This window comes from Homo sapiens, chromosome 2 (assembly GCF_000001405.40).
Source record: "Homo sapiens chromosome 2, GRCh38.p14 Primary Assembly".
NCBI lineage: Eukaryota > Metazoa > Chordata > Mammalia > Primates > Hominidae > Homo > Homo sapiens.
This window is the reverse complement of record NC_000002.12, coordinates 193,047,561-193,191,739: the sequence shown is the minus strand read 5'-3', so window position 1 is coordinate 193,191,739 and position 144,179 is coordinate 193,047,561. Positions and strand designations below refer to the sequence as shown.

The following is a 144,179-nucleotide window of genomic DNA, read 5'->3' as shown; positions in this document are numbered from 1 at the left end:
TCTGCATTATGAAATCAATATATACTATTATATATTGTCATATGTTATATATTGCTAAATGCACTGTATATTTAACTATTAATTTTAGCTTACACATTATGTTATATATTATTTAAATTATTAAAAGCGTAATTTTAAAGCCATAGTTGTCTAACAACGTAAAATAGATTGTAATTCATTTTGATAGTATAATCACAAGTCAAAATTTCTATTACGTTTTTAGACATATGTTACTTGAGATATCTAATTACCAACTTTTTTTGCCCACAAAGCAATTAGTAGCCCTGAATTAGTAGCCCTGAATTAAATATTAATGAAATCAAGGATTAAGTCTAATTTTTTTTCTGTTTTCACTTTAAATGGTGAAATATGCTCTCAACAAAGATCTTTAAATGAACGAATAATTTAACGTGCATTTTATATATTTATCCTACTTGCTATAGATAAGTGCTCAATTTAAATATTACATAGTTTTCTGAAAAATCAGTCCAGAATTAAATTACCATTTTTGAGGATATCCATAATAAATGTTGTGAATGTGTACTGGGAAGCGAGTGTTCCTCACTTTATAAATTAGACGTACTTAGGCTCTGTAGGACATGATACATTTATAAGTTGTGTCTACATATAATTTTATATAAATGTTGAGAATGTTACAACTATTTAATGAAATAATGTACTTGAGTCTGCAGCTTATTTATTTTTTCTATTTTTCATTTAAATATGTTCTCCGTAAAAACTTTTTATAGTAGCTGCTTTCATTAAGCTTATTTTGTCACAGGTATTTCTTGTGCCTTCAATAAATTCTGCCTGCATTTTCATAGACATGAAGGTCAATTTATATTATTAAAATATGCTTCTTTCTCCATGTTACACACTCTCTGCTTTCTCTCATGGGAGTTGACAATTTGTTTTGATATTTTCTTTGATTAAATACACTGCTGAAAATACAGAAGGTCATATTAAGGAATAAAATCACATAATATCTTGTCACTTTTATTGACATTTACAAGTTTTATGTATTTTTCGGACCAGCAATTTTTACTGATGCACCATAAATTAACTTATAGTTAGTGATCCAAATCCTTGAACAACATCAGTGATCATTCTCTTCCTCTGAATTGCTACTAGAGAAGTTGGTCGTAGAAGCAATGTTGTGAAATCCTTCCACACATTTAGACAATTATTACTGCTATTATCTTCTATGCATATGGTTTGCATTATTTTTTCACATCAGATAGCTTTATATATAAGTGTAATAAAAGCTGTAGAAATGAGAAAATTTTGGTACGTTTATTTGGAAAGATGATGAAGCAGTATTTTTTTCATAATTAAAATTAATGTCAGTAAGAATTAGAGGCTGGGTGTGGTGGTTCATGGCTGTAATCCCAGCACTTTGGGAGGCTGAGACAGGTGGATCACCCGAGCTCAGGAGTTCAAGACCAGCCTGGGCAACAATGTGAAATGCCATCTCTACAAAATATACAAAAATTAGCTGGGCATAGTGGCACTTGCCTGTAGTCCCAGCTACTTGGGAGGCTGAGTCAAGAGAATTGCTTGAACCCAGGAGACAGAGGTTGCAGTGAGCAGAGATCATACCACTGCACTATAACATGGATGACAGAGCCAGACTCTGTGTCAAAAAAAAAAAAAATTAGAAATCTTTCTAATTATTATTGCATTTTCCACAATAAATTAGAAAATACTTAAAATCAATTAAAACTACTATAAATACATTGTTTCACTATATAATATGCCTTGTTTTTATTTGATTTAACACAATAATTTTTATATTGCCTACTGAATTTTATATGGGTTCCTTTAGCTAATAAATGTTGTCATTATTAAAATAATATCTTCCAAATTAGGCATTTACTAATAATCCTTAACTAAGATAGAGTAAATGATGATTCATGCTTATAGAAAGTAATTTAAAATAGCATAGATTTAGACCAGATCATCTGCAGTCAAATGAAATAAACTTTCAATTACATTACATTTCATCAGCAGACCAAATATTTTGAGAAATTTCTATAGCATAAATGATATCTCTCTTTGATGGAAAATCAATGGAGTAAAGAACTGTCTTCTAATGCACTAGCATAATAGTATTTTTCTGTTGATAGATATAATCTAGACTGTCCAGAGATCAGAATAAAGATTCAAAATTTGGTGGGTGGCTTTTTGAATATTTGGGCTCTTTGTAAATATCTACCTTGTCATTCTAACTTCTCCTTATAGCAGCCAAAATGGTGATTAATCCTGGCCGTCATAAAGTATATGCGAGTATGATGGTCAGTGAAGTAGTGTGGGGAAGGCAGATACCTGGAATACCCAGGAAGTACATTAATTCTCAAATTCCACAAACAAGTTACTGAATCACGATAGCCTCAGTATATTCAGAACCTTTGGCAAAATCACCAGATGTTTGAGAATTTTGCTACTGAAATCAGTGCAAAACCAAGAATCATCACTGTTAGAGCAGATCAGAAAGTATACAAATGGAAACTTACAGTTTTACAAAAAAAAAAAAGATTACTTTGTAAATAACCATAAAATATGTCTGCCCTGTTTAATGTAATAACATTTGGAATTGCAACAAGATGAGGTAATAGGATCATGTCCTAAGAAGCAGTAAGGTGAACTAAAATGCTTAGCCAGGAAATTATTTCAAAACAATTTTGTAACCCAGAAAGTTAAAATTCACGTGTCTGGGATGCAATAAAAAATTTCCAGGTATCCAAAAAAGAAGAGAACACAACCTATAATGAGAAGAATAATCTATGAATTGCAACTGACACAAATGATGCTGATGTTTAAAATGAGCAGAAAAGGACAGTGAAATAGTATTTGGCATTTTGTATGTACAAAATGTGAAGTAGAGACTTGATATATAAAGAAGACATAAAAATAAAAATTATAATATCTGAGATAAAATACACTAAATGAGCTTCATGATGAACATTGCAGAAGAAAAACAAATTGTTAACTTGAAGACATAAGAATAGAAACTATCCAAATGAAACACAGAGGTAAAAATAAAAGAAAGGAAGTCTAAAAGAAAGGAACGTTTATCAGTAAGCTGAGTGAAAATTTTAAGTAGTAGAATATACGCATAATTCTGCTTAATGAAGAGGAGAGAGAAAAAGAACAAAAATATTAAAGAAATAATGGCCAACATTTTTAGAAATTTTATGAAAAGAAGTCCACAGTTTTAAGAAGCTCAAGAAACTCCAAACACAAGAAACACGAAGAATATGATACCACAAATTGCAAAAGCAGTGAAAAGAAAAAAGAATTAACAAACCCAAATTTTATAAAATGTCACAAAGGAAGAAAAATAAAATGACAGTGAAATTCTCATCAGAAATATCTTCCAAAAGTGAAAGTAAAATAGTGTTCAGGCAAACACATCTAAAAGAATTTATCATAAGCAGAATCACTTCGAGAAATGTTAAAGAATATTGTTCAGCCAGAAACAAAATAATAGCAGATGAAAATATGAATCTTAACAACAACAAGAAAAATAAAATGCACCAGAAACAGTACCTATATAGGTAAGTATGTGATAGTTTCCTTGTTTAAATTGCATTAAAACAGGATTGACTATTAAACAAGTAATAATATTTGTATTGTGGTTATTAAACATGTGAAAATAAAATGTATGATCACAATACCAGAAAGACCAAAGAATGAAAATGAAAGTAAGGTTTCATATGCTATGTGAAGTAGTAAATATCACCTGAGGAGAGACAGTGATATGCACACGTGCTATGTGCTATAATGTGGCAAATATAATATGATAACAGATTTATAGCTGAGGAGTTAAGAGTGGAGATAAAATAATATAAAGTACTTAATCAAAAGAAGTCCAGTAAAAAGAAAAAAAAGTGAACAACAGCTGAGATCCGTTTAAAAAAAAAAAAGGAAGATGCTGGATGGCACTTTTAAACTCAACCACATCTACATATATATATATATGTATATCTTTAAAAACCTATTAAAAAAACAACAAATGGCAGCATTTAAGTTCTGAGAAAAAAAGTCTTACCTATTAGTCCAATCTGATAATTTTTGCCTTTTAATTGAGTTGTTTAGAGTATCATCTACTATATATATATACACATATAGAGTATCATCTACTATATATATAGTAGATGATATATATAGTAGATGATATATATATATACATAGTAGATGATACTCTAAACAACTCAATTAAAAGGCAAAAATTATCAGATTGGACTAATAGGTAAGACTTTTTATTCTCAGGGCTTAAATACTGCCATTTGTTGTTTTTTTTAAACAGGTTTTTAAAGATCCTTTAGAATTTCTGCAAAGTACAAATCACTCCAAACTTACAAATAGAAAATTTTAATATAGTAGAATTTATTATCAAAGTGTAAGCCCAATTTTGATATATTTATTCAATGAATAAATCAGTTAATATACTCAAAACTTTTCAAGACCATCATAAATCATATTTTTAGCTATTAATAAACTAGCAGAAAAAATTTGATTCTAATGATCAAAAAACAGTGCTGAATTCTATATCCCTCTTCTCAGGAGAATTAGATTTTTGCTTTTTCATTTATTAGGGTTTCCTTTGGATATTAACTTATGCAATCCTCAAACTAATCCTCTGAAATGGGAATCATATCACCATTTTTTGATGAACAGTCTTAGGCACAGACATCTGTGAAGCTTTCTCAAGGTTACATAATGAGTATACAATTCAATATTTAAAGCCATACTCTCAAATTTCCACAGTAAATCAGATGACATCATTTGTTATGGCTTTTATATGTTCCTATCACCAAATTCTAGGTATGGTCTCAGTAAGGAGCTAAACTAGTTGACAAATACTTGTCAAGAAAAATTATTTAAATAGTGATTATGTTAAAATTAAATTGTAATTTTATCACAAGTGCATTGTATTGGATCAAGAATGTGAAAACAATTATATTGAATGGAATGATCTTTTTATCTTTTAGAGATACATATATAAGGTCAATATCTTAGACGACCCTTAACATAATGTCCTGATCAAATTAAGCACTCCTAAAGAATTGCAATATACACCCTCCTTATACAAAAATACACCTTTGATGACAGAAACTCTTGTTTACAGAATACAATAGTCTGTTGTCAAATTTTCGTATATGTGTCAGAGTAATAATTTGAGGATTATTAGACTTTTTCGTATAATTATTTTACCTCTCTAGATTTATGTTTAGGAATTACCTTCAAAATAATGAACACATTCACAAATTTAATTATAGTCATTTTTTGTTGTTTCAGAGGATGTTTATTGCAAAAGAAAGAACAAAGAGGATAAAGATGAGACATCTAGCTCTGTCTTGTTCTTAAGGAATTTACATTTTAAAATTCTTAACATGTTTTTATGCCACTGGAAAAGGCCAAGAGCTTTAATGAAGATGGTGTTTTAGTATTAGAAATATGGGTTTTATAGTTTTTAGTCTCCAAGATCTTAAGTCCTGAATAATTAAGTTGGCCCCATAAAAATAGAAAAAAAAATAGTAAAATGCTTATTTCCACATAAGTTAAATCCTTCAGACTAAAGGAAGTTAAGGAGATTCATAGCATAGAGCAGTAACGTTGGGTTCTTCTGTGGGTCTCTGAGAAGGGTGTCTGCATCCTTTTTGCTGCATCCAGAGTTATGGGGGCAGTCAATGAAATCTTCAGCTAAGTTTTGAGATGTGATTTGGAGCAGGCACCTAGTGTCACTTTCCTTCCATAGCCTTAGCCTTTGGCAGGCTCAGAGTACTCTCTTTTGCATCAGACCATATGAATAGTAAACTAGATATTTTTTTATAGTGGTCTTGAGGCAGGAGGGCCTATCACAGTCCTTTCTAACTTCTGCCATCACTGAACTATACAGAAAAACATTAATTTACATAATGTTTTAAAACATATTTAAAAACATAAATTTGGGGGCGTTTAATCAAGATAGCATGAACAATACACCTGAAGAAGTTCCTTAGTTGGCTGGATAGATTCCACTGTGAGTGGGAGTGGATTCCACTTGGGATATGATTCACATTAAGAAGAATTGTTGACATCTCAGTAAACAAAATTAAGGATATGGTCAAGATTGAGAGTTGAACAAAAGACTCAGCTGGTGCAGTTTCGTCAGACAATGACCAAGAACCAGGTATTCATGCCTATTGATGTCCTCAGAACTTAGATCCATCACAAAAGGCAGGAGGGAGTTAAGGAAATTCTGACTTTGGCTAAAAACTGAAAACTGAGTATATCTAGGATTGATCAGGTTAAATGTTTGCAAACAATTGGAATAATATCACTATCAAGAGGTAACATTTAAAGTATAGGCAAATAAAATAACATTCAATTTTGAGAAGACCTGATTGTGAAATGAGATTTTGCACAGTTTAGACATAACATTGAGAACAAAGGTTTGTGTGAAATTTTTACTAAAAGTAGCTTCATGTGTAATTTCATAATGAAAAATAATTTTATGAATTATAAGTGCATTTAGGTATTTCTTGTAGGCAATGTAATAGGCATACAGGTAACTTTAGAGACACATTGGGAGGTCTGATTTGGGGCCAAAATGAGTCTAATACACATAGAGATTAGACCAAACATTCCAAAGCACTGCCTTAAGATTATCTTAAAGAGAAAACACATGAGGTTGAATACAGACCTTTTTAGAAACATATTTCTGAGTCATTTAAGGCTATAATATACACCATGTTTGTAATTAAGTCTAACCTTTAATGATATATCCAGGAAAAATAATTTAGAAGGATATATTCTTACACTCCTCTTTTTAAGAGCAATGTTCCATGGCTCAGTGTTTTTTACCTATTAAGATATCCTGCTAGATGTCTTCTTTGGCATGCTTTCCTTATATTAAAACATAGATTAGGGAAAAGTACTTTATCATATGTGTAATCTACTCCACAAGGAGTCGCTCATTTTACTTTTTAAGCCTGTTTTGTGATGAAGGTGTTACTTAGTTGCTAATTTCTTTTTACCTATCCACCACTCAAGCGGCTGATTTTTTTTAACCAATCAACACGGTAATTGATCTTGGGATGCTAGATTTGGTGAAGTTCACAAAGAAATTGAAATCATCTACTGAGTGCCCTGATTATTGAAATGATAGATGCAACTGGAAATTTGCAGCTAAATTTGTGGTGCCCGAAGTTGGGCTTATTTCTCTCACTGTTTTACATTGTGAAAATACAATATAGATTTTCATGGTGACAGGAAGGTGATTCCCAAATGAATTGTGAGAAAACAGATCATCGCAATCGAGAAAAAAAGGAGACAGCCTGAAGCTTTTGAGACGGCTTATATCTTTGACAAAACTTGAAGTTCTGAAGTTAGTGCCTACAAGAATATCAATGAAATACATGAGTTTACTTTTGGCTATGAGAGCCTCTGCATCCCTGTTTTATATAGATCTTTAATAGTAAATTTAGTAGTGGGGTCTTGCTATGTGTAATAAAATGCATTTTATTCATAATACATCTTATAATTCAAATGTTTAGACTGTATACTAGTATGTTTGTTAGTTTTGGTTTGTCCAGGATTTTAAGTACCTAGTTCTCCATATTAAATTCCTTACAAATTGAAATATCTGAATTGTTTTCTGTTTCCTACACCAAACCCTAATATAAAGATACCACAAATTCAGGATCAATATTATCAGGCACTGGTCTGCAGAAATGTTTTACTAAAACCAATTACTTACACGAAAGAAATGTTAAGTGTTTTGTTTTGTTTTTGGAAACCAAAGATACTGTCTTCAATATGCTCATAATCTACTAGAAAATAGCCATAGTACAGTGAAAGACACGGACAGTATATAAAAAAGATGACGTTTACATAAGGGAAAGTTAGTGAAAATTATGTGTGAGAAAAATCCTAATGTGTTTAAATTAATTTTCCTTGTTGAGAGCTACTTATTTCTAAGTGGAGCTCTTCTTTTAAATAAATAAATATACCTATCACCATGAGGTAAAACAGCATGACTTATTTTCCAGTATGACCCTGAGAAATTCAAATAGGATTCGGTCAAAACAGGATGCAGTAAGCAAACCAGCAGAAACTAGTAGACACCAACAAAAACACCCTCTAGTTGCACTCATTGCTCACTATTAAAGACACTCCACCAGCACCATGCCATGACAATGCACCATGGCAATGCAGGGAAGTTACCTTATATGGTCCTGGGAAATCTCTGTCCCTTTTCTGGTAAGTTTGTGAATAATTCATCCCTTAATTAGCATATAATTAAGAGTGGGTATAAATATCATTAGCCGGCATTCCACGATTGCTACTCTGGGCCACTCTTCCTTTGGGATAGCCCTGTTCTGTCTATGGAGCAGCCATTTTGCTGCACACTGTTGCTCTACTAAACTTGCTTTCTTTCACAGTTGGCTTGTTCTGGAATTCTTTCCTGAGCAAAGCCAAGAACCCTCCCAGGCAGAGCCCCAATTTTGAGGTTAGCCTGCATCAATCACACAGTACTTTAGTTCAAAATGAATGTGCATGTGTATGTATACATACATAAACACACATATATGATACATATATAAACACATATATGTATATAAATATGTACACACATGCACATATATGTATTTGAATGTATTTGTAAAAAGTGACACAAAAACATTACTTGATATATTTTAGTTACATGTAGTTCAAAAATTGGAACACCCCAACAACTGACAGTTCAATAGAAAAACCAAACAATTTTGCTTCTAGGAATGAGAGGGGATGGGGGACAGAGTGAGGGTGATCAATGGTTACAAAATACAGTTAAATAGGAGATATAGTTCTGGTGCTCAATTGCACAGTAGGGTAACCAGTTGGCAGTAATTTATTGTATATTTCAAAATAGATGGAAGGGAGAATTTTTAATGTTTTCATCACCAAAAAATGACAAATGTTTAGGGTGATAGATTTGCTACTGATCCTGATTTGATCATTATACAATGCAGACACATAGCGAAATATCTACAATTATATATGAATTAAAAACAAAATATATGAAAAAAAGAATGAGACAGGAAAGCAAAAGTCATTGTTCTAAATAAAAGTTTTACATTATCTTCAAATTATATCCAATTGCTTCTACACATTCATATACATATATATAAGAATTTATATATGAATATATACAACTTATCAGGCTCTTTTATGGGCCTAATAAGGCATAAGATTAAGACTACATTTTCTAGTCATTCACAGATAGCTACATTCAAATGACTAGTTCTAGTCCGTGAAAAATTTAAGTGATGTAATATGCTTCCTTAATAGTCCCATAAAAACCTCTCATTTGCATTTTTTATCTCTTTTTCATTTTGCAGATAATTTATTGGTCTCCAGTAAAGATATTAGAGCTATAATGGAAGGAAACCAGTATCTCTGAATCATTTCTGGTAGAAATCTTGCCTACAGGAAATGTCTACATTGGACTTTGTATGAACAAGAACTAAGTTGTTTCTGAATTAATACACAGAGATTTTGCTGCAGGGCAGGTGAGCCCCAAAATTAGAGCTTAACTTGGGAGGGTTCTTGGCTTCACCTAGGAAATAGTCCAAGGGTAAGATGGTAGTGTTAGCAACATTTATTGGAGGGGCAATGTACAGGGGCAAAGAGTGCACACTGCTCTTTGCTGAGCAGGGCTACCCCATAGTGTGCCCAGAACAGCAGCTCAGAGGCAGTTCTGCAGTTACATTTACAACCACCTTTAATCACACGCAAATTAAGGGGTGAATTATTTAGAATGTTATAGAAAACAGTGGTACTTTTTGATCATTGCCATGGAAAGGGGTGGTAGGTTTTTGGTATTGCCATGGCAATGGTAACTGACATGGTACTGGTGATTATGTCTTAGGGAGAGGGGCTTTTGCCTCTTCCCTGTTTCTGGTAATCTTCAGTCTGGTCCAACATTAAGTCTCTGCCTCTGGAGTCAAGTCCCACCTCCTACTTAATTTGGTGTAGTTCATTACAACAGAATGAATTTTTACTCTAATTATGACAGCATTCATCCTAATAATTTTCTAAGTATATTAAAGCAAATGAAAACTCTGCTACTCCTCAGAATCTGCAAAGGGATTGTTGCTCTGGAAATATTTTGGTTTTGAATTGATACATTAGCCTTTTTCAACAATAATAAAATAAGGAAAAAAATCTATATGCCCTGGGAGTGTATAATGTGTTTTCATTTTTTATGTGAAGGAGAATAAGGGAAAGGTTAAAAAGTTATGGCAGCTTTAAAAAACTTGAAATATAATTACTTAACCAGGAGAGAAAATAAAGGATGGATCTACAAAGCACAGTATACTTTTAAACTGAGGGATTTTTATTTATTTATTTGCTTTTAATTGGGATATTGACTGCCTTGAGGAAAATTGTGGAAAGAAATGATGAGTTATTGTATCTACCAAATTGAAGAATTGCAAAGAGGCGTGAGCCAATTAAAAAAATTAAAAGAAAAGGTTACATAGATTTTAATACTCGATTTTTATGCATTTAATAATAATTGAAGTACTTAGAAAGTCCAAATCTATATTCTGACAGTGCTCCAAATAAGTTTCTAGATGATAAATAATGTGAAATTAAGGTGTTATTTCTGACTCTTGAAACTACTTACAACTCAACTATCCTTCAGCTTTAGTTTGCTAGTTTCTGTTTTTTTCCTTCTTGTAATGGATTTTAATGTCAATTTTAAGTTGATTTCACTTATAGTGAAAAATGTTTTTAAAAAGTTAAGCAAAAATAAATAGAGTGATCTGATAGCTTTCTACAGTGTGTTGTTGGTTTGAACAAATTTTTAGACAATAATTAGTAACTCAATTATAAGGAAAACAAAATTACTTACAAGTAGATAAATTCACTGTTTAAGTAAAAGTTATAACATCAAACAATTTTAATATTAATATAAACTCAAAGATTCACTGACCACCTATTGGTTTTTACAGAATACAATATAGATAATATTATGATGTACAATGCCAATTAGCTGTTTCCAAAAAATTAAACTAGGATATGCACACCCCAAATTTGAAAACACAGGCCTGCATTTTGAATGATTATTTTTAAGCTTGAAGTCAAATATTCATTATTTGTTAACTATAGAATACACTTCTTATTTGTGATACTTATTTTAGAAAATGAAAGGGTGCCCATTAAACAAAATTATTAGGGGCTATTTTATCTATTGTATTCTCAATTTACTTGGGATGTCAGCACATATTTAATATGCCACTACTCTAGAAGTAATCAATTTCTTGTTCTCAAAGTAAAAGTTTTTAGAAAGAGGTGAATACCATCACATTTCAGGAGGGAAGTTTGTCATTAAATGCCTCTATGAACTGTGTTTGGGACAATGCATCAAGATATCCAAATCGCAGTGTAACTGATAAAGCTGTCCTGTTCTGGTTCTTATTTGTGGAGCCACAGATTCTTGACTTACTCTTGACTCATTTGATATTATTAATGATTTTTAAAACATAATAAAGTGAAAGTCACTTTGCTTTCATTTCTGTCACCTTTTACTCCTGAACTCTTCTTCCCCAATACCTGTAGTAAATAACAGATCATTAAATTTTGGAAATTGAATACTGGAGGGTAAAACCAGAAAGGAGTTATTACTCTTGCACCTTCACTTACAATATAATAATGTACCTTACATTTTGTCAGAGCATAATATCACAAAGTCATCGTAGGAACCAAACTAATCCTCTTCAAAAGGGTTAATCATGTATTATGACACTATAAAATATTTTTAAGTTATTTAAATTTAGCAAAATTTTGTGTGTTCTGTATGAATGTAAATAATACATATTTTTCATGTGAACTCTGAATTTTACCTTCAGAAGAGTTTTAAAACCCACTTAAAATTAACTTCCTTGAGTTGTGCTGGTTCCTCTTAGGAATTCAGGGTCAGGGGAGTAAGGGCATCAGAATATGGTGATACTCCACCCCAACCCCATAATAAGCCACTTAGTAAGTCCAAGTTTCCATCTCTTTCACAGACACTTCTAAAGCAGCACTATCCTATTATAAGACTAATTGAAAAGAATACCTACCAAGGTTTTGTGTGAAATGTTTGAGTAGTATATCTGATTTCATTGTTAAATCATAGAAGCTCATGAATAGCACCCATGTATTTTACATTATTTTCTAACATGTGTCCTTAACTAATTCTTTCCAGAGTTTCTGTATATATGAAATATTTTCAGTATTTAACTGATAAATGACATGGTATTTCTCTAACACCCAGAAACCATATACAGATTTGGGTTAAAATACTTTTCCTCACAATCTGAAGGTAACTTCCCTATCCTATTCAGCACTGTCAAGGAGAATCTAAGATCAATCTAATTTTCATCCCTTCATAATTAACATTTTTTTCTTTTTTGAGAATTACATAGGTTTTCTTTTTTTAATATTTTTATTTTTTCTGTTCATGAATATATCCTACTTTTTGGTTATTTACTATGCACTGTGCTAATCAATCATAGGACCCTTTTTTTTAGGCTGAAAACTCTTATTTTACTTTTGTGGTAAAAAATTGTTTCTGCTATTCCTTAAATTATTTTTTCCTCCACTGTTTTTGATATCTGGAATTCTTCATGGAGTTGATCCTTTTAGACCATGTCCCATGTCTTTTAATTTCTTTTTGTTTCATTTCCCCCACAAAAATAATGCTGCATTCTAGGAATATTTCTCAATATTCCTGTCAAGGGAATTTTAAACTATGTCATTTCTGCTACGTAGGCTATGTATTGAATTAATTTTAATTTTAGAAAATTGTACATGGATGCATTATTTTCTTATAACTTTGTGAGGATTTAAACTGTTGAACTTTTATATTTTGCTTTTTTATAAATTTGAGTATCTATTCTTATATATTATGTTTGAATGCTGATTTCAGTACTTCTCTTTAAGGATATTATTTTTTAATTCAAAAATATTGTTATTTTTAAAAATTTGGGCACTGAAATATGCATTTGAGACTATCATCTAAAGATCTTTTTGTAGAGACTGCATTCCAATGGAGGATCAGGTTTTAGCTTGAAGTATAACTTTTTTATCTTTGACCTGTTGATTTCATGAGGCATTTATATCAAAAATAATTCTAAGAATAATTCCAAGGGTTTTTAAATTGAATTAGATATATTCAGTCACCCACACAGATAAATTAACATTTGCTAATAAATAATCTCAGAAAAAAATCTGAAAAAAAATTGATGAGAATATTAAAAGCAAGGCTGTTGTAATCAAAGTGTTTAAGCATGGATTAGGGAATTGTGATGATGCTTAGGACAGCTCATTTATATTCTGGGGTATGGGGAAAATAATAATTATATTTCAAGGGTAAATGGTAATTAGAAATAAACAGTAAGCAATAATGCCAAATTTATAATAAAATGAAGAAGGAAAAATAAGGCCATGGAGAATAAATAGAAAAACAATACACTTTTTAGAATAAAATTAGGAGGCAGATGGGAAAAGAAAATGAAAATGGAAAAAGTCCATTATTGCCATAGTGCAGTCAGTAGAAAAGGAAATAGGAACAAGAACACAGAGTTTGAAAAAACTGTTAGTAATGATGGAATATTGCACCATCTCTACTGAGTAAAATTGAAAACTAAAAAACGTAAGGATGATTACATTTTTTCCTATTAGAGTTCCAAAACAAAAACTGTTTGTAAGTATAAAATCTTCTACCTTTCCAATAAAAGTTGGGATCTGCTGAAATAAAAACATTATGCAAATATTTATAAAATTTGCCTAGAGGATTATCTGAAATTAATTAACTTAAAATTAAGTGAGGTACAGTTGGTAACAACCAAATTTTATTTGAAATATATTGACATGGAGAACTACTAATCATATAAATTGCCTAGAAAGGAAAAAAGAGACACATGTTGGGATAGGATTGTTTGAATAGTATTTTTAAGCCATATATGTTCAGAGAGGTGAAAGAAATACACTGAATAATTTAAAATACTTAAAAGTAATTTAGCTTTTCTACTGGAATCTATAGGAATAATATAAGGCACAAAGTTGCTTGAACATTCTTAATAAATCATTTTTGTTTTTTATATCACAATGATTTAACTTTCCGTAATTTTTGGTTACAACATAGCCATATTTTCCATGATATAAAAGAGTCAATTACAAATTATCGAATTTTCCTTGTACTATCAAGCAAGTAATTTGATTTAAAAAATATGCCATGTCTTTTTCAAAATAAATGCATGGTTTTTAAACTTAAAAGGTCTTTTAAACCCTTCAATAATATTATTAAACATGTTTATTTAAACATAAACAATTGGATGACAAAAACAAGTAAATTCACTCATCCATAATTCAATAGTAAGAACCAAATCAAATTTGTTTTATTTTATAAACATTTTATGTGTTACATTCAGAATAATATGTGCTTAAATGCTACATGTGATATAGTATATTTCAATATATTAAATCAAATATATGGAACAGATTTTATTTAGCATAGAATGAAAGACAGTAATAGAATAACATTAGCAAACAGGGAGCATTCTACTTCAAAGTAGTGCAATTTACTGAAATAGTAAAAATGTTTCACTAAGGTATTTCTACATCCTATTTTTCAGCCAAATGTAAATAGAAAAATACGTGTAGAGTGCCTCATTTTGTGTTGTATAATTTATTTTCTTTATAAATATATGTAGGACATATATATTTATATACCACCTTTAAATAAAACAAGGTTGCTGAGATAAAATCAGAAAATAGAGCAAGCTAAAGTGTAGTGTAAAAAAGTAATACATACAAAGAGGGAACAAGCAAGAGCAAGACACTAAAAATGAGATAGATTTGAAGCTAATTAAAATGCATTTTTATAAACCATATACTTGTAAAGGGTAAATAACAAATTTAAATCTGACAGATCTAGTAAAAAGAAAAGAAAAACACAATTCCTTAAATGTTGAAGATTATTAATTACTCTGATGAAGAATGATTTCCTTATAATAATGCCAGAAACATATTTCAGTCACATAATTCCATAGCGAAGTAATGAACATATTCTTAACAATGCCCCCATATTTACAGGAGGAAGAAAGGAAAAAAGGGAACTTCACTCCTTATTATTGCACTTCAAGATATATATTCCAGAGACATTTTAGATAACCACAAGGGATCACTCACAGAACTATTTTTTATTATTTTTATGTTTTCTTGTTTTTGTTATCGCTTTTGTTTTGTGTAGGCAGTTAGTTGATACAAGATGTACACGGGAAGATGGAGAAATAGCAGGGGAACTTCTATAAAAATGCATTGCCAGACATTATTTAGAAATAATGAACACAAAAACATTGTCTTAAAAGTATCATGTGGAAATGTAAAAGCAGAAAGTAATTTACAATTTTAGTACAATAGAATTTAATAAAATAATACGTTTATCAGAGTGTATAAATAGTCACATGTCAAACATACTTATGAATCCTAGGAAAGGGGCAAACAAAAAGAATAAAAATTTAGAAATGAGGGTAAAAAGTAACTGAGCATATGTTGTATATATAAAAACATATATAATAATGTTTTATTTGTTTGTATGATAAACACCTATTTTTACAATAATGAAACCTTAGTATAGCAACCACAGAATACATAAGTTTTGGAAATGCTCCTTCTCAGTATGCATGTACAATAAATTATTTATTAAAATTGGGTGGATTAACTGAAATAAGGAAGATTGGAACAACAAGCCTAGTTAATTTGCATAATATTTAAAAACTAGAAATTGTCTCCACCTCCTCTTTCTGACAATAAGAATAAGTTAGTGAGGACGTTTGCCTGTAAAGCATACTTCTTTATCATGAAAATAAAATGAGTAATTTGAGAATGCTTGAACTTCAGTTTTGTACTGGAGAATGACAAATTATGTGGTCTACATAAAATGCAAGATATGCATATGTATGTATACACACACAAATACATACATACATATAAATGCAAGTAAAAAATATGTCTAAAACGTAGTAAAAAAGAGATGGAAGATGTGGTTATGTGTTAAATATTATTATTTATTGTGAAAATAGTAAATATTTTGTGGAGAATAAATAAGCACTTTCTAAATTTAACAAATGAAGAGTAAAATTATATTACAATTATTGTGAATTATAGAAATAATCATGAAGTTTATAAACAGAAATATTTGAAAAAGATTGAATTTGAAAACCTCAAATGAGTGTAGTCTGGTAAGATGAAGGAATATAGCGCATTAGGGAGTTTTCTATTCATGATTTGTTTAGCTTGAGATTTTAACTTTACCAAATGAATAAAATTACGTGAAGTTTGGACCTAGGATTCATGGGATTAAGTCTAGTGAACATAATCTGCAGAGCTGAAGATTAAGCTTTTCAAATCGACCTAATAAGCAGAAATGGTCCCTGCCACATAAACTTGTAGTAGCTAAAGTTTCCCCAACTGTGTTCCACGAAAAAAATTAAGAAATATATGAACAAATGAAAAGCTATAAGGCCTGCAGTGCTGTTTTTGGTTATTTAATACATAGCGTCATGTAACTTCCTAAATTCATTTTTGTCAACTAGTGCAATGCATCTCTTGGAAGTAACTGTAATAATTTGTGTGTCATTCTGTGCCTTCTTTTGTAAGTCTTTGCTCATCCTGACAAGTGAGACTTAAAGATACTGTCAATAAATGAACAACAAATATCATGGAACAAAAACATGCAACAAATATTGTAAAACTTATAATTATGAAATAATTATAATTGCTGATAGGCAGAATGGCAAAAATAGCAAAATGGTCTATAGTGGCAACATTATGCGGAAACATTTTAGTAAAACCCTGAGATTCTTTGCCATGAATTCAGTTGTCCTCAAGCCAAGGAGAGGTACTGTACTCACATGCAGTTGGTAGAACATCATAATTGGGAGGACTGGGGAGAGTTATTTATGAAACGTGGTGAAAGGAATCAAGGATACCAAACATTCCGTAGCATTTGTATCAGTCCTTTTCAAAGAATTGTTGCACTCAAATTGTCAATAGTGCCCTGGTGAGAAACTCTGTGTTTAAGCTCCTACTTCTCCATTCGTTATCCTATGAACTTTGAATAACTGTTAATTATAATTTCCATATTTATAGATTAGAAAGTATTGTGTCTGTCTATTTTACAGTGATAATGCAGTATTATCTTTATATACGTAGAATCCTATGAAACAATAGCTTTTGTAAGTTATATCCTTGAATAATATAGAATCAAAAGTAATTTAGTTCTCTTAAACATCTCTCAACTGATATCTTTAATGGCAAAACTACAATTTAAAAATAACTTTAAGAAAACCCATGGAGTTTAATGCATAGTAATTTTTAAAGATATATAATCTCATATAATAAACTGAACATCTACCAGCTTTCTTCCCACATATTACAAAAAGCTCTGTTAAAATTATGGCAAAAAAATCACTTCTTTAAAATAAATATTTGTTGTTGGTTTACAAAACTGTGGCGGAGGTTGCAGTGAGCCGAGATCGCACCATTGCACTCTAGCCTGGGAGACAGAGTGAGATAATTCCGTCCCTCCCCCGCCTCAAAAAACTACTAACCCCAAAAACATAGACATTGTTTTTATGAAAGCAAGAATAAGACACTTCCCTGATAGCTATAAAGTATTGTGAAACCCAGTAAACAATTAAATGCTGTATTTAAAGTGTTTAAGAGCCAAATAAAATTTATAAATTTAGTGTAAATATGCTTCAAAACCGGAAAAAAAATACTGAGGATCTATTTAGACAAGCAAAACTGAGATTGTTCATCACCTACGAACCAGCTTTACTATAACCAGTACTTGAAAGAGTAATAATGAAAAACAAGCAAAGAAACAAAATACAAAACCAAAAGCAGAGGGAAAAACAAAATTGCACTGAGGAGTGAGAGACAATTTTAAAAAGGTGTTTGGTATATATAAAACAATACTAACTGAAAATTGACCCTACAAATAAACAATACAGGCCTTGTGGATTTTAAAATATATACAGTCATCTCTTGATATCCATGGGGGATTTGTTCCAGAACTTCCCACAAATACCAAAATCAGCAGGTCCTCAATTTCATTAAATAAAACGGCATAGCATCACATGACTTCTGTACTTCCTTCCTTGCACTTTAAATTGCCTCTATATTACTTATAATACCTAATACAATGTAAATGCTATATAAATAATTGTTATACTGTATTTTTTAAAATTTGAATGATTTTTATTGTTGTTTTGCTTTTTGTTTTTGTTTTTTCTGATCATTCTTGATCCACGGTTGTGCAAAAGCAACTGTAGACTATAGGTAAAACAATAAAAATATATGTAAAACAGTCTCAGAAATATGTACAAAGAATGTAACAAAGATGATTTTCTATTTTCTAATATTAATGAAATGAATGATTTCCATTTATCCACCTCATAAAAGAATGAAAAATTTAAAAATAAAATGAGAAAATAATAAACTAACTCTTAAAAAGGAAAGCAAAGCACCATTTGACATATACTATTATATTCATAAAACTGAAACTTATAGCTATAAAACTGTAAATCTTTGATATTTATTTATTCTTTCAATAACTATTATAATTTTATTTTTCCAAGCCTTATTAAAGTATAATTGACAAAATTATATATATTTAAGATTTACAATGTAATATTATAATATACACACATATTTTGAAACAATTACCACAATCAAGCTAATTAACATCCATCACTTCACATAGTTACTATTAGTTTGTGTGTGGTAAAAATATTTCAGATCTACACTCTTGGAGACTTTCAAGTAAAGGCATACCATGGAGATATGGCAAGTTTGATTCCAGATCACCATAATAAAGCAAGTATCACAATAAGGACTCATTTTATTTTTTTCTTTGGTTTTTCCCTGAATATAAAAATTTATGTTTACACTATACTGTAGTTGATTAAGTGTGAAATAACATTATGGTTAAGAAAACAATAAACATACTTTGATTTAAAATAAAAACAACAAATATGTGATGTTGTTTTTTTGATAACATTTTATCCACAGTAGAACTTCTTTCAAAATTGGTCTGTCCTCTTGAAACTTGCTGCTGTTTTTACCAAATAAGTTTATGTAATACTCTAAATTTTTTGTTGTCATATTGATAATGTTTACAGCATCCTTTACAGGAGTAAATTCCATCTCAAGAAACCACTTTCTTTGCTCAACCTAAAGATGCAAGTTCTCATCTGTTCAAGTTTTATTACGAGATTGTGAAAACTTAGTCACATCTTCAGGCTCCACTTCTAGTTCTAGTTCTCTTGCTATTTCTACCACATCTGTAGTTACATCCACCACTGAAGTCTTGACGGTTTCAAGGTCATCCTCCATGAGGGTTGGAATCAATTTCTTCTAAACTCCTGCTAATGTTGATATTTTGACATCCTCCATGAATAAAAAATGTTGTTGATATCTAGAATGGTGAATCTTTTCCAAAAGGTTTCTAATTTACTTTGCCTAGATCAAAGGAATCCCTGCCTATTCTAGTCTTACATAGTGTATTTCTCAAATAATAAAACCTAAAGTCAGAATTAGTCTTTGATCCATGGGTTGCAGAATGAATATTGTGTTAGCAGGCAGAAAAACATTAATCTCGTATATCTCCAGCAGAAGTCTTTGCTGACAATATGCATTATCAATGAGCAGTAATATGTTGAAAGAAGCTACTGATTTTCTGAGGAGTAGTTCTCAACAGCGGGCTTAAAATATTCAGGAAATCATGCTGTAAACACATGTACTAACTTCAAGTCTTTTGTGTTCCATTTATAGAGCACAGGCAGAGTGGATTTAATATAAATCTTAAGGGCTGTAGGATTTGCGGAACGGTAAATAAATACAAGCTTCACCTTAAAGTCACCAGCTGCATTTGTTCCTAACAAGAGATTCAGCCTTGTTAGTCTGAAGCCTTCTTCTCTCAGCTCGTCAAAGTCGTTCTCCATTCAGCTTTGTTCCATTGCTGGTGAGGAACTGTGTTCCTTTGGAGGAGGAGAGGCGCTCTGCTTTTTAGAGCTTCCAGTTTTTCTGTTCTGTTTTTTCCCCATCTTTGTGGTTTTATCTACTTTTGGTCTTTGATGATGGTGATGTACAGATGGGTTTTTGGTGTGGATGTCCTTTCTGTTTGTTAGTTTTCCTTCTAACAGACAGGACCCTCAGCTGCAGGTCTGTTGGAATACCCTGCCTTGTGAGGTGTCAGTGTGCCCCTGCTGGGGGTGCCTCCCAGTTAGGCTGCTCGGGGGTCAGGGGTCAGGGACCCACTTGAGGAGGCAGTCTGCCCGTTCTCAGATCTCCAGCTGCGTACTGGGAGAACCACTGCTCTCTTCAAAGCTGTCAGACAGGGACATTTAAGTCTGCAGAGGTTACTGCTGTCTTTTTGTTTGTCTGTGCCCTGCCCCCAGAGGTGGAGCCTACGGAGGCAGGCAGGCCTCCTTGAGCTGTGGTGGGCTCCACCCAGTTCGAGATTCCCAAATGCTTTGTTTACCTAAGCAAGCCTGGGCAATGGCGGACGCCCCTCCCCCAGCCTCACTGCCGCCTTGCAGTTTGATCTCAGACTGCTGTGCTAGCAATCAGCGAGACTCCGTGGGCGTAGGACCCTCCGAGCCAGGTGCGGGATATAATCTCGTGATGCGCCGTTTTTTAAGCCTGTCGGAAAAGCGCAGTATTCAGGTGGGAGTGACCCGATTTTCCAGGTGCCGTCTGTCACCCCTTTCTTTGACTAGGAAAGGGAACTCCCTGACCCCTTGCGCTTCCCAAGTGAGGCAATGCCTCGCTCTGCTTCGGCTCGCGCACGGTGCGCGCACCCACTGACCTGCCCCCACTGTCTGGCACTCCCTAGTGAGATGAACCCGGTACCTCAGATGGAAATGCAGAAATCACCCGTCTTCTGCGTCGCTCACGCTGGGAGCTGTAGACCGGAGCTGTTCCTATTCAGCCATCTTGGCTCCTCCCCCCAATTATTTGTATATTTTAAGTTATCCTGCATATTTCCTATCTCTTGTGTCTTTGTACTGTATTTTGGATAATTTATTTAGCATTTTCTTTTAGTTGACTAATTCTCCAGATTTGTCTAGTTCTCTTTAAAGTTCATTCATTGAGTTGTTAATTTCTGAAAGTCATGTTTTAATATGTTTTTGACATCACTATTTTATGTTTTTGCTAAAACTTCAAATATCTAAAATCTTTGATGACCCAAATTTGCTTTGACAATTTCTCTCACTGTAGTTTTTTTTTTTTTTATGGTGGCTAATTTTCTCATGCCATTGTCATTGTTTGAGTTCATGTGCAGGGTGAAATTTTTTGCCTGCCTGTTATGTTTCTGAAGGTGTAAGACAACATTTCCCAAGGTTTTGATTTCTGCCATCCATGTTACCAAACAATATTAGGGAAACAAAAAACACTGGTCAAGGCAGATGCTGCCTTTACAAATCATATACAAATTTGGAGTCACGTTTCCACTATGTTTTTGTTTTATAAATGTTTTATTTAATATTATACACCTTCAGCTATATAAGTATATGTGTATATGTATATATACATAATATATAAAGTGATTTTATTTTTGAGATCCAAAATTATTATCCATAAGTTGGTATAACAAAAGTGAATCCTTTCACTTCAAAAGCAAACTATTTTTTTTCTACCATTGTCTAGGACCTCCAGTACAATGTTGAATACCACTGATTTTTGCAGAGATTCTTTTAATTTTCTTGGAGTTTATAAAAATAATCTTTATATTTCACCTATAATTAGGATGTTTGCTTGATATTCCTGTTTAAAAAAATACACAAAAATGCTTTGAACATGGTAGTGTCTATTTTTGTTTACTCATATAAACTAGACCTTAAGAGATTGGCCTCTAAGCTATAAAAAGCATTTTTGATTATGTATGCTTCTGAATACATATGTTGTGGGAAGGTGGAGAACCCCTTTCTTTAAAGGCATTTATTATTATATACCTCATCTACTGGAAAAAGTTAGGGACTCTAACTTTCAATTCAAATAAAAGATCAAAGGAAAAAAGATAACGTGTAAGTCAATAAATATGTTCCTTTACAAAACTATTAAGAACCTGCTAATATTCATGAAATTTTTTCATTGTTTTTGCTCACTTAACCATCATGGTCACTATATTATGCTTATTATACAGAAAAGAAAACTGAAGACAAAAATGTAATGCAATTTCCCAGAGTCACACAAATTTTAATATGTTTTAAAGGAACGTAATATTCATACAAATAGCCAAAAGTTCAGAATTCTAGAGATTAAAATTGTCATCTAGTTCATTTAATTGCCATGAATATTGTGGCCTAAATGTTTTATGTGATCTTCAACTTGATACACACAAACACACACACACACATCCTAAATTATGCTTTAATCATGATTTGTGTATATGCAGATTTCTTTAACAAATGACATTTTGCATAAAGAATAATTATTGAAGCCTCCATTTCCCAAGCCCAAAGTGATATGATTAACTGTCAACCTTCTATCTAATAAGAAATTAGTCCTGTCATTTGACAATTATTACAATGAATCCAAGCACTCTCCCTAAAATTAAATTTTAAAACTCCAGAAATTGTCCCTCAGAAATTCTATCTCTATATTTTTAAAGTCAAATATTTTTCATATTACTTAAATTTCTTATGCGTTTAAGCTTCAATGTTATTCATTGGACAAAATGATTATAATTATGTAGTATATGCTTTATATGCTTGGAGTAAATGGATTTTCAAGGAAGAATAATAATTCCAGTCACTTTTTAAAAAGATGAATGAGACGATATAACTAACTATGGAACTTTATGTATAGAAGTAATGCAGAAATGTCATTCAGTTCTTCTCCTGTTTATATGTACTAATATGAGGCATAAACATATTAAATCTGCCCATAATTACCACAGATAGTTATATTTGAAAATTAAGATGCTTAATGTAGAAGAAAATTAAGACTACTCAAAAAAACCAACTTTCTTGTGATTGAAACCAGAGAATATTCCCTCTTCATACCATTGTCAATGAACGCATATTTTACATTGAAAACAGATAGTATTTTAAAATATTCAAGGCTCATAAAATTAGAAAAATCTAGAGCCAAGTTCAAACACTTTTACCTACAAATTGTGTAATTTTGATACATTGTATTACTTTTACATGCCTTGTATGCCTTTGCTTTAAAATATATATAATGATAATGAATGTTGTGATAATTTATTGAGTCAAGCTTTGTAAAGAGCCCAAGAATGTGGGCCTTCAGCAATTTTGTTTCACCTTCTATGTATTTTACTATGGTATTTTTCTCACATGGTATTCTATATTCTACCCTCATGTTTTCCATATTCAACAGGTTTTGTGTCATGATACTATCAATTCTCCTTTTTCTGTTTTAATTCTAATTTTTCCTGTGTTATTTATTTTATTTAACATATATTACAGGAAGAAAATTTAAAGAAAACTGAAGCCACTTTAAATAATATTTTGATCTTGTTTTATTCAGACTTTCATTCACTACATTGTGCTTAGAAACTCTTTGCCGAGTTAAATGGACTGGAAAGTATTAAAGTCAGACCAAATGCTAATAACCCTGTTTAGAGAAAACAAATACTGTTACCCTTTGTTCAGATCAAATATAAAATCAATTTACACAGAGTCTTGAAGCAGATCCCACTGGTAAAGTCATGCTAAAATGTCTACTTTCTATGTTACTAGTATATATTGCTTATAAAAATAATACATTATCTATATGCAATTGTTTAATTATATGTTATCTGGAAGTCATTCATATTTGGAAGCCATTTTCCAGATTTCCAATAGGAAAAAGTGCAAAAACTTATAGATTAAAAAGAAAATTGTTATTAGGAATTTGTCTCCATAATATTTAATCTATCAGTATGATTATAATCAGGAGCTTAATCTAAATGGAATATAGAAAATCAAAGAGAAAGCCTTGGGTTACACACTTCTGTTACTTGGAAATTCTGTTACAAAAAATACTTGTTCTTTTTTCTCAAATAGTTGTTGCGTATTAAGTTTACTAAACTGAAATTTTAGTCACCCTTTGGTTATTGTTCCTATGTCTGCTGAAGAGTAACATACTCCTCAGATTAAAATAGCTTGGCTATTATTAAACAAAATCTGATTTTAGGAAAGGTGTGAAATACCTTTAATATATATGAAAATTTAGCACCAAATATCAGCAAGTAACAAGGTAAACTATTAGTTATATATGATGTCCTATTTTCTTTTCTTCTTCTTCTTTTTTTTTTTTTTTCTTGTCAGAGTCTCCCACTGTCACCTGGGCTGGAGTGCAATGGCACCATCTCTGCTCACTGCAACCTCTGCCTCCTGGGTTCAAGCGATTCTCCTGCCTCAGCCTCCTGAATAGCTGGGATTACAGGTACCTGCCACCAGCCTGGCTAATTTTTTTGAATTTTTAGTAGAGACAGGGTTTCATTATTTTGGCCAGGCTGGTCTTGAACTCCTGACCTCATCATCCATGCCCCTCGGCCTTCCAAAGTGCTGGGATTACAGATGAGAGCCACTGTGCCCAGCCTATTATGTCCTATTTTTGAATGCCAGATAAACATATCCCAATTTCAACTTCCGTCAGTAAGTGTATCAAATTTTTCGAAAATAATATTTTAATCGTGTGTTAGTACATAATCTATATCTGGAAAACTCATAAGCTCTTCTTTTATTTTAAAGAATACTTGCATAAAATAGAAGGTGTTTATAATGACTAGTTTCTAAAGATGGTCCTCAGTTTGTCCTATGCTGATACATGTTTATCAACTGACTTTCCAAAATCTTAGAAAATAAATTTAAAATCCCTAATACATTGTGTTTGCTGATTTGTCTGGTGTAAATGTTCCATATGATATCCTGAACAAGGAATTGTGAAGATATATGCATAATAATTTCTCAAGATCCTATATGTATATTTGTTTTCTAACTCATTTAATGAACAGTGTAATTAATGCTGGTGGATTCATTTCATGTTGCATGGAATTTTACTGGCTTAAAGTAAGAATGCTACAGCTCCAATACTTATTGGCTGCTTAAATTGATATACACATTTGCGTAAATAAGAGAATTACCAAGGACTTTTTACAATTATATTTACATGGTTAACGAGATTTTAAATGAGTTTCATTGCCAATTATCTCTAGAGGAACAATATTTTAATGTGTCACTTTGAATAAAGCTTTTTCAGAAACAGTTATACACTGCATTCTCCAGTAATTATGGTTTAAAATTAACATTAATACTTAATCATAGTTTTGTAAATTACAGCAGCAGCAAACACATGCTACAAGACATTAGAGATTAGTGATTAGATGATTGATTACATTGATTTCATTAGAGACTTGCCATTTTTCACCTATTTTAGCATCATCTCAATCTCTCTCTATTCTAGGGTTCTAATCATAGAATAATTATTGTGTTTTCTTTTAATCTTTAAAGAGATTAATATAACTTCAAGTATTCAAATTAGATCAGGGAAACAATTCTAGATTCCCATCTTTCATATAGTATCATTTTTTTCTTGAAACCATTTTTGATATCCAGACTGTATTACTCAATCTGCTCTAAATATTAAAAATAACAAAGGTTTTACATATGTAATTAGGAATTTATAAGACTTGGCAGACCTGAAGGAGAAAAATGAGAGAATCCAACACTGACGTCCTCAGTTTAAAACACTGAAATAGATAATTTTCAAAAGCCAGAAAGTCACTGGCATTTTTTTATCATTTTATTTTGGAATAAGTTTAGACTTACAGAAAAGTTATAAAAATAATACCAATAGTACAGAATTCCTTCTCACAGCTTCTACTAATGTTAACATTTTGCATAACCATTGTATAATTATTAAAACAAGGAAATTAACACTGACACAGTACTACTAATCTATAGATTTTATTCAAATTTTACCAGTTTCTCACTAATGCTTTTTATTTTCTAATCCAGAGTCTATTCCAAGTTTCCACATCACATTAGTGTTGCCATGTCTCCTCAATCTCCTCCACTCATTACATATCTTCAGATTCTTTTTCCTTTGTCTTTGAGTCATTGGCAGTTTTAAAAAGCATTGGCAGAATGTCTGTTAATTTATGATTGCCTGATTTTTACTCATGATTATACTCAGGTAATGCATGGTTGGCCAGAATGCCACAGAAGCAGTGTTGTACTCTTGTCAGTACATCATACCAGTGTTATCACTGGCAAAGCTGTTTGCTACAATTTTGAAGAGTCTTTGAAAAGCAACCACCAACTGCTTCAATTTGCACCAGTGAAATGACTAATTCTCAGGATATCATTAGGAAGCAACTGTTCATTTCACATCTGCCTACACCTAGGCTGTATATGTCTCTAGGAAAAAAACCAGAATTTCTTTCTTTACCTTCCAAAATTGTACACATTTTCTCTCACTGGACTTCTAAGCCAGGGTCATGCAAGTAAGGCAATTTTGGAAAGTGTAGCTTCTACATTTTCTAAGTAATAGAGAGAGAATCTATAATAGGAACCGGTAGTATCCATTTGACAACAGACAAACCAGGGACCCCCAACAAGAAATTTAAAATAGAATATTTTCAGTGTAACTGATAAGACAGTATCAGCAATATAATCAATGTACATTTTTACATTAATAATCTCGATTTTTGAATCAGTTTACAATTTACATAGCATATTTCCAATGTATATTCTTAACTGAATCATTACAATAGCCATGAAATTTAGGTAATAAAGGAAAAAGCTTCCACAATTTTACCAATTAGGAAGATATTATTTACATAATGTACCCAGTAAGTGAAAAAACCTGAAGTTCTTATATTAATTTAGTACCAAATCTAATGAGTTTTCCACTATTTTACACTGTCCTCTAACTCTTGAGACAATAACAATTACTTCATAAAGTCATGTTACAATAATATCTCATTTCTCTTGCCTACTAAATATATATATATATATATATATAAAATTCTCTATATTAGGGATTAAGTCATTTTTAAGAGGTGCAAACCTACAAAAGGGAAACATATTTAAAATAAAAATCACAAGCCCATAGAATAAATGATTTCATTATTTTGTGTTAATAAAAGATAACATATTCTTTTATATTTGAATAAAATGTGTCAAATATATACACGGATGTGTGTATGTAAAGAATAGTTTAATTCTATATAATATTCATGTAATGAGGGTGTATTAGTTCATCTTCACATTGCTATTAAGTTACTACATGCAGCTGGGTAATTTACAAACAAAAGAGATTTAATTGACTCACACTTCCACGTGGCTGTGGAGACCTCGGGAAACTTACAATCATGGTGGAAGGCAAAGGGGGAGCAGGCACCTTCTTCACAAGGCGACAGGAAAAAGAGAGCTAGACAGGGTGAGTGCCACACTTTTAAAACTATCACTTCTCATGCTCCTCATGAGAACTCCCTCACTATCACGAGAACAGCATGGGGTAAACGGCCCCCAGGAACCAATCACTTCCCACCAGCTTCCTCCCTTGACATGTGGGGATTACAATTTGAGATGAGATGTGGGTGGGGACACAGAGTCAAACCATATCAGAGGGAGAGAGAAATAAAATTTTTGGCAACTTTTCTGTCATGTTTATTATTTAGATACAGAAAAGTAATTTATTGGGGGATATTAACTACCATTCTAAAGGGCAAGAGAATCAGGCCCTGAAGCTGTTTCTGCAGAAACAGTAACCAACCATGCCTCAGGGACTGCTCTAACCAAATGCTACTGTTTGGCAGAAGATACCAGAACCTCTTCCAGTGCTGCCCTGAAGAAACACACATCTCTGTTCTGGTGCTGCAATGGCCAGAAGACTGATGCCCCTGCATGTGGCTTGCTCCTCACTTTGTTTTTTTCCTGAGTCTGAGTCTTGGATACTCTGCCTGATTGGCTAAACCTGCCTTCTTAGATGGAGGGTAGCCTGGTAAAGGGATTTTTTTTTTTTTTGGCTTCTACCTTTGAATAGTAAAACCCCAAATGCAGAGAGACTATTTTGAAAGAGGCTGAGAGTTTTCAAGTGACCCACATCCCCTGCAATGAGTAAGGACATCCCTGACATAGGTGTAAATTGCTGGGGTGCAGGAGATTGAAGAGTGAGGGGGTTTCAGATACTGGCAGCCAGTGTTTCATGGAGGAGTTAGCCAGTTTGGGGCTATTTCAGACAGAACCCTAAAGATACAGACAGTTTGCTTCTCACCTAGCAAGGTTCCAAGATAAATGCTGGCATTTAGCAGGAAAAAGTAAATGAATAAAAATGATGAACCATCAGGCATAGTGGTCTGACATTTCAAAGTATGCAGAGGGCTTCAGGTAGTTGTCAGCTTCTCAGAGGTATGATAGAATACAAACACTGGAGTTATTAAATGTTTCAATGTGTTGACTTTAAAGCCTCAGGAGTTAAAGAAGTTGCTAATATTATATTATTTAGGAATTTCAATAATTTGTTTTAGTATTAAACTGGTATTAAATGACTTTTTCTTTCATATTAATCATAGTAACAAAAAATTAATGTAAATATGATATTTATTAATATTCTCTCATAAGTCAAATCTATCATTTATAATTACCATGCTTAGAATATTGTGTCACTTGTGGAAGAATATTTTCTACATATCCTCTTTTTCTATGACCTCAGCTGTTTTTAAGTCTCTGTTCATCTTCTGAAATCTATTCCTAAAAAACTTTTCTATCTTCAAAAGTGGAAATCCATTCCGGTTCTCACTTCAAGGTGGAAAACCTTTCTGACCTCCATTACCAGCCTCCAATTTCTGATTACACAGCTCAGCCCTCTCTAGATGAATAGCTCACTCCATCAAACAAGAAGATAGTTCCTTTGTGTTTACTAATCATGAAATTATCCTGGTTCATGTCTTTTCAGCTTGTTTACATGGTAGGTCACTCAGATATCTGTCTTAGATTGTAATCTTTTATAGAAAAAATACTATTCTGACCTGGTACAAAATTAATACAAATCAGACACCTAATTTTTCAGGCAATTAGAGTTACTGGCATATTGTTCTCAATAAGACTCTCACAGCCTTTTGTATACTAAGAATTTTGGAGTTTGAATGGCTTCATAAAGATACTTCACTTTTTGAATAGGTAAAGCATTGTCTTTGATGTGTAACTAATGTGTCTGAAAGGCACCTCTAAAAAGGATCTCTAATCAATTCAGGGCACCTGATTTCTCTTAGCAGAGCACCAATAGCGTGTTCAAGAGTTTCTAAGGGCTGTTAAATGTGATTCCAAGGCAGAATAGTTGTAAGGTCCCTGAACTTATTTAAATGCTGAAAACAAAAAGAGGGCTATTTTGAATCACATGCAAAGAATAAAATAAATGACCTCGACCCTTCAAAAATAGTATATCTTTTTGGATGATGTCTTAATGAGGTAGTGAAGAGGACATTGTACCTAAAACACACAAGAGGTCTATAAGTGCTCACTTCTTAGCATTCCAACAAAAGACGTTTTCTACAAGAGCTGCTCATAATTTTTCCTTTTCCTTTTGTTTTCTCCTTACTCTCTCCTTTTCTTCCACATTTATTTTCTTTTAATTCTGTAACATTCCTCAGGCCTTTCTCCTGTGCATTGATCTGCAAGCATAAAGTTTTGTGGTTTTTTTCCCATAGTTCTCTTCATGTCTTAACCGAGAGCAAAATGAAACCATAATTGGAAGAAAAGAAGATTGTAAATACACACATACACACCCTGGAGGGAATTGTATACAGCCCCTTTATACATAGATTAAAGATTAAACACTTGATGTTCATCCTTCTAGTTTTGCATGAAATCAGATATATCTATATCTATCTATATATATCTATATATCTATATCTATCTATATATATCTATATATCTATATCTATCTATATATATCTATATATCTATATCTATCTATATATATCTATATATCTATAGATATATAAATAGACATATAGATATATATATAGATTACTCATATACTTACTTTTTATTTTATATCACTTATTCCCCATCATGGTACGTCACTGTTTTTCAGCTAATATCAGGAACTATGTTGCAAATATCGATTTAATATGTATAAGAATAGCTTAGAAAGATTCACATTGCTCGTTATTAATTTTTACTTTTAATTTTGTATACTTCCATTGATTTTAAATAGAAGTTTTCAAAATCAGAAAATTGTTTGAATTTAATAATTTTAAGAGCCATTTGTTTTAACTGTTGAAATTGATTCAGAATAACTGCTCCAAATACTTATTTTTTTAAGAAGGCAGTAAATTATTTTAATTTTGCAATATTTTTTACTATATTACATTATTTTCTTTATCTATAAAACGATGATCAAGGTATGCCCACCTAAAGAAATAATGGGAAAAATAGTTAATGAAATTACCTTTTCTTAATATACATTTAAGATAATTTAATCAAACATAGAATTGCAAATGGGCAAAGGCAGAAGTTCTAGAAATTTGCCTGATTATTACAACTAATTGTATTTTTTTTTATTTCTTAGTGTCAATTACTTCTTTGCAGTCTCCACAATGGTTTTTGGATCTAGGATTTACTCTAGATATTTTTTAATTCCCCAGAAAATTTTCATTACCAGTGAGACTTGGTAATTCCTGCCAACAGTGTTGTTCTAGCCTTCTCCCCTCAATCTTCTGACTTGACAGATTTACGAAAGCCTCTCACTGCCTGTGTCCAGTTGCTGCTGAAAATCTTTCTAGGCACTTGCTCCTATTTCTACTGCTCAATCCTATTTTTTCTCTTTCGCTTTGCTGATTCTTCTCTTTGATCCTGTTCTTGCTCTTTGATTGCCCTCTTGGGTCAACACTTCTGACCATCTATTGCTTTCTAATCTATATATATACCTGGAAATTGGGCTTTTATTTTGCAATCAAGGGTCAATCCATTCGCTCCCACACACACCCATAACTCATAGTATAGAAAATGAACCAACCTCTATTTTTAGTTTAGAAGAGTTACTTCACACATCTAGATGAAATTACTGAAAAAAATTGTCCTAATTTTCTGATGTTTTCCCATTTTTAATAAATGTATAGGTTGCTATGACTGAGTGTAGAGATAGAATCTGTGAGGATATGACAAAAGTTAAGTGAGGTCATAAGTGTGGAGCTTTAATTGATAGGGCTGCTGCCCTTTTAACAAGAGGTGACTTATAAACTTGCCTCTCCCCATGCTCCAGGGCACCTAAGCATGCGGCAAGAAGACAATCATCTGAAAGACAGGAAAAGGGCCCTTACCAAGTATTGAAATGGCCGGCACCTAGATCTTGGACTTCTCAACGTTCCAGAACTGTGAGAAACAAATTTTTATTCTTTAAGCCACCCAACTTGTGGTATTTTGTTATGGCAGCCTGAAGGCACTAATACATAGATATTACATGCAATCCTATAATCTGGGAATACTCTGTAATCAGAATTGGTATGAGCCCAGTAAGATCATTTTTTATTTTGAGATTAACTTTTAAAGCCTATGCCATTGTTTGGGTAAACTATCATGCCTTTATTTGGAAGATCAGGCAGATTACATAGCATTTTGTCTGCCTGAAATTCACATGTAAATACCTCATAGGCTGAGATTATACAATTGAATTTTGTATTCTATTTTATAGATAAAAAACGAAGTCAAGATGTGCTTTTATGCAATCTCCAAAAATTGTATTAAGGTCTTATCAATGAATACAATCATTGACCAGTCTCCCTCTGCAGTAGCGTAATAACTGAGGTCAAAATGATAATGCTTAGGAAAGTTATTTCTAAAAATTTAAATATATCCAGTTTTTGTTGATACAACACAGTTAAAATTTGTTGAAAAAGATTATTTCTATTATTTTTTAATATTCATTCATTCATTCTTTAAACATATTTATGGAGTATCTAATACTTGCTTAATATGAAAGTATGCATTGGACACCATCAAGACAAATACAACAATGATCTGTGACCTCAAGGGGTACAGATACTATTGAACAATATTCAAACATGTTTGGAGGGGTGTAGACAGGGCAATAATGAGAGTGCATGAGTCAAGTCCTGAATCCAGAATGTACTTAGCAAAAAGGAAACTAAAAGCAATTAACCATCAATAAGAGAGCAATTTAGACAAAGAAAGTAATTTGTGCAAAGCAATAGAAGGGAGAGAGAACAGTACAGCTATCTACCAGAATGTGACAGGGCAAGGTCAGATATTGGAAGGTAGAATGAAAATTATAAACTTATCAGAAACCAAATTATGGAGGACGGTCCATAACATGCTGAGAAGTCAATGGGGGCAGAGCACGGTAGCTCATATCTGTAAGCTCTGCAGTTTTGAAGGCCAAGGCAGGAGGATCACTTAAGTCCAGGAGTTCCAGACCAGCCTGGACAACATCGCAAGAAGTCCTGAAAAATAATTAAGTTAATGGGGAGATTCTGAAAAGTTTTAAGCAGCAATAGTGTTAGATTTAGATATTATACTATTTACTATGATTGCAGTGTAAAGAACTGATAGCAATGGGATAGTATTGAAAGGAACTGAATCACTCTTGGAGCCATTATAATAGGACAGCTGAAAGTTGATTAGGGCCTTATGTAGGTGAATAACAAAGAGAATGATATAAGTAGTCAGAGTAATGCTCATGATGGAAAAGAAAAGATGCAAAAATCAGTTCGAAGTGTGGCCAGGCGCGGTGTCTCACGCCTGTAATTCCAGCACTTTGGGAGGCTGAGGTGGGTGAATCACTTGAGGTTAGGAGTTCGAGACCAGCCTGGCCAACATGGTGAAACCGCATCTCTACTAAAAATACAAAAATTAGCTGGTGTGGTGGTGTGTGCCTGTAGTCCTAGCTACTCAGGACACTGAGGCAGGAGAATCACTTGAACCCGAAAGGCAGAAATTGCAGTAAGCCAAGGTCATGCCACTGTACTCCAGCCTCGGTGACAGAGCAAGACTCAGTCTCAAAAAAAAAAAAGAATAAAATATGGAAAAGGGGATACTTAATGACTAGGCAACTGTATATGTTGTGGTTTCTCTCTTTAAGATGGGGGAGAAAACATCATGTGCTCAATAATTAATTTTTAATTAACAGATAATTCATACATAATGTATTATAACATTGTAGTCTAATATGTGATATAACAAAATCTAGTATGGTGGTTATAGCATAGTATTTCTTTTTATGACATCTTCCCTGTGAAATCACACTTGTCGTATCTTTTGGTAGGCAAAATAATGCCTCCTTCCCCCCAAAGATGTCTATACCCTAATTCCCAGAATCTGAGAACACTTTACATGGCAAAAGACACTTTGCAGATGTGATTAATGTTAAGGACCTTTGAGGTGGGGACAGTATCCTGAATTGTCCAGGTGAGCCCAAGATAATCACATGAGTCCTTAAAATATGAAGTACCTTTCCCAGCTTGGTCAAAGAGTGATGTGAGTTTAGAAGAGACAGACAAATGTTGCTGGCTTTGAAGATGGAAGAACGAGCCACAAGCAAGATAATGTGGGTTGCCTCCAGGAGCTAGAAAAGACAAGGGAAACGATTTTCCTCTAAAACCTTTGTGTTAGACTGTTCCTGCATTGCTATAAAGAAACACCTGAGGCTGGGTAATTTATAAATAAAAGAGGTATTTTTTGGGGTCACAGTTTTTGGTCACAGCCCACAGTTTGGCAGGCTTTACAGGGAGCAGGGTTCTGGCATCTGCTCGGCTTCTGGGCAGGCCTCAGGAAGCTTACAATGATTGAGAAGGGTGGAAGGGGAGCAGGTGTCTCACATGGCAAGAAGAGGAGCAAGAGAGACAGGAAGAAGATACCACATACTTTTAAACAGCCAGATCTCTCAAGAACTCGTTCACTATCATGAGGAAATCACCAGGAGGATAACACTAAACCATTCATGAGAAATCCACCCCCATGATCCAATTACCTCTTACCAGGACCCACTTCCCACAATGGGGATAACAATTCAGCATGAGATTTAGAAGAAACAAGATCCAAACTATATCAGCTTCCAAAAAGAAACACAGTCCTGAGGACATCTTGACTTTAGCTTGGTGAGATCTGTCAGTACTTATTACCTATAGAACAGTAGAATACTCAGTTTGTGTTTTGTATGCCACCAAGGGTGTGGTAATTTGTTACAACTGTAATAGAAAATGATTACATATTTTTATACTAAGAGTGAGGTGCTGCTGTAACAATTGCCAAAAAAATGTGTGAATGGTTTTGCAGTCAGACATTACAAAAATTTAGAATAATTTGTAGAGTATAATGAAAAAGAAAAACTAGATTGCCTTGAACAGTTAGCAGAATTATGGTTTGTAAAGTCTCTGTTCTTAAAGTGTTAGAGGTGAGAAGCTTAACAGAGAAAGGCTAAATTACCTTAGAGTATGGATAAATCATCATGAACAGGCCATTGAAAAAGCCTGAAATCTTAAGAACATTGCTGATGAGGGTCAGAAGGAAATGAGAATCATGTTATTGGAAATTGGAAGAAGAGAGACTTGCTTGACAGTGGTAGAAAGCTTAGCAGAATTGTATCTTGTATTATGTGGATAGCAGAAACTATCAAAGATAAACTTCCATACTTAGCTAAGAAAATTTCTGAAGAAACTATTGAAGGTGTGGTCTGGTTTCTTCTTTCTGTTTAGAGTAAAATGTAAAGAAAAAATAGTTAAATAGTTTAAAAAAAAAGTAAAGTATTGTTAAACAGAAAGGAAATAAAGCTAGATGTCTGGGAAATTATCAGCCCATCCAAATTATAAAACATGTTAAAATTAAGAGATTTACTGACAGGAATGCATGCTCCAGAGAAAAAGCCAAGATTGCATTATATTAAATTTTACTAATATCTCAGAAAAATCAAAATATCAAGGTGTTCAGTCACACAAAAGGCTCTTTGAAGGGATTAAGGGTGTGACTCACAGATCCCCTCAATCAAACCACAGAGCACCTAGGAAACTTTACAGCCTTACCTTTTCTGTCTCCCTTGTGGGGGCCCCGACTTTTCTTCATACTGTCAGGGATTCCCAAGGGCTCTCTTTGATCCTCTGTTCTCTGTACTTCAATGGCCCTAGATGATTTCATCCAAATTTTACAGCTTCAACTTCCATTTGTATGCTAGAAGTAAAGGCTCTTATATACCTATATTCTGGGCTCTAGTTCTTTTATAACCAAATATCTACTGTCTGCCTGCAATTGAATTTCTGAAATAAATTACAAATCAAGGCCGATAGTGTGCTTTCCATTCCTTCAAACTCCAAAATTAATATTCAATAAAATAAAACAGTTTTAAAACATCAACATCCTAAATAGATCTCATATGCTCCCATTTTTCTTTACCTCACCTAACATTCTGGTAAAACTTACCTCTTATGCTGTCGCATGGAAAACAAAGGTATTCATATATACAGTATTCATATTCACACAAAAATCCCACTTAAAGGTGAAAGTGTGATTGACAATTTCCCATAATGAAAATCCTTCAGGAATGCCCCATGATTCTTAGTACACTGCACAAACACCAAGTAGGCTTGAAGAACACATTGTAGATATAATTATCAAGCTTAATTTCCTGCCATTTCTCCATACTTGTTCCGCAGTCAGGTTTTGCCACATTACAGTTCCTTGAATAATATATTGGATCTCTTTACCTATGCTCATGCTAAACTCTTTGATCTTTTTCCTTTTTAAATAGAGATATCATACCTTGCCTTACCCTCCTCTATACTTACTTCTTTGTGGCAGCCAACTCTACATTTCTTTGCTGTTTCTTTTGCCAAAGATTTCTGAATTTAGCATCTTACATCACACACTCAGGAGAGCTGGGATTTTATCATCTGATTTCCTCTCCTTTAAAGACCATGACATATGGATACATTTTTTAGTTTCCAAGGAGAACTAAGAAAGAGATCAACTCCAGGTCTGTCTGATTCAAACTAGACTTGGAACCACTTCTAGCCTTATATTAGATTCTCCTGGAAGTCCTCAATGATTGAGAAAAGGAGCAGTAATAAAACTGAAGTTGAAAGTGCTAAATTAACCAAATTAAAAAACATTCAAATATTATTTGAATATTTTTATATTCTGTATTTTCAACATTGTAACTATGTAAATGTTCACTGTTAACCGCTTAGTGAACTAAAAATTATGTTTTCTTTCTGATATACCACTTTTTCTTGAAATTAAGTTATATCACTTTAAAGTTTGCTTAGTTTAATACTAAATTCTTCCTTAACACTTAGAAGTAAGACACATTTTAACATAATATTCCACATAATTAACCGTAAGAGGAAATGTTTTGGATTTCAACCATTGTGACCATATTTCCCTTGCCTGTCTCACTCCAAAACCTCTTTGTGGGCATGCTCTGTCTTTTAGATCAGGACTGGACTGATTCCTTTCTGATGTAGTTCTTTTTGCAAGGTATTCCTTTTTCATGCTTTCTATACATGTGCACATAAAAAACATGCTGGTTTTAAATTTCATGGTATGGCAGACTTAAATTTTCTTTTTCCTTTTCAACATAAGAAATATTTTACATATTCAAGTATGTAAATGAACATAACACCACAAATTCTGAATGACAAAGAAACATTTATACTTAGTAAGAATAATGAACAGGAGTTACTTATTTTAAATAGGCAAAATCAAATGCATTCTCAGCAAGGCACATCTTCTCCAAATACAGGTTTAGATTCTTATCTGGAGAAAACATTGGCTTTCAAGTAAAACATGGAAAAAAATCAACTGTAGTTCTCAGGTCAGAACTAGAATTTAAGTTACCTGTAACTTCTTATCAGACTTTCCTCAGAGTCTTCAATGGTTGATGAGAGCCAATAATAACTGAAGGGAGGGGAAACACAAGTGGGTAGCACTTCTTCCAAAAAACTTTTTCTTTCTGTGTAAAGCTACAATTTCCTGGAGAACAAAGGAGAGCATGGCCCTTTGGGAATCTGAATATAATAGGATAAGGAAAAAGAGTGAAATCTGAGGAGTGAAAAAGGACATTTAAGAGATTGGATAAGAAAAATCACTATGTTAAATACTTTACTTAAAATTCGACGTGTTTTATTGATTGAATTTTTATGTCCCCCCAAAAAGATATATGAAGTCTTACCCCCTAGTACTTCATAAGTGATCTTATTTGCAAAGAAGGTCTTTACAGATTACAATGAAATCATTGGGATGGACCCGAATCCAATATGCCTGGTATTCTTATAGAGAGGGGGAATTTGGACACAGAGGCAGACATAGGCAGAAGAAGACTAATCGAAAAGACACGGAGAGAATGCCATGTGATGGCAGAGCACTGAGTGATGCATCCAAGCCAAGGAATGCCAAAGATTGCTGGAAAACCAGCAGCACTGAACTGATTCTCCCTCGCAAGCCTCAGAAGGAACAAATCCTACCAGCATCTTAATTTTAGACTTTTAGCCTCCAGCACTATGAGACAATAAATTTATGTTATTTTAAGCCACTCAATGTGGGCTTTGTTATGGCAGTCTTAGAAAATTAGCGGGGCCTGTAAGTCATCTTCCATTTTGTTGTATGTTGAATTAAGAATCTATCCTATTTTTAAATTCTACCTGATTACTCCATACTTGCAGGTCCACTTCAAAGAGAACTTTGTATAGCATTTGTTTCTAGATTTTTTTGGTGAATACTTTCATAAGTCTAAATACTATGCACAATTTTCTTTAGCTATATTAACTTTAGACAATGTTTACTAGTCCCCTGCTGTGGAAGACAGGTAATTAACACATAATGCCTCCTTTATTCCTTTCCCTCACTCCGAGTCTGTTTTACATATTATGACATTAGTTTTAGTATCAATTCCTTGTAAGCATTCTTGTTCAGACAAGTTCAGGCAGCCTCACGGTGTGTCAGCATTCTTACCTTTTTTTCTACCACTCTTCCACATTTTATGTTGTTTCCACTTTCTGTTAGTTATACATTCCTTTTACATTGTAAAGATTAACATCACTTATAAAGTGATAAAATCTTCTTGGTTTTCCATTTATTGAAAAAAAGTTTAGAATCTATATATCATGCCATTATTATTACTATTGTAATTTTGGAAGTGAAAAATGTAGTAAGAATATCACATTTGGCCAGGTGCGGTGGCTCATGCCTGTAATCCCAGCACTTTGGGAGACCGAGGTGGGCAGATCACAAGGTCAGGAGTTCAAGACCAGCTTGGCCAACATGGTGAAGCCCCATCTCTGCTAAAAATAAAAAAATTAGCCAGGCGTGGTGGCAGGTGCCTGTAATCCCAGCTACTCAGGAGGCTGAGGCAGGAGAATCACTTGAAACTGGAAGGCAGAGGTTGCAGTGAGCCGAGATCGCACCACTACACTCCAGCCTGGGTGACAGAGTGAGACTCCATCTAAAAAAAAAAAAAAAAAAAAAATAATATCACATTTATTTTCCTCTGATTCTCTGATTCCAATGATTTGACAGTTTTACTACCTAGTAGCAGCAGCAGAGTGACTTCAAGGAAACATAAAAAATTATGTTATGTATTTAAGAAAATAAATTTACATTGTATTTAAGAAAATAAATTTACATTGTATTTTACATGTACATTTTAAATTACATATATTTAAGAAAATATATACCGTAATTGTGAGATATACATATACATGTGTGTTGGTAAATGACCTTGGTATTTCTTACACATTTATTTTTCCTAATTTGTAATTGGCTTTGAGTTTTTCTAATTAAAAAATGTTTCTTCAGCATACTCGGCTTCTCAGTCATGGCAAGTACTTTTGGCTTGCTCCCTAAGGCATCCTCCAAAAGCCTTCTAACTTCTTATTCCTATGTGAACTAGTTTTTCTCATGGCCTGCTACACCAATGTCATCTGCATTATTTTTTTTATTACATTACAGTAAGGGTTCATTGTTCTTTACTATATTACATTCATTCTTTTATCTGCCAGTTTGCTTTTCATGACTTTCTTGATTTAATATCAAGCCCTTCCTGGGGTACATCCACAAACAATTTTATCAGAAACTGAGAGGACATGGTCAAAATATCTGAGCCCTTGCATCTCTTAAGTGGTGACATATTGATATGTGATATGTGATATGAAAATATCATACGTGATATGAAATTAACTTGATGGGTTTGGAATTCTGAGTTCAATATTTTCATTCCAATAGAATTTGAAAACACAGATTCATTGTATTCTACCATTCGTTTTTAAATCTGATACAAAATTGACGCTCCTTCCTTTGAAGATAGGATTTGGTAAAAAAGTGTTATTCGCGAACTCTATTTGGAATATGACTACCATGTGTTTAGTTGTGGAATTATTTGTTCATTCTAATTAAATATGAGCGTTCTTTTTCAGACTAAAGACTATTGCTATTCTTCAACTCTGAAATTTACTTTCCCTATAGTTTTCTCTCCTCTCTGTCCTATTTCTGGGATTACATTTACTTCACAGATTTAGATATTTCTCTCTTCCTTTTAGTTCTATATTCTGGGGAAATTATTTTAATTGACAATCTATTGTTCCCTCAGGGTCATTTTATGCTTTACTTTTTTTTCTTGGCATTCTCCTTTTATCCTGATGATAATATTCACATGTTCTAGTCATCCATATTTAACAAAGGAGTAAGATGCTTAAATGAGTTTCTTTACCTGCTCTGTACCTGTCTGCTTACCAAGTATTCCTCTGTGAGTGAAATTTCTCACCTGACTGGGATACCTGGTTACTGGAGAGCACATTTTAACTTAAAGTGAGTTGACTGAAGCTGCTATCAGGCCACAACACTTTCAAGTTAGAGAATGAGTAGGGCTTTACCATGAAACATAAATGTTGAAAACATAAAACATAAAAAACACCTGAGAAGCTGTTATTTCCCCCAGATGGTTATTTCGTAGTTGCTCTCTTTCTTTAATTTTTAAAATTGGTTTACGTACTAGTCAACTGTTCTTTTGTGAAGACTGAAGGAAAAATAATAGAAGCTGACAGGCATAGCTGCAACCCTACTTCTTATTCCTGTTCTCTGTTGAAGACTACTTGAGCCGAGTGTGGTGGCTCATGCCTGTCATCCCAAAACTTTGGGATTCTGAAGTAAGAGGATTGCTTGAGCCCAGGAATTCAAGTTACAGTAAGCTATGGTTACACCACTGTATGCTAGCCTGGGTGACAGAGCGAGACCCTGTCTCCTCACTGCACATAAAAAATTGCTTGACCCAGAAACTTTGTAATTCCAGTAAGTTGATTGTCTTTCTACACTCATTTTTTAGAAAAATTCATTGTAAAATACACATAACAAATTTAACCATCTTAACCATTTTTAAGTGTTCAATTCATAAACTACATTCATATTGCTATGCAACCATCACCATCATCTGTCATCTTGCAAAACTTTTTCTTCTTGCAAAACTGAAACTGTATCCATTAAATAGTAACTCCACATTTTCCCAATTCAGTCCGTGGCAACCTCCAATCTGCCTTCTGTCTGTATGAGTTTACCTATTCTAATATTTTCTATAACTGGGATTATAGAATATCTGTCATTTGTGTATGGCTTATTTCATTTAGGCATGATATTTTTAAGGTTCATCCATGCTATAGCATGTGTCAGAACTTTATTTTTTCTATGAATGGATAATATTCCAATATATTTATATACCATAGTTTGTTTATCCATATATCTGTTTAAGGACACTTGGGTTGTTTCTACATTTTGGCTATTGTGAATAATGCGGCTATGAACATGAGTATATAAATAGCTATTGAGACTCTGCTTTCAATTGTTTTGGGTACATAACCAGAACTGGAATAGTTGGAATGTATGGTAATTGTATTCATTTCTATATGACTAAAACTGTTTCCAGTAACCCAGCATTTTACTTGCAATTGCTTGACCATTGCTAATTCTAATTATTTTCCTTCATCCTTATTATTTTTATGCATCTGGTCTATATTCAGGTATAATCTTTGAATAAACAGAATATGGATGTGTTTGCACAATCTACCACTTTAATATCAAACTTTAAAATGTTGTGTCTCAGAAAAGACATATATAATAAATTAGAGAACAAAATTAATAAAGTAAGACATTGGCTTTTTATATATGAGAAGCAAACACATAGGCTTTTAAAAAAAAACAAAAAATACATATATAAGATCTTATTAGTTATTATAATAGTTTTAAATGCACTTTATTATTCAAAGTATTTTTGACTCTCATAAAATTTGCTAATATAAGACAAAGCAGCATGACATTGCATTTACATTGGAGATTTTACTTAGAACTACCCAGCTGTATTAATTATGAGATCTTTGGCAATTGGTATACTCATCCAATTTTCAGTTTTCTCCTTTATAAAATGACAATAAAATGACAGTTCATCAGGTTGTTTAAGAATTGAAACATAGTGTTCATCTAGTTCACATATAAAGTACTTAAACTTTATTTATTTATTTATTTATTTATCTAAAGGTATTGGTGAGTGATCCATGCCAGCATCTAAGACCCCTCAGCTCCCAGCCCAGCATCACCCACCACTGCCAACAAAGTACTTGACATTTAAAACGCACTTAGGCAATGATGTAGGAAAAGCAGCTTAAAGTGATGCAAAATAAATTTCAAAAGTGGAACATATTAAGAATTGGTGAATTATTGCCTTATAATGTCTTGTTTAACAGTATATATGTATATTTCTATATTATTTCTTAAAAGTACACATCTTGATAGAAATCTGAGGAAAAGATATAAACAAGAGAATACACAGTTTCTTAAAAAGCTCATCAAATTATGAAAAAACTTACATTGCTTATAATCTTTTCAATTATTTAAACATGAAGCAATAAAAACTGAAATATCAATTTTCCATACAGAAGCTTTGTGAAATAATTTTTAAAATTGCCTTGAAATAGAAACATGAACAATAAATGTTAATCATCACAACTTCAATCCTCTGAAAAAATGATATGATCTGTTTTCTTAGCATTACCCATCTAGTAGCTTTTTATAAGGATATAATCAGAGACGTACATAAAACATGTAAACATCTTAATTTGAAAAACAAGCTACGTGGTTAAAATATTGAATGAATTTAAGCAAATTTGTATAATAACATATTATTAAAGAAGATTTTAAATAAATGTGTAATAATTCAAGCATAGTTTACTGAGTAATGTCCCCACCCAGGGATGACAAGATCCTAATGCCAAGAACCTGTCCATATGTTAATTTACATGGCAAAGAGACTTTGAAGATATAATTAAATGAAGGATCTTGAAATTGGGAGATTTTCTTGCATTATCTGGGTGGGCCCAATGGTAATCACAAAAGTCCTTGTAAGATAGCGATCACAGGGGCCAGGCGCAGTGGCTCACGCCTGCAATCCCAGCACTTTGGGAGGCTAAGGCCGGCGGACCATGAGGTCAAGAGATTGAGTTCATCCTGACTAACACGGTGAAACACCGTCTCTACTAAAAATACAAAAAAATTAGCCGATGTGGTGGTGGCGGGTGCCTATAGTCCCAGCTATTCGGGAGGCTGAGGCAGGAGAATGGAGTGAACCCAGAAGGTGGAGCTTGCAGTGAGCAGAGATCGCACCGCTGCACTCCAGCCTGGGTGACAGAGCGAGACTCAGTCTCAAAAAAAAAAAAAAAAAAAAAAAAAGATAGCAATCATAGCAATCACAGGGGTTCTTATAGGATAGAGGGAGGAATATCAAAGTCAGAGAAGGGGACATGACAACAGAAACAGAGATGAAAGAGTGAGAAAGCTTTCAAAAGGCTCTGCTGCTGGCTTTGAAGATAGAGGAAGAAACAAGGCAAGGAATGCAGATGTCCTTTAGAATCTAAAAAAATAAATAAATTCTTCCCTAGATCACCCAGAAGAAATTCAGCACTGCTTACTCATTTTATACTTCTTACCTCCAGAACTAAAGATAATAAATTTGTATTGTTTTACCACTAACTTTGTAGTAATTTGTTATAGAAGCAATAGGAAACTAATACACAGGCATATTTGTGTAATATAATTTTGTGAGGAAAGGAGGGAAGAAGCAATGCTTAACCAGGTTGTGTTCTGAAGAAATACAGATATTGGTTCAATTCATAAGACTTTATCATAGTGAGGTGAATGAATACAGGTCTGTTAGTTTTATACCAATGACTCTCCCAGTTATAATTCCAGGCTCAATAAGCAACTTCTGTTTAAGCTTTTGTTTCCCACGCATGTGGGACTACAGGTAAAGAATGACTGAATACTTGGCTGGGTGCGGTGGCTCATGCCTGTAATCCCAGATCTTTGGGAGGCTGAGGTGGGAGGATCATGAGGTCAAGAGATCAAGACCATCCTGGTCAACATGGTGAAACCCCATCCCTACTAAAAATACAAAAATTAGCTGGGCTTGGTGGCACGCGCTTGTAACCCCAGCTACTTGGGAGGCTGGGGCAGGAGAATCGCTTGAACTTGGGAGATGGAGGCTGCAGTGAGCTGAGATCGCATCACTGCACTGCAGCCTGGCGACAGAGCGAGACTCCATCTAAAAAAATAAAAAGAATGACTGAATACTCTAGTAACTACTGGGATTCTTGTGGGAATTATGTATATTTTAGATTATGGTATGTCAATATGTGATGTCTTGTTATAAAGGATAGAATGTATTGATCATGTCAATTACATTACTCAATTACATGTGATAGTTGTATATTTTAAATAATAGATTTGCCCTTTGGAGTCTAAGTCATTTTCTGTATATATTTTCATTACATGAGTCAGTTGCTCATAGCTTTATTTTCTCTATGCAATCAAAACAGTAACCAGCAAGATATTCTGAAAGGAGGCCTGGACCTGAATCTTAGAATCTAATAGATATCTCATTTCTGTATTGAAGATGTTTGCTTAACTTGAAAAATTACTGATTTTTTAATCTCTTATTTCCAACTAACTTCTACATTAATAGTCTGTGCCTTAAAAGTTGATATGTTATTTTTCCGACTTTATTGAGGTATAATTGAATAAAATTTATATATATTTAAGACAGACAACTTGATGTTTTAACATACATATATAGTGAAATGATTACTACTCTCAACCTAATTAACATATCCATTACCTCAATAGTTATCTTTTTTTGTGGTAAGAACATTTAAGATCTACTCTTCTAGCAAATTTCAAGTACACAGAACAGTATTATGAACTATCATCACCATGCTGTACAGTGGATTTCCAGAGTTTATTCATCCAGCATAAATGAAACTTTGCACCCTTTGACCTACATCTTCCTATTTCCTTCATCCCCCAGACCCCGCCAACTATCATTCTACTCTCTGTTTCTAAGAGTTTGACTTTTTAAAATTCCACATATAAGTGAGATTTTGCAATGTATGTCTTTCTGTGCCTGGCTTATTTCACTTAGCCTAATGTCTTTCAGGTTTATCTGTACTATCACAAATGATGGCGTTTCCTTCTTTAAGGCTGAATAATATTCCAGTGTGTATGTGTATGTATTGTGTGTACGTGTATGGTATTTTCTTCATGCATTTGTCCATTGATGGAACATAGATTTATACCATATCTTAACTATTGTGAACAATGCTGTGATAAACATGGGAGTGGGTATATCTCTTTCAGATATGTACTGATTTCATTTCCTTTGGATATATCTCCAGTACTGGGATTGCTGAATCACTTGGTAGTTTTAGTTTTAATTTTTTAAAGAACCATGGGTGTACCAATTTATATTCCTGCCAACAGTATGCAAGGGTTTTCTTTACTCCACATTTCCCCTGACATTTACGTCATGTCTTTTTGATAATAGCCATTCTAACAAGTGTGAGGTAATATCTCACTGTGGTTGTGACTTGCTATTTTCTTGATGATTAGACATGTTAAGCATTTTTTCATATATTTGTTGCTGACAATTTTTGTGTCTTTGCCTCTCTGCCCGTTTTTAATCAGGTTTTTGTTTTGGTTTCATTTTGCTATTAACCCTAACTTTTGTTACCAATGATAATCTGCATTAAAGTAATATCTTTCTCACTAGTACAGTGAAAAAACATGAAAAGTCTAAAAAACCAGGTAAAAATTGCAGAGTTATCTAGTCAGTAGTGATTTAAGAGAGCACTGCAAAACTCTAAATGAGCAAAATTTGGTGAACTGCATTGAAAATGTGATGTGATAGTCATATGAGAAAAAATATGGTTACTTCTTTTTTTTCAGTTTGGAAGTTAATAAAAGAGTTTAACTGACAGAAAATATAAAGACATATAATATAATAGAATTGTATTGAAACTCTACATGAGACAGATGGACCTATTCTGGAGAAATCTAGTTAGAAACAAAGTTTGAGAAATTCAAAGATGATAGATACATACTTTTGAAAATGTCAGCTTCACCAAATACAATTATTAAATCGTCTCACTAGAAAAATACAATCTTTACATAAAAACTTATGTGACATTTCCTGGAAAACAGTTGTTAACCTATAAAATGTAAGTTTAGAATGAAGATTGAAGTGAGACTATGAGATTGAAAAAATAAATGTGACCTGGGAAATAACTTTCAATCATAAAGTCACTATAAAACCAATGTAGACCTCCTAAAATGCACATAAGATATTTGGGAAAAAATAATAAAATTAGAGGAAAGAACAAACTGCATAGTTTTATCATTTAAGATGTTAATAACTCATTCTTTACAGCATCATTTATGTTTAAAATATGTTGCATTAATTTTCACATAATGCTTCCTATTATTTATTTAAATGTATAAGAATAATTTCAGATTTATAGAAAAGTATTAGATTGTAAAGTGTTTCCTGATACCTCTCACTCAGTTTACCCATTCTTAACATCCTGTATTACTATGGAACATTCATCAACATTAAGTAACTGACATTGATATATTATGATTAACTAAATTCAACACTTTATTTGCAGTTCATAGTTTTTTCCTAATAATATCCTAGTTCTGTTCTAGGATTCAACCTATGGTATCATATAGTTGTCATATCTCCCCAGTCTCCTCTGGTCTGTCCTAGTTTCTCAGTCTTTCCTTGTTTTTCACAATCTTGACAGTCTTAGGGAGTAATAGCCAAGTATCCTCTCCCTCTGTCTATGTTTGTTGGTTGTTTTTCTCATGTTTAAGTTGCGGTTATGTGTTTTTGGAAAAAATATTCAGAGGTGAAGTGCCCTTATTGTCTCACTATATCAAGGAAAAATGATTACTTCATGACATTATCAGTAATGTTAACCTTCATCAGTTGGTTAATAGCACAGAAATTAACCAAAGCCACTTGAAAAATGATGTTATGACTCAATATTATAAGGCTAAAGGCAAAGAAACTGTACAAAATCACTTTAGTTTAATTTATTTATAATGGTCATGCAGTCAATAATTCTGAAAATGATTTACATGTAAAATGCATTTGAACAAATAAATAAATGGATAATGGGAGCCAGGTTCCACATTGTCAGACAGAAAGTTATAAAAATAAACCAGAAAGAAAAGTTAGAATAAAGCTGGTGGTAATGAACTAGCATCAGAGACATCACTGTAGTATGAAACTTGTATGACATCCTACAAATTCTGCTATATGTATGCAATAGTATCTATTTTCATTAAGTTAAAAATACTAATTTCTCTCTTGATTTATTAGGTGTCACAGGGGTGTTTAGAAGTGTTTATTTTAGTTTCAAATATTTGCATAATTTTGCAGAGTTTTATTATTGATTTCTAATTTAATTCCACTGGAGTTAGAAAACATACTCAAACTATTAGGGTTCATTGTATGGCCTAAACTATGTTGTACTTTGGACAATGTTCCATGTGCACTTGAAAAGAATGTGTATTCTACTGCTTTTACTGGCATCTTCCAAAATGTCAGTTAGGACAATTTGCTTGATGGTGTTGTTCCACTCTTTCATTTATTAAAATATGGATAATTATTTTTATAGATTTGCCTATCTTTATTATATCAATGTTTGCTTCATTTATTTTGAGGCACTATTACTAGGTTCACAAATTTCAAACATTGTTATGTCTCATTGATGAATTGGGCCCATGATGATTATAATATTATGAAATGTTTTTTTAAACCTTGATAATGTTCTTTGGTCTGAAACAAACACTGATATAAATACAGCTATTTCAGCTCTTCATTTAATAGTGTTACCATAGGTATGACATTTTTACCTTTTATTTTTAAACTGTATATCTATTTATGTTTAAAATGCATATGCTATATGCAGCATGTAGTTGAGTCTTGCTTTTTATTCAATATGAAAATCTGTTTTTTAATTGGGGATATTTAGAACATTTACATGTAATAAGATAATTAATATAGTTGTGTTTGCATCTGAAATCTCAGTATTCTTAGCATTTGTTTCATATTTGCCCCTGTTATTCTTACCTTTAAATTTTTCTGCTTTGTTTTTGGTCAATTGAGTAGGTGTATTTTTTATTATTCTATTTAATACAATTTTTAGGTTATTAGCTGTAACTATTTATATTTTAGTGGTACATTTTCATTTTACATTATTTAAAGTGTACCTTCAAATGATGTTGTACTGCTTTACAAATGGGATAAGAAACTTTAAAAAAGTACATTTCTATTACTTTCCTCCAAGCCTGTATGCTATTGTTTAAGTTAAGCATCAGGTTTTGCTTTAAGACAATTATGAAGGAATTTAAGTAATAAAAATGATCTGATATTTTACCCAATCTATTTATGATTTCCAATGCCTTTTATCCCTTTTGTATAGATGCATATTTTCATCTGGTATCCCTTTCCTAATGCTCTAAAGGCTTCTTTATTATGTATGTATGTATGTATGTATGTATGTATGTATGTATGTATGTATGTATTTATTTTGAGATGGAGTCTTCATCTTGTCACCCAGGCTGGAGTGCAATGGTACGATCTCAGCTCACTGCAACCTCTGCCTCCCAGGTTCAAGCAATTCTCCTGCCTCAGCCTCCCAAGTAGCTGGGATTACAGGCACCTGCCACCATGCCCGGCTAATTTTTTGTATTTTTAGTAGAGACGGAGTTTCACCATGTTGGCCAGGCTGGTCTCAAACTCCTGACCTCAGGTGATCCTCCTGCCACAGCCTCCCAAAGTGCTGGGATTAAAGGCATGAGCCACCGTGCCCTGCCAAAAGGCTTTTTAAAAACATTTCCTGTATTACTGGTCCCTTGGTGATGAATTCTTTCATTGGGTTATTACTCAATATATCTTTATTATGCCTTCTTTACTAAAAGATTGAAGGGGTGGCCTGCCCCTCCACACCTGTGGGTGTTTCTCGCTGGGGGGGACGAGAGTCTGAGAAAAGAAAGAGACACAGAGACAAAGTATAGAGAAAGAAAACTGGGCCCAGGGGACCGGCGCTTAGCATACAGAGGACCCACGCGGGCACCAGTCTCTGAGTTCCCTCAGTATTTACTGATCATTATCTCTACCATCTCAGAGAGGGGGATGTGGCAGGACAATAGGGTATAGTGGGGAGAGTGTCATCAGGAAAACATGTGAACAAATGTCTCTGTGTCATAAACAAGGTTAGAAAATGTGCTGTGCTTTGATGTGCACATACATAAACATATCTGGTGCATTAAAGAGAAGTATTGCTGCCAGCATGTCTCACCTCCAACCTTAAGGCAGTTTTCTCCTATCTCAGTAGATGGAACATACAATTGGGTTTTACACCGAGACACCCCATTGCCCAGGGATGGGCAGGAGACAGATGCCTTCCTCTCATCTCAACTGCAAAGAGGCCTTCCTCTTTTACTAATCCTCCTCAGCACAGACCCTTTACGGGTGTCGGGCTGGGGGACGGTCAGGTCTTTCTCTTCCCAGGAGGCCATATTTCAGACTATCACATGGGGAGAAACCTTGGACAATACCTGGCTTTCCTAGGCAGAGGTCCCTGCGGCCTGGCCTTCCGCAGTGTTTTGTGTCCCTGGGTACTTGAGATTAGGGAGAGGTGGTGACTTTTAACAAGCATGCTGCCTTCAAGCATTTCTTTAACAAAGCACATCCTGCATAGCCCTAAACCCATTAAACCTTGAGTCAACACAGCACATGTTTCTGTGAGCACAGGGTTGGGGGTAGGGTTACAGATTAACAGCATCTCAAGGCAGAAGAATTTTTCTTAATACAAAACAAAATGTAGTCTCTTATGTCTACTTCTTTCTACATAGACACAGTAATAGTCTGATCTCTTTTTCTTTTCCCCACAAAGATATTTTTACTGGGTATAAAAGTATAGTCTTTATTTTAGAACTTATAATATATTAGGCTTTCCTTTAGAACTTTAAAGAAATGGCATCTTATTTTCTAGCTTCCTTTGTTCTAATGAGAAACCTCTTGTCATTCTTTTCTCTGTTTCTCTGTACATAATGTTTTACTACAGTTGCTTTTAAGAATAACTTCTGAGCACTGTTGTTTAAATATGCCAAGTAAGCACATTGATTTAATATGCTTTGGTGCTTCTTTTAGGTTTCTTGTATTGGAGTTTGATCTGTTAGTTTATCATTTTCATCATTTTGGAAAATGTTGGTCATTATTCCTTTAAATATTTTTCTGCCTAACCTCCCTTTTAGGGATGCCAGGTACACCTATGTTAATCTGCTTCCAGTCCCTTGGAGTATTAGTCCATTTTCACATTACTATAAAGAAATTCCTGAGACTGAGTAATTTATAAAGGAAAGAGGTTTAATTGACTCACAGTTCTGTATGGCTGGTGAGGCCTCAGGAAACTTATTAAGTAATTGCAGCTTTTGACATTACTTTTAATGGCAAAAATTGTAATTATTTTTGCACCAACCTAATACAATCCAGTGGAAAGGGAAAAGTCACATCTTACATGGCAGCAGGTGAGAAAGAGCATGTGAGAGGGCAGGAAATACTACCATTTATAAAACCATCAGATCTCATGAGAATTCACTCATTATCATGAGAACAACATAGGAGAAACTGCACCCATAATCCAATCACTTCCTTCCCTCAACACACAGGGATTATAATTTGAGATGAGATTTGGGTGGGGACACAGAGCCAAACCATATCACTTAGCTAAATTATGCTCTTTCAATTGTTTTGACGCATAATATTTGTACACATTTATGGGGTACATGTGATATTCTGATACACGGCACATGCTCTCTCCTGCCTGCTGCCATGTAAAAAGTGCCTTTGCCCCTCCTTAGCCTTCCACCATGATTGTGAGGCCTCTCCAGCCATGTGGAACCATGAGTCCATTAAACCTTGTTTTCTTTATAAATCATCCAGTCCCGGGTATGTCTCTATTAGCTGCATGAGAACAGACTAATACAGTAAATTGGTACCACAGAAAGTGGGGTGCTGCTGTAATGATATGCAAAAATGTGGAAGCTACTTTGGAACTGGGTAACAGGCAGAGGTAGGAACAGTTTGGAGGGCTCAGAAGTAGACAGGAAAATGTGCGAAAGTTTGAAACTTCCTAGAGACTTGTTGAATGGCTTTGACCAAAATGTTGATAGTGTAATGGACAATAAAGTCCAGGCTGAGTTGGTCTCAGATGGAGATGTGGAACTTGTTGGGCACTGGAGTAAAGGTCACTCTTGCTATGCAAAGAGACTGATGGCATTTTGCCACATCCCTAGAGATCTGTGGAACTTTGAACTTGAGAGAGATGAGTTAGGGTATCTGGAAGAAGAAATTTCTAAGTGGCAAAGTGCTCAAGAAGAAGCAGAGCATAGAAGTTGGAAAAATATGCAGCCTGACAATGCAGTAGAAAAGAAAAAGCCATTTTCTGGGAAGAAATTCAAGCCAGCAGCAGAAATTTGCATAAGTAGCAGAAGCCAAACGCAAATCATCACCAAGACAATGGCGAAAATGTCTCCAGGGCTTGTAAGAGACCTTCATGGCAGACCCTCCCATCACAGGCCTAGAGGCCTAAGAAGGAAAAGTGGTTCCTGGTGCTGGGTCCAGGGTCCCCCTGCTATCCGCAGCCTTTGGACTTGGTGCCTTGCATGCTAGCAGCTCCAGCCATGGCTAAAAGGGGTCAAAGTACAGCCCAGGTCATGGCTTCAGAGGGTGCATGCCCCAAGCATTGGCAGCTTCCATGTGGTGTTGAGCCTGAGGATGCACAGAAGTCAAGAATTGAGGTTTGGGAACCTCTACATAGATTTCAGAGGATGTATGGATACGCCTGAATGTCCAGGCAGAGGTGTACTGCAGGGGCAGAGCCCTCATGGAGAACCTCTGCTAGGGCAGTGCAGAAGGGATATGTGGGGTGGGAGTCCTGACACAGAGTCCCCACTAGGGCACTGCCTAGTGGAGCTGTGAGAAGTGGGCCACCATCCTCCAGAACCCAGAATGGTAGATCCACCGGCAGCTTGCACAGCACACCTGGAAAAGCTGTAGACATTCAATGACAGCTTGTGAAAGCAGCCAGGAAGGGGACTGTACTCTGCAAAGCCACAGGAGCAGAGCTCCCCAAGACCATGGGAAGTTACTTCTTGCACCCACGTGCCCTGGATGTGAGACATGGAATCAAAGAAGATCATTTTGGAACTTTAAGGGTTAATGACTGCCTTAACGAATTTCAAACTTGCATAGATCCTGTAGCCCCTTCATTTTGGCCAGTTTTTTTTTTCCCCATTTTGAATTGGGATATTGGGTATATTTACCCAATGCCTGTACCCCCAGTGTATCTAGGAAGTAAGTAATTGGTTTTGATTTTACAGGCTCACAGGCAGAAGGGGCTTGGCTTTTCTTAGATGAGTTTTTGGACTGTGGACTTTTGAGTTAATGATGAAATGAGTTAAGACTTTAGGAAACTGTTGAGAGGGGATGACTTGTATTGATATGTGAGGACACAAGACTTAGGAGGGGCCAGGGTTGAAAAAATATCGTTTGGCTGTGCCTCCACCCAAATTTCATCTTGAATTGTAGCTCTCATAATGCCCATGTGTTGTGGGAGGGACCTAGTAGGAGGTAATTGAATTATGGAGGTGGGTGTTCCCATGCTGTTTTAATGATAGTGAATAAGTCTCACAAGATCTGATGGTTTTATAAAGGGGAGTTCACCTGCGCATGCTCTCTCTTGTCAGCAAGAGTTCAGCAAGAAGTGACTTTGCCCCCACTTAGCATTCTGCCATGACTCTGAGGCCTCCCCAGCCATGTGAAACTGACTCCACTGAAACTCTTTTACTTTATAAATTACCCAGTGTCAGTTATGTCTTTATTAGCAGTGTGAGAACAGACTAATATAACATATTTGTACTCATTAACCAACATCTTTTCATCTCACCCCACTTCACTCTGCCTAGCCTCTGGTAAACATTATTCTAGTATCTATCTCCATGACATCAACTTTTTTAGGTCCAATATATGAGTGAGTACATACGCTATTTGTCTTTTTGTGCCTGGCTTACTTCATGTAACATAATTATCTCCACTACCTTTCGTGTTGCTAAAAATGACAAGATTGCATTCTTTTTTATAGTTTAGTAGTATTTTGTTAGGTATAAATATAATAACACATTTTTCTTAATCCATTCATCCATTAGTGGAAACTGAGATTTATTTAATATTTTAGCTACTGTGGGTAATACTGCAATAAACATGAAGGTACAGATATCCTTTCAATATACTCATTTTCTTTCATTTGGATAAATAGCAAGTAGAGATTTGGTGGATTGTGTGGTAGTAGTTCCAATTTAAGTATTTTGAGGAAAATCCATAGTGTTTTTCATAATGTTTATGCTAATTTACATTTCTGTCAATAGTATACGAGTCCCCTTTCTCTGCATTCTTACCAACATTTGTTATTTTTGGTCTTTTTCATATATCATCTTAATTAGGGTGATGTGATATCCTATTATGGTTGTATTTGTATTTCCCTGATGATTAGCAATATTGAGCATTTTAAAATGTATTTGTTGGCTATTTACACGTCTTCTTTTTATAAATGTTTATTCATGTCCCTTTCCAACTTTTTAATACAAATATTTGTATTCTGGCTGTTGAGTTGAGCTTTTGTGTATTCTGGATATTAGTCCCTTGTTAGATGAATAGTTTGCAAATATATTCTCCCACTCTACAAGTTATCCCTTGACTTTGTTTACTGTTTCCTTTGCTGTGCAGAAACTGTTTTGTTTAATATAGTCACATTTTTCTATTTTCATTTTTGTTGCCTTGGTTTTGATGTCATAGCCATAAAATCATTGTCTAGACCAATGTGCTGAAGAATGTTTTCTATTAATAGTTTCATAGTTTGGAGTTTTAGGTTTAAGTCTTTAATCAATTTTGAGTCCTTTTTGTATATGGTGAGAAATAATATTTTAGTTTAACTCTTCTGAAGATGGACATCCAGCTTTCCCAGCAACATTTATTGAAGACAGTATCATTTCTCCATTGCATGTTTTTGGTGCCTTGGTAAAAAATCAGTTGGCTGTAAATATGTAGACTTATTTCTAGGTTATCTATTCTGTTCTATTGGTATTTGTGTCTATTTTTATACAATTACTATGCTGTTTTGGATACTGTCACTTTGTAGCATATTTTGAATCCAGGTAGTGTGATGTCTCCAGCTTTGTTCTGTTTGGTCATTATTGTTTTGGCTACTCGGGGTCTTTTGTACTTCCATACAAATTTTAAGATTATTATTTCTATTTCTGTGAAAAATGCCTTTGGTATTTTGATAGAGATTATAATGAATCTGTAGATTGCTTTAGAAAGTATAGTTATTTCAACAATAATTCTTCTGATCCATGAGCATAGGATGTTTTTCCATTTGTTTGTGCCCTCTTCAGTTTCTTTCATTTGTGTTTTATAGTTTTTGTTGTAGCAGTCTTTCACCTCCTTGTTTAAATTTATTCCTAGACATTTATTTTGTAGCTATCTTAAATGGGATTACTTTCTTAACTCATTTTATCAGCTAATTTGTTATTAGTGTATAGAAATGCTACTGATTTTTGTATTAGTCCATTTTCATGCTGCTGATAAAGATGTACCCAAGACTTGGCAATTTATAAAAGAAAGGGGACTTACAGTTCCACGTGGCTGGGGAAGCCTCCAAAACATGATGGAAAGTGAAAGGCACATCTCCCATGGTGTCAGACAAGAGAAGAGAGCTTGTGCAGAGAAACTCCTGTTTTTATATAACCATCCTATCTCATGAGACCTACTATCATGAGAACAGCATGGGAAAGACCCACCCCTGTGAGTCAATCACATCCCACCAGGTTCCTCCCACTACAAATGGAAATTCAAGATGAGATATGGGTGGGGAAATAGCCAAACCATATCAATTTTGTATCCTGGAACTTTACTGAATTCATTCTTCAGTTCTAGCAGTTTTTTTGGTGGAGAACTTAGGGTTTTTTTTTAATATATATTATATATTTATAATATCATGTTATCTAGAAAGAGAGAATGCTAAGTTGTAGGCTTTTTATTTCTTTCTCAGATGAAGAAGATACTTGATATGATTCAAGTTTTAAAAATTTGTTGAGACTTCTTTTGCAACCCAATGTATGGTCTATCCTGGAGAAAGCTCCATGAGCTGATGGGAAGAAGGTGTATTGTATCCTTCAGCTATTGTATAAAATGTTCTGTAAATGTCTGTGACGTTCTTGTGGTCCATAATACAGATTAAGCCTGATGTTTGTTCATTTTCTATCTAGATTATCTGTCCAATGCTAAAAGTGGGGTGAAGTCTCCAACTATTATTGCATTGGGGTTTATCTCTCACCTTGGCTGTAACAATATTTGCTTTGTATAATATCTGAGTGCTTTGGGGTTGTGAGCACATACACATTTGTTATATCCTCTTGCTTAATTGTTCCCTTTGTCATTATATAATAATGTTTTTTGTCACTTTTTATGTTTTTAACCTAAAGTCTGTTTTGTCTGACACATGTATAGCTCATATCACATTTTTGTTTTCTGTAGGATATTTCTTCTATCCTTTTACCTTTATTCTATGTGTGTCTTTATAGGTAACATGAGTTTCTCATAAGCAGTATATAGTTGGATCCCCTTTTTTACCCCCATTCAGCCAGTTTATATCTTTTAATTGGGGAATTTAAATTATTTATTTTTAGGGTTATTATTAATAGCTAAGAACTTACTTCTGTCGTTTTGTTAACTGTTTTCTGACTGTATTGTGTATTCTTTGTTTTTATCTTCATCTTTTATTGTTTACCTTTACAGTTTGGTGCATGTTTGTAGTGTTCCTTTTCATGTTGGCAGACATTGTATTTTTCACTTTCCTCTGAAAGTAGCTATACCTTATATAGGCTATGAGTTCAAAGCTAAATTTGATTTGTGGAAATGTAAAACTTAGTAATGTAGTTTGAACTTACTGTGAAAAAGTTCATGCATTATTATTATCAATTAAAATAACCAACTATTATCAAAATAATATTACTTTGAAACTTGCAAAGAAACAAAAATATCCTTTGTCATGACCACTTTCTTTAACTTAAGCACAATAAATTCCACCATTTATCTTTAAATTCTTTATTTCTCTTAATTTTTATTACACCTTCCTTTATTTTATCAAGTAAGAAACAGTTTTTCTTTTTTTTTTGTAATTTTAATTGGCTTGTTTTTCAATGTTTGTATTATTTTGGGCCATTATTCTTTATTAGGGCCATAATACAAAAGTGTTAAAAGATCTTGTAACATTTCTACTGTTTTCTTAAGGATTTTGTATTATTTTTATATCTTAAAATACTTTCAATATGAAAATTACGAAATCATCTTTTATCTTTGCAAACCTATATGTATCTTATGCCAGGTTTCTCAAACTCAGAAATGTTATGAATTTTTATATACTGATACATTATTTATTTGTTTATTTTTGTTAACTGTGTAAGTTACTGTGCATCTCTCATAATCTGATCCAGTAATAGCACTTTAAAACTTGCTTGAAAAACTGGAAGAGAATAAAATGCTTTTCTTATATTGATCAATTTGAAAAGTTTTTATGAGAGATTGACTATGACGAGATCTCCATGACATTGAAGGTAACTTTGAAGAGATGATAATGATTTTACTCATAAAACATACATGCAACATACGCTGAGAAGGACAGTGAGATGTGAGACTTCCAAACTTAGGCTGCAGAACACTTTATATTGATGTATTACTATGTAGAGATTCTAGACAGATGTTACATGTTTTATAAGTAGTAACTCAGAGTTAGAGGATTATCTCAATGATTACATGAAAATCATAGTTTGTATATGTCAAAATAAACCAACTCCATATTATAAATGTAATTAAAACTCTTTTATTAAGCTAAAGATGAAATGTCTGTGAGAAACAGTTCCACTGGCAATGTGATTAATTTTACTTAATTTTTAAACACTGAAAAAACATAATTACAACACTGAGTTAATTTGGAAGTGATTATACCATTTATTATTTGGCAACAAGCAGTTCGAATGTGTTTTTGAATAAATGTAAATCTGTATTAATAAGAAATTCTACAGTTAGAATATTTCTTTGTCATAAGAATACATAAGCTTTACTTAATCAGGGATATGAACTAATTTTGATTGAGCCCTCAAGACAAAGGCTGACAAGGTGTTTGACTCAAATAATCAAAACTCTTGTGCATGCTATATTATTATGCATATTTAAGGGCAATTCTATTGCCTCCTAAAGTTAACAAGTTTTTAATCTAAGTGACATAAGCAACAGGACTGTGGTTCACAAGTATATTCAGAAATGAAGATGACTATGCCAAGCTAACATTCATCACTGCCTCTCAGTATTGATTGCACATTTTTGTTAATCCCATGGAGGGAATTCAAAATGCCTGTTTCATTCCTGATATTATGATTGATTTTTGTCTGAAATAGGATTTGTCTGGTATAAACATATTTTTAAATCTCCTAGATTATCCTAATTTGAAGCCATATTTTACATCTAATTATATATGATGTAGTCACAAAATTACATACTAATTTTAAATGAAAAACACTGATTTTTTTTTAAATTTAAAGTAGCGTGCATTTCTAATTTTACATATAGTATTTTGGCAGAATTTGATTAGTATTTTCTGTTTCTCATCTAAAATTAATAATTATCTCTGACATCTGAAACTTGATTCTAGGTGACTCAAAAATCTCTCTAAGTTGACTATGTTATTTGGGATTATTGTTTCACCTTTTAATAAAATCTACAGTTCACTAATACATATCTCCTTATATTTCTACTGAAGAAATAGATGCATAAGTATAGTACATAAAAGTAAATGCAGAACATAACACTTTAAGTAAATTCTACTTTTTTCTCAGTAGATGATATTTAATAGCTTTGTTAGGTTATAACTGATATAAGTAACTTGCACCTAGTCCAGTATAAAATTTGATAATTTTTAATGTATACATATATGTTGTAAACACACACACACACACACACACACACACACACACACACACCAATATTCATTACATGAGTGAAAAAGGCATACAAATTACAAAAGTCTTCTCATTAGAAGTCATGCAAGGAAGAAGACAATGAAGTGACATTTCTATTGTGCTGGAAAAAAAATGAAGACAACACCAAATTCTATACCAAACAATAATATACTTGTTGAAGGATGGACAAATAAAGCCTGAAGGAATCCATTGCCAGCAGTCCTAAACTGCAGGAAAGATTGAAGAAGAATTTTCAGGCAGAACGAATATGATATAGTAAGGAATATAAATCTATATGAAAAAAATGAGGTGCATTGGAAATTGAATTAAAGAAGGTAAAGTGTGTTTTTTTTTCTAATTTTAAGTCCTCTAGCCCCTCCAAAATTTCTCATTTCCATGTCCTATAATACATAATAAATTGAGAATAACCATGTTATTTTAATATTCAACAATGTATTATGTATTTACACAACATTCAAATGAGAAATTTTGACAACAGCACAGAAATGAGATTAATTGGAGATAATCCATTATAAGGTTCTTATACCATACATGAAATGATAAAATATTATTTGGAATTAGACTCACAGTATTTAGACTGTATATTATAATTCCATATGATTAATGGAGAACATGAATAGAATTAAGAAAAATGCATAAAGCGGCCAAACATTAAAAAGAAATAACATGAATAGAATAGTGAGATAATAGATTTTAATTCAATAATCATTTGAATGTGAATCATTTACATACACAAGTTAAAAGCCAGAGGTGATCAAATAAAATAATAAAAATTAAAAAGTAAGACACAACTATCAGTTGTATACAAGAAACGTTAAATAAAAATACATAAATGGGTAAAAATGAATTATATGGAGAAAAATATACACTAATCATAAGCTGGTTTAGTTATACTAATTTCAGATAAAGCAGATATTAGAACAAAGAATATTCCAAGAATGTAGAACATTACATGATAATAAAAGCGTCAGTTCTCCGAAAAGAGAGATTACTATCATTGCTATATGTATGTACCAACAGAGATTTAAAATATAGGCTATAAAAACTAATAGATCTAGGATGACCAAGAATAAAATGTCACAAATGTTTTAAATCAAGGTAAGAAGAGGGTTTAACCTAAAAGAAAGAGTAAATTTTAAAAAGAGTGAAAGAGGGCATATCACTAATGATACCATTGATATTAAAAGAATAATAAGATAATAAGATAAACAGTTCTATGTTCTTAATTTTGACAATGTAGATGTAATTTGCTTATTTCTGGAAAGACAGAAACCACCAAAAATTACTCAGTATATTACTCAATAACTTAATAATATGAATGGTCATATATCTATTAATAGTGACTGATAAATTTTGACTCTGTGTCCCCACCCAAATCTCATGTTGAATTGTAATTCCCAATGTTGAGGGAGGGACCTGGTATGAGGTAATTGGATCATAGGGTTGGATTTCCTTATTGCTCTTCTTGTGATAATAAATGAGTTCTCATAAAATCTGGTTGTTTAAAAATGTGTAACATGTCCCCATTCTCTCTCTTTCTCTTCTACTCCAACATGTGAAGATTATGTCTGCTTCCCCTTTGCCTTTCACCTTGATTGTAAGTTTCCTGAGGTCTCCCTAGCCATGCCTCCGGCACACCATGCAAAACTGTGAGTCAATTAAACCTCTTCTGTTTATAAATTATCCAGTCTCAGGTGTGTCTTTATAGCAGTATGGAAATGAACAAATACAGAAAATTGGCACAAAGAGTGGGGCACTACTATAATGAGAATCTGAAAATGTGGAACCAACTCTGAAACTGGGTAATTGGCAGAGGTTGGAACAGTTTGGAGGGCTCAGAAGAAGACAGAAGATGAGGGAAAATTTGGAACTTCCTAGAGCCTTGTTGAATGGTTTTGACAAAAATGCGGGTAGCAATATGGACAATAAAGTCCAGGTTTGAGTGGTCTCAGATGGAGATGAGGAACTTATTCGGAACTTGATTAAGGGTCACCCTTGCTATGCTTTAGCAAACAGACTGGCAGCATTATGCCCCTATCCTAGGAATCTGTGGAACTTTGAACTTGAGAGAGATGATTTAAGCTATCTGGCAGCTAAATGTCTAAGGAGCAAAGCATTCAAGATGTGGCCTGGCTGCTTCTAAAAGCCTATCCTCATTTGCATAAACAAATGACATGAAACTAGGACTTGTACTTAAAAGGGAAGCAGAGCATAAAAGTTTGGAAAATTTGCAGCCCAACCATGTGATATTAAAGAAAAACCTGTTTCTTGAAATTTGCATAAGTAAAGAAGAGCCAAATGTTAATAGGCAAGAAAATGGGGAAAATGCCTCTGGGACATTTGAGATACCTTCAAGGAAGCCCCTCTCATCACAGACCTGGAGGCCTAGGAGGAAAAAATGGTTTCCTGAGCCAGGCCCAGAGTCCTGCTGCTCTGTGCAGAATTGGGACATGGTACTCTGGATCCCAGCTGCTCCAGCTCCAGCCATGGCTAAAAGCGGCCAAGGTAAAGTTCAGGCCATTGCTTCAGAGGGTACGAGCCCCAAACCTTGGTGACTTCCATGTGGTGTTGGGCCTGCAGGTGCAGAGAAAGCCAGAGTTGAGGTTTGGAAGCCTCCATCTAGATTTCAAAGGAGGTATAGAAACACCTGAATGTCCAGACAGAAGTCTGTGGCAGGAGTGAAGTCCTCATGGAGAATCTCTACTAGGGCAATTCAGAAGGAAAATGTGGGGTTGGATCCCCCATACGGAGTCTCCACTGGGGCACTGCCTAATGGAGCTGTGAGAGGAGGTCCACCATCCTCTAGGCCCCAGAATTGTAGATCCACTGAAAGCTTGCACCATGCACCTGGAATAGCTGCAGGCACTCTACACCAGCCTGTGAAAGCAGCTGCAGGGGATGTACTCTGCAGAACCACAGGGACAGAGCTGCACAAGGCCTTGGGAGGCCACCCCTTGCATCAGTGTGTCCTAGATATGAGACATGCAGTTAAAGTACGTTATTTTGGAGTTTTAAGATTTAATGATGGCCTTTCTGGATTTCAGACATGTATGGGGTTTGTAGCACCTTTGTTTTGGCCAATTTCTTCTTTTTGAAACAGGGGCATTTACCCAATGCCTGTACCCCCATTGTATATTGAAAGTAACTAACTTGTTTTTGATGTTACCAAAGGGAAAGGGCAGAAGGAACTTGCCTTCTCTCAGATAAAACTTCGAACTTGAACTTTTGAGTTAATACTGGAATGAGTTAAGACTTTGGGGGACTGTTGGGAAGGCATAATTGTGTTTTGAGATGTGAGAAGGATGTGAGATTTGGGAGGGGCCAGGGGCTGAATAACATTGTTTGGCTCTGTATCCCTGCCCAAATCTCATGTTGAATTATAACTCCCAATTTTGGGGGAGGGACCTAGTGGGAGGTGATTGGATCATAGAGGCAGATTTTCCCCCTTGCTGTTCTCATGATAATGAGTGAGTTCTCATAAGATCTGGTTGTTTGAAAGCATGTAGTATTTTCCCCTTTGCTCTCTCTCCTCCTCCACCATGTGAAGTTTGAGCCTGCTACCCCTTTGCATTCTGCCATGACTGTAAGTTTACTGAGGCCTCCCTAGCCATGCTTTATGTACTTCCTGTAGAACTGAGTCAATTAAATCTCTTTTATCCATAAATTACCCAGTCTCAGGTGTGTCTTTATAGGAGACTTTGAACAGACTAATATAGTGATTGAGTTTGTAATTTTATACTTTCCTAACAGAAAACTAAAGGCCCAAATGATTTCAACAGTGAATTCCAACAAACATTTGAAAAACAAATGACAACAGTTCTTCACTTTCTCTCTCAGAAAATAAAAGTAGCACATTTATCAGTTAATTCAGTGAGGCCACTATAACACTGATACCAAACCAGATGAGGGTATTACAAAAGAAAAAGTATGACTTGTCATCTCATTAATGTAGGCTGAAAAATATAAACAAAAATATTAGAAAATTGAATCTGGCAATGTACAAAAAGAAAAATACATAAAAGCTAAGTGTTTTTCTTCCCAGAAGTACATGGCTTTTTCATATTTCAAGACAAAATTCACCACATATCAGATAAAATAACAGTAGAAAAGCACATGATCATCTCCACTGATGCAGAAAAAGCAAATGACAAAATTTAGCATTGTTATGATTAATATTTTAGAAAACTACTAAATAGTTTAGCAACTTCTTTGAACTTATTAAAAATGTCTCTAAAAACTACAGCTACTATTATACTTAAAAGACAGAATGTGTTATTCCTATACTGTCAAGAACAAGGCAAGGATGTCTTTTATCACCACTCATATTCAACATTATATTGGAAGTAATAGCTAGGGTAATAAAATGAAATGAAATAAAAGGCATTTATATTGGAAATAAATAAAATTATTTCACTTCAGGGAAAATACGATTGCCTATGTAGAAAACATTTCAAATAATACACACACACACACACATGCACATACATCCATTAGAATTAATATGCAAGTTTAGCCATGACGTAGTATACACAGTTAAAAGACCTAATACATGGAAAGTCACAACATGTTCATTGACTGAAAGATTCAACGTAGTTAAGGTGTCATTGGTTGCCCAGTTGAACCACAGAGTTAATATAATTTCAGCCAAAATTATAGCAGACTTTTATGAACATAGATAGGCTTATTCAAAATTGTATGTGGAAATCAATGAAATAAGAAGAGACCAAACAATCTTGCAAAATAAGTTGTTAAAATAGCAGTACTGTACACAGTTTTAAAACTTGCCATTAAGTCACAGTTAGAGAATAACCTTGAGTAAAATGTAAGACGGTATATGCTTTCTAATATTTTCTCAAATTTTAATGATGTAAAGCTTAATAAAAAATATGTTCAAAATGCATGTTAAATAATCCAAGATATTATGAGTCAGTGTCTACCATAGGCCCAGGGGTATTCATTTTAACAAGTAATCATGATGACTCTAGCAGGTTATCCACTGGTATGGCCATATTTTAGACCTGCTGCCTTATAGTGTTCATTTAGAGAATGGAATATCTTGCAAACAACTAGAGCTTTATTTCTTACTGTTTTAATTCCACAGATAACAGTTCATCATAAATTTTTCCAATAGTGGTAAATATACATATATAGCACTGTTGGAAATATATGCATATAGTATATATAAAGTATTTTGGGAAAATATATATGAAGTTTTCTTCAACTTTAGGTATAATTTAAATATTAGGTATAAAATACCTAATATCATATCTACATATTGTTATAATCACTTAGCAACATATCTACAATATATAACAACCCCCAAAAGATCTATTTGTTAGTATATTAATCAACTATAATAAAAACAAATGGGCTTTTGATTTCAATTAGACTAGGAGTATATTTGGCTTATTTTTTAAAGTAAAAATATTGCATTTCTTTATATAGAAACAGCACTACTGAGAAAATAAAAAAAAGCTTTTAAATCTGAAAAGATTCATATTAATTTGGGGTTTCAAATATAAAGTTTATTTATATCCAGTTTATTTTAAAGGCTAAAGCCAAATGTCATAGTACAGTTTATTACTAACTTGTCTCATATATAATATGAACATTACATTCTTTTCCTTTTATCAGCAAAAGCAATATAAATATATTACAATACATACTTATTTAATAAAATAAAAGCTGATTGAAATAATTTAGTTTTTTTCTCAATTTTTAACCTTGAGTCATGTCATTCATATACTTTTTAGATGAATAGAAAATTGAATTCAGTAAACATACCTATGTAACTTAAGGTGCTGTAGACCATCATGCAACATTCTTTAAACAATATATGCATTAAATAGTAATGTGTTTGTTTTGAATTTTAAAAAAATTTTGAAAATATTTATGATAAAATATTCAACGTTGACTCTTAAAATTTTTATTCTTGTAGAAGGTACACTTGAATTAAATTTTAAAACGTGCCATATTTTAAAATATTTTAATGACATCAATTCAACTCTCTAATAATCACATCTGTAGCCAGATTCTGTGGAAGTTTCATGTAACTACCACATTTTTCTTAATCTTAGAAAAAAATCTTTGTTATCTTAGAATCAGCTAATTAGCTGTCCTTGCTCTAATGCACATAGAAATGTGTTTTCTTACAATTGCATTTGCTAGAACTACACAAAAGTTTTATTTACTTTGCATTTTAAGGAATAATGAAATGATGTCAATTTTAAGAAACTTCATTTAATAAAAAATTTGATAAAATGAAACTTCCAAATGATATATTTCAATTTGAAATGTAAATGAAAATTTTGAATGCTCTCCATAAATAAAGCAAAAAATGGTGTGTTTACTTCTATTGATTGACTTGGGCACAGAATATGGCTTTGTTTTAGTTTTTGTAGGAAAGGACTAAGTAAAATATTTTTTAAAATATTGGAATGTGAAGATATGCTCTAAATTTTCTATATTTTATGTGTTGCTTTCCAAAACAAAATAAAAAGCATTTAACTTCTATTATGTTCAATATAAACACAATGGTTGAAATATTTTGTTTAAGGTAGTCAGTATTTAGTCAAAAATATATATATTTTTTCAGGCCCTCTCCTAGGTCTGGGAAAGCTAAAAATGCATATTACAATATTTGCAATATTTGAAATGCAAATACAATATTTGCTTTCAAAGTTTTCTTGGTTTAATGGTAATATTATATGTTATAATGCTTTTATACTGTCTATGGAGAAAGACTAGTTTTCAACACTAATGGTAGAAAAAGAAAATTAAAAAACTAAGACATAAAATAAGACTCATTATGCATTTATAGTTATATATACACTATAACTATATTCATTTATAGCCATATATATATAAGCTGACAAGATAGAAGAAAAAATATGTATATTAAAAATGTATATACATATGAATATAAACATATATCCCTATCAGATGTTTTGAAACATCCCTGACACATTCAAATTAATCATTCTCCTAATGATTAATAGCCATTATAAAAGAGATCTAGTCAGTCAATAATACCTACTAAGTTAGCATTAAATTGTTCTAAAATAAATCCTAGTTTACATAAGTAAAATACAAAAGGATTTTTTTTATTGCACTCCTGATATTTAAGTTTATTTTAAAGCCAAATGTATATCGTAACCGTAGATGTTTTGGATAAATAAAAATGTGCCTGAATTTTAAAAATACATATATTATATAGAATTATTATGTATGATCCACAGTTATGTATTTATATAAGCATTTGTAATAAATTTGTTGTCAATATTAGTCCTTTATGAAACTAATTATATAGGAAACTAATCTCTGATGTTTATATAATCAATTTTGCAATACACAAATATTTAAAATTAATCCTTTGGTAAGTATTATGTTAGAATTTACATAAGATATCACTCTTTTTTATCTATTTTTAAATTCCCATTAACGAGTTCAATATAATTTTAAAATTTTGTGCTTTCGTAGGGTTGTTATAACATATACAATGATACTTTCCTATGAAGATAAATATGAATAAAACTTTGTTTTCATTTTATGACTTTTTGAAAATAACAGAAATAAAATACTCATTTCACTGTATGGTCCTCTTTCCCCTCAGATGAAGAAATTTATATCCATTAAGTTTTCTCTTTTATATCAAACACCAAACACACAATTAGGAGAAGCTAACTACAATTACCTCTGAATCATTAAGAAAATCTCAATAGGTGAAGTAGCAGGCAACAAGAAAAAGGTATTTCTATAACTTGTTGAGAACATTGTAAAATATTTAATTGTTAATTCAGTAAAAGCTAAATCAATGCAAATTTTAGTAAAGCAAAGAACTCTGGAGACAAATTTATTTATTTATTTATTTATTTATTTATTTATTTATCTATCTATCTATCTATTCACTCATTTTTTTCTCCACCTCAAGACTACCTATAAGCATGGAGAAATATCTAAATATTTTGAAGAAATATTTAACTGGAAATTTTTCAGAGAAACTTACAAAAAAAGAAATAGATAACTTAGTTCCACCAGTCTATTTCATATTTCCTTTGTGCTGAAAATAAAGGAGTCAGATTTTTCTGTATTGTTGGCTTGCTTGCCTAGTGTGCCCAAGTAATTTATTTTTTTCTTTTTCTTCACCAGATACCTTATGAACAATGGCAATTATAACCTATAGCAATTTTAATGACTGGCAGCTAGATTAATAGGTTTCACTGTTAATGTCCAATTAGAGAAAATCACTTCCCATAGCTTCTTTCCCTATAACCTCTTATAAGACTAACTTCGTCTTTTATTGCTCAAGTTGATGTAGTCTCCTCCATCTCTTATTGATTTAATCATTAAATGTCATTCATTAAGCTTCAGGCCCTATTTTTTCAGCTATGAATATAAAAGTGACAAAATAGAATTTCTGGGTTCAGAGATCTTACACTGTATTGGGGAAATCAAACAATTTTGAAAGATGTATAATCTAATCCCAGGAAGTACAATAAAGAGAGAGGGAGACAAAAAGTACTAGAAGGCAACTAGCATAAGGAGTTCTCTTTCAGGTAGAGCTTTCATGGATAAACCCTCTAAGAAAGTGATATTTGATCAGAGACTTCATAGGACCAAGTGAATCATTGAAAGGAGAGCAACTCTTATCCCTTGTAGAGTGCTAAAATGGCTTACTTAACAAACTGAAAATTCAATATCATAACACCTGGCCCATTTCAATAATCAGTCAAATTTCAAAGGTAAATTTTAGCAAAAAGTGTTACTCTATATTTGACGTTTTATGACAACTTTCAGTCATCACCCTTCCCTCTTCCACTCTTGCCCCACATTCTGCACAAACCAATACAAAAGCTCCATGTTTCTTCACTCTGCAGTAACAGAAATTTCAGAACATTCAAGTCATGGTCAGTGTAAAATCCCTTACCAAGCCTCACAATTTGAGCACAAGAAAGCCCAGGCCAGTATTCCTTCCCTGCTCCTTCAGACTATTTTTCAGACATGCTTGGGATCCTGATCTGCTCTCCCAGAAAATCTCATTATATCAGTAACAAATCACTTCATTTCTTCTTGGTGCATGTGTGGACCAAGTCTTGTGTGAAAAGTCCATTCTGTATATACACAGTGACTGGCTTAGTCTATTTGATCTGCCATAATAAAAATACCACAGACTGGTTGGCATAAACAGAAATTTATTCCTGACAGATATGAAGGCTTCAAAGTCCAAGATCAAGGAGCCAGGAAATTCAGTTCCTTGTGAGGTTTCTCTTCCTGGTTTACAGATGCATGCCTTCTTGCTGTATTCTGGTATGGTGGATAGAGAGAGAGAGGAAACAAGTTCTTTCCTGGCTCTTCTTAAATTACACTAATCCTATCATGAGTGCTCCACACTCATGACCAAATTTTTTCCCAAAAGTTACAACTCTGAATATCATCACATTGGAAAAAGAGTTTTAGCACATGAATATTAGGAAGACACATTCAGTCCATAGACATCATCTTAAAATGAACATATATATTAGACAGTGTTTATTATAATTATCTATACTCTGTTTTCCATAAATGATTCTACATCTCTTTGGTATGTCATTTAATTTTGTCTTATGACAAAATATGTGATTTCTTTTCATTGACGTTGATTTTCATTTGATAAATTACATCTTCAAATATTTCAAAAGGCCTTCTACAACAGAAAAAAACAGTATTTACACTTTTAATTGCTTACATAATGAAGCAATTAAAACAAATAAAAATATTTAAATTCTTCAGTAATTTAATACTCCTAAAATTATTTGTTTGTTATACTTTGTATGCCTTGAACAGTGGTTAGAATATATTCTGTAAGAATTCTAATACTATAAACTATAATTTTCTATGAAATTACTATATACTTTGAAATGTTTTCTTATTGGAAGTTTATTTAAGATTTAGAGTGAATAAAACTTTTATAAAAGCCCTCAGGAATTATGGTTATTTTATAATTATTTTTGTATTTACAAAGTGTTAACAGTTTTAGAATTGAATCACCTATGTAATTTAAGTGTATAGATAAAAGTCAAGTAAAATGACCACAAATAAATTTTGCTACACAATAAATTTTCCTTAGACATTATTATACAGTTAAGACTATTTGTACAGTTTAACATTCTTAATCAAACCTAACATAAATTTAATGTATTTTGAAGTGAATTGATATTGAAAAACTATATCAATTTATTTTAATTAGCCCCAAAACTTACGTAAATATCTGAGAAGTTGTATGACCAGTTAAAGTATAGGTTGGTTCTACTTTGTTATGTTCACCTGACTTTGTATAATTCTTCAACTCTTCAAAATTCTGGGCAAATACTCCCTTCCATTCAGGTAAGGGTTCCCATTCTCCAGTAGAGACTGTGCATACATTTTACAGTACTTACAAATATGGCCATGGTTATACACTGCCAGCAAGATATATTACCATAGAGCAGTATTTACTTTGGCCATAATTTATCATCTTTTCTGGAAAAAGAAAAAAAATTGGATATTGTTACATTGCAAAATTAGTGTGCCTAGTATCATCAAATGGGGAGAGTTGAGTCAGTAACTGATATAGATACTGTATTCCCACAGATGCCTGAAAAATCAGATATAAGCTGACTTGTTATAATTATGTTCAAAATGAATTTATTAAAAATAATTACAATTATACAATTATAAAATGTATTGTTATTACAATTTCATTTTTCTACCATCTTCTATTCCTAGTTATTTCTAATGTAGAAGAGAGATTTGAAGGAACATCTCAAACTAAAGATTTACACTGTGGTGAATCTAGTCATAACGACAATGACCAGAGAGAAAAAAGAAAGTAGAAAAATGTTGTAAATGTACTATTTAAAAAAAAATGTAATCAACAGGGTAACCATGAGATAATAATATGATAAAATATTGATTAAAAATAAATCCTATTGCTTCCTTTGTAGACTATACAATATATTATTAGTGGTTACTTTTTCTTTTACAACTTGGCAACATTTCTGTGCTCTAAGTCCATCAGAAAATTTAATATATTCAATATACATTACTGAGTATGATTATGCAAAGTATTTTTAAAAAGTGATATTACGAAAATAAACATTTTTGAGTGTATGCTGATAGATCATGTGTCTATCATCTCAGATTGAAAACATGTATTTAAAGGTTAAAGACATGATTATTTCTCCCAGATCTTCCTTAAAAATTTTATGACATTTTAAAATTCTATGGTTTTGCTTTTGCTCTTTTCTCAAAACAAACAAAAAAAAACAAGAAATAAAAATTTAGACAACATAAAACAATAGTTCAGATACCAAAATATAAAACATTCTATTGGAAGTGTCTCATATTTTAGGGATTCGAGAAGACAAAACCCACTGGGGTTGTCACAGTTGCAATGCTGAGGCTTTTATAGACTCTCTCAATGTAACTTGTACTCTTCTAGGAGCCTACAGGCTCCAGGAGGTCCTGGGTATATATATTTCTTTCAGTTTTCACAGAATAAATTGCATTAGGTATTGTCATTTGCATTTTTGTGTGTGTGAAAACTAATGTTTAGAGACATTAACAACTCTTGCATTTTAAGAGTATTCCCAAGGTAACAGAATTGCAACTGGGCACGAGAAGCATGAGAACTGGAATTCAGAACTCTTGAGATTGTTGAGATCATACCTGTATCCTAGGTATCCCTGATTGTTCTGTGAGGACCCAGGTTCTCTCTGGTTTACTTATCAAGCAATTAGATTTGCCTGGCTTCACTAGCTCTTGTCAATTTCCTATTCATTCCCCAATTTATCGCACATTTTAACCTGATAAATGACTTACATGTCCTGACCCAGACATTCCATCTCTGGAATTTACTCAATAAGTGAACAGATTAGCTATATGTCTATATATGTCTAGTTTTGCCCATGCTCGCCATGTTTAACCTTACCCTACGACCAGCACATCCCACAAGGCTAGAGCTAGGGCCAACACACAGCAGAAGCATGTGATAATGGCATTGTTCTGTTTCACTTTGAAAAGACCTGCATTTTCAATTTTAAAAATGCACTTAGAAACATCGCAAATATAGTATAATGGTCTCCCATGCATTCTTCACCTAGATTCACAAGTTGTTAACACTTTGCCACATTTACTTTTTACATCTGATCTTTTTCCCTCTATACTCTATACAACGTTGAGAGCAAAACTACATTTGAGTTATGGGAATGAAATCGTGTTCCTCCTCCAAAATATTTTTCTGGTTGACAAAAAAATATAAAGACTCTTTCAAACAGAATTTTAGCATTGCATACTAATGCCCACAACTATTTATCTGTTAGATGTCATAAAACAAGTAGCGTAAATTTGTTTGAAAAGTTGTCCTGAAATTAAACGTAGAAGTGAGGTCTCATTATTTAGCTAAGGCTATGTTCAATTTAAACAAATGTTCCATTGTCTTCACTTCTTTCATATATCCCATGGCAATTATTTTTTAAAAGACAATTTAATAAGTGACAAACTTTTATAAACCTATTTAAAATGAGGGGAAAGTCAAATTACTACACTAAGATTGACTAATGGAAATGTCGATGCCCTTGTGTTCATTGGTTAACACAAGGAACCCTAGTGTGATCTGTTTTCTTTGTAAAGAAAATACATTTAATCATCCCCATGTTAAAAATTAAGCAGAAAATAAAAAAGAAAATGAATTTGAAAGCTTCACTTGACTCTCTAAACCACTTATATATCAGCAATCCTAATTTATTTCCAACTGGGCTCAGGTGTATTTAAAAATAAATAAGGCAAAAATTCATCATGCATTGAGTCTTTGCATCCTCCAAGGAACCACAAGTATATGAGGGTTTTTAAGCATTACTTGGAAAAAAAATCACGATTAAGCAACCAATAACAGCTGATTAATGGCTTTTATGTTCAGGATTAAATTATTTAAAATTAAATATAATTTTTCTAAACTTTCACCATTGTTACATGGGAAACAAAAAGTGCTCAGTAACAGAACAATTAAACCACACATTTTTATAGAGCAAGATAGTTTCAGGGTAGTTAGAAACAATTGTATTGTCTTTATTCTCTTAAAATAATCAGCTGAAAAAATTAGCAAGATGTTTGGGAACATTTATCTTAGGGCCAAAAATCAATTACAAAAATGACCACAGGTTGAATTAAATATCAAATTAATAGAAAGTTACTGCCAATGGATGGTGATAAGTATCATAGAAAAATATATTGCTTTGCTAAACATTTTTATTAGAGTCTTCACAATTCGTATAAAATTACCTAGTATAAAAATTATCCAATAAAAGTGTGAATTGGAAACTAATTTGGTAATTTTAAGTTCCTCACTCCAATGTTTTGAGGTAAATGATGTTTAAGGTAATTTAGGATAGTCCCCAAGTATGTATTGTGATTCACAAGAAATTTAATTAGAAATTTACCTTATCATGGAGTCACATATGTAAATGTATATGTATGGATATATGTATATGTTGGTACTCATACACATAGATAGTTAGGTAGTTTAATTTCATCGTATTTAATAATGAAACATTCAAATGAATGTAACATAGTATAAATACTGCAAGCAATGCATCCATTCATCTTCTGCCTAAGTAGAAACAACAACAAAAAAACTATTCTTGCCCATAGACAATAAAATGCAATATGTTTCTTTTTTGTTGTATGTATTTTTAGTATCATGCACTAAGCAAGACTGGATTTAATAGAATCAGGAAAGTGGGATTTAGGATGCCAAATTAATCAAGAAAAGTGTACATGCCAAAACTAAGTGTAGGACGGATGGTTAAAAGAGCAGAAGTTATTCACTAGCATGCTGGAGCTGCTTTATACCTGTTTGTGAAAACCAATTGTGCACATCTCTTTCTTTCTCAGTGTCCAGTGACTTTACCAGCACAGCAAATGTCACCAAACCAGGGATCTTTCCCAGCCTTCCCTGTCCTTACCCAAGACAATTGGTTGCTAAACATTCACCTGCACACCACTGGTTTAATCCTGCCTCGGTCTCCTTTTAGTATGAAATTTGCACCAATTATTTTACTGCTTTCCATGTCAAATTTCTCAATCATCAAATGGAAATTCCAATACTATATTAAAGCATGTTAGAGCAACTGAAGTCAATGCTATTTCCTTTAAAATTAGCTGGCATTCGTTGATGCTCACAATGAGTTACTGATATTTGAATTTAAACTGTCTTTGACCTCAGAGAAGGAAGTCACTGATTGATTTGAAAACAATTTAGCATAACATATTTTTTAAAGTAGAGCAGGATTTAATTCATGAGTTGATATTAAAAGTACAGCCGCATAAGTATATACACATGTATATTTACTTCCACATTTATGAGTATTTCTTTAAAAATAAGTGCAGTATATAGTACTCAACAACAGAATGAAAATATATTTTTTAACTTAGCAGAAAGTCAAAACTCAATGAGGTTAAATAACAGGCTTTATGAATTTGTATTAGAGGACCAAAAAAAAGAAAAATTATATAATAGCATCTGTTTTTCTCTCATACATTTGGTCTTGATGGAAGTACACTCAATGTCCACTATATGTTAGGCATTACTTTGAAGTTTGATAAGGCAAAACATAAAACATTGAAATTTTGTAGCCCCATACTGAGTTGTAGTAACAGGCATGTGAAAAAAGAATAACAACTGACATTTTTGGATGTTTATTCTTTGCAAGACATGATCCATTAAAATGCTTGCCTGTATCAATAGTTTACATTTCTGAGTAGTATCCTATGGTATGAATGTACCACAGGTAATTTAAGCATTTCCTATTGAAGGACATTTGGTTGTATTCCAGTTTATAGCTATTACAAATAAAGGTTCTGTGAAAACTTGTGTATAGGACTTTGTGTGAATATGAATTTTCATTTTTGTGAAATAAGTGCCCAAGAGTGCACATAGTTGGTTTTATGGTAATGCATGTTTAGTTTTGTAAGAAACTGCCATACTGTCTTCCAAAGTGGCTGTAATATTTTGTATTCCCACCAGCAGTATAGGAGTGATCCAGTTTCTTCACAACCTCACCAGCATTTGGTAGTGTTGATATATTTTCAGCTGTTATAATAGGTTTGTAGTGATATATCATTGGTATTTCAGTATACATTTCCCCAATGGCTAATAATGTTAAACACATTTTATGTATTTATTTGCCATCTTTACATGTTCTTATGCATAATGTCTCTTCATGTCTTTTGATAAGTTTCTTTTTCAAATGATTTTTACTGTGGAATCTTGAGAGTACTTTGTATATTCCACATTATTCTTACTTTTGTGCTTGTCTTTTGTTTTATTAACCAGGTCTATTGACAGCAAAATTTTTAATATTGATGAGGTCAGATTTATAAATTTGATTTCTTGTGAATCACATTTTTAGTGTCATGTACAAGAACTCTTTATCTAGGCCTAGTTCCCAAGATTTTCTCCTATTTTTTCCTCTTAAAAATATTATAGCTTTATGTCTTATATTTAAATCAATAATCTTTGAATCCATGATTCATAAAATTTTTACATGAGTGATATATATGTATACACTCCTATTGATTTATGTATTTGCCTATGGATAATGAATTGCTGTAGTGCATTTTGTTGAAAATGCCACCTGATCTATACTGAATGTGTTTGTAAAACAAATCAGTTGGACATATTTGTGTCTACTTATGAGTATGTTAATCAATATGTCTGTCCCTCCAAGAACACCACACTCTTGACCATAGCTGTATAATAAGTGCTAGTATTAGTTAGGATGATTTTTCCAACTTTAGTCTTTCATTTCAAAATTCTGTTTTTTCACATATGTTTTAAGATAAGTCTCTCTACGTCTGTAATGAGAAAAACTCAGAACCATATTTAAAAAAAAAGAGAAAAAACTTTCCCCCAAACTAGAAGGGAACCAAGAGACCAAACAATGATTTGGATAAGTCCAGGTTGGTGGGTAGATGAGTTTATTGGCACTCACATACAAGGCACTCCTGGAGAGCTTTAGAGATACACTATCTATCTGTAAGCCGCTTTTAAGCTAATTTTCTGGCTCTTTGCCTATGATGTGTGCGACGGGACTGTTTTGCTTGGTGGATTCTCAGATATTCTCTGGTAAGTTTGGATTCTCAGAGACACCTGCTCTTAGCTGAGCACCACAGCCTTGGCTCACTGCTCAGCATTTAGGGTCCAGGCAGCAGACATGTACCCTTTAGTAACCCGGTGGGGCACCCATCAAACTACAGTGTCTACAAAAGCACTGGTGATTGGTAGGAATTGCAGCAGAATCAACATCTTCTGTTAAATTTTCCAATCCATGAATATGGTTTGCATCTACATGTATATTTCAGTCTTAAAAATTCTTTTTTCATCAGTATTTTGAAATTTTAATATATTCATCATGTACATGTTTTGTTAGATTAATTGTTAGATACCTCATCTGAGGCATGGTGAGAGGAAGCAATTGTAACTGGCATTGTGTTTTCACTTCCGTTACTAAGGAGTTTGACTCTTGGTCAAAAAATGGATGTGTAATATGTTTCAGGCCCAACTATATGTAATTAAAAAGCCTTTGCCTGGCACGCCTCATGAGGGAAAGTTATTCTTCTCACATCAGGCTTGGTGCACAGCCAATGTGTTGCAGTCTCTGAAGAGAGTTGCAGTCAAGATTTAGACCTCTCTAGCATAATTGCACTCTGAGTCCAGAAACTTTTCTTTTTATTTCTCTTTATGTAGGGCACTTACCAAATGCCTTTCTCACGTTTCTCTGTTGAGGCCTTTACATTGGAGGAGGAGTAGAAAATCTTGCAGACAATTTTATCCACTCTAACTCAGTATTCAGTACTTTTCCATTCCTAGCTTTCTCCCCCTTTCTTTCTCCTGTCCACAAGGTTCATAAAAGTACAGGAGCCTTTTGATCAATACTCCTTCAAAAGTTAGATGAACACCCACATCTGTGCTGATCTACCTTAACCTTGACTATCACTCCATCACAAAATGGAACACATGACAGCCCAGCTCTTTCCAGCTCAGCTCAGCTCCAGATAAATTTCCGTTTGTTTATTGTTACTACATAGAAATGCAATTGATTTTTGTGTGGTCATCTATCCTGCAGCCTTGCTGAATACATTTGTTAGTTCTAGCATTTTTTGGTAGATATTTATATAAATTTTCTATGTAGACTGTAATGTCATCTACAAGTAGGTACAGTTTGATCCCTTTCTTTCTAATCTGTTTTACTCCTTTCTTTCTACTCTGTATGACTTTTTGTTTCATGTCTTTTGCATCGACTAGAACTTCCATTGCAATGTTGAATAAAAGAGTAATAAAGGGGACATCCTTGCTTTGTTGCAGATCTTAGAAGGAAATCATTCAGTCTTTCATCATAAAATATGAACTATAGTTGTTTTGTTAATAATCTCTATAAAGTAGAAAAGAATCCTGTGAACATAATTTGCAGAGTTTTAATTGTGAATATATGCTGAATTTTTGTCAAATAATTTTTATATGTCAGTAGAAATAATCACATAATTTATCTTTCTCTTCTTCATCCTATAGATCTAGTGAATTAAATTTATTTATTATCAAATATTGAACCAGCTTTGCATACCTAAAATAAATTTCACTTGATCATAGTATATAATTTTTGTAGACATTGCTGGATTAGATGTCAAGATTTTTTTTGTTTAGACAGAGTCTCACTTTGTCGCCCAGGCTAGAGTGCAGTGGTGCCATCTTGGCTCACTACAAACTCTACCTCCTGGGTTCAAGCAATTCTCCTGCCTCAGCTTCCTGAGTAGCTGGGATTACAGGTGCCTGCCACCGTGCCCAGCTCATTTTTGTATTTTTAGTAGAGACGGGGTTTCACTATGTTGGCCAGGCTGGTCATGAATTCCTGATCTTGTGATCCAACCGCCTTGGCTTCCCAAAGTGCTCGGCTTACAGGCGTGAGCCACCGCGCCAGGCCATGTCAAGATTTTTTAAGGAGTTTTGTCTGAGTTTATTAGAAATATTAGACTGTATTTTCTTTTTTGTGCATTTTCATTATCTAATTTGGTATCCGTGTTATACTGACCTCATAAAACAAATTGGAAAATGTTCTTATTTCTTCTATATTCTGGGAGACATTGTATAAAGTTGGCATTAATTCTAATTTAAGTGTTTGTTAGAACCATCTGTTAGTATTTGGAGAGTTTTTAATGATGAATAAAATAACCCTAATAAATATGGAAGAATATACATTGTCTATTTCATCTTAGTTTGAAATTAGGTAGCTTGTGAATTTTCACAAATTGATCCACTTCTTCAAAGTCATGAATTTATGAGTGAATATTATGGTCAATATTCCTTACATTATTTTAACTGCTGCAGAATATGTAGTGATATCTCCTGTCTCATTCCTAATATTGGTTATTTATGTCTTCTCTTCTTTTGCATTTGTCAGTCTTGGTAGAGATTTAGCAATTTTATGGATTTTTAGAAAATTTTTGATGATTTAAAATTTTGTTTTGCTATTATTTTTCTGTTCCAATTTCACTGATTTCTGTTTTGATCTAAATTAGTTGCATCCTTCTGTTTACTTTAAGTTTATTTTGCTTTTTCCTAGAACTAAGACTATATGGCATTAGATTATTTAATTACTACCTTTCTCCATTTATAATAACAATATTACATAATTTGTTTTTCTGATGTTATCAGCATTGTTTTAGTTTAATTCTGCACATTTTAATGTTATATTTTACTTTCATATAGTTCCATATATTTTCTAAAACATTATTTTGATACTTCTTTCTTTACCTCTTTTTTTCTCCCTAAGGGTTTAAAGGGTTTGTTGTTTTTTTGTATTATCTTTCTGTTTTTGTTTCTAGTTTAATTCCATATGATAACAAGATACATTCTGTATTATGTCAATACTTTAATATTTTTTATGTCCCAAGATATGTTCTAAATTGCTAAATGTTAAATGGATGCGTGGGGAAAAAAAGTATATATTTCTGTTTTCAAGTGGAGCATTCTATATATTTCAATTAGGTATTGTTGGTTGATTGAGTTGTTCAGTTCTTCCATAACCTTTTTTATATTTATTCTAGTAGATTTCTGTTTCCTGTTTTTCTTTTCTTGGCTTTTGTTTTTTGTTTCCTCTGCTTCTCTTTTCTTGGCTTCCTGCCAATTACTTAAACAGCTTTTAAAATTCTATATTAATCAATTAATTTTATGTTTAAATGTAATGTCTCATATGTTTATCCTACCAGTTGATCTGTCTAATATACATATGTGGCTTACACTCTATATCTACTGGCATCAACATTTTACCAATTCATGTAAATTGTGGAGAAAGTACTTCCATTTATATCCCTATGCCTTCCTCACTTTTAATATATCATATAATTTTATTTCAGATGATATTGTAATTTTTATTTCAATCACTACTTAAATATAGGGAACTAATAAAAAGATAACGTGTGTATTTTCCCACGTTACTAGTATTTCTGATTTCCTTTTCCCAAATGCTTTCAAATTTTTTATTTTATTATTTTTGTTATTTTTGAAGACATTCTTTTAGTCATTTGTTGAGGGTAAGCTTTCTAGTGATAATTTCTCTTAGTTTTCCTTTTTGTGAATATGCCTTTATTTACTCTTCATTTCTAAAGAACATTGGGTCCATTCTTTCTGGCCTCCGCCATTTCAGGTGAAAAAGCTAAAGCCATTTATACTGTTGTTTTTTTTTCTTGTAAATAATGTCTAATTTCCCTGAGATTATCTTCAAGGTTTTTTTTTTTTTTCCTGTCTTTAGGAAGTTTCAGAAATTGAATAAAGATGTGTTTTCACATATTATCTCCATGTTGTTCAGACAGGATAAATTACATTCATCTCTCAAGTTTGCTGATTCTACCCTCTGTAATTTTTACTCAATTATTAAACCCATGTAGTGAGGTTTCTTTTTCATTTTATTTATTGTATTTTTTAGTTCTCTATTTTCCACGAGTCTTTTTTATAACATATTATTTTGTTGAGACTTTCTTTTATTTTTAAAATTTGTTCCAAGAGAATTTATTACTACTTGGTAAAGCATTTTATGGTGGTAGATGAAAAATCCTTGTTAGCTTATTTCAGCCTGATTCCACATAGCTGTTGTCAATTTATTATTTTTTTCTTATTGCTGTTGTGACTTCTCTATTTCTCTTATAATAAGTAATTTATGATTGTGTCCTGGGCTATTTGAATATTAGATAAGACTCTGGATTCTATTTAATCTTCTTTTTAGCTGGCAGTTCTCCTTTGGAGGTGTGGTGGGATGTCTAAATTTGTATACAGGTTCAGCTTCCCCTAGAGCCCACTGATACTTTCCCAGCAAAAGTAAAGTTCTGAATGATACGGCCTTTTGCAATAGGTAGGGTGAACATTTACTTCTCTCTCTCCTTCTGATAACTTCAAAACAATAAAAACAGTGCACACACAGCCTTGTTTGTTCCATGTGAAGGGTATAAGGTCATCTCCCTTCTATGTTCTGCATGCTCTAGGGAGGGTTAAGCAGAGAAAAAACTCACATTGCTTTATTGCTATGAGGTCTGCATAGCAGCTCAGCTCTCCACTGGGTCCTACTGAGCTCCTCTCACATGAGAGGAAGGAAAAAAATTAATTGCAGTTCCAAAAATCCCCACCTCCTACTACTTTATTTCTCACCGATCCCAAATGAAGGTGGAAGTTCAGCTTTTCAGTTGGCCCCCTGGCACCAGGAGGGAAGTGGTGAAGTACAGTGGCACCTACTTCTACATCATCCTGGGTTATTAAATCTTGTTTCTAATAGGAGGGGGCAGAGGCTCAACTTTTCACTGGATCCCACTGACACTATCCTGATGAGGGTAGAAAGAAACTGCCTGCTTCTGACAGGCAAGAATTGGAAGATCTGCTGTGTTTCCAGCTCTACCAATGCTTAACAGAGGGATTAGAGTGCTTTCTGTCCCTGCCAGACAGGCAGAAAATGGCAGAGTAGCTCTCTGTGTGGCCCTACCGGTACCACATAATGAGGGAATAGGAGCAAGTACCTATGCTTTCCTTTGCCATTGGTTTGTGCAAAAAGATCTCTCCTTTATTTAGTCTCATTTAAACAACAGAGTGGGAGGAAGTTATTTGGCTGAAGTAGAATGCATACAGCCAAAAAGTCTTGGTGTTAGGATACCCTTTTCTCAGCCCTTTGGCTAATAGAAACAGGTTTTTTCTTGCATCTCTTTATGTATATACCTTTGGATGACCTAGGTTATAAACTTTTACAGGACTCTTGTTAAGTATATATGGAAATCAATAGTAAATCAAGGGCACTCAATCTGGTGTCATTCTTCAAATTACAAGGCCCCTAGATTGCCTAATATTTTTTTCTACTCATTAGGGTCATTCTATGCTTCCTTGTTGTGTTATGCCCAATGCATTTATCCTTTTTTTAGTTATAATGTTGAGGAACAGAGAGAAATCAGGCCACTCTATCTTGGCTGCAATCAGAAGTCCATACAGTTTTGTTAATTAATAAGAAGCAAATAAAAACAATATCTATTTTAATTCTTAAAACCAACTTCAGGTTGTGTTTTAAAATTAATTCACTTCCAAGTCAGTATTAGACATTTAAATTGTAACATGTTTTCTTTCTATATTAAACCATAAATCATTTTTTTCTGCATGTGGAAGGCATTTTCTACAAATTTAAAGTAAAAAAATCTATGACAATGACAGACATCTGCACTGTAGGTATTAAAGAAGAATAGCATTATCTACATCCATCTACAAAAAGATTTTTGAAACTTGCTTAAAAATGTAGTCAAGATAATTTATTGTTTATAATTTGAAATATATTTCAAAAATTTAACAATGATCAGTTAAGCAATTAAGTGTCTTTTTGATTTTCAATAGTCCCAGACATTACTGATTGTCCGGTTTCCCTAGTATCTTATTAGGCTTAAAATATTAATGAATGCAGTTTAGTAAATAAGTTTTGAATAGTCTAGGACTTTTAATATAATTTGAAAGTATTTAGCCTAGAGATTGACTGTTATTGAAAATATAATATTACTAGGTTAAACATCAGTTTTTACTATTAATCTACTAATATTCTGTGGTATTTGAAGAACTGGTAAATATAAACTTTATACTTTTACAAATATCTTTAAAATTATAATTGTTATTCATTACATTCCAAGAAAGACCTGGTAATAGACTATGCATTGAAAAATTAATATATTTTTAATCTTTAAATATCTGGATAATCATTGTTTTATTATATATCAGTAGAAAGAAGTTTTTAGAATCTTTATAAAAAAGTATTCTGTAGTAGTAACACATAAATTTTGGCAAAAATGAATATAATTAAATAAATAGAGTTGACGAAACTACTGGACAACAAAGTCATTGTTACACATATTTCCTGATGCATATTTCCTTAAAGGAACTGTATACCATCTAGTGATTTAGTGGCTAAATTACAACTTTCAATTCTGCATTTTTCTGCAAGAATCATCATCAGACTATTATGAACAAGAACAACAACAATAATAACAAATTACTTCTTAAGTTTGAATTCAACATTTATCTTCGGTAAAACAACTTTCTGGAAAAAGTTCAAGTATTTAATTATTTCTGTTAATTTGTACCTTAGAAAAAAAGGGGAGAGGAGCTTTTTGAATTATCGTAACTCTGCTATTTATGAGAAATATCTGTCTAAATGCTACAACACATATTCATTTTTTTCCCTTGTAAGTATACATTATTTCATGATTTTCATGTAATTGTAAAAATATGTAATGGAAACCATTACATAATAAATGTTATGAATTGTAATACATATTTAATATGCATATATAATCATGGATTTTTGTTCCATGTAAATATATATTGAATAAACTCTATTATATATTGAAAAGAATATATATATTTTTAAGGAGAAATGCATTCTAGAGATCTACTGTACAATATGGTGACAATAGTTAACAATATATTATATTCCTAAATCTGCAATGATAGTAGATGTAAAATCTCTCACTACAAAAATGATAACTATGTAATGCATATGCTAATTAGCTAGATTAGTCATTCTGCAATGTATATATATACTTCAAACATCATGTTTTGGTAAATGCATAAAATATTATCTGCCAATTAAAAATGATTAATTAATTTTTTAAAAGAAAATGTATCTAAAGAAAGGGGGTTGATACTTCAAAATATAATTAGAGGGAATACTGCAGAAAATAAGGCAATGTAATGTCTTCTTACTTTTTTTTTTCCTTTATGCAGTTGAAGAAGATATTCTACATTGACTGGCAGAGATACATGTAGTTAAACTGTTCAGATTTCCTTATGGTTTATTCAACAATTATTCACAACATGGGATTTCTTTTTTTACTTCTTGCTCCAAATGACTTTGAAAGTATTTCTGAATCCACAGTTTCCATACATTGTACATTCCTTAAATTCACAATGTAAGCCCAGGATTCTCACATTCAGTAAATAATCTTTAAAAATCAAATTTGTTTTACAAGGATAATTACTCAATCTCAGGCTCTCCACCTCAAAAATACCCCTGCATCTTCATTCATTTTGTGCCTCTAACACCAAAAAGAAGTATGCTTCCTTTTATTTCTTTCCAAAATTACCATCTTTCTTTATTCTATTTCCTCCTTAATTCTCTAAATCTTAGGTCTTTCAAGTGTCCCCATTCTCCATTGTAGCACTAATCTTTGTCTTTTTAACTCCTTCGTTTGGGTTCAATCTTTGTAAAGGCAATAAGAACACAAAACGGTGCCATCTCCTTGATCATGGTACCCAGTGGTTTCTCCACTTTCTCCCAATCTATCCTACACATTATTTGTAATTAAATTATTTCTGATAAGCAATATTAACCATATTATACAACCATTTGATTTTGAATTTTTACTTTAATTTTATGAGTTTTTGTTTTTAACTTAAACCATACAGACTATTCAGGGGATTTTAGCTTTTATCTGTATTTCCTTCTATTTATTCCTCCAATCCAAGCTTTGTAATTTTTAAAATGTATTAATTATGTTTCATTTAAAAAGTTAATAGTGTCTATATGTGAATATATTGTGCATAGTATCCTATGCACAATATTCTCCACCTTGATGTTTTTACTTTAAAAGTTTTAACCTATTGTTGAAAATGTAGGTAGAGGAGAAAAAATTATTCCTCTATCTTCATAAGTTTTTTGGTTGGTCTAAGAATTTAACATAAGACAGATTAACAGGAGAAAAACATGCAGATTTTATTTAATAAAATGTTATATGTACATGGGAGTCTTCACAGGAATATGTAAACCCAAGAAGTGGCTAAGACTAACTGCTTATATACCAAATTGAATAAAATGGCAATTGTAGAAACATAATTAGGAAGATAAGGGTTAGTTTGACAAGGTTTGTACAGATTTCTTTCCACCTTGACTCATCTCTGGTGATAAGAACATTTCTTTTTTTCTTTTATAGGGAGGACATTTTTTACATTGGAATTTCATGATTTGCATTTAGGATGAAAACAGGAGATCAGAGTGCCCTTCTGGTACCTAATGTTAAAATATCATCAGGTATTTAATTGCAGTGCTATTAGTAATAACAGAAGAAGGAAAGCAAATGTTCACCAACAAAAGACAATGGTACATTCCAATGAACAAGAACTATGGTGCTGTAAAAATAAATGAAAAATATTTCTACATATTACTGTGACAGTGATGATATGGTTAGACAAAATAAATATGCCCAAGCAGCATAGTTTAAGGTGGATCTCCTGAAATCCTTCATTACCCTAGTAAAGGGTTTCTCAAATTTGACATTCTGAACTGGATAACTCTTTGTTTTGTTAGGGGGCTGTTCTGTATATTATAGGAAGATTAACAATATTCCTGCCTTCTGTAATCCAGATGTCAGTAGGACTCGCTAGTTGTGACAATTAAAAGTCCCCCTGACAGGTCTCTGGGGGTGATCAAAATCAGAATTAAATATCACTTCTATTAGTCTATTTTTATACTGCAATAAAGAATTCCCTGAGACTGGGTAATTCATAAAAGAGAGAGGTTTAATTGACTCACAGTTCCACATGGCTGTAAAGTCCTCAGGAAACTTACAATCATGGTGGAAGGCGAAGGGGAAGGAAGGCACCTCCTTCACAAGGTGGCAGGAAGGAGAAGTGCCCAGCAAAGGGGTAAGAGCCCCTTATAACACCGTCAGATCTCTTGAGAGCCCATTCACTATCACGAGAACAGCATGGGGGAAACTGTCCCCATGATTCACTTATTTCCACCTGGACTCTCCCTTGATGTGTGGGGATTACGGGGATTACAACTCAAGATGAGATTTGAGTAGAGACAAAAAGTCTAACCATATCATCACTGCCACGGTAATATATAGAAATATTTTTCATTTATTTTTACAGCACTATAGTACTTGTTCATGGGAATGTGCCATTGTCTTTTTGCGGTGAACATTTCCTTTCCTTCTTCTGTTATTACTAATAGCACTGCAATTAAGTAGCCGATGATATTTTAACAAGATATTCTTGGAATTGATTTTTAGAAGTGAGTTTACTAAAGTAAAAAAGTCACTGCAATTTTCTAGATATTGCCAAAATACTCTTCATTCTACATTCCTTCCAATCAAATTCCCACCAAATTTTGAATGTTATAACTTTCTTTAAAAAGTAAGTGATTCATCACTTAATTAAAAAGATTATTTATCCAGATTAATTTATTTTATTTCTCATCATACTTTGTTGAATATAACATTTATTTTCATATTTCAATATTCTCATTGATTTGATATTTCAAATTTCAGATAATTACTAAAAATATACTGTTAAAATCAATGTTAAAATAGAAAATCAGGTTAGTTCTAAAAAGGAAAAAGTAGTTGGGAAAACTAAATGAAATAAAGAGTACTCACACCAATGTTTTACTATAATAGAATACCTATAATTCCATTTATTTTGTAGTTACTTATCTACTACCCCACTTATCTATTCCTTTGTGCTTTTTGTAACAAAGAGAAAATGATATTCCAGATGCTGAAAGTATATACATAAAAACTACCAGGATCCAGACAGGATTTGTACCATAGAAAACCTACATAATTATAATTTGAATCTTTCAATGTATAATGTTTTCATGCTTTATGTTAAGTTTTTCATTATACTTTTAAAATTATAAAATTGTGTCTCTGAGGGGGATGTTTGGGATTTTTACCATATGATCACATTTGATGACAATTTTACTAACTCATTTACAAAAGATGGTTTTAATGCAGGTAGTATGCTGCGGGGTCAAGCCCGGTACTTTTTAAAAAATATATAATCAAATACATTTCAAAAGAAATTAAAAATTGTTCTTACACTTTTAAAACAAAGTAAAGCAAGATATTGATTCTCTAACACAAGCATTGCTTAAGATTTGTTTTCTATAGATAGATTTTGGCATCAGTTTTCTTGTGAAAATGAGTGGAAATATCTTTATGCATACTATGAGACAATTAGACTTCTGAAAGTCTTAAAAGTATATAACTATTAACAATTATTAACTTCTTATGATAATTTTGGGCAAAGTTAATAATCACTTTTACTCTCTAGGTTTTTGTAGAGATCGATTTTTTAACTAATATAAATCTAAATGGAAAAAATGTAAACTACCCTAGGTATTTTAAAATAAGAGTATCAGTAAAATAAATTGGTAGTGCGGGATGAAAGAGGTGGCAAGACACATAGAAAATGGTTAGGATGCCCCTATATTAGCAACAAGGAGACAGCTGCCAATTACAGGGCTGCAGAGTCAATGGGAGTAGAGATGGAACCTAACCAAAGAAAACTGGACCTTTTAGGCCTAGGACTATATCCAAATAAGAGGTTGGAACTGTGTAGGAAAATGTTTTCAGTTGGAATCCAGAAACATAGAAGATAGAGTCGCTGCTGTAGATGCCAGAGAGATGAAAGACAGAATTAATACTCTTGATTTTCCTTTCATCCACCTCTCCACCTGCCAATGTCCAACCAATGCATTCTTTTTGCTGATCTCAGATGTAATCTGCAGAGAACAGCTTCCTTCTTATTTAGAGTGATATCTAGAAAGTGTGAGAAAAACAAGCAAATGATCCAACAAATTTCCTTATTATTCTTGTCATTAATGTTTCTGCCATTTATTAGCAGAAAACCTTTAACTAATTGAGGTCCAGCTTAATTTTTGCTTTTCTTGTGTGGCTCACAGTGTAATTGAGTTTTATTTATTTATTCTTTCTTACTATGATTTATCATATTATCACTGTGCAATATAATTCCATGGTAGCAAAGATTATCTTTTTGTTTAGTCCATGGTTGTAACCCCAGTACTTGAAAAAAGCCAGGGTCATATTAATCTGTCAATACAGTGCAATAAATGAATGAATGGATGAATAAATTTCAGTGTATTAGAGAACAAAACCATGGGCAAAATATAACAATCTGGAATGTAAGCTAAGGTCACTATTATTCTAGCTGGTTTTGTTCCTTATTTAAAATTTAGAACTCATATTCCAAAGGGATGAACTTGCGAAGATCAGAAGATTAATATTACATGTATATGTCTCAACATTTTGAATACCAAATAATATTTGATTTTTATAATTGTCATCTCAAATATATTATCTATAAAAATTTATCAAAATCATTTTTAAAGTAATAGATTTGTACAGTTGTCTCTTCATTCTGCTGATTATTTCCTTTGCTGTGCACAGCATTTTAGTTTGAATAATCCAATTTATCTATTTTTGCTTTTGTTGCTTGTGCTTTTGAGGTCATATTAAACATTTTATTTTTGCCCAGACCGATGTCATAGAGCTATCCCTCTATGTTTTCTTTTAGTGTATTGCAGTTTCAGATTGTATGAATCAAATTTATAATGCATATTTTTATTCTTTCCTGTATTACAAGAAAACTTTAGTTCAATTTAAAATCTTAATATTATATACAATATTCAAGTAGCTGAGTAACCAACAGATGATCTGTAAGTTCATTTGATTATGCTCATTCTAAATTTTGGTAGAAAGATAATTAAGTGTATTGTATTGTGAAATATATGCTGAGGATAAGAGAAAGCTTCTCTAAATAGATTTATAGGTTACGCCAGAAAATTTAAAGAGAGACACATAGAGAAAATGTAATATTTTCTAAATGCTTCATGTAAAATATATAGAATAAATAACAAATTAATCTTTATGTTACTGAATTTGTAGCAGATAATGTGGTACTATTTTGACATCGGAAGAATAATAAAAGATTTACTGTAATATGTCTTCAGAAGTGATATGTGTACTTAATATAATTGTGTCAACTATGTTTAGTCAAGTCAGAGAGTCATGTTTGATTTCTCTGATTAAGTAAAGCTATAGCCTAGGATGCCAAGTTTGGTTTTACTGTCCATTACAACAAGATATGAGTAAATTTTAGAGTTTAGTCAGTGCTAATGTGATGAGAAATTAAAATTGATATGTTTATATCCAATTTGAATGCATCCCCAAAGATATTCCTATCACTAACTCAACTTAATTTGTTCAGGTTAAAATTTTAAGTTCATTAGGTCGAAGGATAATCTATGAATTTCACACTATCTAAAAATAATTACTGATAATAATTCAATTGTCCTTTAGGCAACAGCTTAGTACTCATATTCACAAAATTGACATTTTATTTTCTATCCTTGTTTGTAAGAAGGCAGATGACTTCCTGGCTCATGTTCTTATATAAAAAAATGAACAAGTTATAAGGTAAATCAACCAATATTCTTTAAAAATGAGTCATTCTAATCTGATTGAAAATTTATGTTGGCTTTATAGACAAATATATATATATATAAAATAATCAATTTGATCATCTAAAGATGTCAGGGGTATTTGATGAATTTAAAAATATTTATAATCCGATACAGTAATTCAAACTCTAGGAAGTCACCATTAAAAAAACTGTAATTGACTTCAAGAATAAGTTTGTAATTTTATTCATTATTATTTTATTTAGAGTGAATATGCACTTTTATTTTCAAAACTTTCTCAATATGTACTATAATATCCATTGCTACCCAAATTATAATAAGATTTTTAACAATGCAAATCAGTTTAATGCCCAAATGGAGAAACTTAGTTTTAAAAATTTTAATAATTTTTTAGAGAATACAAAGTAGCCACTACAATAGATTAAAATATGAATATAGGCTAAACTATTTTTTAATACATGTGTACATATACAATGAAAAGCCTAGAGAGTCTTTTTAAAAGTGCAAAAGTACAAATTGTAATTAATTAGTAATGGTAAAATAATAGAAATTAGGCCTTTTTCTTTTACCAATATGTATTTTCTATTTTTTTACAATCCATGTTTAGTATTTTCTTAAAAGAAAACAACTAATAATTTTTAGAAAAAGAGAAATAGAAGACTTTGAAAATATTAATATTATAATTAATAGGCTTAGTAATAGTTTATGAAAAATAAACTTTGATAAAAGTTAATAGAAAATTATTTATTATCTATTTTGAGTTGGTGACATCAGTATTGAATTACTGGTGCTAATTAATGTTAATGTTAACTCATCCAATGCTGATTTATTTAATACATTTTAGGCGCACTTTACCAAACCAGAAAAAAATAGCAGTTCAAAGAACAATGAGCAAAAGACCTTTTGTCTTCAAGTTATTCATGATAGAATGGAGAAGCAGATATCTTATAAATACTTTATGTATGTGGTACAAATAAGTAACCATTGTATGGTAAGAGAGCTTGATTCTGATATAAGATTTTGAAAGACATCATGACTGAGTTAATATTTAATCCATAACTACAAGCTATGGAATCCCAATAAGGACAACTTCATATGGAGAAAACAGCTTGGGCATGGTTATAGAAAAGTTCAAGGTAAATTCAAGAAATTATGAGTATTTGAAATACAGACTATGTGTACAGGATATAGGAAGAAAAACATTTGGCAAAGTGAGTTTTTATGAGATTGCAGGTAATGCTAAATTTATACCAATGATTGTATAAAGGAAGATCTGGAAACCGGAGCTTGGTTAGTAGATAATAATATTAACAGAACTGATCAAACGAAGATTGGTCACCTTCGCTGCATACAATGATGGAAACTAAAAGCAAGCATGCTACATGGCATGCCATTTTAGACGTTTAAGCAAGAGTTAAAAGGACTGTAGGAGAGTGGAAATAAAAGGAAAGCTTTTGGTTTTAGAGACAATGCATAGATGGACTGAGATTTTGTTAACAGTGGAGTTTGGAGACTCAGAGACAAATAAAAACTAAAGCAGACTTCTAGCTTTCAAGTTTAAAAAGGGTCACGTGAAAATGTAGGTATAATTTATGACTCAAATCACAAGGATGAGACTGGATTGTAAAGGAAAGACACTTAGAAACTTGCCATAAGAGTGAGATAAATGAAAACATAAAACTACGATAAACATATTATAGACTGAGAAATGCAGAAGCAAGATAGCCGTTATGAAAATAATAGTGATCGAATTTTAGAATAAATTGTATACATGACTTACTGCCCCCTAAATAATTCTGAAATCTTTGCTTTCTATTTCTTTGCTTTCAAACTTTAGAAACTCCTTGAGTAAAATTAAATAAAATTGATCAGATTAACTCCAATTAATTAAAGATTTATTTAACAATACTTAATGCCATATTTTCATGTGATAATTGTCTCTAACACCAATTATTATAATAATTAGTGTCAAGTTATATTTATCTTCACTTGGAATGCTACATTGTATACTTTAAACAAATTTTAATTAGTTTTTGAGTTTCAATGTACACAACTAATAGAGAAGAGGATAGCATCCACTCCTACAGCAATAGAATGACTCACTACTTCTGGTTACTAAATTTTTCATGAGTCAGAATGCTAATAGAGGAGTGAGCAAATGAAACATTATTTGAACTTTAGACCTCTTAATTTCCCTATAGTTTGCACTATCTTCTGTTTGAGCCTAAGAAATGTGTCTATGAGATATCTCTAGGTTATTTCTCCTAGCAATTAAAAAATTCTCGTGTAAGTAAAGTTGTGTTTACTTTTGATTTCACTAAAATTGTCCTGCTGACCTTTACATTAAGAGTTTCTAGATTTTTGTTTGCTTGTGCTTGTTCATTTTATAAACTCTTGGTAGTCATAATCACATCTTCTACTTGATTGCTAGGGTCATAAAAATTGGAATTATTAAATGTAAACATTTCAATATGTCTGTAATTTTACATGCTTATTATATTTTATATATGTTTCTTGGACATTTTCTAGCATCTATTTAAAGTTCCACTTTTTAGTGGTAAAAACACAAGGATGAGGATTGCTTATTATATATTTAAAAGTTCTTTCATAAATATAATATATTTTAACAATGGATATATTTTCACAGAATACAGTCTAAATTGCATTTCAATAATAATTATTTTGCCAGCACTGGACTAGCCGCCAAGACCTCAGGTTTCAGGCCAAATTCAGCACTTTGCCAGCAGTCCCAGTCATATGGATAATACCCATAGACTCAGCCTCCAGGAAGGCCCCTTATCCCCAGGTTTGAAGCCAGTCCCAGATTCCAGACCACCCCAGAATCAGGTTAGCCACACAACCTCAGGCTTCAGGCTTGCCCCAACTTTAGGCTGACACTCTTACCCTAACACAATAAGGCTTTACCTGTGAACACAAGCCCTAGGCCTGCTCAGTGCATGGTAACTATCTGCAGCCCCACTCTCCAGGCTGGCCCCTGCAGCCTTATACTGCAGCAGATCCATGGTCCAGGCCCATTCTAGCAGACCCCAGTTCTAGGGTAGTCCCCATGGAAATAAGTTATGGAACAGCCCCTATGGCCATAGGACCCAAGCCACTCCTCCCAGACCTAGCCTCTAGGCCAGCACCTGCCTGCCCAGCCTCCAAAAAGGCCCTGATAGATCCATGGTTCAGGCCTATTCTCATGGCCCCAGGCATCAAGTCATCCCCTATGGCTGTAGACACCATGCCATTACCCACAATCCTAGGCTCTAAACTGGACCCCACAGGCCTAAGCTTTACACCTGCCCCAATCTCAAGCTGGCCCCTGGCTCCAGGCTGGTCCCCATGGCCCCAGGTTCCCATAGACCCAGGGTTCAGGTCTACTCTAGTAGACCCTGAGTACATGCCCATTCTAAGACCCTGGTGTCAAGCTGATCTTCATGTACTCAGGTTCCAGGACCACTCCTCCATACCCAGACTCTATGCCATTCCTTATACACTCAGCATCCAGGCCTAGCCCAATGGCTTCCAGCACCAGGTGACAAGCACCAGGTCAGCCCCATGGGCATTCCAGACCCATCCCAGTGGAACCAGGTGCCAGGTCAATCACAGTGTCTGGTTGGCCCTTACACACTCTTATTGTTAATAATAATACCTACAATAATGTATTAAGATACACATAATACAGGCCGGGCACGGTGGCTCACACCTGTAATACTAGCACTTTGGGAGGCCGAGATGGGTGGATCACGAAGTCAGGAGAGTGAAACCATCCTGGCCAACATGATGAAACCCCGTCTCTACTAAAAATACAAAAATTAGCAGGGCATAGTGGCCTGTAATTTCAGCTACTCAGGAGGTTGAGTTAGGAGAATAGCTTGAACTAAGGAGTCAGAAGTTGCAGTGAGCCGAGATCGTGCCACTGAACTCCAGCCTGATGACATAGCAAGACTCCATCTCAAAAAAAAAAAAAAGGATATATATAATATCAAAAGATGTAAGTTGCTACATCAAAAATAAAAAGGGTGGAGGAAATAGGAAAAATGTGTAGAGTTTTTTTAATGCAAAGTTAAATTGAAGTCAACTTTATGAAGCCTCTTGTAACTCTCATGTTTATGTCAGTCTCATGGTAACCATTAAGCAAAGAGCTATAGTAGTACACAAAAGAAAAATAGTGAGCAATTATAGCACACCACTAAAGAAAATCATCTGATCACAATGGCAGACAGCAAGAGAGGATGAAAGAAAAAAGGAAATACAAAACAGTTATAATATTTGAAAAAATTCGGCAAAAGCACAAGTCAGTAAATCTCAGAAGATTGAGATTAGAGCAATTTTCTTTTGTGATGAAAATGGTATGTATCTGGTAATGAATAACTAAAGGAATGTCTGAAAATTCATAAATATCTCGAAATTAAAAACATGCTTCTGTACAACCAATGATCAGAAGAAATTAAAAGGGAAGTTTAAAACTATGTGGAGACAAATTAAAAGAAAATGCAAGATACCGAAACTTATAGAATATAGATAAAGCAGTTTTAAAAGAAATGTTTACAACAATAAATTCCTTTATCAAAAACAGAGAAAAAATTCAAATAAATAACCTATGGTTACACTTCAAGGAACTAAAAAGAAGTGAATAAACTGAGCCTAAAGACAGTAGATGTAAAAAGAAACAAAGATCAAAGCAGAAATAAATAAAACAAAGACCAGAAAAACAATAGAAAAGACTAGTGAAACTAATAGTTGGTTTTTGAAAAGAAAAAAATAACAAATATTTTGCTAGACTAAGGAAAAAAGAAAGAAGACTCAAATACTGTAAAATCAGAAATGACAGAGGAGACATTATAGCTGGAACCAGAAAGATAGAAAGGATTAAAGAGATTACTATGAGCAATATATGCCAGTAAATTGGATAAGATAGAATAAACAGATGAATTCCTAGACAGACAAAACCTACCAAGACTGAGCTATAAAGAAATAGAAAATCTGGACAACACTGTAAACAATTGAATCAATAATAACATGAATCCCATTTTATTATGTGAGCCAATATGCCTGATGGTATTAAAGGTGCAAAAATCCTCAACAAACTGTTAGCAGCATTATATTAAAAGAATTATTCACCAAGATCAAGTAAGATTTATCTTTGGGATGCAAAGATAGTTCAATATTCGAAAATCAATAAATGTGATATACCACATTAACAAAATGAAGGATAAAAATACATAATCACCTCAAAATATCACAGAAAAAAGTATTTGCCAAAGTTCAACATGCTTTTTTGATAAACCTCTTAAAATTTAAATATAGAAGGAATGTACTTTGATAAAATAAAAGCCTATATAAAATTTTACTGCTAATATTATACTCAAAATAGCTGAAATTTTTTCCTCTAGAATCAGGAGCAAGACAATCATGTCTACTCTTTTCACTTCTCTTCAATGAAGTGCTGGTAGTCCTAGGCAGAACAATTAAGCAAGAAGAAATAAAAGGCATTCAAAAAGTTAAATTATCTTTGTTTGCAGATGACATGATCTTATATATAAAAATCCCTAAAGACTCCATTAGAAAACTTTTACAAATAATAAAGAAATACAGTAAAGTTGCACATTGCAAAACCAGCTTACAAAAATCAGTAGCACTTCTAGAAACCAACCAACTCTGCGAAAAAAATTTCAAGGAAAAAAGTTCCACTTACAATCATTTAAAAAAATAAAGTACTAATAATTAATTTAACCATGGAGGTGAAAAACATATATACTACAAACTCTAAAACATTGATGAAAGAAATTGAAGACGACACAAACAAATGGAAAGATAGCCTATGTTCATGGGTCCGAAGAATTCATGTTAAAGTGAACATACTACCGAAAGTGATCTACAGATTCAATCTAATCTGTATCAAAATTCGAACGACACTTTCACAGAAACAGGAAAATATTATCCCAAAATTTGTATAGAACCACATAAGATGCAGAATACTGAAAGCAATTTTGATTACAAAGAATAAAACTGGAAACATCACACTACCTGACTTCAAAATCTATTACAAAGCTATAGTAATAAAAATAGCATGGTACTGGCGTAAAAACAGAAACCTAGATCAATGGAGCAGAATAAACAGTCCAGAAAAAAATTTATGTATTTATGCTTAATTATTTTTTGTCAGAGGTGCCAAGAATAAACAATGGGTGAGGAATAATTTTTGCAATAAATGGTACTGAGAAAACTGCACATCCACATGCAGAAATCTGCAATTAAACTCATCTAATATCATATACAAAAAGTAACTCAAAATGAATTAAAGACTTAAATGTGAGACCTTATACTATGAAACTACTCAGTAAAATGCTCCATGACATTGGCCTAAGCAATTATTTTTTGGATATGACCCTAAAATCACAAGTAACAAAAACAAAAATAGACAAATGAGATTACATCAAACTAAAAATCTTCTACAGAACAAAGGAAACAAACAAACAAAAAACAGAGTAAAGAGACAACCTAAGAAATGTAAGAAAATATTTGAAAACAATACATCATACAAAAAAAAATCCAAAAATGTGAGGAACTTAATAGCAAGAAAACAATATAAATAATGGTCAAAGGACATGAGTAGACATTTCCCAAAAGAAGACATACAAAGAGCCAACAGATATGTGAAATAATGCTCAACATCAGTAAAAATCAGGGAAATTCAAGTCAAAACCAGAATGAGATATAACCTCATATGTCTTAGAATGGCTATTATCATAAAGTCATTATCATAAAGCCATTATCATAAAGAGGAAAGATAATAAGTATTGGTGAGGTTATGGAGAAAAGGCAACCCTTGTAACTGTTGGTAAGAATGTAAATTTGTATAGCCATTATGGAAAACAATATGGAGGTACCTCAAAAAAATACTACCATGTAATTCAGCACTACTACTGAGTATATATCTGAAGAATATGAAGTCAGCACGTCAAAGAGATATCTGCCCTCCTATGTCTATTGCAATATTATTCACAATAGCCAAGATATGGAATCAACCTAAGTGTTCATCAATGAATGGATACATAAAGTGTGTTAATGTGATAAATGCACACACACGCACAGACACACAAATACTATCCAACCAGAAAAAATAAGAAAAAGAAAATCCTGCCATTTGTGACAGCATAGATAGACCTGGAGGACATTCTGGTAAGTGAAATAAGCCAGGCACAGAAAGACAAATATCACATGATCTCATTTATAGGTCGAATCTAAAATCATTGAACATATAGGAGCAGAGAGTAGATGGTGATTACTAGGGCTGGGAGGGTGGAGGAGGTTGGAGATAAGCTACTCAAAGGACAAATGACTTCAGTTAGGAAGACTAAGTTTAAGAGATCTATTGTACAACATGGTGAGTATAATTCATGGCAAGATGTTGCATTCTTGAAAATATCCAAGAGAGTAGGTTTTAAGTTTTCTTACCACAAAATGTTAAGTATGTGAGGTAATGCATATATTAATTAGTTTGAGTTAGCTACTCCACAATGTATTTATTTCTCAAAACTATATTATACATGATAAATATATACAACTCTTCCTGTCAATTAAAAAATACATTTTAAGATTTGTAAATAACAGTTTTTTTATCCTCATATTTTTTCCTTGTGTCAGACAAATCAGTAATAGGCATTTTGAACAGAAAAATCGAAGTAAAACTATAGTTTCTAAAATTTCTAAAGATATTTTGTTATTAAATATGGGTAAAAAGTTCTGAATGTTTCTTACCTTAAAATATGAATTATTTCCTAATCCTCTCAAAGTTAGTCATAATTATACATAATGATATATAAAAACTTATAAAATTATCTCTATTAGGAATAGTAAAGACTATGTTATACCTAAGAAAATTCTGATCATAATGTTTTTATATAATTTTGCATTATAATGAGAAAAACACCAATGTATGTTTTGACAGAGTTATATGAAACATAGGTTACATTTATGTTAGTCAAAAAATAATCAACTGAATATTGCATATTTGCATAAAAATCATAAATACATTCAAAATATATAGAAAATAATGATAGTAGTTGTGAACTGAGAAAATTATTACAGGAAATGAAGGAAATAGTACTTTTTCAAAATTAAAAAAATCACTTAATATTTTGTAGTTTGTGAATAAATATATTATTTAGGGTCGCTAAATTAACAGGTAATTATTTTTACTTTAATAAAATTCAATTCTTATGTATCTGACACTGAAGTTTTACTCAGTGTAATTTAAAAGTACCAATGTAATTACTCATTGTAATTTACTTAAATTACTCAATTACAATGTAATTACTCAATTTACATTGAGTTTTAAATTACTCAATGTAATTTAAAAGAACTTTAAAAATATCAATTAATATATTCTTAAGGAGACACATACATTGTATTAACATTACACGGAACCTAACCAAAATATTGCAATGTGATTTTAAAATGACACTAACTTAATATGGATAAATTTATACACTATGTTATATAATCACTAAGTATTTGGCTTTTCAATTGTGTTGAATTACTATATTTATCTTTACTGAAACCATATCAATGACAGGCTCATTATTTTTAGGGTTTGTGGTAAGTTATTACATCTTCCTTAATTGCTAATAACAAAATTTCTTTAAATTATATATTGCTTTTTATCAAAATTAAATTGAACAAAATAATAATGTTTTATGGTATTGTGAATTTTATCAACATTGTCTCTAATAATTTTTAATTCCATTCAAATTAATCATTAAACCTAATCTTGTAACTACCCTTCTTCTTGTTTAAGATGGGGTCTCGCTCTGTCACCAGGCTGGAGTGTAGTAGCATAATCTTGGCTCACTGGAGCATTGCCTCCTGGGTTCAAGAGATTCTCATGCCTCAGCCTCCCAAGTATCTGGAATTCTAGGTGTCCACCATCACGCCCGCCTCATTTTTTGTATTTTTAGTAGAGACAGGGTTTCATCATGTTGTCCAGGCTTGTCTCGAACTCCTGATCTCAAGTGATCCACTCCCCCAGCCTCCCAAAGTGTTGGGATTACAAGGCGTGAGCCAACATACCCCACTGTAACTACCCTTTCTTATTTCTCATGTTCCTTTTGACCCCAAAGATTTGACGTACTATACCTTTATGATACATATTTTATTCAAATATGTTTGAATTAATGTATTTGCATCCATGCTATTACTTAGAATGTAGTATACCATAAATGCCCTACTTAGATATTTGTCATTTTAAATTTTACATATTACTGTTTTCTATCATTTTGTTTCTTTAGAATGTTAGTGATTTTTTTACTCTGTACAACTTATTTTTATAGAAGTGTAATAGCTAGTAATTTGAGTTCTCAAATTAAACAATCCTGTTCAAATATTGTTTTTGCCTGTTAACTATTACACAATCTTCAAAAGACATGGTAATGATTGAATGAAATAATCTCTGTGAGCCACTTAATACAGTATCTCAGTTTTAGTAAACATGTAATCAATGCTGTGATTTGAGTAATAAATATTTCTTTGATATTATATATGATTTCCATTTATGATTAGTATGTTATTATTAATGAGGTATTTAGGCTATACATGTATCTCTGATTAATGGTTACATTAAAGTAATGACAAAAGTGATGGTACAAGAGGTGAAAACACTACTTTTAAAAGTAAGACAATTATTTTAGAAATATAGGTAAATATATTGGTAAAAATAATAGCAATATAGGTTAAAATGACTGAAATTGTGCTTTACTTCTTGTTTTTATTTATCTAGTTGAGATAAATACTATCTTCCCTTTTTTGTCAAAATTTCTAAAAGTTTACATGGCTGAGGTTAGAATAAGAAACACATACTATATCAGTAAGTGAAAAATTAAGTAGTTTCTTTTTATTGGTGAATTAGAAGATTATTCTTAGAAAGCTTGTTATCTGAGATGTCATTCTGTACCTCTGTGAATTACATCAATTCTCTTCAGCTCTTCATCTGTCCTTGGTCTTATTGCCTGTAATATTTCTGATTTCCTCATCCTGACTTTTGTTCTGTTGGATAATTTTTTTCTCACCTTTTAACAATGGGGATTCTCTTTATCACATCTCCTCAGCAGAGGAGTGGACCTCAAAGGAGCCTGTTACGGACAGGAGACAATAGCTGGCAAAGCAACAAGCTGTGTTTGTTCACACCAGAAATGTATACATTTAGATGAGGACTGTACCTGACTTCTTAAGCCAGCATTGTTTCCTTGACTGGGTAAATCCTGCAACTACTGTACTTTTAAGTCTTGATGGGAGCTTCTAAAATAAGGAAATTAAGAATATTTTAGTTGTCACTGCTTATCAACTCATAAGTGACTTTGGAAAAGTTATTTACCCTATTCCCAAGTTAGTTTTCTTACCTGTAAGTGAAATATTTGTGGCTAAATGATCTAAATTCATTTCTATTTCCAAATTTTCTGATTTTAAAGAATGTATTAAAAGGCTGGTCTATGGGCTAATATTCTGATTGGTTTCTCCAGTCCCACACCAAGAAATAATTATTAAAAATGATTCTTGAACCTCATTAAAAGTATGTAGTTTTTCATAGGGAATGTACAAATTCAATATATGTGAAAGTATGGCTTATAGACACAATTCTCTTAGAAACATTTTGAGTATAAACTAACTTTTCATGTAAGTGAGAGACAATACAGATTTAACCTACATTTTACACGAATTATATATAATATATTTTTTTCTGCAGGCCTGTTTATGTTTTGCTTATGGAAATTTTTACCTTTACTTCTTTTTCCAATATTGGATCTCAGCTCACCAGCTTTCTCTCAACAACTACCACCAACTGACACGGGGAGTAATGAAACAAAAGATGGCAAACAACTCCTCACAAAATAATTTTTTTGCTAAGATAAATATAAAAATCCTCAGGACTCTGGGGTTAAATTACTGAATGAACATGAATCTGATTTCTGTTTATTGGTCTGGTTGTTTTTATCTTACAGGAAATCGCTGGAGTTGTAAATGATGAGGCCAAGTTAAAAAAAGAAAAAGGAAAGGAGATAGAGTAGAAAATAGCAGATACTTCTGACAACCACATTTAAGCTTTGGATTCAGTTTTCCTTGAAAACAATGGTATCCCTTATTCTCTCATAGTATATTAAAAATAAATCATATTTGAATTTTATTGATTATTTTTAACCTAAGTTTATTTGGGTTAGACATTCAGGAACAATAGGAGACATAATTTTCCCAAGTATTTATGTTCGAACGTATACCAACCAGGTGGAAAAAAAGTGTAATTTGTTATCTCTAGTCTTTCCATTCATATCAGCACGTATTCAGAAAAACAATTGGTTCAATAATTATTAGACCACCAATCTTAAAATACTAGCTTAAATAGCCAAGTACTTACTCGATGTAGAATGAGTTATAGGTATTTATATAAGTATTATTTCCATTAGATTGGGGTGAAAAAAGAAGCAATTGCTTATACTACGTCACACATTTAACACCTCTAAGTTTTATTTTGAAACATTGAAAAGTAAACAAATACAGATCATAGAGCTGTTGTGCTAATGAAAACAGTATGCTTTCTTAGCCACCTAAAGCATATAATTATTCAGGGAAGAGAGAAATACCACTGCACAGTAGTACAGTATCACCTTTCACTTTGGGTGTAAGTTGTTATTTTTTTTTTTTTTTTTTTGAGACGGAGTCTCGCTCTGTCGCCCAGGCTGGAGTGCAGTGGCGCGATCTTGGCTCACTGCAAGCTCCGCCTCCCGGGTTCACGCCATTCTCCTGCCTCAGCCTCCCGAGTAGCTGGGACTACAGGCGCCCGCTACCACGCCCGGCTAATTTTTTGTATTTTCAGTAGAGACGGGGTTTCACCGTGTTAGCCAGGATGGTCTCGATCTCCTGACCTCGTGATCCGCCCGCCTCGGCCTCCCAAAGTGCTGGGATTACAGGCAAGTTGTTATTTCTTAACTAAACAATACATAATAAAACAATGCTTTATAGAAATTACGTAATTTGTTGTAAATTATGTTGTACAACGTAAATTATGTTGTACATTTTCATAATATAGTAATTTACAAAAGGTAGATTAAGTTGTTTACTTAGTGGTCTGTCAGGTTGATAGTGCTATATATTTACATATGTTTCAAGGCAGCAAACATTAATTGATATGGTAAGTGAATACATTCTCAGAGAAACACAGCATGGCATGTTAATATTAACGAATATTTATTCTAGTCTGCATCTGTGGCTGTTTCCTTGAATATGTTTTTATCCACATAAGTAATATATTTAGACTTCATAAAACAAAGTGTCTTTTTTGTCATTTATCCCTCTGTGTGTCTATGAAATAGAATATTAATTAGGGCTGTTTTACAATTCAGAGTTTTAAAACTGATGAATAACATTATCTAGTTTTTAAAACTTAGAGTTTATCTCAACAACCCCTTTTTAAATATATTTCTATGCATGAAAAATTGTGATGAGAATTCATGAATTATATTTAAGAAAGAAAATTACACATATCATAGGTTAACAAAGAAAGTAATTTAAAGTTAAATTAAATAAGAGCTGAATAAATGTAGTTAGTAATTCTCCTAGTAGATTAACAATAAAAAGTTAAGTGACAAGGCAATAGAAGATCAAATTATTCATTTTAAAATGTTAAAAATAAGATGGTCTGTGTGACAAGGAAAATGCACTTTAAATATAGCAATTTTGATAAAAGAAAAATTGGATTATGACAATGAGAAAAACTCTTACCATATTTTTTTCTTCAGAGGAATACTCTGAAATTACTATAGGTTCTAGTTCCAGAACATTTTTATCATGCCAAATAGAAAACCTTACCTACTAAGCAGTAACTCTCCATTTGCCTCTATCTTGATGCTCTGGCAACTTATAACCTATTGTTTCTTTGTCTGTATGAATGTACCTATTCTGAATATTTCATATCAATGAGAGGATACAATATACGACCTTAGAGTTTTAGGTGCTTTAACTTAGCACAACATTTTCAAGGTCCATCATGTTGTAGCAGGTAGTAATTCTTCACTCCATTTTATTGCTGAATATGAATATAGATATGTTACATTTTGTTTATTCATTTATCAGTTGATGGATAGTAGGGTTATTAATACATTTTGGCTGTTGTGCAAAGTGCAACTAAGACAATTATTGTAAAAGTAGAAACCCAAAAGTTTGCATTTTTTTAAGGTAAACTTGTAGAAGAATTGCGGGGTTATATGGTAATTCTATGTTCCATTTCTTGAAGAGCCACCAGACTGTTTTTGGAGTGCCTGCACCATTTTAGATTTTCACAACAACATATAAAGATTCCAATTACTCCACATTCTCTCTGCCAACATTTCTTATTTTCTGTTTGTTGTTGTTGTTGTTTTAATTTTTTTTCAATTACAGTCATCCTAGTGGATGTGACATGCTATCTCATTGTGGTTTTAAATGCATTTCCTTAATTATTAATGATGTTGACCATCTTCATATGCTTGCTAGACAGTTGCATTTTTTTCTTGTAGAAATTCAAAGTCCTTCGACCATTTACCGATTAGGTTGCTCATCTTTTTGTTGTTGAGTTGCAGGCGTTCTTCATGTATTCTAGATAGTAGAATCCGGTCAGCTATATGATTTGCAAATATTTTCTCTCATTTTGTGAGTCATCTTCTCTATTGATAGAGTTATTTGATTCACAAACATTTTTAATTTAGATGTTGTCCAATTTATAGGTTTTCTCTGTTGGTTGTACTTTAGTGTCATATCTAAAACTCCATTACCAAATCCAAGGTCACATACACTTAGCCTTATATTTTTGTTCTAAGAGGTTTAGTTTTCTCTCTTACATTTCAGTTGTTATTATTTTTGTGCATGCTGTGAGACAAGTTATTTTCATTCTTTTGCATGTAGAAATCTAGTTGTACTAGCATCATTTGTTGAAGAGACTATTATTTTCCCATTGAATAATCTTCACTCCCTTTTTGAAAATCAATTGACTGTAGATGTATTAATTTACTCCAGAAATCTACATTCAATTCCATTATTCTCAACATCTATTCTTATGCCAGTACTAGATTATTTCAATTACTGTAAGTTTATAGTGACTTTTGTAATCAGGATGTGTGAATTCTCCAACTTTGCTCCTTTTTTCTAGATTTTTCTATTAAGAGTCACCTGTAATTTTATGAATTTGCAAGGATCAGCTTTTCCATTTCTGAATAAAAGGCTATAAGGATGTTGATGGTTATTGAATTAAATCTATAGATGCCTTGAGGAATATTACCATCTTAAAATATTAAGTCCTGTAATCTGAAAACATGATATGTCCTTTTATGTATTAGTCTTAAGTGTCTTTCAAGAATTTATTTTCATTTTCAGGGTAAAAGTTTTAGAGCACCTTGGCTAAACCTATTTCTAAGCATTTTGTTCTTTTTAAAATATATTATAAATTGAATTGTTTTATTAATTTTATTTTCAGATTGTTCATTGGTAGTATATGAAAATGCAACTATTTTTGTGTATTAATCTTGCATTCAACTAACTTGATGAATTAATTTATTATCTCTAATGTGGTTTTTTGGTGGATAGTTTAGAAATTTCTAGCTATAAGATCATTTCAAAGTTTTACTTGTTCATTTCCAATTTGGATGGATTTTATTAATGTTTTTGTCTAATTACTTTAGCAAGAATTTCTAGTACTGTGTTGAATAGAAGTGGTAAAAGTGGGCATTACTGTCTTGTTCCTGATCCTGGAAGGTGTATTACTTTCCTAGGACTGCTGCAACAAACTACTGAATTAAAACAATAAAAGTTTACTCCCACACAGTTTGGGAGGCTAAGGTATCAGCATGCACTCTGTCCTACCTCCAAAAGTTTACTAGCAAACTTTGGCATTCTTTAGCCTGCTGCTTGTTAGCCCCAATTTCATCTCCGCCTTGCTTATCACGTAAGTGTCTTCCCTTTGTCTATGTCTTCACAAGACATTATCCTTTCTGTGTATATCTGTCTCTTTGTCTCTTCTCCCCTTTCTATATGGACACACCAGTCATATTAGATCAAGGGCCCTTCTTACCACATTTTCCTTGTATCTTTCCAAATAAGGTCACATTCACAGGTGCTAGTGGTGAGGTCATCATCATGTCTTTTTCAGTAATGTAAGGCAACTCACAAAACGAAGAAAGCTCTATGACTTTTATTATAAAGTACATTAGCTGTGGACTTTCTCTATATGTTCTCTATCATGTTAAGAATGTTTCCTTCTATTTTCAGTTTGCTGAGTGTTTTTCTCTTGAAAAGGTTTAAGATGTTGTCATGCTTTTTATTTTTGCATCAATAGAGGTAACAATGTGTTTTGTTTTTCCTTTCATTTTATTAGTGTGGTCTATTACATTGGTTTCCTTACATTGAACCACCTCCTGTATTCTTGGGATAAATACCACTTGGTTATACTGTATATACCTATTAACATGCCTCTAAATTAAGTTTTCTAGTATTAATCGTGCATCTATATTAATAAGGGATAGTAATCTTTAATTATATTTTACCATGATGCCTATCCGGCCTTGGTATCACAGTAATACTGGCCTCATAGAATGCATGATGAAATATTCATTCTTACTGTATTTTTTAGAAGAGTAGTGGTGAGAAATGTTGGTGTTAATTCCTCTTTAAACATTGATAAAATTGACCAATGAAGTCATCTCCTTCTGGATTTTCCTTTACTGGGAGTTTTGATTACCAATTCAATCATTTTACATGATATAGGTATTTTCATATTTATTATTTCTTCATGAGTCATTCCTGGTATTTTATGTATTTCTATATAGTTTACATTTCATCTAAGTTATCTGATTTGTTGGGGTATAATTATAATTATTAACAGTATTCGCTTATAAATCAAAAACACCATTCTAAGCTCCCTGATTGACTGAATGAACCCCATTCTTGGCCAAGAAAATCTCCCCCCAAAACTGAAAAACTAGTTAAGGCCATGACAGGAAGGGGGTTGTGTCAGACATGTCTCATTATACCCACGTCCCTTGGATGTTTAGACACAACACAGCAGCACTAACATTAAAACAGAGACTCTTTGTAGTAATGGGATACTCAATTTCAACCTGACTCTGGTACAGCATCACATGACAGATAGCAGGCCCTGAATAAAAATCAAATTATTTTATCCCAAAATATATTTCTTTGACATATTTTGAAATGACTCGGCAAAGCTGTCTCATGTGGGGGAAATTTACATTCTGAAGGAAGTATTGACAGCTATTAATTTCTCTTTAAGCACTATTTTCTCTACATCCAATAAGATTTGGTGTGTGTTCTTGTTTTTGATCATTTCATAGAAATTTCTAATCTCCTTTTTGAATTCTGCTTTAACACATTGGTTGTTATAAAATGTGTTGTTTAATTTCTACATTTGTGAGTTTTTTGGAGTGTTCCTTCTTGATATGAGTTCTGGAGTCCTGCAGAACCAGGGCCCCAATGTCTGAGGGCAAGAGAAGATGGATGTCCCCGCTTAAGGAGAAAGATAATTTGATCTTTCTCTGTCTTTTTGTTCTATGTGGACCTGCAATGGATCAGATGATGCCTACGAACATTGTGAGAGCCATTTTCTTTACTCAGTCTACTGTTTTAAATGCAAATTTCTTTTGGGAACATCCTAACTGACACACTAAAAACTAACGTTTTACAAGCTATTTGGATACCCCTTATCCCAGTCAATTTAGTACATACTGCTGTTGGGTATAGAGTGTTATGTCTTAAATATATGTCTGGTAGACTAGTTGATTTACAGTGTTGTTCAAATTCAGTATTTTGTTCTTGATCTTCAGTGTAGTTATTCTGTCCATTATTGAAAGTAGGATACTGAAGTCTCCAACCATTATTTTACAATGGCCTTTTCTCTCCCTTAAATTCTGTCAATCTTTGATTCATATATTGTGTGGCTCTATTCATAAATATGTAAATGTTTATAATGTTTACATATTCTTCATGGATTAACTTTTTTTGTCAATACATAATATCCTTCTTCGTGTTTTATAACAAATTTTGACTTAAAGTAAATTTGGTTTTATATTAGTATATCTGTCCCAGCTTACTTTAGGTCAACACTTGTGTAGAATATCTTTTCACTTTCACTTTCTATGTATTTGTGGTTTTGTATCTAAAGTAAGTTTCTTGTAGACAGTATATAGCTGGAATTTTTTAAATTAATTTGGCTAATGGGGACAATAGAGACAGGATACTTTCCTCTATTGTCTGAACAAGTTTTTGAAAGGTTGGTGTCCTTTATTTTATAAATACTAGAATGCATTAGTAAAAACAGTCTTGTATTTTTCTTTGTGCAAATGTATTTGACAGCATATTTTGTCTTCAGTAAAGATAAGGTTATTCACATTTTCTATCTTATGTTATTCCAGCTCTGGTAAGTTTACATTTTAAGGAATTGCCTGTTTCATCTACATGGTCTAACTTGTTGGCCTGAAGTTACTCATAATAAAGCCTGACCATGTGTTTCATTTTTATATGACCTGTAGTGGTAAACACCAACATTATTTGTTTCTTCTTTTTTAATGATAATTTTTAACTAGAATTTTAAAGAAATATATTTGTTCACTTCTTCAAAGGACCAACGTACAACTTTGTTAATTTTTTTATTGCTTTTATGTTTTCTAATTTATTAATTTATGCTCTTACCTTTATTGTTATTATCTGTTCCATTCTACGTATCTTGATATCTTTGCTCTTTTTTAAATCTCTTTTTAAAGGCAGAACAGAAGGTCATTAATTTTAAACAATTCTTTTTCCATTTAATGCTACAAATTTCTATGTACTGCTTTTGCTATGTTGTTCCTTTTGATATGTTTTGTTTTATTTTCCATGAATTCTGAAATATCTTCTTATTTCTTTTACAATAATTTTTATTGGAGTTATTTACTAGTGTGCTGCTTAATTCTCAAATACTCAGGATAATATGGGTAGCTTTTTTTTAATCTTTAATTAACTTCTATTTAAATATAGACTATAATCTTTATAGTGGCAATTATTTTAAATTAACTGGACTTGTTTTACATGAGGTCTACTTTGTTGAAGTTATCATGTACACTTGAAAAGAGGTCATGTTTGCTTTTGTTGAATAGTTTTTCATATATTTAAGTTCAGTAAAGATGGTTGAATATTCTTTGTCAGATTTTTAAAGTGTTTACAATTTTATTTGGCAGTTCTATAAATTACTGATAGAGAAGTGTCAAAATCTGCCACTATGTTTACTTAATGGTCTATTTTCCTTTCAGTATACCTTGCTTATTTTTAAAATCTGCTATTTGTTTGTACCCAAAAATGATTATGTCTTTCTGATAAACTGAACTTTTATAATTATAAAATACATTTATCTCTGGCAGTTTGTTTTGTTTTGAATTAGAATTCAAAATGTAATTAAAATTATAATTATATATGAGATTCTGCTTTTATACTTCCTCTTTGCATAGTATACGTTTGGCATTCCCTTTAATTTCAGCCTAGTTTTCTTTTTATGTATATTTTACGTTCCTTTCTTTAGACAGAATTGATCCATATTTTGCTTTCCTTTTAAAAAATTACTAAATGTCTGTCTTTTGATGTTTCATTTGCATGTTTAATTCATTAACACATAATATAACTTTTGATGTGCTTGGATTTAGATCTATTATTTTGTTGTTTATTTTCTGTTTATTTCCTCTAATTTGTGTTTCTTTGTTTTTCATTTTCTACTCTTCTCTGTTGTTTTTAGAATCAAATTTTTAACTATTGGGATTCAGCTGTATATATCCTTGTACTAATATTTTAATGGCTAATTTAGGGATTAAAGTAAACATTCTAGATTTTTTATAACTAATCTATAGTTAATATTGTTCCAGTTTATGTAAAGTTTAAAACCTTTTGTATTCTATAGGCCTATTAATCTGTTTGTCATCTTTTATTCTAGAGTTTTTGTATGTATTAAATATGTGTACAGTATATTTCTCACAGTACAATATTCATTTTATTCTTAGTCATATATATTTTATAGAAATGAAAACAGTTTTATTTTGCCCACATATTTAACATTATTTCTGCTCTTCATTTCTTTCTGAACATCTGAATGTCCATCTTATTTTATTTTATTTTCACCTGAAGAAATACCCTTAACATGTTTTAAGAGAAGCTACTAAAAGAATCCTTATGTTTTATTTAATATAAACTCAATATTGTTTAAGGTCTTATGCTTATAATCAAGCATTCTGCAATTCAATAATTTATTCAATATTTTAATACTTTTCTGGCAGACTTCATTTTAATTGTTATTATATTTTGCTAGTAATTTTCCCACTAATGTGAAATGCAGTGCCATTCAATATTTGTCTATATTCTTCAAAACAAATGCATAGGTGAACATACAAATTGCTAATAAGAAGCTCCCATATTCCATCTCTGTTAATATGCACTGCTTATATGATTTACAAACTTGTAATTGCAGCTGTTAACAAAGTCATAAATTGATTACATAAGTCATGCATATTAGCAGATACACCGTGTTATACGTATCAGATATTGTTCATTTTATTTTTTTGATTAAAAATTTTTCTTTCCACAGAGTGAAAATAATTTTTTGTTAAATTTTGCCAAACCATATCCATAACCAACCTATGGTTGCAATAAAACTGTTATTTGACCAGCGGAGATGCGTCCCAATAAATTAATACTCCTAATAAGTTCATTGTCATTAAACTGATATGTGATTTGTCATTCCACTATTATTAAATTCTACAAATTATATTAATTAAGGTAAAATCTCTTTTAGCCTTAACATTAATTGTAAATTTATGTGATTTTATTTTTGTAATGGCTGTGTTTAATAACTTGCTCACAATGTTTCTGCAAATTAAACTGTCAGGTTTTGTGAGCTAGTAAAAGCTAGGTCCACACTGCTGCATGTAGATCACCTTACGAATTGGATCCAAGAAAAAAGAAAAATCAAAAAAATTCATTTTTATTTTTCTTTTTTTATTCCTATCTTCGATATCTCTTTATTCTCTTATCTTTTCAGTTGTAATAATATTCTGAAGAATAATTTTCTATATTTTCTATAGAAAATGAAATTTCTATCATTTTCATTCTCTACCTATTTCTATAATTTGCTTTATCCTCGTTTTCCATGAACAGGATTAAAAAATAATCATTAGCAGCTAGCAGGTATGATCTGAAAGAACAGCAATTTTTCTTTATATGAGTGGCTTATAGAATATATGTTTATAACTTTATTTTAAAATACCATCACAGCATTTTTTGTTTACATATAACAGCTGTTTTAATCCAATCAATTTTAATAGAATTTTAATTCAATTGAATATTTATTAATGTTCTGCCTACTATGTGGTCATTAGTGATATAGTGATAAAAGGGACTCACATGGTCTTTGCCCTCATGAGATGTGTAAGTGGATAAATCATTCTTTTACCAATAACCAGAAGTGTGTTGAATATGAGGAAATATTTTTAAAGTACCACGGGAATAGCAAATAAGCTTTATCTAGTCAGAGGTGTCAAAGGCTTCTTTACGTAAGTAAAACATAACTGAAATTTAATAGGTAATGAGGCCATTAGATAGGAAAGTAACAGAGAAAGACGGCAGCTAACTTAATGATAAGGGGTACATGAAGAGCTGGAGGGGCCCTAAGTAGTGCAAGTCCATAATACCCGGCAAAAGCAGTAAGAATAGACAAAACAATAACCTTAGTGCTGCAGGAGCCTTCGACTCTTTCTTTTTGCCATTCTTTCAATATCTGCCCTGAAATAAACACACACACACACACATTTAGAATATGGAAATGTATCAAAATGGAGAAATAATTGATCCTGAGCAAAATTAAAGAGATGAGAAAATTTGGTTAAAAATTTTTTTTTCTCTTCATATTCCATTAAAAATAATCATTCCCTACTTGTATCTTTTGCCTCTATAGTGCTCCAGGTTCCTAGTTCAAAAGTAGAAGTCTCCTGCAAGACACAATTCATTTATTGCTTTTTAAAAATGCAGTTCAAATTTGTTTAATAGTGAATGTAAATGTGAGAAACTAGCTTAATATTCACCAAATCCTTTTTTTGTCTTTTTGCCTGCACCTTAGCCTTTCTGAATCATTTTGCATCAAGGTGGCATCAAACAATTGAGTTCTGACATTTAAATGTGGGCCAAAATGATGTACACAACTTCCAGACTGGTCATTAACACTGCCCATGAAGAGACTTATCACGGTTGTTTTTTTCTCTTGCCTCTGTCCAATGTAGAGGGATTGATGGAGGATTTTGGTGTCCTTAGAGATGGCAGAACTATTAACTAAAAGGAGCTTGTGTTCCTGCCTATTGAGCAGAGTTCCTCAACAATGTACATTGGGCTGTAATGTGAGAAACAAAATTTTGACGTTTGAAAGTAGTAATCTTTAGTCAGTACTTGTTATAGGAGGGAACATTCTTGGAAAATACTATATATGTAATATATATGCATATATGTAATATTATATATGTAATAGATGTTAAAATCATAGTAGAGGTAATACGGACTAAATTTTAAAAATTATTCATCTCTGTAGATGGAGAGAGTAAAATAGATTGGAGAGGAATGCAGAAGTATTCTTTATTAGCAAACATGACTAAACCTGATTACTTTCATTCTAATGAGTATATGGTGTCCTTTGTCATCTATGTATATTATTTCATTTCTTCTTTAGAATAATTTCATAACAGGTAATTTATGTGCATAACAAGAAAATGATGAGCATCTCGATAGAGAAATGGACAAACAACTTGCGAAAGTGTCACCAAATGAGGAATTCCAAGAACCAATAATATAAAAATACGATATTTCTTATTGCTTATCAAGGTAGTGTAATTGAAAAAAATAGCAGGCAATTATGTTTTAGTAGGATAACTGAATATATTGAAAAATATATTAGAAATTGCTTACAAGATGGGTAATATACTGCATTGGTCATATTGGTCATGTATGAGATTTCTACACATTTTAAAATTGCTTCGGTCCTATGTACCAAATTTCAAGTGAGAAAATTATTTGACACATCAATTTTACGCTTACAAATTAATTCTAAAATAATCAGTGTGTAGATATATACAAAACAAGTATATTCTGATAAAAAATTAATAATAAGAAAAAGTAAACAACCTTAATTAAAATCATGGATTTCTTAAACTCATTATCATATATGTGTAGCAATTATGAAATAAGCAGTCTTTAAAAGATTTTTTAAATGATAACATTTATTGTTATGATATACATATATAGGGCATATATTTAAATTAAAAAACAAGTGAAAATTAAGCATATAAAACATATGCTTTTTATTTAATAATAAGGTATTTTTCTTGTATCTGTATATACATACAGATACATATAATTTAACAGAAGCATATATCAAAATGAAAATATTAGATTTTAAGAACTATTATTGCAGGTGATCTTTATTTTCTTTAATATACTCTTTTGTGTTAATTTCTATATGTGGTTCTTGGTTTCACAAAATGTGATGATAAAATCATAAAAGACATAATGCAATTACATATGCATTCTTTTAGAATATAGTGTGAAAAATCTTAGCAAGTATATCATTAATAAAGTGTTAAGTAATTCTAAGATCACTATCATACATGAATCATTTTAGATTAATAGAATGTCTTTTGAGTGGTGAAGATTCTGCAAAGGTGAATATGTAATTAAAATTATTCAATGGGATTATGGTGTATACAAACCAAAAGAAAGAACATATACATACAGAAAGAAAGTGCATAATTCTATGAAGAAAGAGCAACATTTGATTTAAACAACTTAACAGCCATTTTTGCCATGTATTCTCTGTGAAAACCAGGATAATTCAGGAAACATATTAAGGGGAAAAAATGTCTAAGACCAACTGGTGAAATAAGAAAAGAAATTAACCCAAAATAGTCAATATATGCTGTGTTATCTATCAGTAAGAATGTAAAGTAAGTGGCATTTAAAAAGTAATTTACTTCCTTTAAAAAATTCAGCAGTTTCGCATCACAATGAGTTACAGAATATGCTGCAATACAGTGTACCTCATAATGTTTGTAACTCCTCAGGGTAAAATATAAAAATACTTTATTCTCAGCAATCTAAAAGTGACCACATTCCAAAAGTGTTAAGTGCAATCAAATGAATAATACTTTTTAAATAAAGCATCCAATGTTCTAGTGTGTAATAAACTTGCATCCCTATTGGCTAGTATTCACTTGCTACTCAACTAACAGATCTGAATTAAAAATGCTTTCTTTACATATTAAGCAATTGATATAAGTTTTGTAGGACAAATTTTAAAGAAATTGTATTTTAGAAATTTTACACATCCCTTCTACAATGATAATAAAAGGAGACAATCTCATAACAGTGTGCAGTTTTTATCATTTTTGCTATCTTTTCTCATAAAACACTGTTCTACAAAGATAATGTAGCTGTAATTACTATATAACTCTATAGCAAAATCAAAACTTCTACTATACCCCAAATGCAAATATAGTATAAAGAATCTTCCAATAAAACTATTGACAAAAGTGTAAATGCATGACTTAGTCTTAATAGCTTTTGTGTAAGTAAAGCATTATCTCCTGGGAACGCCAAATGCTAGAAAGGAATGAGATCTGTAATATTGTATTTATTGCTTAAAGTGCTGGTGGAGAATTGAACTGCTGTGTCCACAAATTTCTATTCTTCCATCATTCAGTACATTTTAGAACTTCTTTAGTGCTTGAGAGGCATTAACTAATCATTACACTCAATAACTTAAGTTTTTATCCCTTTTTACACAACTAAAAGAAAGTGGGTAAGTGGTTTTCCTCTGCCAGCACCGTAAGTCAGCATAAGGCCAAATTAGAAGCATCTTATGTCTTTGGTATGATTTAGATGTGTTTTCCAAAATAATGTACACAAGGGAGTTACTGATGGAGGCCAAGGAGAAGGGCCAGGCATTGGAGGTGGGAAAAAGTCCAAAGACACACCTGACCTGGTCATTAAAAATGATGCATCATTTCTCAGTAACATTTCATCATGCCTCTGCTCTATGATCAATAAACACAGTTAGGAATTGGGGAAAGTAGGCACAAGAGCTTATCTAGAGAAGAAAAATTATTTTAAAGTACATGCTAGAAATGAGCTGTATTTTTCACAGGCAGGAGTACATAACAATGTCTTCCAATGCTGGAAGACACCTAGGCTTGGATACATAACAAAACATAAATTAATTTAGGATTAATATCATCCTATTTTATGATCCTAGCTTTCTGATTACCTATTTCCCATCACATTATGGTTCCTAATAATGTTCTTTAGACTTTCAAAGACAGATGATGCAATTTGAGCATATTATTTTGGATCTACGACAATATTTTTCTATAGTCATCCCTCCTAATTCGTGTGACCAGATCTAGGAACAATTGCACTGTTTAGGAGTTTTGAAAGAGGGAAAAATTTGTAGGCCTCAACTTCTGTCCATCTTCACTTCTTGTGTTAGGGTGGATAAAACACAACATGCATAGAAAGTGAAAAATTAATTTTCTGACATTTTGCCTGTGTCTTAGCTTGTCCATTAACACATGCTTTAATGGTTGAGAATACTTGTTCTGAAGTCAAGCTATTTGCATAAAATGGTTACTCAATCATTTATTGCATGGATACTCTTGGAAAAATTAGTTAAATCTGTTTGGCTTCCCATTACTCACATGACTAATAAGTACATTAATTGTTGTACAAATTAAATCAGTTTTAAATACAAATTGTTTAGAATACTGTTTATCATATAGTAAGCTCTTCATAAATAATTGTCAATATTATCAGCAGTATAATTATTTCAATTAACTTAATCTTATTGAATCAATATTTTCTCTGTTCTTTCTAGTTGAGATTTTGATATCTTTTTACAAATCAAGCGAATGTCATGCCCAGGTAAAGGTCCAGACTGCAATATTTAAAAAAAAACAGTTTCCAGTTTTGCTTCTAATTTACTACTTTACCATAAATAAGCCATTTTAACAACTCTAGTTTGTTCTTATAATATGTGAATATAAACTGTGTTTTCATAACTCCCTTTAGGTCTAAAATTGTGTGAGTCAAAGGCATAATTTTGGGTTAGAACTGACCAAAGGTTTTAATATATCTAGATCAATATTATGTTCTGAAATAATTCACATATCAAATACCTATTTTGTATCATAAATGTCATGTTGATTTTTAAATCTTTTTAATGTTTAAATACAATATGCATGTTATTTTTAAAACGTTAAATATTCTGTACATATTCTTGGCTAGTCTTCTACCTATAGACTCTTTGAAATATATGCTCTTGAGTTAATGATGCCTCCTCCAAATATTCTTGGAATTCAACTTTTAAATTGTGTTAAAAATGCATTTTAATAGTGGCATAAAGTGGTTTTTTTCTTGGGACTTTTTTTTGGAGACATCCCAAGACATAATTGGTAAATAATGCAGATAATCAAGCATACAGAGGTTGTCTAATTAAAAATAATATATGCTGACAAAAAGCAATAAATATTATTTGTGTGTGTATAGCTTATATTTGATTGTAAAAGCAATTTCAAAAGATCATTTGGAAAAAAATAGGGAAAAACCTAGTTAATGTTCTACCTGTAAAAATGTTCAATATTTAAAAGGTTAGCAAATTATTCCTCACCAACTGCCAGAATGAAGGAATCAACATCATCCCTTTTTGTTACCCCATTAGGGAGCATAGATCAGTGAAGACATGATGACAAATTAGTTTTACATTGTCCATATAGTAGGATCTCTCTCCACATAGAAGAAAATTATAATTATTTACTAAATGTATGTGGTTGATTTCTTGAAACTATCATATATATGATAGTCATGTGTCACTTCATGACTGAACTATGGCCTATTACTCCTAGGCTACACAACTGTATAGCATGTTACTGTGCTGAATATCATAGACAATTGTAATACTATGGTAGTATTTATGTTTGCAAACATATCTAAACATAGAAAATGTATAGTAAAAATACAATATTATAATTTCGTGGGACCACCATTATATATGCAATTTATTGTTGACCAAAATGAGATATTTCTTCATAGATCTTTCATGCTTCTGCATATCTTACTGTATGTGCCTGGAATGCAAGTCCCAGACAACTCTTTACCTGGTTCATTTCTCAGGTCTGAATTCCCAGTGAGCAACCTTGAGGAATAAGGTAACATCTCCCTCTGGGACAAAGAGCAAGCTTGCTTCCTCCTAACTATAAAAGTGATGAATTCCCAAAGCTCAGTACTCTTCAGCTGTAATACAAACTCAGTGCAGATGCAGTGTTTATTTGAATCCATATTGCTTTCTCCCTTTGGGACTTTCAGGGAACCAAACTGATACAAACATGCTCATTTACCTGGTACTGCCTATGCTGTGAATATTTATAATCATTTGTCTCTGAACTTGGAGCCTTTTGTCTTCTTCCAGCATCTATGATACTAACAGCATAACTTATTAACTTGTAAAGAGGCTAAAATATAATATCAGACCTGGAAAACTTGCTGTTTTGTGAATTTCTTTCTGTGAGACTTCAGAAATAATATTTTAACATTTTATAATGTTATCCATGATATGCCTCTATGTTTAATATAGTTTATGGCTCTAGCTTATTAGACTTATTCAAAAAACAAGGTAAGTACTAGAAAGTCATATAGAATTATTACCAACCATTATATAGCATTAAGTAAAATATTTGATTTTATAATTATTTTAAATGGGTATCTCTTTTTCATGATGAATTTTGGAGACTATCAGGGCAGGTAGAAGCATATTTTTTGACAAAGGCCTTCTCCACTTGACATTTAATAATGATGTAAATATTACTTTATTTGTAGATTTAGCGTCAGACTCTGTTTATATGATGGTAACTTATCTTGCCTCTTAAATAAAATTAATTAAATAATCTGTCTGGTATCTTATTTAACTGGTCCTGTAATAAGTTTTAAAACTATGTAAGGATTAATACAACTCTTTAAAAGATAAGAGTTCAAGAAATATGAGGACTTAAACAAAGAAAATTAGATATATTTAAAATATGAAAATTTGCATTTTATAGACTAACAAAATATTCTTAAAGTTTCAAACTTTGGATTTTATTGCTTCTCTTCTATGATGAATATTAAAGACTAACTTAAAACTTTATGCATATCAGTTTTCTATAAAGCTAATCTGATCAATATGCAAGACATGAAGTGCATACCATATTTTATGTGAATATTCACAAAAAATAATCAATGGAGGCACGTCAAGTAAGTATACTACCTATGACAAGTTTTTCTCTTTTTAAGAAGTGTATACAAACCACTTCTATTATTACCAATCTTAAAGCATTTAAACACAAAGATACAATCCTCAATTTAGGGCTCATGCATTAAAGTGGCAGGAAAGTAAGGAAATAACAGAACTCAAAAACCCATTACACAATCCAATTTTGAGATACTAAAATGAATCCAGTTTTAGAAGTAAACATTTCCATTACCATACTTCAAAACCATACTGCAGATATTTCTCTGTGAATTACAATTAGGTTTACAAATATATATGAAACTAAAGAATAGCTCCTTAGATATCTATAGCCTAAGTAATAAATTACATTATTATTCTGGTTATACTCTGATAAATATTCCTTTACTATGACTAATGATTTGAAAAGATAATAAGCATAGTAATGATGCATAGCAGTTCTCCTCTTTCATGTAACGTAGGTGTGGAAAGTACATTTAAGGGTACCTAGTTGAATGTAGTCTCCTGTTACATAGTTCAGCAAATGGTGAACTGATTTTTAATGCTGTGGAAACACTGTCAAATGGTAAAATTTTCAGGAAAAGACCTGGAGCTATGTGTTTGCGAAGACTTTTGTTATTTCATTTTATAATAGTTAACCATATGAAATATGTACATAATAAATGGTAGATAAAGTTATGGATAAGTTAAAGTTATAAAATCATAAATTAGCATTATTTAATTAAGGAACCATCTTCAAGGACACTCTGAATCATAAAATTCAGACAGGTACAAAAAAATCTTTAGGTACATATATAAATGACTACACAAATCACCACTAGTGAGAAGCATGCCAAAACCTGCATTGTCTTTGATGAGTCAGAAAAAAATGGGGAAAAGACTTAATTAATGTCAACTATAAAAGTTACTTAGCAGTAAAATTTTGAAATGTTAAAAAAACCAAGGACATTTTTTTCCCAACTACTTGAGTTAAAAACAAATCTCATCCCTTTTAGTTATACCTACTGTAGAGCATAATATGAACCCAATTAGGATGCAGATAGACTAAGAATGTGAGCAAGACCACAGACACATAAATCTGTAGAAAACCTGATGATCATAGTAATAAAACTTTATATAAAGTTTACATCTCTATCTTCAAATGTAAAGGACTTTGTATGTTTTATTTGATGACTTTTTGAAGAAAGAGTACAAAGCAAACTAAATGAATACTTGTTTGCTGGTAAAGGGGAGGTACTGCTACACTTTGACTAAAGGAATGATTAATTAATTAATTAATTAATTAATCTATTAAAATAATAACCCTAAATGCTAGTCACCAGGTTTACTAGTGTAATAAATAAATCTCATGTGAACATTGCAGTTCTTCATTGATGATGAATTACTGTATGGTGTACTGGTTGTCATTGTTTATTTGTTTATTGCTTGCTTACCTTGAATATAGAAAGAAAAATACTGAACACATCCTTATCTCTGAATTTCACTCCAGTATCCATGGCACTCAGGTCCCTAAGATCTGTGATTGAATCGAAATATTCACCCCACCATCCAGATATTTTGTTCCCACAATTCCAAAAATCAGCTGTTTTCTAGGCTTCAATTCTTAAAATTTCAGATAAATAGTCACTCTGTTTAAAGGACCAGGAGATTGGACTAATTTGTTTCTGAAGCCTATTGTTACTGAGTAATAAAAGATTGGTATAACTACTATAAAAGATTCTGACAGGGCAAAAAGATGGTCTCATCTAAAAAACTTTTTCTATGCAGTAGTTTGCTTATTTTTCTCGAAGCAAGAAAGGGAGGATCTATATAATAATTATTTACTATATGAATCTCTTTCTTACAAATATAGCTGGTATTAATTTATTTAGAGAAAACATTTTAATTCAGTTTTTGAGCAAGACAGGATCTCTTTTGAACATCACATTATCTCATCTTTTTTTATTCCAATTACTCTGCTTCTTAGAGTTTTCTAATACTATGCTTTCTGATCATAAAAATATGCATTGGTAACATCAAAGGTCTATTTAGAGATCACCAATCATAGTATTAAATAATAACAGCTTTACAATATTCCTCTCTGAAGTGCTATTTTCAAGCATAAATTCATTAAAAATATTGGCTTAAATCTCACTTTACAGAAGAAATGTCAAACCATTTGTTAATTAAGGGCCACTTAAGAAAACTAAATAAGCACAAAGTACCACAGTCTGCTGAAGGTGCATAAACATAATGGCATGAAAGGAAAGAGCTAAAAACATTTGTATATGACAGCAATTTGAAGCTGCCAGGAGAGTGCATTCCTATTAACTTAAGAAATAAGTCATCAGTAATCATGTTACATTACATAAAAAGCTATTTCAGGTTGTCTTTAAAACAAGAAAAAAGCTGACCCCCTTTATTTTAAATAAAGATCTCTACAGTTTACAATATTGTGATATTGACTAATACATTTGTCTCTTCTCCAATCTGTACTTGCCTATTTCTACATTCATAACCCTTTAATTATTCTAAATTAAAAGCAATGTATACAAAGGGAAGTTGAGATTCTCCTTTTGAAAAAAAATAATATAATACAATTTATTTAAAAATTGGGCTTTTTTTTTCCTATTCAGTATGTACTACTACTCTTCAAGCATAAGTATCTAAAATTTTCTTAGAGGGATCTTTAGTCCTATGTGTCCTGTAATGTTAATAGTATTTGACTTATAAGATGCCCATCTCAAGGCTTAGGAGGGCTGTCACGGCTAAAGCCATATTACCCTAATATGTTATTAGCTGTATAAGTTAGGATCCCATTAGAGTACATAAGAGTTTGTTCGTACACTGACTACTACAATCTTTACAACTTCAGCCCAAGGGACTGCATCCTAAACCTAAACCTAAACCTAAACCTAAACCTAAACCTAAACCTAAACTTCCTAACCCTGGAAGAGGAGGGGACTAGCCATGTTCAGTCTCCATATATCACAGAACAAAGAGGTAGTTTTAAACAGATGTGCAACTACTTTTAGTGGCTACCTTCCCTGGAAGAAATGCAGATAAAATATTTACAAAGTGACTCTCCCTGTTTCTTTCCAGAAGGGGTTTACCATGGCACTCTTCCAGTAGCTACTTGACAGCCTGGCTTCTAACTAACTTGCATCAAGGACTTCAAGGGACAGTCAAAAGCAGCCCACTGGCAGCTCATCACTTCCTGAGCCATTTGCCGCAGCTCACTTCAACAATAACTTCATGTCTACCAATTCCTCCTGGAGGAATTTGACCATGCATAAAGTGCCCCAACAGTTACAGCATTTACCCAAGGGACTGCATCCCAAAATGTCTTGCTCTGGGAGCAGAAGGGTCTAGGCATATGTGAGTCTTCCTAGACTACAGAACAAAAAGGTGATTTTAAATAAGTGTGCAAACACCTCCAGGGTCTAGACTCCCTGAGAGCAGTGCAGAAAGGGGGCTGGAATATGAAGCTTCCATTTTATCTCCAGAAGGGTTTTGCTGCATTACCTCCTAGTAGATTCTTGATAAATTGGACTCTAAATTGCATCAGGGGATCTAACAGGGCAGAAAAGCCGTAGCTCTTATACAGCCTGAGCAGAAACTTGGTACATACTAAGTCTTTCCTCTAGCTCACCCCAACAATAAATCCAAGTCTACTCATTCTTTCTGGGAGTAGTTTGTATATATGCTGTGTATCACAACTACATTCCTGATTCTCTCTCAACCACAGGATACAAAGAGGTAGACATACAATGGGTTCCTTTCCAGCAGCTCTCTCCCCAGGACCAGAGGGTGCAGCCTGAAACCTAGCACAGGCATTTGGCACAGAATCTCTCCCCAGCCTAGTTTAGAGAAAATGGGAGAATAACACTCAAACTTAGCTTCAACATGAAAATAGAAGGGACTGGAACAAATATTAAACATTTTAATCTTTTCATCTACATCTAGAGAGTTCTACCTTCTACTTCACTGATTGCAGGGTACTGACAGGACGTGGAACATCCTAATCTCCAAGGGACTACCAAAAACAGAGACAGCAGTCTGAACAAACACAGATTTGAGAGGCACATTCCTGAAAAGCAGCCAATTTGAAGAGCAAAAAGAAAAAAATATAATAACATAAGGGACTTACGTAAAAATAGTAAACAAATCAAATGATATACAAAAGCAGGGAAAGGGGCTTCAAGGCGGCTGACTAGAAGCATTTAATGCCAACCTCCTCCACTTGGACCAAAATAGTGTATAGACGGTCACATTTCAAATACATTATCCAAGAGAGAACAACAGAAAAGTGACAGGAAACACCAAAAGTAGGGAAAGATACCTGGGTGGGATGGGCTGGGAGCTAGGAGTGACTTTCCAATATGGTGAAAAGATAAGTGAAAGACTTCAAGTGGCTGACATCCCCACTGTGGAATTGTGCAGCTCTGGCCACAAGAAAACCCTGTGGCTCTCCTAAATTCTGAAATTAACTTTGGGAGATGCTAAGACACCATGGGATGAAATTGCTCCAGAGAAAGAGCTTGCACTTAGTCCCACAACATTTCTGAGAACAAAGCAGTTACTGCAAGGCACCAGTTTTAAACTTAGCTTCTGGCAGAATACACACTGTCTTGGGGCCCAGTGGCATCAGGTCTGAGGTCTCAGGGAAACTTATGCTGTCAGCTGGGAGTGCCCCCACAGCTGGGGCAAAAAAGCAAGAAGGGCTGGGCTTCAATAGCTGGTACCAGGATATAAGTGCCACTGGGATGGAGACTGGGATGCAAGTAGAGTGCAAGTTGCCACTGAGACTTGGCCTCTAGCTGATGGAGCTCCTATAGCCAGGGTGTGGTTACAAGTTAAGTGTTGGCCACCACTAAAGGGCTAGAGGGAAGCCCTGACAGGACTGGGGCATGGGAGGAATGAACAGTTCCCACCCACTGGCCCAGGCTTTGGCTACTGAAGATAGCCGCCAACTCTTTTGTGGCAGAGCTCCAGAACAGCTTCTACTGCTCCTCACCTGAGCATTCTGCCTGCAGCCTGAGGATTGTCCCCCCCGACCCCACCCACCATGGTAGATACCTGCTCTCACCACTGGGATGACTGAGCACAAGCTGCCCAGCCCAGCTTCATCCCCTCATTGTCCAAACCAATCCACCACCTTCAGTGCCTCAGCACTCCTCCTGGGGGCTCCAGCACCTGAGCACTCCTCTTGAGGGTAGGCATAAACTCCTAGCCACTACCACCTCAGCTGGCATCAATCGCCAAGCACCACCTGTGGGCCTGGAGGCTGACCTGACTAGCCCATTGCAACCACTGTCGACAACACAAAATGCTTGGGCCCCTAAGAATTGTTCTGCCACTGCTATTGCAATTGCACATGCCACACCAGCTACCCAGGGATGCAAGAATCTGCTTATCCACCTAGTGCTCTGTTGCCACTACCAGCACCCAAGTAACTCCCCTGCAAGACCAAAGATCGGCCCACTGGTAACTCCCAACAGAGGTACCAGTGTACACTGCCTTGAGGCACAAAGGTAGGCACAATTAGCCCTTTGCTGCCACTACTGGGGCCTGAAAACTGAGCCACCTGGCTTCCCAGTCCCCAGCACAACCTTACCACAACCTCCACTAATAACTGCCCTGTAACCTACCAAGGAAATCACTTATACCACTTACACTGTTTACAGCCAAAGAAATAATACAGAGACCATAGTACTGCATACGCAGAGAATCAAAGCCAAAGTACCCTACCCAAAAACTTCCATGGATACATCTTCATGGATACATTTCCTTCAGGAAGAAAAAGTCCTCCCTGATTAAAATAAATTGAAAAATAAGAAGAAGCAACTCTTACACCATATGCACAGATGTCAACATAAAGACACAGAGAGCATTAACAAGCAAGAAAATAGTGTACTTCCAAAGGAACACAATAATCTTTCAACAACAGATGTGTATTAAGTCATTCTTGCATCACTATAAGGAAATACCTGAGATGCGGTAATTTACAAAGAAAAAAGATGTAATTGATTTGTAGTTCTGCAGGCTTTACAGGAAGCATGGTGCTGGCATCTGGTTGGCTTCTAGGGAGGCATCAGGAAGTGTACAATCACAGAAGAAGGGAAAGGCGGAAGGGGGCATCACATAGAAAAAGCAGGAGTAAGAGAGGGAGAATAGGAAAGGGGAGGTGCTACATGCTTTAAAATGACCAGATATTGTGAGAATCCACTATCACAAAGAAAGCACCAAACCATGAGGGATCCACCCCCAAGATCCAAACATCTTTCACCAAGCCCCACCTCTAGTGTTGGGAATTACAATTCAACATAAGATTTGGGTAGGATAAATATTCAAACCATGTCATTCTACTCTTGACCCCTCCCTAATCTTATGTCCTTTTCACATTGCAAAATACAATCTTGCCTTCCCAACATTCCCCTATAAGTCTTAACTCAATTCAGCATTAACTCAAAAGTCCAAGGTTTTACCTGAGAGAGACAAGGAAATTTATTTATGCCTATGAGTCTGTAAAATCACAAATAAACTGGTTACTTCTAAGATGTAATGGGGGTACAGACACTGGGTGAATATTTCTATTTCAAGAGGGAGAAATTGGCCAAAAGAAAGGGACTATGGGCCCCATGCAGTTGTGAAACCAGTAGGGTAGTTATTAAATTGTAAAACTCCAAAATAATATCCTTTTACACCATGTCCCACATCCCAGGCACACTGGTGCAAACTCCTGTGGCTTTTCAGGGTTTAGCCCCTGAGGCTTCTCTGAGGGGCTGGAGTTGAATGCTTTTGACTTTTCCAGATGCAGTGTGCAAGCTGCTAGGATATAGCATTCTTGAGTCTGGAAGACACTGGCCCCCTTCTCACAGCTCCACTAGGCAGTGCCCCAGTGGGGGGGACTCTGCGTGAGGCCCCCAGCCCTACATTTCCACTCCACACTGCCCTAGTAGAAGTTCTCTGAGAGGGCTCCACCCCTGCAGCAGGGATCTGCCTGGACACCTGGCTTTTCCATACATCCTCTGAAATCTAGGGAAACGTTCCTCAGACTCCTTCACTTTTGCATTCTGTGTGTCTGCAGGCTTAACACCATGTGGAAGCCACCAAGGCTTATAGCTCGAAACTTCTGAAGCAGTAGCCCAAGCTTTATCTGGAACCCTCTGAACAGAGGCTGGAACTGCAGTGGCTAGGATGCAAGGAGTAGTATCCTGAGGCTGTGCAGGGCAGTGGGGCCCTGGGCTTGGCCCCCAAAGCCATTCTTTCCTTCTAGACCTCTTGGACTGTAATGGCAAGGGTTGCTGTGAAGGTCTCCAAAATGCATTTCAGGCCCTTTTCCCACTGTCTTGAATATTACCAGTTGACTCCCTTTTAGTTACACAAATATGTCTAGCAAGTGGTTTCTTCACAGCCTTCTTGAATTCCTCTACTGAGAAAGCTTTTTCTTTCTCTACCCATGACCAGGCTGCAAATTTTTCTAATTTTTATACTCTGCTTCCCTTTTAAATATAAGTTCCAATTTTAAGTCATTCTTTTGCTCTTGCATTTCAGCATAAGATGTTAAAAGCAACCAGGTTACTTCTTGAATGCTTTGCTGCTTAGAGAATAAATAGCCAAACTATGTCTAGATCCTAATTGAAAAGAAATTTTTGAAATGTCATAATAATACAAAATACTGATTTTAAAGAAGTTCAGTGAAATATAAGAGAATTATGAAAAATGATATAAAAAATCAGAAAAACAGTACAGGATATGAATGAGAAATTTAACAAGGAGAAAAACAAAGATACAAAGAATACATATCAAAAAACCAGAACACAGTTAGCAATGCAACATGAAAAAAACCTTCATATGTCAATAATAACCTTGAAAGTAAACAGACTAAATTTTCCACTTAAAAAATATAGGTTGGCTGAATGAATAAAAAAAAATAAAAACCATGATCCAAAGCTATGCTGTTTACCAGAAATTCATCTTCCTAGTAAAGATGCATACAGACTGAAAGTTAAGGAATGAAAAAAGACATTCCACACACATGTAAACCAAAATTGAGCAGGAGTAGCTATACTTACATTAGATAAAATGTACTTTAAGTCAAGAACAGTAAAAAAAGACAAAGCAGGTTTTTATATAATAATAAAAAGATTAATCAGCCAGAGTGTGTAACAAATCTAAATATTCACAGAGCAAATTATTCATAAAGCAGAAATAAATAATAAATCACATCCATAAAGCAAATCTTAATAGATGTAAAGAGAGCAATGGACTGCAATACAATAATAGTGGGAGACTTTAATTTCCCACTCTCGGAATTAGACAAATCATCTAGGCAGAAAATTTACCAAGAAACATTGGATTTAAACTAAATTTTAAGCCAAATGAAACTAACAGCCATTTACAGAGCAATGTATCCAACAACTGCAAAATGTATATTATTTTTTTCTGCCCATGGAACATTCTCCAGTATAGACCATATGTTAGTCCACAAAACAAGTCTCAATAAATATTTAAAAATGGAAATTATATTAAGTATCCTCTTAGATCACAAAGGAAAAAAAAAGATATAAGTCAATACCAATACCAAGAAGAAATTTATAAACTATAACAACACATCAAAGTTAAACAACATACACCTGATTGACTATTGAGTCAATGATGAAATGAAGATAAAACTAAAAAAAAAAAAGAAAATAACAATCGAAATACAACATACTAAAACCTGTGGAATACAGCAAAAACAGTGCTAAGAGGAGAGTTTGTAGCAATAAATGTCTCCACTAAAAAGTAGAAAAAATACAAATTAACAACCTAACAGTGCACCTCAAGAAACTAGAAGGGCAAGAAAAAAAATCAAACCCCAAATAAGCAGAAGAAAAAAAATAATAAAAATTAGAGCATAACTAAATTAAATCCAGACTAATAAAGTAATGAAAAGAACTAACAAACAAACTCTAGGTTCTTTTAAAAGATAAACATAATTGATAAACTATTGGCTAGAGGAACCAAGAAAGAGAGAACAGCAAAATAAATAAAAATCAGAAATGAAAAAGAAGATATTACAACTACTACCAAAGAAATATGAATGATCATCAGAGAGTATTATGAACAACTGTACATTGACAAATTGAAAAACCTAGAGAAAATAGATAAATTACCAGAAACAATACAACCCACCAAGATTGATTCAGGAAAGAAATAGAAATCCTGAACAGACCAACAATGAGTAGTAAGACAGAATTAGTAATAAAAAGTAACCCAACAAAGAAAAGCCCAAGACTGGATATATTTACTGCTAATTTGTACTAAAATTATAAAGAATTAATACCAATCCTCCTCAAACTATTTCAAAAAAATTTAAGAAGAGGAAATTCTATCTCATTTGAGAGACCAGCATTATCCTCATATCAAAACAAGACAAGAGCAGAGCAAAAAAAGAAAACCACAGGCCCATATTCCTGATGAACACAGATATAAAAATTCTCAACAAATACTAGCAAATCAGATGTAACAGCACATCAAAAGATAATGCACCATGATCAAGTAGGATTTGTACCCAGGACGTAAAGTGGGTTCAATATATATAAATCATCACATCAATGGAATGAAAGACAAAAACCATATGATCATCACAACAAACGAGGGAAGAGTATTTGATAAATTTAACATCCCTTCATAATAATAGCTCTCAACAGACTGGAAGTAGAAATAACATACCTCAAAACAATAAAGGCCATATCCAACAAACCCACAGTGAACATCATACTGATTGGGGAAAACTTAAAAGCCTTTTCTCTAAGACCTGGAACAACACAGGGATGCTCACTTTCAGCGCTCCCATTCAACAGTACTGGAAGTCCTAGCCAAGCAAATCAAGAAAGAGAAAGAAATAAAAGGCATCCAAATTGAAAAAGATGATGAAGTTAAATTATCCTTCTTTGCTGATAATAGGATCTTATATCTAAAAATACCTAGAGACTCTGCCAATAAATACTTAGATTTGGTAAATGAATTCAGTAAAGTTTCAAGATATAAAATCAGTGTACAAAAATCAGTAGCATTTCTTTATATCTATAATGATCTAGTGGGAAAAAAATCAAGAAGGTGATCTCATTTACAATAGCAACAGCAACAACACCAACAACCCAAAACTATGAATAAACTTAATCAAGGAGGTGAAAAATTTCTACAAGAGAAACAACAAAATACTGATGAAATGAATTGAAGACACAAAAACACGATATATTTAATATATAATAAATGATATAATAAAACATTTCATGCTATGGATCGGGGGAATTAATATCCTTAAAATGGTCATACTGCCCAAAGCAATCTACCAATTAAATGCAATCCAGATTAAAATACCAATATTACTCATCATAAAATTAGAGAAAAAAATTCTAAAATTCATATGGAACCAAAAATTGCTTCAATAGCCAAATCAATTTTGAAAGAAAAAATAACAAAGCTGTTCATATCCTTTGCCCACTTTTTGATGGGGTTGTTTGTTTTTTTCTTGTAAATTTGTTTGAGTTCATTGTAGATTCTGGATATTAGCCCTTTGTCAGATGAGTAGGTTGCAAAAATTTTCTCCCATTTTGTAGGTTGCCTGTTCACTCTGATGGTAGTTTCTTTTGCTGTGCAGAAGCTCTTTAGTTTAATGAGATCCCATTTGTCAATTTTGGCTTTTGTTGCCATTGCTTTTGGTGTTTTAGACATGAAGTCCTTGCCCATGCCTATGTCCTGAATAGTAATGCCTAGGTTTTCTTCTAGTGTTTTTATGGTTTTAGGTCTAACATTTAAGTCTTTAATCCATCTTGAATTAATTTTTGTATAAGGTGTAAGGAAGGGATCCAGTTTCAGCTTTCTACATATGGCTAGCCAGTTTTCCCAGCACCATTTAATAAATAGGGAATCCTTTCCCCATTGCTTGTTTTTCTCAGGTTTGCCAAAGATCAGATAGTTGTAGATATGCGGCATTATTTCTGAGGGCTCTATTCTGTTGCATTGATCTATATCTCTGTTTTGGTACCAGTACCATGCTGTTTTGGTTACTGTAGCCTTGTAGTATAGTTTGAAGTCAGGTAGTGTGATGCCTCCAGCTTTGTTCTTTTGGCTTAGGACTGACTTGGCAATGTGGGCTCTTTTTTGGTTCCATATGAACTTTAAAGTAGTTTTTTCCAATTCTGTGAAGAAAGTAATTGGTAGTTTGATGGGGATGGCATTGAATCTATAAATTACCTTGGGTAGTATGGCCATTTTCACGATATTGATTCTTCCTACCCATGAGCATGGAATGTTCTTCCACTTCTTTGTATCCTCTTTTATTTCATTGAGCAGTGGTTTGTAGTTCTCCTTAAAGAGGTCCTTCACCTCCCTTGTAAATTGGATTCCTAGGTATTTTATTCTCTTTGAAGCAACTGTGAATGGGAGTTCACTCATGATTTGGCTCTCTGTTTGTCTGTTGTTGGTGTATAAGAATGCTTGTGATTTTTGTACATTGATTTTGTATCCTGAGACTTTGCTGAAGTTGCTTATCAGCTTAAGGAGATTTTGGGCTGAGACAATGGGGTTTTCTAGATATACAATCATGTCATCTGCAAACAGGGACAATTTGACTTCCTCTTTTCCTAATTGAATACCCTTTACTTCCTTCTCCTGCCTAATTGCCCTGGCCAGAACTTCCAACATTATGTTGAATAGGAGTGGTGAGAGAGGGCATCCCTGTCTTGTGCCAGTTTTCAAAGGAAATGCTTCCAGTTTTTGCCCATTCAGTATGATGTTGGCTGTGGGTTTGTCATAGATAGCTCTTATTATTTTGAGATACGTCCCATCAATATCTAATTTATTGAGAGTTTTTAGCATGAAGGGTTGTTGAATTTTGTCAAAGGCCTTTTCTGCATCTGTTGAGATAATCATGTGGTTTTTGTCTTTGGTTCTGTTTATATGCACATTTATGCAGCCAAAAGACACATGAAAAAATGCTCATCATCACTGGCCATCAGAGAAATGCAAATCAAAACCACAATGAGATACCATCTCACACCAGTTAGAATGGCGATCATTAAAAAGTCAGGAAACAACAGGTGCTGGAGGGGATGTGGAGAAATAGGAACACTTTTACACTGTTGGTGGGACTGTAAACTAGTTCAACCATTGTGGAAGTCATTGTGGCAATTCCTCAGGGATCTAGAACTGGAAATACCATTTGACCCAGACATCCCATTACTGGGTATATACCCAAAGGACTATAAATCATGCTGCTATAAAGATACATGCACACGTATGTTTATTGCAGCACTATTCACAATAGCAAAGACTTGGAACCAACCCAAATGTCCAACAATGATAGACTGGATTAAGAAAATGTGGCACATATACACCATGGAATACTATGCAGCCATAAAAAGGGATGAGTTTGTGTCCTTTGTAGGGACATGGATGAAATTGGAAATCATCATTCTCAGTAAACTATCGCAAGGACAAAAAACCAAACACTGCATGTTCTCACTCATAGGTGGGAATTGAACAATGAGAACACATGGACACAGGAAGGGGAACATCACACTCTGGGGACTGTTGTGGGGTGGGGGGAGGGGGGAGGGATAGCATTAGGAAATACACCTAATGCTAAATGATGAGTTAATGGGTGCAGCACACCAGCATGGCACGTGTATAAATATGTAACTAACCTGCACATTGTGCACATGTACCCTAAAACTTAAAGTATAATAATAATAATAAAAAAGTAAAAAAAAAAACAAAGCTGGAAGCATTACATTAGCTGACTTGAAAGAATATCACAAGGCTACAGCAACAAAAACAGCATAGTATTGGCATAAAAACAGGCAATTTGACCAATGAAATGGGACAGTTATCACAGAAATAAAGTCATCTATTTACAGCCAACTGATCCTTCATAAAGTGAACAAGAACTTACATTGGGGAGAGTACATCCTGTTCAATAAATGGTGCTGGAAAAAATGGATAGCTATATGCAAAATAATAAGATTTGACTTCTATCTCTCAACATAAGAAAAATATCAACTAAAACTGGATTAACAACTGAAACATCAGATCTAAAATTCTAAATATCCTAGAAAAAAAATCTAGGGAAAACTCTACTGGACATTGGGCTAGATAAAGGATTTATGACTAAGATCTCAAAAGCACAGGCAACCAAAATGAAAATAGACAAATGGGACTATATTAAGCTAAAAAGCTTCTGCACAGCAAATGAAACAATCAGCAGAGTGAAGAGACAACTTGTTGAATTGGGGAAAGTATTAACAAAATGTTTATGTGACAGAGGATTCCTGTGTAGAATATGTAAGAAATTCAACAAGTCAATGGTCAAAAGAACCAAATAACTGTATTAAAAAGTGAGCAAAGACATGAACATACATTTTTCAAAAGAGGATGTACAAGTATTGGACAAACTATGAAAAAATGCACATCATCAATAAAATGCAAATCAAAAGCACAATGAGATATCACCTCACATTCGTCAGAATGGCTCTTATTAAAAAGACAAAAAATAACAGATGTTGGTGAGAATGCCAGGAAAAATGAATTCTTATACATTCTTAGTGGGAATGTAAACTATTATAGGCACTATAACAAACAATATGGGGATTTTTCCAAAAAACAAAAATGGAGTTTCCCTTCAAACCAACAATACTACTACTGTGTATCTACCCACAGGAAAATGAATCAATATATCAAAGGGAGATCTACACTTGCATGTTTATCGCAACAATATTCACAATAGCAAAAATATGGAATTGACCTAGGTGTTCATCAACAGATGAATGGATGAGGGAATATGGTATACATAATGGAATACTATCATCATAGAAAATAATGAAATTTCATCTTTTGCAGTAACATGGATGAAACTGGAGGTCAATATCTAAGTGAATAAATCAGCTACAAAGAGACAAATGTCACATGTTCTCAATTATATGTGGAAGCTAGAAAAGTTGATCACTTGGAGGTAGAGAGTGGAAAGATAGATGACAGAAAATGGAAAGGATGAGTGCATGGGGGATGAAGAGACCTTCCTTAATGGGTACAAATATACAGAAAGGTAAAAAAATAAAATCCAATATTCGGTAGGAGGGTAAGGAGACTATATTTAACAGATATGTATGTAGTTGGATGATGGACACCCTACACACCCTGATCTGATCACTACACATTATGTACACATAAAACAAATTATTGTTTAGTTTAAAAAATTGCAAACACACAAACTATCACAATAAAAGCATAACCTTGCAAAAAGCTCATCTTTACACAAAAAAAATACTTCTGCAAGAACATCTGCCTAGCAACTGCCTATCCTAAGTTGGACTGACATCACCCTTATTATTGATCTTTGTAGCCGAAGATAATTTTCTCAAAACAATTGCAATCATCTTCATTTCTCTTTAAAAACCCTTGTCTTCCTTTACCTTCCTTAATACATCTTTTACTATGGCACACATATTGCTATCACAATGTCCTATTCCTAAATAAATATCATTTTATTTTAGAAAGCAAAAACAAGGTGGTCATAGTGGCTCCTGCCTATAATCCCAGCACTTTGGGAGGCTGGGTTGGGAGCATTGCTTGAGGTCAGGAGTTTGCAACCACCCTGGGCAACTTAGAGAGACACCATCTATCAAAAAAATTTAGCTAGGCATGGTGGTGCATACCCATAGTCCTAGGTACTCAGGAGACTGAGGCAGGAGGATCACTTGAGACCCAGAGTTAGAGACTGCAGTAAAATATGAATGTGCCACTGCACTCTTTGGGAAATAATGTTTTATATTTATATATTACCTAATCTTAGATACTCTGTGATAGCAGCAGAAAATGAACTGAGACACTACACTTTTATTCCCCCTCCTTACATGTTTAATTTTTGATACCACACCTTAATATCTTTTTATAATTTAATTGCTTAACAAATGTTATAGTTTTAGCTGTTTGTAATAGTTTTGTCTATTAACTTTAATACTAAAGATAAAATTGGTACCATTAGAGTGTTTTAAATCTTATAACGTACTTACTTTTTCCAGTGAGTTTTACACTTTCATGTTTCCCTGTTACTAATTAATGTCTTTATTTCAGCTTGAAGTATTCCCATTATTATTTCTTTCAAGATAGTTCTAGTGATGATAAACTCATACAGTTTTTATTTTCCTGATACATTTTTTATAGCACCTTATTTTATAAATATAAGATTGCTGTGTATAGTATTTTCAATCAGCTTGTTTATCAGGGTTTTGAATATATTATCTCACTTCCTTCTGACCTTCAAGATTCCTGCTGAGAAATATGCTAATAGTTTTGCAGATTCCCTTGTATGTGACTATTTGCTTTTCCCTTGCTGCACCCTCAACTTCCCTTATTGCACTTTCAATACTCATTCTTTGTCTAGCTCTTGACAATTTGATTATGTGTCTTGATCTGTGTCTCTGCAAATTCATCTTATTTGGTGTCTTTCAGGCTTCCTGTATCTGGATTTCTATTTTCTTCCCCAAACTTGGGAATATATCTGCCATTATTCATTTGAATATGCTCTATGATTCTTTCTCTCTTCTCCTGCTGACAAGCCAATAATGCAAAATTTGTAATTTTTTTTTTTCTTTTAGACATATGGCCTCACTTTGTCACCCAGGCTGGAGTGTAGTGGTGCAATCACAGCTCACTGCAGCCTTGACCTCCTGGGCTCAAGCAATTCTCCCACCTCAGAATCCTGAGTAGCTGGGGCTACAGATGTGTACCACTGTACTTTGGCTAATCAAAGAAAAATATATAGAGACAGGGTCTCATTATGTGGCTCAGGCTAACATAAGTTTGCTGTGGTGGGGGGCATTTAAACAACAGCATTCAGCCCTGGCTTTCCAAAAGTCATGTATTTCTTACATACAAAATATATTAATTTCATCTTAATAGATTAAACATTGTTAACTTGCTCAGCATCAACTCAAAAGTCCAAAGTACAGAGTTATATATTGTGAGTATCATGGCATAATTCATTCTTAGTCATAGTCCCTCAAGATGTGAGCCTGTGAAATAAAAATAAGTTATCTACTTTCAAAATACAATGGTGGGATAGGCTTAAGACATACATTTTCAATTCAAAATGGGCATATGGGCAAGAAAGGAGTAAGTGGTCCCGAGCAAGTCCAAAACCCAACACGGTGAATAACGTTAAGTCTTAAAGTTGGAGAGTAATCTCCTTTGACTCCATGTCCTGTATCCTGGGCACATTGGAGAGTGGGTTGGTTACCCAAGTCCTTAGGAATTTCTGCCATTCTGGCTTTATTGGGCTCAGTCTACCCAGCACCTCTCAGGTTAGAGTTTCATGCCTCCAGCTCTCACCAGTTGGAAATGCGTACTGGGCTCTGCCGTTCTGAGATCGTGGAGGCAGCCTCACTCCTATGGTTCTACCAGCCGTTGTCCTAAAACAGAATCTCTGTGGTAACTCCAACACTGCCATAGGCTTCTGCCTCAGCCACCAGGCTATCTGAGATATCCTTAGAAATCCAGGTGAAGGTAGATATGCCCCCACAATTTTTGCATTCTGTGAGTATGCAGACTCAACACCTTGTGGATGCCACAAAAGCCTCTTGCTTGTGCCCTTTAGAGTAGTGGCTTAAGTTGCACCTGGGTCCACTTGAGCCATGGCTAAGGTAGCCAGGAGTGCTATGCTGGAATGTGGGGAATAGAATTGTGAGGCAGCAATGGACAGCAAGTCCACAAAGGGTACCAGGTCCATCACCATCCCCTGAAACAATGCTGCCTTTCTAGAGCTCTAGTCGTGTTATGGGAGGGGAAGGCTTGAAGTTTTCTGAAATGCCTTTGAGGTTTTTCTCCCATTGACTTGATGAATAGCACTTGGATTTCTTCAATGCATGTTTATCTTTTTAGCAAACAGTCACTGGTCCACACACTTAGTTTGCTCTCTTAAGTAAGCCTTTTCACTCGATGCAGCCAGCGTGTGACCTTTTCAAATCTTTCCATTCTGCTTCTTTTTTAATTATAAATTTCCTTTTGTCTTTTTTTTTCTCTTTCACATCTCAGCATATATAATAAAGTGTCACCACCTAGCAGCCTGAATGCTTTGCTGCTTAGATATATTTTTTCCCACCAGATAGCCTAGTTCATTGCTCTTAAGTTATGCATTCCATAAAGCCCTTGAGGAGGAACACAATTCAGCCAAGGTCTTTATTACTTTATAACAGGGATGGCATTTCCTCAAGTTTCCAATACCTCGGGCGCGGTGGCGGGCGCCTGTAGTCCCAGCTACTCGGGAGGCTGAGGCAGGAGAATGGCGTGAACCCGGGAAGCGGAGCTTGCAGTGAGCCGAGATTGCGCCACTGCAGTCCGAAGTCCGGCCTGGGCGACAGAGAGAGACCCCGTCTCAAAAAAAAAAAAAAAAAAAAAAAAAAAAAGACCTCATCAGAATGTCCTTTACTGTTCATATTTCTATCAATATTCTGATTACAACCACTTAAGTGATCTTTAAGATGTTCTATATTTTCCATACAGCTTTTCCCTTTTTCTGAGCCCCCACAAAAATAAAATTTAACACTCAATTCAGAGAATAAAGGCTTTTTCTAGTCCACTCCCCCAAATTCTTCTACTCTCCACAGATTGCCTAGTTTCAAAGCCACTTTCTCATTTTTAAATACTTGTTATAGCAACAACTCCACTTCTTGATACAAATGTTCTCTCTTACTCTATTTTGTGCTGCTGTAACAGACTGCTTGAGAATGGATAATTGATAAAGAAAAGAAACTTATTTTTCACAGTTTTGAAGCTAAGAAATTCAAAATTATGACACCAACATCTCGTGAGGGTCATCCTATTATGGAAAGTGAAAGACCAGAAGAAAGCACACAAGATGGAGAGAGAGAAAATTGAGCTAAACTCAACATGTTTATCCAAAGGCAACTTTTGGGATAACTAACCCACTCTTTTGATGATGAAATTAATCTATTCATGAAGGCAGAGCCCTCATGATCTAGTCATTGCTAAAAAGTTCCCACCTTTCAACACTGTTGCATTGTGGTTTAAGTTTCAACACAATTTTTAGAGGGTGTGTTAAAACCATAGTATGTAAAGTTTGTGTATGTATCAAAATTGAGTTGTCATTAACTTAAAATAGCCTTTTATAAGTATAAGATATTATATGTAAGCCTCAGAATAATCACAAAGCAAAAGCTTATAATTCATACACAAAAGACAAAAATAAAATATTGAAAGCATTTTACCAGAGAATGTCTTCAAACCACAAAGGAGCAAAGCAAGTGAGTAAGAAAAAACAGATAAGTAAAACAACCTGCAAAGAATTAACAAAAGGATACTAGTAAGTCCTAACTTATCAACAATTACTTTGAATGCAAATAAATTTAATTATTCAATCAAAAGGCATAGACAGGCTGAATGAATTAAAGGAAAAAAAGATCCAACAATATGCTGCCTACAAGAGACTTACCTCACATGAAAGGACCTTTATACTGAAAAGTAAAGGGATAAAAATATATTCCATGCTAATGGAAACCAAAGAAAGTAGGAGTAGCTCACACAAAATAGACTTTAGGGCAAAAACTGTAAAAAGAGATAAATGAGGTCATCATATTGTGATAAAGGGGTCAATTTATTGAAAGAATATAACAACTGGAAATATGTATAGCCCCAACATTAAAGCACCTAAATATCTAAAGAAAACATTAATAGATCTGAAGAAAGACATAGACTACAACACAGAAATAGTAGAATTCATTCAACAGGAGACAGATCATTCAAATAAAATGAATAAGAATACACTGGATTTGAACTACACTGTAGACCAAATAGATTTGACAGGCATATACAGAACATACAATCCAACAGCAGCAGGATGTGCATTATTCTCAACTGCACACAGAACTATCTCCAGGATAACTCATATATTAGGTCACAAATAAAAGTGTTACAAAATTAAAGAAAATTGAAATTATATCATGTGTCTCTCTGCCCATGATTATATGAAACTAGAAATCAGTAACAAGAGAAATAAAGAAATAGTAATAAATATATGGAAAATAAACCATATGCTTCAGAACTATTATTGTGTTAAAATAAGAAATTAAAGGAAATTATTTTTAAATCTTAAAACAAATAAAAATGGAAACATAACATACCCAAACTTATGGGATACAGCCAAAGTAGTTTTAAGAGGGAAGAAAGAGATCTTGTATTAATGGATTAGAAGAATTAATAGCTTGTTAAAAAGTTCATACTCTAAAGTGATCTTACAATTCAATGAAATCCCATCAAAATCAGCAAAATAAGGAACACTTATATGCTGTTGGTGGGAATGTAAATTAGTTCAGCCACTGTAGAAAGCAGTTTGGAAATTTCTCAAGTAACTTAAAACAGAACTATCATTTGACCCAGTAATCCTATTACAGGGTATCTACCCAAAGAAAAATAAATAATACTGCCGAAAAAGACACATGTACCCATATGTTTACCATAGCAGTATTCCCACTGGCAAAGACATGGAATAAACCTAGGGGCCCATAAATGGTGGATTGGATTTAAAAAATAAAGTGGTACATATATACCATACTATACAGCCAAGAAAAAAAAAATCATGTCTTTTGCAGCAACATGGATGCAATTAGAGGTCATTATCCTAAGCAACTTAATGCAGGAGAAGAAAATCAAACACAGGATGCTCTTACATATAAGTGGGAACTAAACATTGGGTACACATGGACATAAAGATAGGAACAATAGATGCTGGGGACTGCCTTGAGGGGAAAAGAGGGTAAAGCACTGAAAAAATACCTATTGGGTACTATTCTCACTACCTGGGTGACAGGATCATGCACATTTCAAACCTCAGCATAATGCACTATACCCATGTGACAAACCTGCACATGTACCCTCTCCCCACCACAATCTAAAATAAAAGTTAAAATTATAAAAAAATTAAAAATTCTAAAAAGTTTTTTTTTTTTTTTGAGATGAAGTCTTCCTCTGTCGCCAAGGCTGGAGTGCAGTGGCCTGATCTCTGCTCACTGCAACCTCTGCCTCCCGGGTTCAAGCGATTTTCCTGTCTCAGCCTACTGAGTAGCTGGGATTACAGGTGCCCACCGCCACGCCTGGCTAATTTTTGTTTGTTTAGTAGAGACGGGGTTTCACCATGTTGGCCAGGCTGATCTTGAACTCCTGACCTCAGGTGATCCACCCGCCTTGCCTTCCCAAAATGCTGGGATTACAGACATGAGCCACTGTGCCCGGCACAAAGATTTTTAAAAAAACCAGAGGAACCCTAGTTGATACGCATATTACAACATATCTGAGTAGCTCTTCATGAAAAACAATGAAAATCCGAGAAAAATATCAGGTCATTTAAGAAACATTATAACTAAATGAAATACAGTATCTTGGATAGGATGTTGAAAGAGAAAAAGGACATTAGGTAAAACAAATGAAATACAAAGTCTGGAATTTAGTTACTAATAATCTGTCAATATTAGTTCATTAGTTGTGAGAAAGTACTACAAAATATGCGATGTTGATATTAGGGGATATTGGATGTGAGATATATTTGAACGCTCTATATTATCTTTGTAACTTTTTGTTGATCAAAAACTTGTTAAAGAGAAATGCATTAAATATAGTTTTTAAAACTTTAATAAATAATATCACATTTTTACATGTAATGGATGATGTCTAACTACCAGGAAAATATATTACTTTTGGGATAATTGACTTGGGTAGAAGAAATGGTAAAGCTTTACCTGTTCTCTGGCTCTGGCCACAAATTTTCAATCATCTTTCCAATTTCATAAATTAGGTAATCTTAGTTATAACTATCTCAAATAAACCAGAAATAAAAGTTTAAGAGCAAAAATAAAATGTAGTAAAAAATAAAGTAAGAATTTGAAATGTAATTATATAAGTAGGAATAAAAATTTAAAAGGAGATAATAAAAACATTTTTTAATGCTTGGCATTAACAATTTTGTAACCGGTTTTCATGTAAATATATTGATTATAATCATTGTGTAACAGTGTTGTTAATTAAGGTTTTCAAAACAGTAAAATGTCTAATATTACAGAATATAAATTACAATCAAACATTCAGAGGTATTTTTTTGATTAACTAAATCAACATTTTTCAGATTTGGTGAAATCCAATTGTCACATTCACGAATTTTATTAGTTGTTTGAATAGCATGTGATTAAGAGATCAATGTATTGTTTAATAATTTATATATTGGACATTAACGTACAAATAATGATACTTGTCTTCTCATGACAAACTTCTTATATATTAAAGAATAAATCAAGAATAAAATGTTCATTTCACCCTGGAAAAAGATCATTAGAACACACACAGACATGCACATGCACACACAGAGGAGTGGCTTAGCAAATGGGGATTCATGTCAGTCTGTTTACACAGTTATACACACACACACAGACACGCACACATAATTACCCTTCTTTTCTGTAAACTTCTTTCCACTTTTTAAAACTGAGGTGCTTTTTTTAGACTCTACTTTGTCGTCTCAAAATTTTCCTTATAGGTTTCAAATTGTTGGATACAGAATTGGGAAATTTCTATGCAACGGATCTCATAATGCTATGCTCAATGAAAATATTCATTCTATCTAGTCAAAATAAGTTAAAAAAATATATACTTCAGGTACTACCTCTTTTGCAGGCAACTAAATCCTTCCCTGGAGCAAATCATACTTTCACTTGCTTTTCCCTCTTTAAAATGTCCCTGTGGAGCTTTTCACAGTGTCAGACAGAAATACTTTTTTGCTCAATTTATCCACTATCCACCTAGAGTGAATATTATTTGCAGTGCAGGTAGAACATTTCACAGTTTGTGTTGTTCTTCTCTACCTACCATAAATACATAATTATGTGGATTCTGTTCAGCACATCGCTTTAAAATGCTTCAATTATTTCTGGAATATCCTTGGTGAAGAAAAATATTAACAGTCTAAAAAACCATGTGAAACTTAACATACTCTGAGCAGATACATCATGTTAAAAATATGTGTTACAGCACCATGTAAAAGACATCAAACTATACTGTATTCTAGCTAGCTTTCTAGAATAACAAAATAAATACTTTAGTTTAATGGTGACTTGTTTCCATTCTTTAAGTAACCTTGCAAATATTGAAGACTATTACAGGAATATTTAATCTTCTCCTGAAGACAGGCCCACTATATCAACTCAGATACTGAATTTGGCACCTAAATACACGATTATTTCACATCCGTAGGCATTTAAGCACAAAAAAGGGTTTTTGCTTAGCTAAGTGTCAACGAGGGAACTCAAATGTGCAATTTATGTACACCTTTTAGACACCAGGTTTTGAAAATCTCAGTTTGAATATATTGACAAGTTGTGATGTTTTTCCACATACATAAAATGCTATGGTTTGACCAGGTCAAAAATACCTTTGAGCGCAGTGAAATTTTATTAAAACAACTCCTACAGGACAAGCACAGGGGAAAATCATAAGTATTAAAATTAAACACTCATTCCAATAGTGAGAAATCTATTTGAAGAACAGATTTATGACTTGACACATACTAAATGGATTGTAAATTACTGCACATTGTGCCATTTTATTCTCCAATAATTTTACGTGGTATAATTCAGGTCTCTTTATAGTCCCTGATTCCAAGGTAATAAAACAACAGAGCTATTTCCTCATCCATTTATTTACTCATTTTTAAAAAAATGTATAGCACAATTCTTACAAGCTGGAGAGCATCCATGTTAGAATTCCTCGGAAGTGGATAAGGGCCATTTTTCTGTAATAATAATAAGGATAATGATAATATGAATGCCATTTTTGCAACCAGGAGTTACATGGCCCTCTTGCTGAATGGTAGTGTTTTGCTTTTTCCATCACATGTGAAGTTCCTTTAAATATTGCAAATGACACTTCAAATGAGAAATTAGTACATTTGCTGCTGTCTGTTTAAGTTAAACTTACTTTTATATTGGTTTAGCAAAGTTCTTGCTAGATCTATGTATAAACTATTTGTTTTTAAAGTCCCACTCCTAGCTTGAAAAAGAAGCAATATTTGTTTTGAAACAAAACTTTTTAACTCCTTGGATAAATTGTAATTTATTTCTTGTTTTCTACCCACACTAAGAAAGAAAAATAGATTCATTCATATTTTGTACCCTAACTATTGATCCTTCTTTCTTCAAATATATAATAGTAAGTAAAGAAGTTTCTGTTGTTGTTGTTGTTGTTAAGCTAAATAAAAAGCTCTCATACCCTTTCCTCGTTTACTTTTTTATGTCTTTGGAAAATTTGGAATCATGAGGAATATCCTGTTGACATTGCCTCACTATTTACGAAAAACAACAATGCCGATCAATACATAGTAGAGGGAGTTTTAATTTTTTTGGTGAGACTACCTGGAGAGAGAAGTTTATCTGACATTAACCTAGATCTTAATTTAGATAATCACAGATGGGAGGAAACTGAATCAAGTAGTAGGATCCATTCATTCCTTGGCAATCTATAAACGGGCACTTGTAGGAATAAATTGCCTAATTAATCAAGAACATGGATTTACTTATCAAATATTTATTAAATGCCTGCTTGGTGTCAGACACCACTCTGCCATGGGAATAAGCAGAAAAATTATTTCTCCAAATCGGTACAAATGAAATGATAAATCGTTTAGAAAAAATTAGTTATACTTTTGATTAATATTTATTTATGTAACTAATTGCATGTGCAAAAGTGTCTTAGAAGAGATCATCAAAAAAGATCATGTTTTCAGCACAATGATATGTTTTTAAAGATAACAAGAATTTAGAAATGTGGTATTTTTCAACAATTGTAAAATTTTGATAATTTTACTGAGTTCAAAACAACATTGCATGAACCATAAGTCAGAATTATGACTCTTGTGAAATGTTACACATTATCTGAAATGTTGTATGTATCTAGATTTTCAACTGAATTTAGAACAATAAATAGGACTCTGGCTAAAATTTAGCAATGGGCTTATTAATCTGTACTACTGCTATTGATCTTAGGATATCATTTTTCTTCTATTTTGTGAATCATTTTTTAAATCACCATTGTTATTTTTAAGCCTGTATAAGAAACTATAACGGGACAAATAGGATATTGAGTGTCTTGAAAAGTACACGCAATCGCTGAGAGACTTATATAAGCTAATGAGGTTCTGGGAATATAATTGCAAGTCATACTATTTGTCCCAAGGAATGTTAAATCTGTAGCACACGGCTTATGCCTCTTCCCAAGACATTTAGCCAATAATAAATGAAATAAATCAGTCTTTTTTGTATTGCAGAATTTATCTAAGCCTATAAAATGCTAACAGGTATTATAACTCTCTATTTTTCAGGCTTTTTGCATCTCTTTTTCATAGAAAGTATTACAACATTAGAGACTCTTACAGTTTTTCAGAAATGCCATGTTGGAATGATCAAAATAAAAAGCTTTTTGGAATAATTATATATTATTGTATAAACTGAGAAGCAAAATATGTGCCTAATTTTAAAATGTCAACTACTTATTTATATTTTTCTCTGAGACTCATAGAGAGCTAGGCTAGTAAGAAATTATGATGCTGTCTAGCCCCAGTTCATTTTGGTTGTAATCAACCTAAGACTAATACAGTTCATCTCAATAAGTGCATGGTTATTATCTGTATTTGTTAATTTCATTGTTGTTAATTTTTTTAAAATGAAGACATCTTTTAACAAATTAAAACCAAATGACAGAGTGAGTAATTTTCACAGTGGGTACTATATTTATAGCAAAATGTCTTAAACTTCTTTTTGTTTTCTTGCTGACGTTTTTTAACTGAACAACTTAAATTGGCAGCAGACCAGTTTTCTTAGAAGAAAATTCAAGCTGTGGCAGCCCGTGAGATATTACTGATCTGACTTAGGTTTTTTTGAACCATAAATATAACATATATATAAATGGTGTCGTGTGTTTTGAACTACTCTGCAAGTCTTAATAGCAAAATAAAACATTCTGTTGTAAAATAAATATTTATAAAGAAAATGTGAGACATAATTTTACATAATTCAGAAGTAGGTAAAAAAAATTCTGTTACATCTAAGAAAAACATTTGACATCAATACAACAGTCTTATTTTTTGAGCATTACATATTATAATTTGAGGGACTGCTATACCAAACAGGTGGCTTTGATTCTCTGGTAAGTCTCCCAATTAAGCTAAATGAAGATTGAAGGCAGAGTCTTTTAAATTGCTCCATCCAGAACATCTTTGTTTCTCTCAGTTGCTTTTCTCCCCTGACTATTGCTCACTCCTCTGTTGTGAATACGGATTTACATGCAGTGAAACTAAATGGAAATAAAATGCAACTAATTTGACTAATGTTCCCAAATAATTCAGAAGAAAGGAAAATTGACTAGCCAGACTAGGGATAGTGGCAAAAGAAGTAAGAGCTAATTACCTATGTAAATTATACATAATTAAATGTTATGACATGAATTAGAAGTATGTTATTTAAAATTCATGACAATATAGGTTCTCTCATTTTAAAGGTAACGTTACTTGTCCTGATCTTGAAGATTCTTGCTGACATTTACCTTTCTCCCTAACATATTTGGCCTGTGACAATATATTATTTCTTCTGTCACATTCATCCATAGTTTCTTTTTAAAAAAATTTCTAAAAATGTCAGTGTACTCTAATTATGATTGTTTTTCTAATATATGCTGTATTTTTCCTTCTATTTTCTAGGACGTATTGGGGGCAAATGAACAATAACTTTCTCCTTTTTTATTTTTGAATGGTTATTAGGTATAGACAAACTCACCCAATCTATATACCTTCTTATTTCCCCCAACTGCAATATTTTATTTTGGGGTTTCCTTTTCTAGTTGTTCTCTCACAAGAAATATAAAAATATTTCTTAAATTTCTAAGCATTTTTTATTTTAATTGATATTTTGGTTTGAATTTAGTTGAAGTTGTTAAATTTTTTTTAAGTAATATCAATCTTTCTAATAAGGAGCATGGTATATGTTTATTTTTAGTATATGTTCATTTATTCATATTTTACCACCTAACAAATGATAGACCTTTCATACTGACTACACTTATGGATAACTTTATGTATGTATGTTATTTGTTAACATAAATGTTTTTATTTTATTGTGCAACAGGTCCCCAATTAACAGTCTTTTTACACAGTTTATGTATACATAATAGTTACACATATTTATGGGATACATGTGATGTTTTGATACAAGCATAAAATGTGTAATGATCAAATCTGGGTAATTAGAATATCCATTACCTCCAAGATGAATAATTTATTTGTGTTGGGAATAGTTCAAATCTTTTTATCTAAGTACTTTGAAATGTGCAATAAATTATTGTCAGCTAGTCACTCTATTGTGCTATCAAACACTAGAATTTATTCCTCCTATTTAACTGTATGTTTATACCCATTAACCAACCCTGTTCATCTGCCTTTTCCCAATACCCTACCCACCCTCTAGTAACCACCCTTCTATTCATAAGCTTCCACATATTCCACATATGAGTGAGAACATGTGATGTTTGTTCTCTTGTGCCTGGCTTATTTCACTTAACAAAATGTCTTCTTGTTTCATCCATGTTTTGCAAATGACAGAATTTTATTCTTTTTTATGGCTGGATAATATCCCATTGTTTATAGATATACCACATTTTCTTTATTAATCCATTGATACACACTTAGGTTGAGTCCACAACTTGGCTATTGTGAATAGTGCTGCAATAAACATGGGGGTGTAAATATCTCTTCAATATATAGATTTCCTTTCTTTTGGATATTTAGCTAGTAGCAGAATTGCTGGATCATACAGAGTTCTGTTTTTAGTTGCTGACAAAAAAAATCATTTTGTTCAAGATTGCATACATTTGACAAAAAAAATTGATTCCTTGCTGGTGCCACTGTTTGTGTGGAGTTTGCACATTTTCCCCATGTCTATGTGTGTTTACTCAAGGTATTCCTATTTCTTTCCACATCCTAAAGATGTGCACATGAAGTAAATTTGTGTGTCTAAATGGTCCCAGCGAGAGTGAACATGGATGTGTGTGTGTGAGTGCACCCTGCAATGGAATGGCATCCTGTCTAGGGCTGGTTTTCACCTTGTGCCCTGAGCTGCTGGGAGATATGATCCTAAACTGGCATAATTTGGTAAATAATTATCTCACTTGTTTTTATTCATCTTTCTTAAATGTGTGTATAGTTCACATTTATTTCAATGTTTAATGTTAGAAGTATTTGTGGTGTTTGTAAAAAGTATGGTAACATTTTTCTGACCAGAACTATGCTGTAGATATTAAACTATTGTTTATATCAACTACCCAGTGGTAACATTGGTTCCATGATATGTTTTTTCTCTTAAAGTTACAGTTTCCAAAAACCTATCAGTGACATTAAGTGAAGACTTACTGCATTTTCTACCTGTTCATAGCTATTAAGCAAAATATTTAAACTCTTAATTTTTATCTTTATTGAATAAATATCTTTAGCATTTTGGATATTTACTATTTTATTTGCTCTTACAGGAATCTTTTGAGACTGGGGCTACAATCATCACCAGGATGAAGATGAAGAAACAAAAGCTCAGAGGTAAAATAACTTACCCAAAGTCTTATGCCTCGTAAATTGCTTGACTAAAATTCATACCTTGCTATGTTTTATTACAGAATCCATTAAAGTAAAATGGATGTTAAGCCTAAGTGCTCTTTAAAGTTTTCTAATTCCTCAAATAGTATAACAGTGTATTTCCTCCTTTAAAATAATTCTATTGCTTATTTTATTTCATGTCTCCTTGTTTTGCACCAAACTTCTAAAACAAATTTAATTAAAAATTTAGATTATATAAAATGAATGAACTCTTCAATATATAAAAATCTAAAAGTCTAGAAGAAAATGTGACACATATAACCAAAGATTCATATTTCCTTTATATATATTATTTCCTAACATTAACTATTAAAAATAAACTATATAAAAATGAGTCAATAATATGGACACAGAACTTACAAAAGATAGAATAAGTTCAAATAGACACAGGCTTCTGAATAAATAAATAGATACTAATTCATGAAATACCATTTTTCATATATAAGACTATTGTAAAATAATAATAGTAATGATAATAATAATACAGCATGTATTGAGTCCATGGAGAAAGAAGAAATCTCAAATGCTTTTGGTGATAAAATAATTTCTCATAACAATTTTGATAACATTTACATATTAAAATAAATGTGGCTACTTACCTAGTATTCTCACTTATAGGAAACTGTTCTGCAGAAATAGCATAGGCACCAAAAGATGTAAAAATGTGGATATCAATGATATAAATACAGTTGTAGTTTCATGCATAGATACAGGTAAGAATATAGATATAGATATAATTTGAGATAAAAATTTTGTCTAAGTAATTTGAGATAAAACTTTTGGCCAATCTCAAATGTGATTATTATAAAATGATTAAATAGATTATGTTTCACCCATCAATGGAGAATCAGAAAACTATTATAAGAAATAGATGAGAAACTATTCATACTCTCTAGAAATAAGGCTTAACCCATACTCCTACAAGGAAAATGCCCACATTAAATATTTAAAGTGTCTTTGACCACCTTAGAAAGAAGTATTTTTCTTTTTTTTTGTCAGCAGGATAACACAGGGGCAAGGAATTGAATGGACAGAGGTTAAAACTTTTAATTCTTGATAAAATTAAAAAGAAAATAAAATATGTGTGACTAAGAAAAGAAAATATGTGTGACTAAGGTGATTTTCAAAACTACACTTAAGAAAGCATTTTTTAATATTCTGAGTAAGAATGAAAAGAGAAGGGGAAATCCATTAGGAAAAATAACATATACTATTCCTGTCATTTTTAAAGCAAAGTCTAGAAGTTTTCTAACTCTTGAAACCATATCAAATTGAAGATACTATGATGTCCATTAATGCTATGCATATGATATATTATCAAAGGTACTTGGAAAAGTAAAATGTTTAGTATAAACAGAGATTTATAAAACTCCCTTAACTTACACTTAGTTATATTTTGGTTTATCAGCATAAAAGTAGAAACTAGATTTTAAAAATATAAAGTTACAGTTTTGTTGTATTCATTGTTTCCCAAGTTGAAAACTTTTTCACTTTCTTATTACTGAGATTATAATTTTCCATAAATTTCAAAATTCAATCACTCATTATATTTGCATCACTCAATTCTTATAATGTCTTTATGGAATATAAAAGTTATTTTAACTATTCTTCACTTACTCTTCTCTGGATGCTGGTCCAAGACTAGGATTACATGAGTGAATAAAACATGGTTGAAATAATTCCTGGTCTAATGGGGAAAAACATAATTCAGTATAAAACAATGTAGGTTTTTTTTAAAAAAATAATGAATTTATATAAAAAATACATAAAACACAGTACAATTACCATATAGAGAATAGGGCATGAAGTGGAGCCAGTTTAAATCCTGGCTTTATTAGTAACCTATTGTGTGATTCTGGAAAACTCATTTACCTTTTTATGCCCCAAGACCTTTGTCTGTAAAATGGTGATTAGGATTAAGTAGCTTTGCACATAATAATAACTGTGTGTGACTTCTAACAACAACAACAAAAACAGCCAAAAGAATAAAATATCAATTACTATGTCACTTGCCAAAAGTATGTGAATAAGTAGGGAAATGAACCCGATGTTATTAATGCAAATTCTGTCCTTGTTATATATTTTCTTATACTAGTGATGTTTCAATTTTTCAAAGTGATTTACCTTTTAAATATTTTTTAAAAACTTGTGGTTTGAAAAGTTTTAACTTTCTTGATCTCTTAACATAAGCTAAATAAAAGAAAGTTGTTATTTTTCCCATTTGTGCTCAGCCATATCCCAAACTAAATCATCATACATAGTACTATCTACTTTAGTCGTCATTGCTAACTGTATTATTTTGCTTTTGTTCTGATTCAAATGTATGAATTCTAGATATTGAAATATAATTTAGAAATCTTTTCTCAATAGGGCTTAATTATTGTTCTAATATCACCAGAATTCAGTCACCCTGAAGCCTAGGCTCTTTTATTAACTTGCCTTTTTCACATCTGCTCATAATGCATCTCAAAGTGAATATGCCCCACATCCAATTTTTAATTTCCTGCAGAAGTGTCTTTTTTTGTTGTTGCTCCCATTTAAGTCAGTAGCATCAACATTTGTGCAGTTGTTTGGTCTTGTTCCTTGGACTCAGACTTGACTTTCTCACCATACACCCATCTTACAAGCACATCCTTTAGTTTTTTAACCTCAAGATAAAACTCATGTCTAACCACTTCACATGACCTACATCACCACTGTAGTTCAGCCATTATTCTCTATCACTGGATTTACCTGTTTCACATGGTTTA

At 32.9% G+C, this 144,179-nt stretch overlaps 1 long non-coding RNA gene across 1 annotated transcript, besides 1 other annotated feature; it reads left to right on the top strand.

Annotated features, from left to right (window-relative positions):
* The first annotated feature begins 24,359 nt into the window (after positions 1 to 24,359).
* On the top strand, positions 24,360 to 143,413 carry LOC107985969 (uncharacterized). Its single transcript, XR_001739832.2, has 3 exons — positions 24,360 to 24,480; positions 31,309 to 31,420; positions 141,309 to 143,413. It is a non-coding gene; the product is annotated as an uncharacterized LOC107985969 (long non-coding RNA).
* Positions 27,410 to 27,610: a silencer, noted in NCBI's record as "peak3996 fragment used in MPRA reporter construct". NCBI's record gives its function as "represses an SCP1 promoter by STARR-seq MPRAs in K562 erythroleukemia cells {active_cell/tissue: K562}" and the evidence as "EXISTENCE:reporter gene assay evidence [ECO:0000049][PMID:32103011]".
* Positions 143,414 to 144,179: the final 766 nt, after the last annotated feature.